This window comes from Perna viridis, chromosome 1 (genome assembly GCF_037379345.1).
Source record: "Perna viridis isolate PV_CMFRI_1.1 ecotype Kerala chromosome 1, ASM3737934v1, whole genome shotgun sequence".
NCBI classification, from domain to species: Eukaryota; Metazoa; Mollusca; class Bivalvia; order Mytilida; family Mytilidae; genus Perna; species Perna viridis.
Genome location: NC_142445.1, coordinates 116,000 through 260,178, shown reverse-complemented (window position 1 = coordinate 260,178; position 144,179 = coordinate 116,000). Strand labels below are relative to the sequence as shown.

The 144,179-nt window shown below is 33.3% G+C and overlaps 1 protein-coding gene and 5 long non-coding RNA genes across 9 annotated transcripts in view; 5 read left to right on the top strand and 1 right to left on the bottom strand.

The window, feature by feature from the left end:
• LOC148626746 (uncharacterized) overlaps nucleotides 1-16,097 on the top strand; it is a 20,132-nt gene extending 4,035 nt beyond the window's left edge. The window contains exons 6-11 of one of the 2 annotated variants that reach the window (XR_015922020.1): nucleotides 225-287; nucleotides 960-2,057; nucleotides 4,041-4,220; nucleotides 8,319-13,271; nucleotides 13,488-13,542; nucleotides 14,012-16,097. This is a non-coding gene — a long non-coding RNA (uncharacterized LOC148626746). Of the gene's footprint in view, nucleotides 1-224; nucleotides 288-959; nucleotides 3,622-4,040; nucleotides 4,221-8,318; nucleotides 13,272-13,487; nucleotides 13,543-14,011 lie in introns of those variants that run through there. The other variant, XR_015922017.1, reaches the window with a different exon arrangement.
• Nucleotides 16,098-32,531: 16,434 nt separating this feature from the next.
• On the top strand, nucleotides 32,532-45,354 carry LOC148626745 (uncharacterized). Its single transcript, XR_015922007.1, has 5 exons — nucleotides 32,532-33,913; nucleotides 41,393-41,450; nucleotides 41,978-42,117; nucleotides 42,698-42,814; nucleotides 43,110-45,354. It is a non-coding gene; the product is annotated as an uncharacterized LOC148626745 (long non-coding RNA).
• A 24,511-nt stretch (nucleotides 45,355-69,865) lies between these two features.
• LOC148626744 (uncharacterized) lies at nucleotides 69,866-74,534 on the top strand. The gene is made up of 3 exons (XR_015922000.1): nucleotides 69,866-70,036; nucleotides 70,262-70,316; nucleotides 73,718-74,534. It is a non-coding gene; the product is annotated as an uncharacterized LOC148626744 (long non-coding RNA).
• An 8,763-nt stretch (nucleotides 74,535-83,297) lies between these two features.
• LOC148626743 (uncharacterized) lies at nucleotides 83,298-92,286 on the bottom strand. The gene is made up of 4 exons (XM_088581713.1): nucleotides 91,911-92,286; nucleotides 91,194-91,487; nucleotides 88,405-88,485; nucleotides 83,298-84,261 (listed from the first exon to the last, which is right to left on the bottom strand). Exons 1-3 carry the CDS (start codon nucleotides 92,010-92,012, stop codon nucleotides 88,468-88,470), a joined length of 414 nt encoding a protein of 137 aa, XP_088437839.1. The 5' UTR covers nucleotides 92,013-92,286; the 3' UTR covers nucleotides 83,298-84,261; nucleotides 88,405-88,467.
• Nucleotides 92,287-96,070: 3,784 nt separating this feature from the next.
• On the top strand, nucleotides 96,071-109,974 carry LOC148626742 (uncharacterized). 3 transcript variants are annotated; one of them, XR_015922326.1, is made up of 10 exons: nucleotides 96,071-96,191; nucleotides 98,168-98,306; nucleotides 98,887-99,003; nucleotides 99,817-99,863; nucleotides 100,396-100,535; nucleotides 101,116-102,103; nucleotides 102,625-102,764; nucleotides 103,345-103,461; nucleotides 109,235-109,425; nucleotides 109,796-109,974. It is a non-coding gene; the product is annotated as an uncharacterized LOC148626742 (long non-coding RNA). The 3 variants fall into 3 exon arrangements; XR_015922318.1 differs by having other exon boundaries at nucleotides 99,817-99,874; XR_015922337.1 differs by lacking the exon at nucleotides 103,345-103,461 and having other exon boundaries at nucleotides 99,817-99,874; nucleotides 109,796-109,962.
• A 6,655-nt stretch (nucleotides 109,975-116,629) lies between these two features.
• LOC148626741 (uncharacterized) lies at nucleotides 116,630-131,359 on the top strand. The gene is made up of 5 exons (XR_015922310.1): nucleotides 116,630-116,736; nucleotides 126,839-126,896; nucleotides 127,422-127,561; nucleotides 128,142-128,258; nucleotides 129,762-131,359. It is a non-coding gene; the product is annotated as an uncharacterized LOC148626741 (long non-coding RNA).
• The last annotated feature ends 12,820 nt before the right edge of the window (nucleotides 131,360-144,179 follow it).

Here is a 144,179-nt window from a genome sequence, read left to right as displayed (position 1 = left end):
ATAGTTAATGACAAATCATTTCATGTTTATCTCCTATTCTCCAATCATTTTACGTTACTCATCGCAACAATTCGTAGATAGAATTTTCTAGAAAGATATTTTGTTAAGTTGAAATTTTAAATTACTATATTCCTAATCATGGAATGATTGTTTCAGGATGACGAAACATTTGCTTGATAAAAATACATTTGTAGAAAATAAGAATGATATTATTTATGTTTTAGAAATAGTGAATAAGAAAAAAAAGAACAAGAATCGTTGAAACTGTTGAATAAAGAAACAGACTGGTAAGTCCCGCTGTTGTTAGGGTTAGGGCATTTTCTAGAAAAGCAGAGGACGCTTACCCTACCGGTGCACCTGGTCCATGCTCCCAGTTTTTAGTGGAATCCGATATGCTCATTTGCTTTTGTTACTTTGTATGTATGATTTTAGTTACTTTATGTTCTTTGTTGTGTATGTCTGTTTTTCATGTCTGGTCTTTGTCCCTGGATAACATTCTTTTGATTACCGCTATAACCTTGGTTCTTTTGATTACTCTTGGTACATATAACGTTTGAATAATGAAGGTTAATTACAAAATTACCAAACATAAAAATTCTTGGCAGTACTCAATACGAAATGTCAGTGTAACATATTGGCAATACCAGGATGAAAACTAAAAAGTTGAAAACCACTTAAATGGTCCTGGCAGTACGGGCATTCCGATATGAAAGATGGGTTTTTATAGCGCTCCCTAAATCAGATACAAAGTAGATACATATATTCATTTTTCCGTCGCATTTCAAGGTGTTTTATAAAAATAAAGACGTTAGAAGAAATAAAATGCTATAATTATTCCTTACATTGGAAACACATTAATACAATTGGATAAGATAACATAAGCTTGGCAAATTAAATAATCAGGAGCTGACGTTGACAATGAAAATCATTAAAGAGTTTTTTTGTAATTTCTATTGTAGGAAATTGGTTGTCCCTCTGATATGTCCAATTATAAAGCTACAAAAGACATACGAAGATTCATAACCAACCAAGCGGTGAATTATAGTTCAATCATTATTTAATATTCTTATATTAGTTATATACTATACTATGCCATGCAATAATTTATATCATATCTCTGATAGAAGTATGTCATCTATACAATGTTTCATAGCATATTCACTTGTGATTTACACGTTCAATGCATAATTGATATTTCAGCTGCCCTTATCATCACGTAAACGTTTTGTATTCAGTCCATTGTGCAATAAATTTCTTTCAGTCGACCAGACGGTATATTCGTTGAACAATTGATCACCATTCTTGGAAATACCATATGGTTTGCTTTGATGTATGTATATCAAACGAATTCAAATTATTCACCATTCACGTTTTTTTTATGGCATGCTACTTGACGGCTATGAGACCTTTATCTAAGCACTATATTGTTGAATTATTGTTTAAAGGCGGATTGTTTAATCGCGTATTTTTGAACGAGACATTTTCTTGGTAATATTAAAGAGTCATGAGGACTGTTGAGAGAAAATATTGTAAATGACAAAAGGATATGCTGTGCTTCAAGATATTAGAAAGGTAAGTTTATTTGTGTGTTAGTACTTTTAATCATAGCATATAAGACTCAATCATGTGTATCATGTTATGTATAAACCCAGTTTTACTCTGGTTTTGGTTTAAACCAAATAATCTGGGATGTTACAGGTTAGGAGATTATTTTTCATTTGAACTATGATGCACTTAATTGACATACGGATTTATGGATTATGTAATTAAGTGAAATGTCTGTGTCCTCATTTTTTGGTTACAGATAAACAAGCGGATTCGGTTTTTTTTTCGGCCTTTTTCGTTATATTTGAGAGGACCGAAATGGAACATCTTCAAAACGTATGTATGTTATAAAAGATAAAATTAGCTGCTTGTTTTGCAATCTGTTAATTTTCTGTTATCGGTTTACAGGTGTATTAACCAATCAGATGCAGTATGTAGAGACACATTCAATGAAAACGTCATACACTGCTGAAAATCCCGGAGATGAAAATGGTAGTAATTTAAAAAGATAAGTATTACTAATGACGAAATTACAGATGTAAAATTTCACCTTTGGAAAGTAAATAACATCCATGATATTCACAACAATCATATTTGTATTTATCTTCAAATAATCACTTGAATCTCAAATATTGCGTTTCTCTGTGGTAATATTAGTCATCTACTAATTACAACCTGACAAAGAGAGCAATATATACTCCAAATTTACATGATCTTTTTTTTCTTGTGTTGCAGTTGAATTAATTTCGAATGTTTAAGTTTGATTGGTTTTCTATAAGTTGTCATATAGTTTTTCTTTCGCTGCCAACTTTCAACCAAATCTTTCAAGTAAACAGCTCTCAAAATCTTTGTGAAGACCTATCTAGTGTACCCCTTGACATGAGTTTGTAGACTAATATAATGTGCTATCTTGCTAAAAGCTATTATACCTAAAGTACTTGTCCATTTGTCCTTCATTACCATTGTGGACCTTTTTATTGGGCTATTTTATCTAGCAGTCTTAATTCCGGTTGATTTTGTTTTTCACAACGAGTTCGTACTCCAATATTAGGCGTCATTCAATTTAAGTTTGAAGACCAAAAACCAAAAAATGTTGCTTTCACTTTGTCCTTGTAAGTAATTATGGCCAGTCATTCATAACGAGAGCATACAAACTTGATTTCTCTTATTTCATATATCTTTTTCCCATGGATATGACATTTACATATCAGAGGTAATTCTCAAAAGACCAGAAATAAACCTGTCATTGTGGTAGTTTCACTTAGTTCTTGCTTTGAATTTGACTTATTGTATGATTTATTTTTTGTCCCTCCTCGTATTTGTTGTTATGTTTTTTTTTTCATGGAACGATTACTATGTTGAGTTTTCAAACTGCCCAAATATAAGTCCATTTTGGAGGATTATAATGTTGAACAGATAGTATGCATCCCAGTGAACTACTACGCACTGAACTTTGCCTACATCCCTAGATTGCAGACTTTATTCAAAGTTCCTTTACACTGTAACTAAAGTTGACACACAGTACTTTAATTTAAGTGTCTTGAATAGCATAAAACCAATGGCATTACAGACTCACTAAAACAACTACCTGTTTACCTGACTTTTTTTCTGGCCAATTATTTAATCATATATTGTGATATTCTAGCAGCTCCAGAGAAAATGGAACGTCTTTCCTCGTATCAAACACTTTGCAGGAAATTCAAATCATTACACAGTGTTTCTACACAGGCTAACAAGCTTACGCAGAAATTAATGGGACGATAAAATGCTGCACGCAAATTCAAACGTCATAAAGAGAGACTCTCCTCTCCAAATGGCTTCAAAGAGAGTTGCTCACTCTATAGGAGTGACTGACTTAACTCATTGCTTTCCATCGGTTTTGGGTTAGTACGTGCACTTTTTAGGTTCTTTTGAATTTTGTTATTTGTTCTTCGTCTATTGTTTTTGGGGTTCCATGGTTATTTTGAAGACAGAGTTCGCACAAAGAAAATAGTGAAATACTAGAGGTCAATTACAGTATCTTTAACATGCAAGAGACTATTCTAAAACAAACTTGCTGACGTAAAAAAAAAACAACGGCGACAATGACTGGAACAACGCATAACCAGTTTTCTAGGAGCCGGAATGTACCCGTCTTATAAACAACAGTACACATAATTATAATGACACAGTTCATTCTTGTTTTTTATTTCTTTAATCCTTCACGATCTTTGCTTTGAAGATCTTATTGATTTCCTTGAACATTAGTTGGCAGTTGTTGTTCCATCGGCCGGTTATATTTTCTTTTACCATTAGGCCTCAATGTCTTCGTATTTGTATTTTATTTGTATTTTATGTGTATTCAGTTTCTTTTTTTAATTTGAAATATGTTAAGTTAACGCAGCAATGGCACAACTTATACATTCTAAAAGAAAAATAACTTTTTTTTCCTTTCATATCTCATGTAAATAAATATCCGACTATAGATAATATACAAACCTTTCTATTTAAGATAGATGATTACCTCCATCATGCCTTTATGAGTAGAGTTACGGAGAAGCATTTGTACGGATCATGCAAGGAAGAACAGAATGGATTATATCAGTTGAGATACCAAAATAAACTGGAACCTTCAGATAAAGTAGTGCAGTATTTACTCAAGCCATGCCACTGTCTGCAATTTATAAGTAAGCCTTGTAAGTACCGTAATTGAAATATAAAATAATACTCACAATATCAAAGTTTAACCTTATTTACGGCACAAGGTTTAGATAAGGTCTCTCCACTCAGCACGTTTCTTTAACAAAACATTTGATTCAATCCATGTTGTGTTTTTACCCATTTTCGAAATGTTGGTTTCGGTCGGCCACTAGGGATTTTGCCTTGCAGCGTCTACCTAATACTGTGTCTGTGATGTCTGAACTTTACATTTTCATATTATACCCAAACCATCGGAAGGGCAGTACTTTTATTTGGTCTATCATACACGTAGATTCTCTCATTTTGAATAGGTTCTTATTTGATATTGTGTTTGGCCAAAATATTATGTAAATGTATCAGGGACAGCTGTGATAAAAACTGTGTAGTGACCTATATTAGGTGTCTACTTTTGTGACACCCCATCATTTACTACCATATAGAAGAACTGATGTCATGTTGTTGTTATATAGTTTTGCTTTGGTTTACTACTGTAATGATTTAATATACAAGTGCTTGTTAGCTCTGACAATGCCGTTTTTGCTTTTGCAAATCTGTGTGAGAGTCTTCAGTACTTATGAGTGTCCGTAGGTCAACTAATGTTTCCAAATGCAGGATCTCATTTCCATTCACCTTTAGTATCCAACAAAATCAAGTAATGAAGCTCATTTCCTTTGCATTTGTTGAAGTCCAGCTTGATTTGCAAAGAGGCAGAATGTGTTTTCTGAACATGATCATGCTTACATGATTATAGGGCATTATTTATTTCGCTTTTCTCGTCACTTATGGCGTTCCTTAATATCCAATCTATGACTACTGGATTTAAAATAATAAAGATGATACAGCCTTGTATTACCTTCGAAATAATAGCAAGCCATTCGTTTCCTTGGTATTCAATAAGACAGAACATTCAAACTGCGTATGCCAGCATTTGATGAGCATCACAATTTTGTTTGCTTATCAATACGATCTTAACATTTGGCAGAGTGTGTCTATAAATACTATAAAATACATTCTTGAAGTCGATTTTATTGACTATTTGTGACATTTTCCATTCAAATCCATCGTCCAATAATGAATCTGGGGGTAATCATCCAATCAATGCAAAACACCCTTTCCTAAATGTTGCTTGTTCCATTCACTCACAATTTTATTGTCTTTTTTTTAATATAAATTTTGTTAAGAAGTACATAATAAAAGACCGTATTGTTTTTGGATTGAGATTAGGGTGATGCCTCTATAGTTGTCACAATTTCCAAGATCATCTTTCTATTAAGGTGTCATTATAAAAATTTAAGTGAAACTCTGTTACAAATAGATAAAAATCGCCTTTGTTGTTGTAGTTGGGTCAGCCGTGACAAGTTTTAGTTTTAATTCTTCCTGTTTTTCTTTCCACTTACGTTGACATTTTTGTTACTAATGATGAATAAAACATCGTGTTAGGTGTTACCAATCTGAGGCTGAAATGCTTCATAGCAAAAATCTTTCACGTCTCCATTTTTATCGTTTGTTGCTGACTAGCTTTGAATTATAGTGGTTTCCGCATAGGTGGACTTTTGTAACTCTCTTTTATGGGCTCCATTCTATAAGACTTTTATATTCAATATAAGTTTGATATTTAGATGCTAGTTCATATTACTAGTGCTTAATTTTGTTTCTACGTGTCAAGTTTCCTTTATATTCAGTTTTTATACGCTTCGATATTTTTGCTGAAATTCAGATTTATTCTTTTTCATAATTAAACCAACTCCCACAACAAAGTTTGGGGGGAGTAAATAAGAATCACCTCGTCTCTTTGTCTTTCTATCTGTCTGTCGGTCTATCTGTGTGCCAGTCCATCCGTCCGTCCATATTTCTTGTAAACGCAACTCATCCTAAACCGCTCGAGGGGTGTTCATGAAGTTTTTGAGAAAAATTGGTTACCTTATGTAAATGTGCATGAGGAATGTGTACACTACCGGAGGACTCCAGAGGGAGGTTAAAACAATGGTTTTACATGTTAAAACTTCGTAAACGCAACTCCTACTAAACCGCTGAAAAGATTTTATGAAGTTTCTTGTAAAGGTAAGGAATAATATGTAGATATGCATGATGAAAGATATTTTTGTCAGAAGACTCCAAAGGGAAATTATGCAAATTTAGGGTTTTACAAGTTAAAACCTCGCATGCAAGTATCCTCCTAAAGAGCTACAATGATTTTGTTGAAATTTCGTAGGATTGAATGATTGATTTTTGGGGTTTAACGCCCGAGCAGCAATATTTCCGTTATATCCAGGTGATGGACATGACATGGATGATAAAATGAACACGAAATGATGATGATGATGATGAAATGAAAAAAGGTAGCGGACAAAAGGATAATATGGTCGACAAATTTTGATTGCCACTTGAAAAAGGGACGGATGGGTAGGGTCGGGCAATTAAGCCTCCTGTGGCGCCTACTCCTACCGAATACCACAGCAGGGTTCCTTGACGTGCGAGCAACGTGGTATCTTTCCAACACCGTGCACCAGTATGGTTTGCGGTCAGGTTTTTCGTAATAAAGCTTGACAACTTCAGCATTTAGCAAACCAGTGGTACCCCATTCCACCACCTGGGGCATACAACCCAGTTTCTATGTGGGCAGAGCGCCATATTAAGTTGTCTTGTACGACAAGCTAAGCGCTGCTGCAAGCCTATTCTTTTGACACCTGGACCTACACGGGGCGAAATTTCTATGTAGATTTACACAAAGGAGTATATTTATCATCAGTGAACTCCTAAGGGATATAATCCAAGTGCAAGGAAGAACATGTTAAAACATCGTAAGCATAACTCCTCCAAAACTGCTGAAAAGAGTTTGATGAAATTTCATAGAAAGATTAGGTATCATATGTATATGTGCATGAAGAAATATATTTGTTCTCATAGGACTCCACAGTTAGATAATCCAAGCCCAGTGTTTTTAATATGTTAAAATCTTGTAAGCGCAACTCCTCTTAACCGTTTAAAGGATGCTGATGAAATTTCATAGAAAGGTTATGTATAATTTGTAAATGTGCATGAGGGAATATATTTATTGCCAGAGTACTCCAAAGGGAAATAATCCTAATTCAGTGTTTTACATGTTGAAATCTCAAGAGCAAAACTCCTCTATAACCGCTTAAAGGATTTTAATAAATTTCATAGGAAGGTTAGGTATTATGTGTAGATGTGCATGAGGAAATATAATTTCTGTCAGAGGACTCTGAAGGTGTATAATCCTTATTGAGGGTTTTACATATTATAACAAGTAAGCGCACCCCTCCCTCAAACGCTCGGGTGTTTTGATGTTATTTTACAGCAGAACGGGTATCATATGATGATATGCATGAGGCAATATAATTACTGTCAGAGGACTTTAAAGATCAGTTGCCTATCATGACTAACGTGATGGGATTTTCCTAGATTTGACAGAGTTAACTCTAATAGAAAACGTAACCGACAAGTTTATCGACTCTCTTCTTTTCCGCTATTTACCCACTATGCATGAGTGTAAATGTTTGTACACACGCCGATTTACCAACACAATTCGTCTCTCGGGGTATTCCTGCTCTGTGGTCCCAATCAATTTATGGCGAGAGGTATGATATCGGTTTCTTAGTCAAAATTGAACATTGAACATTGCTTTATAGGCTATCAGGATTCTTCTGGCATATACATGTAGCTTCCCTTTTGGAATATTTTCCACTTGTATTGTTGTTTGTTAGGTCTGTAGCCTAGCCTAGGCTCTTTCATACTATTACTAAACTCTTGTACTGTCTTCAAATACGTGATTTTCCAAATTCAACAACTCCATGGAAGCTTTCGATTCATCTGTTAGCTATGTTTGGTTCTTTCACTTTCCAAATTGTTTTGCGCTTATTGTATGTCTCTGTTTGTAATTTCTGTCAGGAGATATACAGAGACAGACAAAAAACAAATGAAGAAAAAAGTACATATTAAAAGGAGAAATGTTTAATTATCAATTCCTCAATTGTCCTCGAGTATATTTTAAATCAGTAGATGACAATAATAGTTATGTTTGTTGTTTTATTAATAAAACTGTAATACTAATTTCAATATCATTTTTGTTTTAGGTTTTCACATACTTATTGCCTGCAAATACTTCAAACAACATTTTCAAAGATTATTGGTGAAGTGTGTCCTGCTGGTCTTTTACTGTTACTGATGTCGTCGTGTCAGAAAGATTATCTTTACAATGGAAAAATTGATCCCGAAATGAATATTAAAAGAACATCAAGTATAGTTTTTGTTGTGACACGAAATATTTATATAGGACTATTTTTATTGATTGATGTCTTAAATTGCTAAATGATATATTTTGGTTAAAAAAGCCCTTAATAGATTAAAATATGTCTCCAGGATGTGGTCGTTTTATTTGAGGATTATAAGGACCGCGTCCGGAGTATAAACAACGTGCTCGGCTTCAACACCAACTGTTGTATGACTGGTGTTTGTCGTTATTTTTAGTTGTTCTGATTATGATAAAACCCGAATCCTCACATCTTTGGAACACATGCATATACATACTTATGTAATACAGATCAAACACTACAACAAATCTGTACAGTAATTTGATCTATGTTTCAATTTTAAAGAGGGTATTAAGATTTGCCGTATATAACCACCTTATAATGTCGTTAACGTCATTTATTTAGCACTGTGTTGTTTATCTATTATTTTCCGTGGATGATATATATACAGGATTTAGATTTTGTCTTAACCTTGTATGATGAAATTAAATGTGATTACATTCAGGTATTCTGATAAAAATGCATATAATTTATATCGTTCATAAATAGTGCATGATGACTAATATTAATAATGTTATTTGAAACTTTCTCGGTTTATGTGTAAATTATTATGAAAACTATGTTGTATATACTATGTGTATCATTGGTTCATAAATATATTAAAGTGATGCTAAACTTCATATTTATAAATGGTAAGTTTATTAAGTTTTCGTGTATTTTCTTGCATTCTTCTCCTCAAACACTTACATATTAATCAATACATAAAATATTTGTTCTTTTTCAGTAATCAAAATCATTTCCTTAAGTACTAATGACTTTGGTATATTCTAGACATTAATAGATTACATTTGATTTTTTTCCAGGTCATCATTAAGGTTAAGCATGCAATATTAAGGAGTTTGGTTTCGTTATATTTATGATTTAATGCTACGTTTTATTCCAGACACATATTAACAAATCAAATTTACCTTCCTTTTAGTTGCTTCTTTTAAGGTAAGATTATTTTGAAATATTATACATTTTTATTTTATTTGTTATTTCTAAATTGAATCTTAAAATTTGTCCTGTTCTTTGTCTCATACAAAATTAGTTGATTAAAGTCTTTATACATGTTCAAATTAATGGTGTATTGTATGACATGATCATATTATATGTTACATGATAAAAACGTACCTTGTTATTGTTGTGCATATTGTTCCTTTATTGAAATGTTCTTTCATATTCCAAACGTTGTGAAACCCGCCCCCCGCCCCCCCCAAAAAAAAAGAAACATACAAATACAGTTTATTCATCTGTATTACTTATGTGTACTTAAGGTGTCATGCTAGAATGAAGGTAGAAAATCGCGCTGTTTTTGGTTCTTATCTTCCTTAACTCATTTTCCAGAAAGAGTCTATTAGATATTAAGCATATCAATATGAATATGGGTGGTACTACTAGCTGTTGTGTGATACATACTGTCATTCCTGGGTACACATATACTATGTAATACGTTATCTGTATTGGCTTTGTGGTAATCGTCGTATTGCTGTGGTTTCAGCGAACCATTGTATGGTTACATTCTGTTTACTTTCAGATAACGTCTAAAGGTAAGCCTTTAATATAATAATAAATAAAGTTTTCATTATTTGTAGATTTCGATACCAGGTAAGTAATATTTTTACCAATTAGCTTTAAAACTGTGAAAGAAGACTTACATTTTGTTACTTTGTATGTATGATTTTAGTTACTTTATGTTCTTTCTTGTGTGTGTCTGTTTTCAATGTCTGATATTTGTCCCTGGATCACATTCTTTTGATTACGCTATAAACTTGGTTCCCCTGATTACTGTTACAAATACAGATTTTTCGACTGTATTACCTATGAAGTGTCTCCCTGAATTTTCTCTATAGAATGATGACACTAAACCGCGCCGTTTTTTTTTCTTATGTTATTTGGTCATATTCCGGTTCATATCGAGAATGCGTGCATATATGAACAATCAAAGTAATTGTTGGTCCATTTATAATAATAACAGTGTATTCGTTGAAAGAAATACATATATGTGTTGCAAAGTATAATGTTTTGCACATAGATCCACGAAGAAAATATAATAAATGGCTGATGGTCACCGACTAAGTGTTTCCAGAAAGAGTCTGATCGATGTTATACATATCAATATGAATAAGGGTGATACTATCTGATGTTGTGTGATACATACTGTCATTCCTGGGTACATATATACTATGTAATACGTTATCTGTATTGGCTTTGTGGTAATCGTCGTATTGCTGTGGTTTCAGCAAACCATTGTATGGTTACATTCTGTTTACTTTCAGATAACGTCTAAAGGTAAGCCTTTAATATAATAATAAATAAAGTTTTCATTATTTGTAGATTTCGATACCAGGTAAGTAATATTTTTTACCAATTAGCTTTAAAACTGTGAAAGAAGACTTACATTTTGTTACTTTGTATGTATGATTTTAGTTACTTTATGTTCTTTCTTGTGTGTGTCTGTTTTCAATGTCTGGTATTTATCCCTGGATCACATTCTTTTGATTACGCTATAACCTTGGTTCCCCTGATTGCTGTTACAAATACAGGTTTTTCGACTATATTACCTATGAATTGTCTCCCTGAATTTTCTCGATAGAATGATGGTACTAAACCGCGCCGTTTTTTTTTCTTAACTATATGGTCATATTCCGGTTCATATCGAGAATGCGTGCATATATGAACAATCAAAGTTATTGTTGGTCCATTTATAATAATAACAGTGTATTCGTTGAAAGAAATACATATATGTGTTGCAAAGTATAATGTTTTTCACATAGATCCACGAAGAAAATATAATAAATGGCTGATGGTCACCGACTAAGTGTTTCCAGAAAGAGTCTGATCGATGTTATACATATCAATATGAATAAGGGTGATACTATCTGATGTTGTGTGATACATACTGTCATTCCTGGGTACACATATACTATGTAATACGTTATCTGTATTGGCTTTGTGGTAATCGTCGTATTGCTGTGGTTTCAGCAAACCATTGTATGGTTACATTCTGTTTACTTTCAGATAACGTCTAAAGGTAAGCCTTTAATATAATAATAAATATAGTTCTCATTATTTGTAGATTTCGATACCAGGTAAGTAATATTTTTACCAATTAGCTTTAAAACTGTGAAAGAAGACTTACATTTTGTTACTTTGTATGTATGATTTTAGTTACTTTATGTTCTTTCTTGTGTGTGTCTGTTTTCAATGTCTGGTATTTGTCCCTGGATCACATTCTTTTGATTACGCTATAACCTTGGTTCCCTTGATTACTGTTACAAATACAGATTTTTCGACTGTATTACCTATGAAGTGTCTCCCTGAATTTTCTCTATAGAATGATGGTACTAAACCGCGCCGTTTTTTTTTCGTATGTTATTTGGTCATATTCCGGTTCATATCGAGAATGCGTGCATATATGATACAATTCCGTTTACTTTCCGATAACGTCCAAAGTAAACTTCCACAATAATATATAAAGTTTTCATCATTTTTAGACTTTGATAACTGGTAAGTTTTATCTATAGATTTCACTTACTAAATAGTTCTTTTAAACGAGAACCAAATATGTAGCTAGTTTCGGTCCGTTGTTTACATCTTCCCGGTGTTTTGTAAAAAAATGAGTAACGTAATATCTATTATAATCATTTATATTTTACTTCTAATTACAGAGAAAAATACTAATAAATAAAATTCACGTTAGTTTCAGACAGTTTCAAAAGGTAAGCCTTAGTTGTGTATCTATTTTTATTGAAGAATCTGTTTAAATCTACCATGATGGTCTGATAAACATGTATTGTGTCATTAGTACACAAATTATGTTTTAAGCCTGTTTCCTATTCTTTTAGTAAACAGAAAAATATGAAACAATTGTTTTTCCTTATTAATTCACCTTCTTCACCATTTCTTGATCTTTGTGATGAACGGGTAATATAAATTTACATTCTTATAAGTCAACTTGTATCATTGCATATCAAATATTTATAATGTATATGTAACATATATGACTTGACCTTTTTTGTTTGTTCTTAAATTTGTTCCGATTTGTCTTATATTGTTATATAATCAGACTACATGCCATACAAAAGGATTATACATATATGTATTGCGTTCTTTTGATTTCCTCTAGAATCTTGTTTTTCTTGAATACTCTTGCAATTAAAGTCTGTTTGATATTTGTTTAATCAAATAGACTTGATTATTCTTAAATTGTAATTGCATGTTAATTAAAATGAAAATGTGTTTAACTATTTAAACAATATATATGTAAATCAAATATCTGTTATATCGGTTTACCCCAAGTATGCACCTAATACAAGACTCATACATTGAATGATGTGTGTTGATACCCACTTTATCCTGATGTATGTATTAACTCCTTTAGATGTTTTTTGTTGTTTATATAACAGTTTTATGATTAAGCCATACACTCTTCCACAGTGGAAACAGATTATTTGACTTAGTATGTACTATATAATGACCAGACGGTGTGACTACACATCCTCAACATAGTTTGTCCCACTTCAATATGATTCTATATTCTCATATGTTCTAGATATATATGACTTTCTATTACCTTGTTCTAATGATTATTTTTTTCTGTCTTTTGCAGATTGTCTAATCATTTAATGCTCTGCTTTGTCCATAGAAAGTTTTATTGCAGGTTACAATTCAGATGTGAAAATGATCGACGAATCTTATGATTTATCTAACAAACAACAGAACTTGAAGATAGTGGTAATTAAATACATTTCTTATCGCTAAAACTGGAAACCAATATTTTTTGTTTACATATATCGTGTCATTTGATAAATTTGAGAGCAATATTTACACTCAATTACTTCACTATTTCCTTTTACAATTACACTTACAGAAAGGTAAAATATAATGGTTTGAAGTAGAATATGCATTTTCATTATTTTGAAATATAAAGGATTATGTCATTCTTTATAGTAGTAGCTGTATCCAGGAGAGACAGGACAGTTAAAGCAACACCTTTATTAAGATGGTAAGTACTTTTATTAAGGTGTAAGATAAGAAATTCAGTTTGATATAAACATTCTAGATACTAAGGTGGATACAAAGTATACAATATGCATTTCCGATGTTCATGATAATTCATATTCAAGATGTATTGTTCAATTTCTGGAAGTTTTACTTATATTTCCGGTGACAAATAGTAGACCCATGCTCTAATTTCTAAATGGTACTGAATTTGTTTTCAAAATGGTAAGTTCTTTTTAAATATATTTGTATTGAAATATGCTATTCATTTATTCAAGTGTTTAATAAATATACAAACTTAAGTCGATGCATCTTTTCCAGACTATTAAATGTAAATCGTTATTAAAACTGTAACATCATAAAACCTCACAGTGAAAATATGAGTGTTTTAATGGAACCCATTGCAATAAGAGGCTAATTGGCAGATCAAAGGTGATTTAACTCATTACCAGATAGTATCAATTGTATTGTAGAAATAGAGGTAGTGGCACGTACGTTGAAATATTGGAAGCAGGATGTGTAAATTAGTTAGACAAAAAATGTATGTATTTATTTCATATTATAGTGGTACTAATACGGTCCTATATTCTAACCCTGTATTGTTGGTTGTTTGTTTTAATAAGTGTAATAAAGACGAGGCATTTTTACCAATCAAGTACTTTGTACCTCTGGTTGATCTAAGAATGTTAAATCTTTTCTGTGGATAACAAGTATTTGTTGGATCAGATGATACATTTATAATTGTTCACTAGTTGGCTTTATAAATGCATTTTCTTTTTCATGCTTATAACAATATGAAGCGATTGTCGTATAATTGTCACTGTCTGACTAATCTGGGCCGAAACTTTCCTGGTGTATTTTTGTTTCATTTTCTGTTCAGACTATGAAAATGTACACATTTCAATGCATACCCAATTATCAAGAACAGAGATGATTCAAGTTCTAATGCAGACTTAATTACTAAGATCAATGATAATTTTAACTATAATGCCTATTCAATTACAAAGAACAATGATATGATAATACTAATTGATAACAAATATAGATAAAGAATTAAAAAAAAAAAAAAACAAAAAAAAAAAAAAACCAAAAAAAAAAAACCTGTTGACTTACAACATCTATCATAAAATTGCCACACCAGGAAGGTCTCAGGTTGTCTTAAAATGACTTGAGACGATGTTAAAGTTAATAAACAAGAGTCATTTTTAGACATCAATAGTTCCCGTACCTGACTGACGAGGCCCGACGGGAACAACATCTATTTCATATATCGATAAGATATTATTTATACTATAAAATGTTTAAGGTTGAGTTATGCAAAGTAAAACTATTCGCATGTAAGAGAGCATATGACAAAAAATAAATATTTCTTAAGGTTATAATTTGACAGAATACAAGGAAGACTCGACAATATGTATACTCCGAGTTGCTAAAATTCCTCCACGAATTAAGTTGTCATTTAAAATATGCTTTTTAGCTGCTATCGACGAAACGAAATAGACAAAATTGGGATCTGAAAAAAAAATAAAGATTGAGAAAATTATTACTAGTGTTTCTATAAAGCAAATATTTATTTTGTATATAGTGAAGGCATTCTGAGCAAACGTCATACACGCTTTAAGACATTTATGATACAAATGTCTTGGCAAGGGGCACCATATTTCTCGGAGGAATGGGGATATACCTTCTTGAAAAATCAAATCATCATCAGGTTCCCCTACACAAATTACTAAAACATGAGTGGAAATGTGAACTGCCACAGTTAAGGTGCCCCTTTGACACTAATCAATGTGGCTAAGTTATGTTCTGTATTACAATTTTTAATCACATCGTTTTGATGCCCATTTCGAGAGAGGTAGAAATCCCTCATACTTAGTAAAAACGATTCCAAATCATCTTCTAAATATATCGAAAAATATGTTTTAAAAATGCTGGAATTGTTTATTGACAACATACTTCTCCAGTGTGGCGTACGTGTTTTTCTGCAAACGATTAGAATTCCAATAGGAACAAATAGGGCTCATGTACTTGTCAGCATCATAGTCCTTCATTATCCTTGTTTCAGGTATTTTATACATCGCATCTACCCTAAATAACCTGAGATAACGGATGTTCCTATTTAAATTCGAACTTGTTCCTAATAAAATTCGACGTTGTTCTCGGTTAAATTCGGTGATGTTCCAGTTAAATTTTCACTAATTTTGTTTAAAATGTGTCATTAATTTCTTTTGAAACCTAAATTTTTCACGAGTGTAAGTGGCGCCCTTCGTAAGAGAAAATGCTAATGCCCGGAGTTAATGCTTTAAAGACGCGGTAATTTGTAAAATTTGAACGTGAACAGGCTAACGTGAGTAAATATACATCAAAATTATTTTTTTTCCTTTTGATTCTTAAAATTATTTACAACAAATAACAAAAAACATTAAGTTCTTCCTATTTTGTATAGTTTCTTATAACAGTGTTTGTAAATATTTTTATTTTTATAGTTCAGTATTCAAGATGAACACACAACGTGTGTCTATAGCACAATGTTCAAGATCTTTGTTACTGTAGGTAAAATTTTATACGTCACAGGTACTCACCTGATTAGGTAGTGAGTTGTGTTCACAGACCATTTACTTTCATACACACTCAGTTTTTTAAGGCACTGAAGAAGGTCATTTGTTGACTGAAGATTTTGTCCATTATATACTTTATTATAGTGTGTTAACATCTTTATCGGTATCGTTGTACAATCCTTTAGACTTATATTATTATTTTTGTTTGTGCTGCATCGTCATGACTGGAATTCCGATATCCATTAAGTTTGCTGGTTGGCAGATTCCTTTAGACTTTATATATATACATATATATATATATAAAGGTCTGAAAAATTCCCAACGACGTTAGAACTGTCAAATTTGCGATGCAATTTTTTTGTCATTTCCTCCGCGGGACTCGAACTCCTACTGCTGTGACATCTATGGCAACATCGCCTGCACAAAGTCCAGCGCCCTAGACCACTCGGCCAGCTAGGCTATATAAAATATAGCTTTCGCTGGCCGGGTCATTCCTCCTCGTAGGATTTATCTAGGGCTGTAACTTAGTACACGATGTATGGTGGTACGGGACAGTTCATTTAGATGTTAATATGTCGGATAGAGGATCAAATTAACGATGCATGTCACAACAAATCAATATTATACAACGTCTCAGAATGTGACGACTCTATTTGCTACACTATTTTTCAGACCTTTCTTTACGTTTATATATCTTCCCTGTATCAATTTGATCCGATGGAGCGGTGTAGCAAATAGAGTCGTCACATTCTGAGACGTTATATATATATATATATATATATATATATATATATATATATGTACGTCTAGATATGTTTAACATCACCAGAAGATGGTAAAAGTTAAATTGAAAAACTCATAAAAGTATATAGTTTTATGCTGAGGAAGGATATCAGTTATTTTATTTAATTTATTGTTATGTTTCGCATCGTTTTTAACGATCCATCACCCCGTAAGAGTGATAGTTGACTATTATTTAGACGATTAATTATGTATATATATATATATATATATTTAAGTAATTTAAAACATTTTGTTGTTATAATAATTTTTAGTCACACTTTGTGAATTCGGTATGCCTTCGTTTGATGTAGAAATAAATACTAAACTGTAACAGATCTTATTGAATACATGTAAATAATTTATCGGGTAATTGTAGATAAAAAAACTTGCCAGCGACAAGATGTGCTGAACTACCTCCGAATTCTGTGTACAGTTAACTTATATTCAAAACTGACCGAAAATACATGTATATTGTATAAACATGCATTGATATGTAACATATGTGACATGGTTTTAATATCTAAGTTTGAAGAATTATTTAAATGAGGAAAAAATAAATGCATCCCCCACATCATTATTAACCTAGACCCCGCTTATTTGGTATTACATTTTGAATCCTATACAATATTTCAAATTTATATGTACTGCGCGAAATTGTCTGTAAATATGTATTGTATTTACAGACATGTAGATGTAATCGGATTGTGCGCTGTTTATATCATCCATAAAACCATAACAAGGGCCAGTCCCGATTATTTTTTGTGTTCATATATCAAGTGTTTTATAAATATTTTTTTTTAAATATTGTTTTTTTTTCTGATCTTGGGTTTTGTATACCCCGCCACGCGAAATGGCGAGGTATTATGTGAATCAGATAACTGCTTTGAAGCTATATATAGTATTTTAAGTACCATGCAATTCAGGGTAAGTTCAATATGCAATGCATTTATTATTTAAAAAGGTCAATTTTTCAGACGTTTTACAATTGTTGCCTATATGTATATGAGAGATAAATAGTACCGTTTTACCTAAATGGAACCGGCAGGGTGCAAATTCTAACACTTGCCAAGTTGTGGGGCATATTCTTCTATCCCTTTTCTGGCAATTGGTGGTATTGTACAGAAAATTAATTTAATTCATTACAATAAAAGTGTGACTTGCTGCATTGCATGCACAATGGACCAGTATTGCAGTAACCAATCTTCAGGACTTGTAAATTAAGTAAAATCAGTTTGTTGTCATTTCACACACACACACACACACACACACACACACACACACACACACACACACACACACATATATATATACAACGTCTTAGAATGTGACGACTCTATTCGCTACACTGCTCCATCGGATCAAATTGATACAGGGAAGATATGTAAACGTATAGAAAGGTCTGAAAAATTCCCAACGATGTTAGAACTGTCAAATTTGCGATGCAAATTTTTTGTCATTCCCTCCGTGGGACTCGAACTGATACCGCTGTGACATCTATGGCAACACCGCCTGCACAAAGTCCAGCCTAGCTGGCCGAGTGGTCTAGGGCGCTGGACTTTGTGCAGGCGGTGTTGCCATAGATGTCACAGCGGTATGAGTACGAGTCCCGCGGAGGGAACGACAAAAATTTGCTGTGCAAATTTGACAGTTCTAACATCGTTGGGAATTTGTCAGATCTATCTATCTATCTATCTATCTATCTATATATATATATATATATATATATATATATATATATATATATATACACACATAATGAAGCATGAACAATGCTGTCCTAAACAACTGTGCAAAATTTCAAAAGAATTCATTAAGATTCTCACTCAATTTTTCACCTGGATACAGGTGAAAAAAGGGGGAATGGTAAAGAGAGAAAAATTGCATAACTTGAAAAGTGTACTTTGGTTTCAGCTGAAAATTCAACTTATGCACAGACAGACACGCAACCGCAAAATTGTTCTTAGAGTATCATATACTACCCTTGCCATTACTTGTGGTGATGTATTTAAAAATATGTCCCTGTTTTTGCTCATTTTTTTCATAATTTTAACTTTAAAGTTTGTGCGAAAATAAGCATTTTGAGAAAAACCCAGCTTGTGTAGAGTAATGAAATCAAGTGAGGATCTAAAGCTTTCTGGACATCTTAAAGCATGCATTTTACATGCATTTTGTTTAAGTATTGCCCATATTTACATGTGAGCTCTTTACTACCAACAATCAACATCATTTAGTTTCACCTATTATTTTTAAATTTTACTAAATAAGACTGTGTTTACCTTTGTGCACCTCAATGACATCGATCTGTAAAGTGTAATATATTCCTGGGTTTATGACAAAGACCAAGAATTCAGACAAAATTCTTTATTATTGACAGACCTAATTGTCCAAGGTCAAGAAACAAAGCAGAAAATAGCAAAATCAGAAGTAAATATACAGTAAAAAACGAATCATAACGTTAAAACTTGCATTGAAAAATCAGAATTCCGATATAAAGTTAATTCAGGTCTGTCTGTAAGTAGATTGGTGCATAGTATAACAATAAAATGTTTCCCAGAGCACAGCTAGCATTACAATTTAGAAATGTTTACATGTTGCATTCCTAGTTTGCAGGAAAGCATCAGTTACAGTATGGGATAAAGGTTAACTCAGTTACGGGTTAAAGGCAAATTAAGGCAAATCATTGACTGTCACATTCATACTCATAGTATTATTGTGAGTAAATGAACACTAGTAACTTTTTTTTCACAATTCTTGAAGGAGTGAGACATTGTTTGTTTGTTTTTTTGTTGGGGTTTAACGTCCGAGCAGCAATATTTCAGCTATATTCAGACGATGAACATGACATTGATGATAAAATGAACATGAAATGATGATGATGAAATGAAAAACGGATGAGACACAAGGACAATGATGTCGACAAATTTTGATTGCCACTGAAAATAGGGAGAGGTGGGTAGGGTCGGGCAATTTAGCCTCCTGTGGCGGAGTCCTATGGTTCCTACTCCGGGAGAATACCACAGTAGGGTTCTTTAACGTGCGAGGAACGTGGCATTTTTCCCAACACGGTGCACCACTATGGTTTGCGGTCAGGTTTTCCGTATTATAGCCTGACAACCCCAGCATGTAACACACCAGGGGTACCCCATTCCACCACCTGGGGCACACATCCCAGTTGCTCTGTGGACAGAGCGCCCTAGCCCCCGGCTACGGTTCTGAGCACTATTTAGTCGCCTTTTACGACGAGCTTAGCGCTGCTGCAGGCCTATTCTTTTAACACCCGGACCTGCACAGGGAAGGAGTGAGACAGGGTGTGCTTTTTGTCAGTCTTGTTGTATTTGTCTTTGTTAACGATCTGTTGTATGATACTGAATGTTCAAATTCTTATACCGGTGTCATATGATATTTTAACCCCCGCGAAATATTGACCCCAGGGTTAAAATATCATATGATATCTTAACTCCGGGATCAATATATCGTATGAATTATTGATCCCCAGGGTAATTTTGACATAACCCCCTTTATGATATTTTAACCCCCCTGTAGGGGGTCAATTTATCACAGACCAGCAGTTAGTATAGCACAACAGGAGGTTAAAATATCATAACAGGGGGGTTAATTTATTGCGGCGGGGGGGGGGGGGGTTAAGTATCGTAGGAGGGGGTTTAAATGTCATAAAAGTAAGGGTTTTTTATCGAAGCAAGGAGGTTAAATATCGCAGCATGGGGCTAAATTATCATAACAGGGGGGTTAATTTATCGCAGTAGCGGATTAAAATGTCATTACAAAGGGGGGTCATTTATCGCAGGAGAGGTTAAAATATAGCAAAAGGGGGGTTAGAATATCATAACAGGGGGTTAATTTATCGCAGCAGAACAGTTAAAAAGTCACAGCAGGGGGTTCAATTCATCGTAGCATGGGGGTTAAAATATCGCAGTGGGGGCGCTAAAATATCATAGCAGGGGATTAATTTATCGCAGCAGGGGGGTTAATTTATAGCAGGAAGGGGTTAAAATGTCATAACAGTGGGGTTAATTTATTTCATCAGGGGGTTAAAATATCGCAGTATGGGTCTAAATTATCATAAGGGGGGCGGTAATTTATCGCGGTAAGGGATTAAAAAAAAACAGGGGGTTAAATATCTCAGCAGGGGGTAAAATATCATAACAGGGGTTAATTTATCGCAGCAGGGAGGTTAAAATATATGACTGTTTATGTTTTTTTTAAGACCTGTATTTTCTGTTGATATAACTGACTCAATATTATGATACACCAATATTACAATGCATTTCTGTTTTTCTTAAATGTTACAGATTATCCCAAATGCAAATACATAGCTTTGGTAAGTGCAGCATGATAGAACTGCAACATGTTGAACTTAGGACAAGTGTGGGCACAAAATTTGTTTTTGACAAGCTTCAACATGTAGGAACCTATTTAAAAAAGATTAAGACAACATATTTGAAGTTTTTACACACTGTTTCTAAATAGATGGTAGAGGGGAAGATAGTTTTGGTAGGTCTTTGCCCCACCAATTTTGGAAATAAAGGGCTAAAAAGGGAGAAAATTGGTGTTATCATTAGAATTGATAGGAAAGTTTATTGTTGATTGATTTTTATGATTCAGATGTCAGTGAGTTACTTTTGAAATTCTGTTAAACAATTTTTTACAGGTTAGGCTTATCATTAACCGATTTGGAGTCAAAGGGGTACAAAATTGGGCCACACACCCCAAAAAAATCAACTTTTTTAGATTACCTCGCCAAAGGCCAAGTAAGCTATTGCCATCACTTGGGGTCCGTTGTCGTCGTCCATCGTCGTCGTTAACAATTATACAAAACTATTCTCCTCTGAAAACTACTTGTCTAATTAAAACCAAACTTGGTATGAATGTTCCTTGGGGGTATCCTGCATAGAACTAATGAGGGGATTTTTTATTTGTTGAAAAAAAAACATGACCGTCGTTACAAAAATAGAACATAGGAGTCAGACTGTAGTTTTTCGCATGTATCTCCAAAACCATTAGGTTTAGATAAATTCTGACTTGGGTAAAAGTGTCTAGCACGATGAGATCTATCTGTGGTCAAAGTTTTGTTGTAATCCTTTAGGCCATGTCAGAGTTATTGCCCTTTTACAACGAATTTTGCATTTTTAAATGTTATTTCTTTCAAAAATCTTTTCCTTTGACACTACTTGACAATTGAAACCAAACATTGTATGAATGTTCCTTGGGGTATCCTGCATAGAACTGATGTTGGGATTTTTGATTCGTCGAGAAACATGGGCGCCGTTACTAAAAATAGAACATAGGAGGCAGACAGTAGTTCGTCGTATATATCTCCAAAACCGTCAGGTTTAGTCAAATTCTTTCAAAAGCTGAAATGAACCTTATTATTAGGACTACAAGTCTTTAAGGATAAAACTGTTAGACGATTCCTTGTAAGAGTTATTGCCCTTAAAGGAGGAAAATAACTTTTTTAAACTGTTTTCGGTCAATATCCTGAAAACTGTGAGAGATTAAAAAGAAATTCTATTGTTGAAATGATCCTGATGATAAGTCCTACCAACGACTTCTTGAGTCGAAATTGTTGGACAACTTCCTGTTAAATTTATTGCCTTTGAAAGTCAAAACTCAACCAGGTGAGCGATTCAGGCTCCTAAGAGCCTCTTGTTTATTTTGGAATATATTTTTCTTTCATTCTTTATGAAAATCCCTGGATGTGTTCAGATATCTCAGGCCGTTTTCAAGTTATAGAGGGTCAATGTGCCACACCAAAAAAAAAAAAAAAAAGTTTTTAAATTTTAGATACTTGACTTTTTTATTAGATTCCAGATGAAAAATTCCGCCTGAGCTTTTTAATTTTGGATATATCTCTTAGTTTTTTTTAACTATAAGGGCTGCTCCCCGACCCAAAGAAATCAACTTTTTAACTTTGTTCAGATTTTGATTGTTCTTTCATTTTCAATCAGATTTCAGATATCTCTTACATTTTTCAAATAAGGGCCAAAGGGGACCATGCCCCCAAAAAACAATCATTTAAAAAATTTTGGTCAAATTTAAAAGAAAATTTAATATTATTTTCCTCTTGAAAATTCAGATATGGAGATATCACTTAAAATTCTATGAATTTTAAGGGGTGAAAGGGACCATGCCCCATAAGATTTTTGTAACTAACTAAAACAATAGCTGGGTTAAGCTTAAGTCTGGCAGGGAGTTAAATATTTCTGCATGATGGGATGGACCTTTGCCGAATAAGTAGTGCACAAATGGTCCCCAAGGGAAATCCAATAACTTGACAGTAAACAGTTTCGCCATAGCGTATGAAAACATTGTCTTACAGGTATTCGAGTGCTGTAAGCATTTCAAAAGAAGTACTTTTCATGCTTTTCGTAGCTAAAAAGATCTAAAAGTATTGGAACAAATATATTTATGAGATTATTTGGAAGTGCAGTGTCTAAAGTTGAAAAATAAAAACATTGAAAAATTGTTTACGACACACACGACGATGGACACCAAGTGATAGCAATAGCTATTAAGGTCTTTTAGGACAGGTCAGCTAAATATGTCCACTTCTCAGTAAGAGGTCTTTCAACTTTCTATACATGTTTTATTCTTAACATCTATTTGCATTCTGTGGTGAGAAAGTTAACTTGAATATAAGTGAATAGTTGTACGAAAGGATTCATACCATAAAATGATGGCTATGGGTGAAGCTAGGGTCATAACTTGAACCATTTGAAAAAAGAAAACAAAAATGGGCCTGCAGAGAGCATTTTCCTGGTGTTCCCAATGTCTTGCATAAAAATTAATAGATCTACATCAGACTTTTTTGTATTGCGCTAGAACTCTAACAAATAGGCTTCTGGAACAGGGTTAGGTTGCTACAAGATTGCAGTCATCACTACAGAAGTTTTATGGTCGTCATCATGAACTTGTGGAACGTTATGGTGTATCCATCAGCACCATGAAAACTGATTTATTCAACGTGTCATAGTTTTTCTTTCCTCGTTTGTCTACCCAGGACTTTTTATGAGGAACTTGGTGGGTGTTTCTAGAAAAGCAGAGGACGCTTACACCACTGGCACACCTGGTCTATGCTTCTAGTTTTTTGTGGAGTTCGAGTTACTCATTTGCCTTTGTTACTTTGTAGGCATGCTTTTGGTTACTTCATGTTTTCTGTTGTGTATGTCTGTTTTTCATGTCTTGTCTTTGTCCCTGGGTTACATTATTTTGAATACCGCTATAACCTTGGTTCCCTTAATTATTCTGTGCATAAGACCATTAAACCGAAAGAGTATGTTCCATTATTTATGGCCACAGAAAAGAGTCTTATCCAATAAAAATTTAAAGCACCAGACATGTATATATATCATCCTCCGTTTGAACCGGATCAGTTCAGCAAATTCATTTTTCCTTGAACTCTGGCAATACTTTTTTTTCTATTTATGCTTAATAAAAAATAATGAAACCCCGTTTGAAACCACATTGCTAATGACAGACATCATGAGCTCTTGAAATGTTAAAATCTGGTGTGTTTCAACATATTGTGTCATCTATTATACTGTTTTACTTGTTGCATGCCTTATAGGTAGTAAAGTATGGACCATTATGGCATTTGCTATTGTATAATCCTAGTAAAAAGTTTGATCCCCTTGATTTCTTGAAAACACAATCAAACAACTTAATCTCATATAGCCCAATTATTGCACCTAGCAAGGAAATGTATGCTTTCAGGCGCAGTAGATGACGTAGCATAAAGAATAATATATAGGACTTGAAAACGTACACATGTCCCAGCTTTCGCTGAAATAGACGATGTAGAGGATGGTGTTGCTGATGGTCCTGCTACCTAAAGCCCAAACAATATAGATGACTTTGCCACCTCCAATACCACGGACAGTGCAGAGGCAGACCCTGTAAAGGAGGTTGTATTTATTTTAAGAAAGCAAATGAACTTAAACTTGCCATGTATCTTAATATTCAATAGGTACAAATCAGTACATTTTGTGAATATTCAGAAAAAAATATGAATGGACAAAGGGAATATGTAAAAACAACAAATTTTTATCTTATGATCTATAGGTCTTCTATCAATATTGATAATAAAATTTTAGAAATATCAGCCCATATTATCTTAAAAACCTCTAAGTATCTCTTCTAATCTCGTAAGTCTAAATGCAGCATGTACCTCTGGATTATCAAATGACATATTTCTCAATATTAGTGAATGAATGGTATAAATTGTGTGACATTTTGGAAAACTACTTAACCTCAATATATTTTTTATTATTTTAGTCTGTAGTAGATGGACTGATTATCCAACCCTCTAAAGGAGTTGATGATGAAAAAGATGAGAATGAATCAGAATGTAGTGATGTGGAGGATGATGCGGTTAATAAAATGAATGAAGACGAACTTGACAAACTTTTGTTTTTTTATTCTAGAGAAAAAAGAAAATAAAAAAATCAACAAAAAAACTTTTTTTCTAATTCAAATCTCACAAAAAATGGTGTTTTTCAAAGTCTTTAAAAATGAAAAAAAAAGTGTCAGGAGAGTGCTAGAATACATGATTTGGCTTCATTTACCCCAGAGCTTCTGACTTAAGAGGCTCCCAGACCCCTGGCCGTCCACATTTGTCGGTCCACTTGAAAGTTTTCGGTCCAGTCATTTTTTTTAACTGGACCAATGTCCACTGCCTTACTATTTAATTTCTTTTACTGCACCTAACAATTTTATTCTATGGACATACGCCTTCCTGAATCTAGACCTTAATTTGAATTATCTCCCTTTAGATTCAAATTTCGTCATGCACTTGGTTTCAGAAGTGTTGTGTTTACAAGGTTTTAACATGCGAGACCCTTAGTTTGGACTATCTCCTTTTGGCATCCTCTGACTTATTATATTCCTTCATGCACATCTACACATGATGCCGCACCTTCCCATAAAATTTCATAAAAATTTCCCATAAAATCATAAAAAAGAGGGGTTTAGGAGGAACTGTGCTTACTTAATTTGGATAATATCCCTTTGGAGTCCTCCGACAGCAATTATATTCCTTCATGTACATCTACATATAATATGCAACGAATCCTATAAAATTTCATCAAAATGCCTTAAGCGTTTAGAAGGAGTTGTGCTTTAAAGACATGTGGAGCTGACAAAAAATGTATCTAACCTACACTTTTGCTCAACCTGGTATAAACAAGTGAATCTGCAAATTGGAAGTCACCATACCCGATGAATATATGAGTATGCTGATATGCAAATATGCATATAGCAACAGCATAGCTTGTGATGAAGTTAAATGTAATTAAATGAAATAGCACAAATATTAATCTAATCAAATTAATTAACCGGATATAAATAATGCCTCTAGAGAAATAAAGTACTTCATAGGGGACAGCTTGATACGTACGTAGAGGTCAAACCCTAAACAGTTGGAGCAAGCATGGACACATTTGACCAGAACAAGTCGCTTTTTGGCCCTTACTGCAACATGGTTCTAGTTAAACCTGCAAAATCAATCCAAAAGTCCCTACATGGAAAATACATGCTTTTAGTCCCCCTTTTTGGCCTCTAATTTCTGAAAGGTTCATGTTTTATCACCACAATCAGTCCAAGTCTTGACTATAATGGTAGAAAATATAATGGAACAATATCATAGAAATTCCTATGCTTCCACTCGAACTATTCAGATTAATTCTTTGAAAGGGTAATCAAGGGAAGCAAAGTAATAGCGGTAATCAAAATAATGTAATCCAGGGACAAAGACCAGACATGGAAAAGAGACATACACAACAAAGAACATAAAGTAACTAAAATCATACATACAAAGTAACAAAAGCAAAGGAGCAACTTGGACTCCATTAAAAACTGGGAGCATGGAACAGGTGCACCGGTAGGGTAAGCGTCCTCTGCTTTTCTAGAAACACCCGCCGAGTTGCTCATAAAAAGTCAAGTCAAGTCAATTAGACAAACGAGGAAAGGAAAACTATGACCCGTTGAATAAATCAGTTTTCATGGCGCTGATGGATACACCATAACGATCCACGAATTCATGATGACGATCATAAAACATCTGTAGTGATGACTTAAAATAAGAAATAAATTTAGCTGGAAATATTATTAATGCCATCATGTCAATTCTGAAATAACTTGTATCTGAATCTATTTCGAAAGAATGACTAGTGGGATTAATCAAGTAATGAAATTGCTCGTTCTTGTTTTTCTGACCTAGTTAATATAAAGTATACGAAACCTAAATTTTGTATCACAAAACACACCCTTTTTAGTAAACAGCTGTCCTCAGTTGTTTAAAAACACAAGAATCCATAAAATCATCAACGTACATGTAATAAATCTATAATAACAACATAAATGACAGCTTAAGGTATATATACATATATAAGATAAATGTTAAGAACAATTATTATTTTTTTAGTGTGAAGAAGTACAAGTTAACAAGATATATACATAGAATAAACAATATTTGTAATAATGTCACATAGACAAACACAAATATATAAATAATAACATAAATTGGATGTCGTCAATGAAATTACAACAATTGAACGAGTGTCTATGCAACTGCGTACAATACCACCTACTCGGAGCGTGTTCAGGAATGAACAGACTCCTTGTAGAAGACCACAAGTAAAATCAGCGATGACAAGTATGCGCAAGAACGATATTCGTTGCTTGTGCATGTACAATCAATTACAAGTATATTTTGTATTATGAATATGAGTATAGGAAAAGTATAACGTCTATGAATTATGTGTAGTCAAAGGCTAGCCATCCATGATGTAGTAAGGAAAGAACGTGTAGAAAGTAATTATCATCCTGGGATAAAAATCAAATCTTTAAGTTTTGTTTGTTTTGGAAATTGTATATCATCTTCTTTAAAATATAATTCACGCCGATGTGATTTCAAACAAGATGGGTAATTGCAACTCGGAAACACTGTCAGTCTGTAATTAAATAAATCTGGCGCTATGGAAGCATACCCTTTTGTTAGTAGGAAATGAATGAAAGGTAAGTATTCCTTTCCATCTTTGTAGGATAAAAATTTTTTTTTAAATCACCCAAAACAAACTGTAAATCCTCACTAGAAGTGCCTGAGAAACCACAAAATATGACAATGTATACACTGTTATTATTAAATTTAAAATCAAACGAAAAAAAATAATTTTAAAGCTAATTTATGTCAGAATACAAACAAAATGTAAAGATGGATAGATTGAGTACATTGGCGGACTTATCTTTAAGGACATAGTGTCACCATTATTTCCCTTTACAAAAAATATTATCACTGGAAATATCGGTCGAGTTTTTCTTTGGCTCGTTCCATTGAATCGGATATCTTATACCATTGTGAGTTGCTACTATATAGGCGAACAATGGATGGGATAGTATGGTTCTGATCTTTATAGAATTAAAATATGAAATGTTTTTTTATTGATGGAACACGTATCGAACGACTGGATGTTCTGTCAATAACTGTAAAATTTGCCCATTCTACACTAGGTCTCGGGGGAAACGATAATATTAACTGAAAATTGTCGACTGAATCAGGTAGATTAAAATGATAAGAAGTAGTACAAACCGGAAATGTTAGGAATGACACTAAAGCACATTGTTTTCCATCTATAATTTCGAAACAAGTCATGGTCTGGGAGGCAGTCATTTTGATATTATATTCACTTAAAATGCAGATTCCTAATAGTATCAAAAAGGAACCTGCGAACAGTACGTGATCCCATTCAATATTATAGCGGATTGTTTGAGCCTATTGATTTATTCATGGTGTCTCGGTGGTAGGGAAAGTGAAGATAAAAGAATCCTCTGCGCGTAACGGTTTATGAAATGTTAATGCGGCAGCGATAATATGGAATTTGTAAATGAGGTAAACCGTAGCGAGTGTGTTTAGAAAGCCCAAGAAAAAAGCTACAAGTGACAACAAATCATTAAGAGTCGGCCAACTTTTGTTATTATCAATTTGTAAGATATTGGGTTTAATTTCCTCTTGAATAAACCTAAAATCACATCTGTTTGATTGAGTCATGGTTATCGAAATAGATATCTAGGACACAATCATTAGTGGTATTATTAATCCGGTGGAAAGTAGGTTTAGAAAGACAGTGTCTAGGGATGGTATCGGTGCATTTACCAATAGTATAACTTGAGAGGTTGGCATACAATTGTTTATCTTCTGTGATTACTAAATAGTCCGGAAGATGTTTAATAATAATTGACTGTGTAGTGGTATTATGGACTGGGACATGAAAGGACGAAATGTGGAAAACATGGTATTTCATCTTAATAGTTATAACAGGGAATTGTAATGACAGGTGAAGTGTTGTTGTATTTCTGAAAGCTACAAATTTACCATATTTGTAGTAGTAAACCGGGTCCGTTGTTAAGAGTGTGTAGCCTGTAAAATTGGCTGATCTTTTGATAGATCCTTAATTGCAATACGCACATCATTGATATAGCTCTCTACAACCCGAGCGCGTTCTGTATGTTCGGTAAGTACTCTAATATAATTGGTGAAGGATGAAAACTATGCTGTGACAATACCGAGCTCTTTACGAATTAAATCTGGAGGCTATTCATAGGTAAACCTTGAAATAAACGGGTAACACGCATGTCGAGTAAGGAATGAAGTCACCTCCATACCGAGCAATTATTTTATTTGTTTTGTTAATAAATTGATGTGATTGGCTAGTCTATTGAACAATAAAGCGAGTTGTAAATCTAAGGCCCCAAACTAAATAAAGTAAAACTATTCATAAAAGACGAAAACCGACCTAATCATTTAAAAATACCAAAAAAAAAAAAAAACGCATGAAAATAAAGAAAAAAAACCATATGTCTTTATAACACGAAATACACCCACTTTTAAATCTATTCATTTTGTCTTGTAAATATCTGTAGTTTTTATATGAGCATTCCAAATGATGAAATTGGTTTTCAACCAAATATTAAGGCCCAGAATTGTAATTTTAGGTAGAAATTAAGACCATGTACTAACTTTCTCTTCAAACTGGCGAACGAACGGACATGATTAAACTAATATGATCCCATGTCATATTTATCATTTATAAGGCATATACACGTCTAACTAAAATATCCTGCTGTTATGATTCACTACATGAAGAGAGTGGCATTTACCTGTTTTCAGGTTTATTCCAAGATTTAGTGTCCTTCTTACAATTTTACGAACTAATATTTTATTTTATTAGTGTTCAATAACCGCAAGAAGACTTACTTCTATATTCGGCTTTGAAGGCTGATTCTTTTATGTTTTTTTATCAATTCTGACAAAGGCTGCGATGCAAAAATGTTGCCCTATTATTTGGGATTTTGTTTGTATTCATTTTGTAGTTTCCTTTTTAAACGTGGCTATTTTTATTTATCATTCCCATTTATCAATGAATCACATATATAGGAGGTATTTTTGTTACCCTAAAACAACCCTGTACACGACATTTTGTTAGTTTAAACATATTTTGTAATAAACAAAAAGGATTGGACAAAAGTAAAACATAAAAACATACTTACGAGGTCCTCTTCCATATACAATAGCAATATACAATATTTTGTCAAACCGAGCATGCATCAATTACATTGTTCAAATACTAGATAAAAAATAAAGTGAAAAATAAGACATAGAAGAGAAGAGTTTGAGAAAAGGAAAGAAAAAATAAGAGAGTTGAGAGGAATGTGGTGATGGTGAAGAAAACACAGGAATATCACTATTTCATCAAGCAACAGAAAATCTTTTAGTTTCTTTGACGTGTTTTATTAAACGAACATTTTGATCATAAGTTAAATTTGGATTTCCATGAGTCAAAAGATTTACATTCAATGGCAAATCATCGTGCAGCCAACTAATGTTATTCATAAGGATTCGTGTAAGGGACAGTCAGGAAAGAAATGATGAGCATCCTCAACATCTCCGTATCTACATAAAGAACTACTTACGATATTGACCCTATATAAGTCATGGTTTAAAGAAGAAGCAGAACATCTTAATTGTGTCCACATAATATTCAATTCTCGTTCACCAATATAATAATAATTAGGCACCAGTGGTTTGTGTGTATCCTTCTTTAACTTTAAAGTTGGAAATAGTGTCTAATTGTGGATACATCAAGTTTATTCCATTCTTTAATAGTAACAGGGAAAAAAGACTCGCTTGTTACAGATAATCTACAAAATGGCTGTGCTATGTCATCTCCGTTTCTAAGGGGATAATTAGTAAGGGATTGTACTTTGGGTGGTATTATGTCAACCAAATAAGATGGAGCATTTTTATGTTATAAATCATTTGTAACTCTCTTCTTTTGCGTCTAATATCTAGTGGTTCCCACTTAACTTCTTGATATATTTTTTTTCTATCTTTGTAACAATAGGTAAACCCGTGACAACTCTCGCTGCTTCTGATTGAAGTCTTCCGAATATGGAAGTATTACATACACCACAATTATTCCAAACTTCAGGTGCATATTCAAGTAAAGGTCTTATATATATTAAATATAACTTCTCTAAAGTGTTTCTAGTAAGTTGATACTTCAACTTCCAAAGAATATTTAGATGTCGTTTAACACTAGCAATAATATTTTCTACATGGTTGTTCCACTTGGCATTACTGCTAAATGTTACTGCTAAATGTTTATGTTGGTTTTTGATTTGAATGTCTATTCCATTCAAGAAAACGTGAAGTTGGGAGTTTCATAATTGGAGAATATCATAATTTCGGTTTTATCTGGATTAAAGGACATCAGTTACTTTTTGGACCATTCATCCAATTCACTCAGATTGTGACTGATTACAGAGAGGATTTGTTCACTGTCCGAATCTGAGTAATTGAAGGAAGTGTCGTCTGTGAAAAGTCTGCACAAGGATGTCAAGGATATACAATAAAAAGAAGATGTTCAAGTACAGATCCCTGTGGAACACCAGCTGAAAGATGGCAATCATCTGAGGATGCTGTATTCAACATTACCTTTTGACGTCTATCATCTAAGTAACTTTTAAACCAACTGAATAAATTTCTTGAAATACCATATGTTTTTATCTTTTTTAATAAACCTTTGTGCTAAACTTTATCAAACGTTATCAAAAAATCACAAAAAAACAAAACAGTTCATTTTCTTTTCTCAAGAGAATTTAAAATGTTACTGTATATCTCAAGAAGTTGATGCACGGTAAACTATTTTGGCAGAAAACCAGATTGGTACTGATAAATTAGCTTATTACTATATAGATGATTATATACATGTTTAAATATAATTCTTTCCATGACTTTGCAACACAACTTATTAACGATATTGGTCTATAGTTTGAAGGCAAGGAGGGGTCTCCTTTCTTGAATAAAGCAGTAACATTTGCCATCTTCCAGCTAGTTGGGTATTTGCATTGTTGGATTGATTTATTAAAAAATTTCTTTAAGGGGATAGCGACTTTTTCTGGACAAAGCTGGAGCATCCTATGACTAACAATATCTGGTCTCGATGCTTTGTTGGGTTTTAAGATCTTTAATATATCAACGATTTAGTTTTCATCTATTCTTATATTTGAAATACAACTATTTGTCCTACTTTCGAAATCTGATAACTAATGGTTTTCCTCCTCTAGTTTTGAGAAAATATTTATTCAGTTATGTACATTTTTCATCATCTGTGTATACTATGTCACTTAATGCATCATCGTTTATTATATTTTGAAGGGGCGGGATAGAATTTGTACCTTTGTTTGATTTTATCAGCATTTTCACAATCTTCGAATACGCTTTAGGATTATTTACATTTTCTAAGATATAATTGTCAAGATTACTTTCAAATTTACCTATGGCAGCTTTTTTTAAATTATTGACTCTGTTTCTCTGCTTCTTGTACCTCAGAATATCACTTTCAATTTTTGATTTCAACGCTTTTTTTCTAGAACGGTCACGCTTTCTAATTTCCTTTCTAAGTTTGTTATTAAACCAACATTTATCATTTTTTTTCTAATGATAACTTCTTTGGTTGGAATGCACTCCTTCGCGATGGACAGAAATGTTTCCGTAAACATTTCTGTGATAACATCCACATCTGCGCCATCGGGAAGGAGTATATCCCAATCCAAGGCCTCTAGTTTCTCGGCAAATTTTTGTTGGTCAGTTTGGTCGTAAAGCCGGACAAGAGACAGGATCTTTGCTTGGACATACCAAATATACAATACATGCGTCGTGGTCACTTACAGATCTGGGAATATCAAAGACATCGGCAATGGTGTACGATGCTGTGTCGCTTATAATAATAAGATCTAATAAAGATCTTCGATTATCAGTTGTTCTAGTAGGCTTGTTAATCACATTTGTAAAATTGAACAGATTTATTGTGTCAACAAGTCTATTGTTATCAATCATAAATAGATCCGAATTTAAATCACCCGTGACCACAATGTTTTCAGTGAACTGGTAGCTCAACCCTATCGCATGATTTAATCGTGTAAAAAAATCAACATCAGTTCCCAGGGCACGATAAATATTACAGAGTACAAATCTTTGGCCCTTTGCGCTGATCTCAACCCAAAGTGTTTCGTCGATATCATTTTCTAAAATATTCAGTTTTTTTACACGAATATCGCCTTTTGTATATATTAATATACCGCCACCAAAGTTACTACGATCTTTTCTGATGACGGATTTAGAAAAGGATTCAAGAAGTATATCTTCATCTTTTATATTTGGATCTAGGTGTGTTTCCGTTATGGTTATGATATCCAAATCCTCACAGAACATGTTTAAAAAATCTAGTTTGTTCCGAATACTTTGTATACTAATGTTACATAGTGAAAGGGAGTTGTCGAATTTCTGCGTAGGACTATTTTTGCGTACGTTCCAAATGCTCATTGGTTGAATTGGTGGTCTGTAACCTGTAGTACAAAAAGCAGGAAAAAAACTATGTCTACTTTGGGGTGTACTGATTGAAGAAATGAAAGGCCGATGACGAAAAATGTACAATTAAAATTAATGAGAAGCTGATCAAGGTAGGTTGAATTTCTATAATTTAGGGATATTGATTTAATCAGTTTTCTGTTGTTAAATAAACCAATGGCTGCTCTGTAAGATCATTACCTGCCATCTAACACAGAGACAGAAGTTGCAGATATGATGATATAACAGCTACTGTCAAAGAGTATTACACATGTCAATTCACCATCACCAACTTTAGAAACATAACATAAAACACATACATTATATACAAAGCAAATTACAAAGACTTGAAGAAAATACATATATAACATATACGTCATAGAGGCTGAGTGGGGATTGGGATTTGACTATGTAATATATTTACATATGTATTTAGGGACGTATCATTGTTTTAGCTGGGAGGCCTAGAGGATAGTCATTTAGAATTGAAAGTTGGAGAAAAAAAACAAAGAACCACTCGCCTAAATATAGGGATATTTTTAGGTCCCCCCTCTTCAAGCTAGGGAAAATACTTTATCCCTCTTTTTCATTTATAGTTATTGTACAGATATGTAAATTGCGGTATACCCAAAGTAAAAATTCAGCATCAATAATATGATGAGTGGACAGATACCGAGTGTGTTCCAATATTGGTAGCCATGTTATATTTGTTGGTAGCTTCATTACAATGAGGACATGCAAATATAAGACTTTTTATATAATTATACACTGTCATAAGTCTTTTTATATAATTTGCATCTCAGCAATTAGGAAAGTTTTGAGAAATGATCACCATCTATAGAGATAGATAAAAACCTGTACTCTCCTTTTCCATCAAAACAAAACAGTGATATGCCTTATTTCTTGACCAGCCCCCCTCCCAGACAAAAAAATGATACGTCCCTTACGATTAATATGTTAACATTTTGTTGCTTAAAGTACATCAAATCTTAATCGTCGATCGGAACGACTGTTTTATTACTTGAAGAGGTGAACTGCCCTTATCAGAAATGTAGCATTCTGTCTTTCCCTGCCAAATGAAACAAAATAAAACAACCGAGTTCTTTGAATCGGATTGTGTCTTGGAGTCCAGTAAGCCAGGAAGGTTCATGGTGTGCCAGAGTGTGTCCTGTATGTCCGTATATGTTTGTATCTAAAACACCATAAGTTTAGTAAAGTTGTTGATGAGTGTGAACATCATTTTAATGTGAAGTTCGGTGTGATTAACATACTTGTAAATGAATAAATTCGCATATATCCACAGGAAACACAATAACTGATACCAAAATCTTATTATTTCATGTAGATTTACTGAATTCTTGAAAATAAACACCAAATTACCCCCAGCAAATACTAGCAAATACAATTTCTGATACCCTGGCAACCCCCTTATTAGGCACAAGACCGCAATTAATTTTCAAGTGCATTTCAATATACACATTTGAGCAGATTAAAAAAATTCCACTGGCGCAAACTGAATAAAACTTCTCTGGCCTAAAGATATGTACAAACAGAATTTTATATATATATTGTAGAAAATTTTACCGTCATTTTCTGAAATTAATACATATAATTCGGAGATGGGGTAAACATGACAAATGAACTGAGTTAAAAGTCCTAAATTTTAACCTTCTTCCACTGAACCAAATCACAACTTTTAGTCAGAATTGATTAATGAAAAAAAATCCCTTGTAATTTTAACCTATTTTCTACCAATTAGAGGCAAAACTTCAGCAAATAAGTTTCCAGTAAAAATATGAAAAAATGTGGTAGGTACCTACTACCAAAGTTGGAACTATACAACGAAAACCAAGGGGAATTAATTGTGTTCTCGTACCTAATATATTAGTTCAATAAATGTGCTCAATTTGAATAAAAACTGCACCCATGTCAAGATGAACCATTTTTGACTTCAAGTACAAAGTTTCATCATGATTAGTTGAAAAATATATAAGTTATAGCAAATTTAGTATGAGTGGTACATTGCATGACTCGCATGTCCAATGGTCGAAGGAAATAAGGCCACTCTAAAATGTACATCTTTTTTTTTTAAAATGAAATATTTTTGTGATTTTTTACATTGGTTGCATCATATTATGTGTATTTGATGCAATACAGTTCAGTTTACTCAAGTTCCAGCTGCTTTAAGGCCAAAAATTGGGATTTTATACATGCGGCCATGGTCAATGCACTTTTAGACCATGAATAGGGGTACACATATAAAAACTCATTTTATGATGCTGACAATGACTTAAATTGATCAACTTCAAACATAAAGTGGTCTACACATATCTAATGTACATTGAAAACAATAAGAAGTGGTTTCAAAGCTAAAACTGTCACTCCAGATCAATTTAAACCAGACCTGTACAGAGCTTGTTCAAGTGCGATTGTGTCCGATATTAAAAGTTAGCCTTTATTTGGGTTTTGAATGATGGAAAATCTGAAACAAATGTAAGATAATGTAAGGTTCTAAGCTTATCAGGTACATAAGCAGACAGTCAGCTGTATTTTTCCAGTTTTTCTACAAAAATTTCATTTTTGAAACCTTATAGTGTATGCGGAATTCTAAAATTAGGTGTTTTTGAGACATCACAAGGTATATACATGTAGTGACTTACATTAGATGCATGAATATCAATGGAATGAATATATTAGGTTTTTTTCACATTATTCATATTATTTACTAGCAAATACAAAAGATTCAGACCAATAAAACACATATCTGTGATTTTATAGATCCTAAGACAAGGCTGTGAAAACCCCTGATTTTGCCATATTTCATTGACTGGGTTCATAAAAATTACACTAAATTGTCAGATTTCTGCCTAAACCTTGTTCATAAGGTATGTTTTTTGTTGATTTGATGTTCCTAGTGTATAGTTAGAGGAGAAAAACTCAAAGCTGTACAATATTTTCCCCACTGGTCTATATTTCATACCTAGCACCTTAGCAAAAGTGCAATTTCAATGGAAAATTCCATAGAAACCATATTTTTTTATTTTAATTTCAGAAAATAGAGAATAAAGGGCCAAAATCTTATTCTTTCATGTAGATTTACTGAATTCTTGAAAATAAACACCAAATTACCCCCAGCAAATACTAGCAAATACAATTTCTGATACCCTGGCAACCCCCTTATTAGATCAATAAATGTGCTCAATTTGAATAAAAACTGCACTCATGTCAAGATGAACCATTTTCGACTTCAAGTACAAAGTTTCATCATGATTAGTTGAAAAATATATAAGTTATAGCAAATTTAGTATGAGTGGTACATTGCATGACTCGCATGTCCAATGGTCGAAGGAAATAAGGCCACTCTAAAATGTACATCTTTTTTTTTTAAAATGAAATATTTTTGTGATTTTTTACATTGGTTGCATCATATTATGTGTATTTGATGCAATACAGTTCAGTTTACTCAAGTTCCAGCTGCTTTAAGGCCAAAAATTGGGATTTTATACATGCGGCCATGGTCAATGCACTTTTAGACCATGAATAGGGGTACACATATAAAAACTCATTTTATGATGCTGACAATGACTTAAATTGATCAACTTCAAACATAAAGTGGTCTACACATATCTAATGTACATTGAAAACAATAAGAAGTGGTTTCAAAGCTAAAACTGTCACTCCAGATCAATTTAAACCAGACCTGTACAGAGCTTGTTCAAGTGCGATTGTGTCCGATATTAAAAGTTAGCCTTTATTTGGGTTTTGAATGATGGAAAATCTGAAACAAATGTAAGATAATGTAAGGTTCTAAGCTTATCAGGTACATAAGCAGACAGTCAGCTGTATTTTTCCAGTTTTTCTACAAAAATTTCATTTTTGAAACCTTATAGTGTATGCGGAATTCTAAAATTAGGTGTTTTTGAGACATCACAAGGTATATACATGTAGTGACTTACATTAGATGCATGAATATCAATGGAATGAATATATTAGGTTTTTTTCACATTATTCATATTATTTACTAGCAAATACAAAAGATTCAGACCAATAAAACACATATCTGTGATTTTATAGATCCTAAGACAAGGCTGTGAAAACCCCTGATTTTGCCATATTTCATTGACTGGGTTCATAAAAATTACACTAAATTGTCAGATTTCTGCCTAAACCTTGTTCATAAGGTATGTTTTTTGTTGATTTGATGTTCCTAGTGTATAGTTAGAGGAGAAAAACTCAAAGCTGTACAATATTTTCCCCACTGGTCTATATTTCATACCTAGCACCTTAGCAAAAGTGCAATTTCAATGGAAAATTCCATAGAAACCATATTTTTTTATTTTAATTTCAGAAAATAGAGAATAAAGGGCCAAAATCTTATTCTTTGATGTAGATTTACTGAATTCTTGAAAATAAACACCAAATTACCCCCAGCAAATACTAGCAAATACAATTTCTGATACCCTGGCAACCCCCTTATTAGATCAATAAATGTGCTCAATTTGAATAAAAACTGCACTCATGTCAAGATGAACCATTTTCGACTTCAAGTACAAAGTTTCATCATGATTAGTTGAAAAATATATAAGTTATAGCAAATTTAGTATGAGTGGTACATTGCATGACTCGCATGTCCAATGGTCGAAGGAAATAAGGCCACTCTAAAATGTACATCTTTTTTTTTTTTAAATGAAATATTTTTGTGATTTTTTACATTGGTTGCATCATATTATGTGTATTTGATGCAATACAGTTCAGTTTACTCAAGTTCCAGCTGCTTTAAGGCCAAAAATTGGGATTTTATACATGCGGCCATGGTCAATGCACTTTTAGACCATGAATAGGGGTACACATATAAAAATCAACTTCAAACATAAAGTGGTCTACACATATCTAATGTACATTGAAAACAATAAGAAGTGGTTTCAAAGCTAAAACTGTCACTCCAGATCAATTTAAACCAGACCTGTACAGAGCTTGTTCAAGTGCGATTGTGTCCGATATTAAAAGTTAGCCTTTATTTGGGTTTTGAATGATGGAAAATCTGAAACAAATGTAAGATAATGTAAGGTTCTAAGCTTATCAGGTACATAAGCAGACAGTCAGCTGTATTTTTCCAGTTTTTCTACAAAAATTTCATTTTTGAAACCTTATAGTGTATGCGGAACTCTAAAATTAGGTGTTTTTGAGACATCACAAGGTATATACATGTAGTGACTTACATTAGATGCATGCATATCAATGGAATGAATATATTAGGTTTTTTTCACATTATTTATATTAGTTACTAGCAAATACAAAAGATTCAGACCAATAAAACACATATCTGTGATTTTATAGATCCTAAGACAAGGCTGTGAAAACCCCTGATTTTGCCATATTTCATTGACTGGGTTCATAAAAATTACACTAAATTGTCAGATTTCTGCCTAAACCTTGTTCATAAGGTATGTTTTTTGTTGATTTGATGTTCCTAGTGTATAGTTAGAGGAGAAAAACTCAAAGCTGTACAATATTTTCCCCACTGGTCTATATTTCATACCTAGCACCTTAGCAAAAGTGCAATTTCAATGGAAAATTCCATAGAAACCATATTTTTTTATTTTAATTTCAGAAAATAGAGAATAAAGGGCCAAAATCTTATTCTTTCATGTAGATTTACTGAATTCTTGAAAATAAACACCAAATTACCCCCAGCAAATACTAGCAAATACAATTTCTGATACCCTGGCAACCCCCTTATTAGATCAATAAATGTGCTCAATTTGAATAAAAACTGCACTCATGTCAAGATGAACCATTTTCGACTTCAAGTACAAAGTTTCATCATGATTAGTTGAAAAATATATAAGTTATAGCAAATTTAGTATGAGTGGTACATTGCATGACTCGCATGTCCAATGGTCGAAGGAAATAAGGCCACTCTAAAATGTACATCTTTTTTTTTTTAAATGAAATATTTTTGTGATTTTTTACATTGGTTGCATCATATTATGTGTATTTGATGCAATACAGTTCAGTTTACTCAAGTTCCAGCTGCTTTAAGGCCAAACATTGGGATTTTATACATGCGGCCATGGTCAATGCACTTTTAGACCATGAATAGGGGTACACATATAAAAATCAACTTCAAACATAAAGTGGTCTACACATATCTAACGTACATTGAAAACAATAAGAAGTGGTTTCAAAGCTAAAACTGTCACTCCAGATCAATTTAAACCAGACCTGTACAGAGCTTGTTCAAGTGCGATTGTGTCCGATATTAAAAGTTAGCCTTTATTTGGGTTTTGAATGATGAAAAATCTGAAACAAATGTAAGATAATGTAAGGTTCTAAGCTTATCAGGTACATAAGCAGACAGTCAGCTGTATTTTTCCAGTTTTTCTACAAAAATTTCATTTTTGAAACCTTATAGTGTATGCGGAACTCTAAAATTAGGTGTTTTTGAGACATCACAAGGTATATACATGTAGTGACTTACATTAGATGCATGCATATCAATGGAATGAATATATTAGGTTTTTTTCACATTATTTATATTAGTTACTAGCAAATACAAAAGATTCAGACCAATAAAACACATATCTGTGATTTTATAGATCCTAAGACAAGGCTGTGAAAACCCCTGATTTTGCCATATTTCATTGACTGGGTTCATAAAAATTACACTAAATTGTCAGATTTCTGCCTAAACCTTGTTCATAAGGTATGTTTTTTGTTGATTTGATGTTCCTAGTGTATAGTTAGAGGAGAAAAACTCAAAGCTGTACAATATTTTCCCCACTGGTCTATATTTCATACCTAGCACCTTAGCAAAAGTGCAATTTCAATGGAAAATTCCATAGAAACCATATTTTTTATTTTAATTTCAGAAAATAGAGAATAAAGGGCCAAAATCTTATTCTTTCATGTAGATTTACTGAATTCTTGAAAATAAACACCAAATTACCCCCAGCAAATACTAGCAAATACAATTTCTGATACCCTGGCAACCCCCTTATTAGATCAATAAATGTGCTCAATTTGAATAAAAACTGCACTCATGTCAAGATGAACCATTTTTGACTTCAAGTACAAAGTTTCATCATGATTAGTTGAAAAATATATAAGTTATAGCAAATTTAGTATGAGTGGTACATTGCATGACTCGCATGTCCAATGGTCGAAGGAAATAAGGCCCCTCTGAAATGTACATCTTTTTTTTTTTAAATGAAATATTTTTGTGATTTTTTACATTGGTTGCATCATATTATGTGTATTTGATGCAATACAGTTCAGTTTACTCAAGTTCCAGCTGCTTTAAGGCGAAAAATTGGGTTTTTATACATGCGGCCATGGTCAATGCACTTTTAGACCATGTATAGGGGTACACATATAAAAACTCATTTTATGATGCTGACAATGACTTAAATTGATCAACTTTAAACATAAAGTGGTCTACACATATCTAATGTACATTGAAAACAATAAGAAGTGGTTTCAAAGCTAAAACTGTCACTCCAGATCAATTTAAACCAGACCTGTACAGAGCTTACCTTGATAACCCTACAGATATCATTTAGGTACAGAAATCTGAAACATTTCTCTTTCAGACTCTTAAAACCTGCAGTGTGGAAAGTACTTAGAACTGTTATAGAAGGTGAAAATTAGGTATACTTTTAGAGAATTAAGCACAACTATTGACATAATACAAGTCATTGTTATTATTTACAATGAGTTTGTATTATCAATTAGAAAATGTGACTATGAATAGACAAAACAAGGAAATACATGTAAAGGAACTAAAATGGTTACTAAGGAAAAGGTCACAGTGCTCGTGTGATGGACTTAATATCCTTTATAATAGTACCAATGCTAATTTTATTTAATAACATTATTCTAGAGAATGATATACGAAATGATGATTTTCTGAGCAGTTTGATTCCATGACAGTGCTTGATTCAAAAGTCACACCAAACACATGTAGAATGGATTACTGATTTGGATTTATACATGCAGACTATTTTCTTTTGGTATATAGCTAACATAGATTTGTGGCTATTTTTTATTATATTTGTTTTTTTTAAGTTTTTCTCACCCAAAATCATACTTTGTCTTCACTTTACCTTACTTTCTAACAATATCCTTTCATTTCTTCACATCAAAGGATCCCAGACAGTATATTGTACAATTTTCAGGAAAAATAATTGCTGAAATCAAACTGTAACCAAGGAAAGATGGGGAATTTAACAAGTACAAGTAAAGGGAAAGGCAGAAACAAATCACGAAAGTTATTTGCATAAAGTGGCATTAGAGGGCAGCGGTACATATTATTACTGTAAGTGGTATGGAACATTGAAAGACTGGTAAAATTATTCCGAATCACTTAACAATAGAAAAGTTGTTTCAAGGTCAAATAACTTCCATAAAACTAATTAAGTTTTTGATGTTTGAAAGATGTTTCATTAGCTATGAACTGTAATGTGAATGACAGTTGATGATAACAGCATAAACACGCTATATGGAATAAATGTAAATATATCTAAGTTGAAGAAAATACATAAAGTTATATTGGATAAGATGTCAACAGTTATAAATACTTGACTGTCAAAAGCAATGATAGAACAGGCTTGTTCTTACAGTTTGATGAATAATTCTTTTTTGTCAACTTTGACCAAAGGTTTCTTGGAACCATGATTTAGTTATAATATATTTCTGTCTTTACACCATGGTCTTTTTGGTTTTGTTAAGTAAATATCAGAACAACAGAAAAGAATTATTTGATATCAGAAAATTTGATCTGAAGTCACAAGTATATGTCAAGGGAGGTAATACTGATAACATTAATGATATCATATTTTATTTGTATCTTTTATACTGGAGTATGTATTCTAAATAGTATTTCATTTCTTTTTCAGACTTTAAAATACATATTATGTGTAATAAAAACTTAGATTAGAACTGTGGTTCGTACAAGTTATGAATCCTGGGAGTAAACCTTAGTTTTTAACACAAACTGTGGTTTAAAAGTCAAGGTATGTATTTGGAGGATAGGCTTTAGTTTCTAGTGATTGTAGTAAGAATTAGTTCCAAGGTTAAATGTTAAATTAAAACATGTAGTTAATAAATTTAATGACATCATGATTTTCAAACATATTTGAAATTACAGCAATAAAGACTTTGGATGTAAACAACGTGTTAAGTAAGCTGTAAGGAATGCTTGTAAATACATTAGGCTAAAAACCACTAATTCCACTTCCCATAGGCTTCTATGCTAATTTCACAATATTCAATGGCTTCTCTGGACTTTACCTTAACTTTAACCTGCAGATGACTATATATCAGCATGATTCTACATATGTCAGCTCACAATCCTCAGAATGGCATGTGGGGTTAGCAGACTTGCAGTGCAGTACTGGTCACCGGAAGTGAAGGGTCTATAAATATGTTGAAGAAAAAATATCATAAAGCAGTGATATCATATAAATAACAAGACAGTTAAACCTTTGATGAATAGATTTGCTTTACATAAGAGTTAAAAAAAGGTCTAAAATACTGTCACAAGAGATTACAGTTCATTAAGTATTGATTTTCTCCATTGATATTTATGCAGTAGTTTGTAAACTTTATCGGAAGTGTTTTGTAATCATATAAACAATTCACTTTCTATGAGAACAGCATTCTGTTCATAATTTTAGCATGTTATTAAAACCACGTCATTTGTAACTTATTGTAAATATGTTTGTGCCATTTATTATTATTATTATTATTATGGATTCTGTTTTTCTCCCATTCTAAGCCTACACTGTGAGTTTTCCGCTACCAATTAAAAAGTGCCAACATTTGTTAAATACAGACTTGATCCTTGGGAATGTGTACGGCGATTGACCACGAGGGTCAGCTCTTGCTGTAACCCAATATCCCCAGGATCATGTACCAATTGACCAGTCAGATGAATGCATGTACATGATCACGCATGTATCATGCATGCACATCAGAGATAAATCGATCTTACACTCATGACCCATAGAAATTCGATACAATCATTAATAGATTGACCAATCTATTATGACATGTATTTTACGGACAAACATTATTTTATTTTCCTATAAATGTTCTTTCCGTGAGAGACCATATTTATATTGCTGGTTGTTCCAATGTTAAACATGAACATCATACATGTAGTTATGTTGCTACAAGATTGAAGTCGTCACTACAGAAGTTTTATGGTCGTCATCATGAACTCGTGGATCGTTATGGTGTATCCAACAGCACCATGAAAACTGATTTATTCAACGGGTCATAGTTTTCCTTTCCTCGTTTGTCTACCCCGGACTTGACTTTTTATGAGCAATTCGGCGGGTGTTTCTAGAAAGGCAGAGGACGATTACCCTACCGGTGCACCTGGTCCATGCTTCCAGTTTTTAGTGGAGTTCGAGTTGCTCATTTAATTTTGTTACTTTGTATGTATGATTTTAGTTACTTTATGTTCTTTGTTTTGTATTTCTGTTTTCCATGTCTTGTCTTTGTCCCTGGATTACATTCTTTTGATTACCGCTATAACCTTGGTTGCCTTGATTCCTCTTTCTAACATTAAATGAAAGAAAACCTGTCCAAGATGCCCTTTATTTTTTATCACAGAGGTATTTATTTCTCGTTATTTGAACATTGTTATCTGAGTTAATTGACTAAAGTGAATTCAATATTTTTGTATGACAGACATTGAATTATTTATCTGTTAAAAGTACCACTCGTGTTAAGCCTGACGCTGGACTTCCTGAACAAGATGTGTGACAACGGAGGCGATATTGATAACCCTACAGATTTCATTTATGTACAGAAATCTGAAACATTTCACTTTCAGACTCTTAAAATCTGCAGTGTGAAAAAAACTTGGAACTGATGTAGAAGGTGAAGATTAGGTATACTTTTAGAGAATTAAGCACAACTATTGACATAATACAAGTCATTGTTATTATTTACAATGAGTTTGTATTATCAATCAGAAAATGTGACTATGAATAGACAGAACAAGGAAATACATGAAAAGGAACTAAAATGGTTACTAAGGAAAAGGTCACAGTGCTCGTGTGATGGACTTAATATCCTTTAAAGTAGTAACAATGCTAATTTTATTTAATAACATTATTGTTCTGGAGAACGATGTGAGAAATGATGATGTTCTGAACAGTCTTGTACCATGTTAGTGCTTGATGAAAATGTTAGACCATATACATGTAGAATGGATTACTAATTTGGATTTATACCAGCGAACTTCTAGTGTTTTCTTCAGGTATATAGCAAAAATATACTTTTTGTGGTCTATTGTTTATCATATTTGTTTTTTAGAAGTTTGTTTCACACAAGATCATACTTTTTAACAATATCTTTGAATTATTTGATATGATGATATCTGAGCTTAAGTTACAAAATGTATGTCAAGGGAGGTAGTACATGTACTGATAAAATTAATGATATCAGATTTCATTTGTATATTTCATACTTGAATATTTATTGTAAATGGTATTTCATTTCATTTTCAGACTTTTAAATAAAACATTTGTGTAATGCAAAACTAGTGTTAGAATTGTGGTTAAGACAAGTTATGTATCCTGGGAGAGAGTAATCAAGGGAATCAAGGTTATAGGGTAATCAAAGAATGTAGGGACAAAGACCAGACATGGAAAACAGACATTCACAACAAAGAACATAGAGTAACTAAAATCATAAATACAAAGTAACAAAAGCAAATTAGCAACTCGGACTCCACTAAAAACTGGGAGCATGGACCAGGTGCACCGGTAGGGTAAGCGTCCTCTGCTTTTCTAGAAACACTCGCCGAGTTGCTCATAAAAAGTCAAGTACGGGATAGACGAAAGAGGAAATTATAACACGTTGAACAAATCAGTTTTCATGGCGCCGATGGATACACCGTAACGATCCACGAGTTCATGATGACGGCCATAAAACTTTTGTAGTGATGACTTCAATCTTGTAGCAATATAAGTTGGGTCAATCTTGTAGCAATATAAGTTAAGTAAGCCTTAGTTGGTAGCACAAACTGTGGTTTAAAAGACGAGGTATGTATTATTATTTCAGCTGAGTAAGTAATGATTTTCTCTATCGTTATTTAAGCAGTAGTTTGTAAACTGTATTGAAAGTATCTTGTAATCATATAAACCATTGACCTTATTTTAGAACAGTATTATGTTGTTAAAACCAGACAAATATTGTAATTATGTTTGTGCCAATTAATTATTACTTCTGATTATGTTTTTTCCCCATTCTAAGCCGCCACTATGATTAAAGTGCACATAAATTTATATTACTGGCTGCTTTAATTTTCTATCAGAAAAAGGTGTTTATTTCTCGTTCTTTTGACATTGTTACCCTAGGTGGCTAACTAAGGTGAATATTATTAAACATTGAGTTTATGACTTTAACTCGGCTTAATTTATAATAAAGACCAAATGGCCATATATGGTAGGCATTTGAAGTTTCAAAATCCTTAACACATTTACCCAGCAATGACACCTCATATATTTGGTCACAATAGGCATAATACACTACATGTGAAGAAGTACATTTTTGATGCATCAAAACTGATTTTACCGAGCATCTGATGAAGTGCCATTGTAGTTTACCTAGTATAGTATCACAATTGTTTGCTTTGATACAGCTTAAACAATATACTGTAGCTACAGCTATAAAAAATGATAAATTAATATTGCATGATATTTGGCAGAAATGAGCAAAGTATAGCCTCCCCCCTTTTTCATTTATTTTCTATTGGATCTGTCACCCCACCCTCGACATCTGACCCTGAGTCACAACAGTTGGAAAAAGTATGTATTATTGTATACCTTTTGAAATATTGTTTGTTTAGGTCAAATTTAAAAAAAAAGATAGGTGTTTCCCATTACCCTACTCATCCTATTTTTTCAGCTAAATTTAAAGTAGCCTAACTTCTCAATAACACTGTTTAAGTCAGAATAATTCTTCCATAGACGTAATGTAAATATAAAGTGAACAAATCCTTACTTACTTACCCTTTTTTAAAGTGTAATACTGGAAACACATATTTTGTTTGCCGTAGAATAGTAATAGCATACATTTACTTGTACATGTATCAACTGCAGTTCATATAATTTATGCATATATGGTTTAAAAATAAAATATTCTGATATATTTGGTATTTTCAAAATAACAGACTATATATTTATTTTTATATGGATTCCATGAAATTACACAAAGGTCTCATAAATAAACTAAGCAGCAGGACTTTATTTTACTGCATCCAGGTACATATTTTCCGCTGTAGTCTAACCCCCAATAAGGGTTGGGAGATCTTTGGTCTTATCTCGAAAATGGGTAGAAATATTTGCTTAGTCTTGTGATTAGCAAGGTATGGGAACCAATCTATCCACTGCGGTAGTCTACATAACCACCATACCATTACTTTACCGAATATCTGCGAAGACAAAGAAAATATAAATATCTTTGAAAAAAAAATATGTTGTAGATTTAATAAGGCTAAACAATTTCCCTTTTTATTAAAAAAAAGAGGTACGTAAATTTTGCTATATGTTCACCTGTAAATCAGTTTAGAAAAATACTCATCTAAATACATTTGGACACACGCATAGGTAAATTTGCGCTTTATCCTGAACAAATGCTAACTTACATATTGTGCAAATTTACACAAGAGTAGATGCATTCACATGGACGGATTTGCATTTTTGAATTCACATATATGCAAATAAATTTGCATATGTGGAACTTTGTTCATTAGAACAGGACTTAAGATAATGTCATTTAATTGAAATGTATACATGTATGTATATCGATTCTAATCAGGAATCAAATCTTTTATTTCTATTTTTGTAAAACAGCTGTTTGTTTAAACTGCAGGAAGCTATTTAACTAGCAAGTGTTCTAGGTGAAGATAAAGTATCTCATACGGTACAGAATGAGAAAATCCTTGCCCCTGCTTCAGCCTCAGCTTTACCTTCACCGTTATCTGAGCAGCCTGAGGTATTGATCCTATACCTTAAAATTCTTAAAACAAATTGAATGTGGCTTAAAATTTGCCCTTTATATGTCTATTCTCATGCATGATATTACATACAGTATCAACAACCTATCAAGGTTTTACATATTAAATCTTGTAAGTGCAACTACTCCTAAACCGCTCAATGGAGTTTGATGAAACTTTATAGTAAGGTTGTGTATCATATGTAGATGTGAAGGAATGTAGTAAGTGTAGGATAACTCCAAAGGGAGTAATTAAACTGATAGGTTATTTATTTAACTTCATTTACGTGGGGAATTTCCTTTAAATTTCTTGTTAAATGTTTTCTGAATGTAACAGAAATGTAACAAAATTTCAAGAATCATATAATATATTTTGGTATGGAGGCAGAAATATTTAATTAAGTTTTACTGTGTTGTGTGCACGTGGAGACACTGTGACTAGCGGGACAAACGTCTCAGAATGTGACGACTCTATTCTGCATCGCAAATTGGACAGTTCTAACATTGTTGGGAATTTTTCAGACTCTTATATATATATACGTCTTAGAATGTGGAGACTGTATTCACTACACTGCTCCGTCGAATCAAATTGATACAGGGAAGATATGTAAACGTATAGAAAGGTTTGAAAAATTCCCAATGATGTTAAAACTGTCAAATTTGCGATGCAAATTTTTTGTCGTTCCCTCCGCGGGACTCGAACTCGTACCGCTGTTACATCTATGGCAACACCCCCTGCACAAGGTTCAGCGCTCAACCACTCGGCCAGCTAGGCTATATAGAAATATAGCTTTCGCTGGCCAGGTAATGGGTACTTAATGGGTATCGGAACGTCCAGTCATGACGATGCAGCACAGACAAAAACAAATATATAAGTCTAAAGGATTTTACAACGATACCGATAAAGATGTTAATACACTACAATATATATATATATATATATATATATATATATACAACGTCTCAGAATGTGGCGACTCTATTCTCTACATTGCTCCATCGGATCAAATTGATACAGGGAAGATAACGTAAACTTATAGAAGGGTCTGAAAAATTCCCAACGATGTTAGAACTGTCAAATTTGCAAAGCAAATTTTTGTCGTTCCCTCCGCGGGACTCGAACTCATACCGCTGTGACATCTTTGGCAACACCGCCTGCACTAAGTTCAGCGCCCTAGACCACTCGGCCAGCTAGGCTATATAAAATATATACATTAAATAAAATATTGCTTAAGGCATAATGACCTTACTGACAAAAGTAATGAAACATACATAAATTTTGAATATCCTTAATTATAGTACAGTTTAATTAGTTCATTAACATATTTTGGCTAAGTGGGAAGTATCATGTTGGTTACATGAGAATTGACATTTCTGAAAATTAAACCAATATTATCTTGAGTTGCAAGACTTGTAAAAGTCAAAATATAACCAGATTTTGTCACATAAAAAAAATGTAGAAGGGTTCTAAAGCTAGATAAATTAACTGTGACCTACAGAAACATCCCATTAGTTTTGATGGCCTGTTCTGGGGTATTAATTAATTTGTCATTTTTTAAAAGGTATAAGTAGCAATTTTCCTCAAGTCTATTCAACAACAAGTACCGAGACCGATACTTTTATTACCAATCAAGGATCAAGTGTATTAGAGGAGAATTGGAAAGCCTGAACTCACTTCTAGCCACAGTAAATGAAAAATCTTTTCTCATCGAGACTCATCCAAAAGAACTCAGATGTGCTACTAACTCCTTGTAATACATCATGGCTGCTGTGCGTGAAGCCATTTTGTCCGGGAGAGGGTGACATGTTATAACAGTTCAAATGTGTTGACAAAAGTAATCCTTATACATGACCAATTTTTGAAAAATAATTACCTCTTTGGGGTTTTCTTAGGGTTTGGTAAGAATAGAAAAAAAAACTTTTTACCTAACTGAATTTTTATTGATTTTGGTAAGGATAATGATTAAAACATTTACTAATATCGGTGCATTTGTTAGCTTTAAAAAAAACCCACTAAAAATAGGACTTCTTTCTTCTTGAAAATGTGAAAAAGAGGGGGAGGGTTACATTACCGTCATGGTATAAATAAATGAGTTGTCAAAAAGTATTTCTATATATCGATTTGTAATGATAAAATATTGCTTTGATCGTGTTTGTAATGCGACTATTATATCAATAATGTATAATTCATAACAATTGATGGAAAATTCTTGCATTTTGGTCCAAAATCACCACGGCCGGTTGCGATGGCAACCGTCATGACTTTTTTTACATACAAAGTCTTCTAAGTTGCTGCATGGTGATAATAGTCAATGTCTACAAAAATCATCCAATTCTGAGACTATGTATGTCTGACCCCCTATGTCCATACAGAGAATTTGTATTATTTCGTATATGATTGATGAGTTGCTGGTCTGTGGATGTGTGTGTGTGTGTGTGTTTGTGTTGAAGCTATGCAAACATATCATGTTTGGTAAAAACAAACATTTGGTCAGTCAAAACTTTTCTTGTGTCACATTTATTGGTGAATAAAAGCAAGAAGCGGCCATGAGGAATTTTGGAGAAGTGTTTTGAGTTCAGAAACCTGGGAAGAACTTAAAACAGAGTACAGAGATGAAATAAACGAATTTTTTACCATGCTTGAACTTAAAAAAAGAAGCTACAAAGACAGAGAAAACGTCATTTTAATTTTGCCTGAATGCATTGAAGAAATCGGGAACAACTACTCTATGGACCACAGTGTTTTAAAGTTAATTACAAAAAAATGATGTGTCATTAAATTATATTTGAATGGTTGTTTACAAATGTATTCTTATATATGTATATAGACACACATTAGAGGTAATTGAAGGAGGAACCAGTGTTTTGAGCAGGGGGTTCACATTAGATGTAATTCAAGGAGAAACCTGTGTTTAGAGCAAGAGGTGCACATTAGAGGTAATTGAAGGAGAAACCAGTGTTTGGAGCAGGAGGTGCACATTAGAGGTAATTGAAGGAGAAACCAGTGTTTGGAGCAGGAGGTGCACATTAGAGGTAATTGAAGGAGAAACCAGTGTTTGGAGCAGGAGGTGCACATTAGAGGTAATTGAAGGAGAAACCAGTGTTTGGAGCAAGAGGTGCACATTAGAGGTAATTGAAGGAGAAACCAATGTTTGGAGCAGGAGGTGCACATTAGAGGTAATTGAAGGAGAAACCAGTGTTTGGAGCAGGAGGTGCACATTAGAGGTAATTGAAGGAGAAACCAGTGTTTGGAGCAAGGGGTGCACATTAGAGGTAATTGAAGGAGAAACCAGTGTTTGGAGCAGGAGGTGCACATTAGAGGTAATTCAAGGAGAAACCAGTGTTTGGAGCAAGAGGTGCACATTAGAGGTAATTGAAGGAGAAACCAGTGTTTGGAGCAAGAGGTGCACATTAGAGGTAATTGAAGGAGAAACCTGTGTTTGGAGCAGGAGGTGCACATTAGAGGTAATTGAAGGAGAAACCAATGTTTGGAGCAGGAGGTGCACATTAGAGGTAATTGAAGGAGAAACCAGTGTTTGGAGCAAGAGGTGCACATTAGAGGTAATTGAAGGAGAAACCAATGTTTGGTGCAGGAGGTGCACATTAGAGATAATTGAAGGAGAAAATCAGTGTTTGGAGCAGGAGGTGCACATTAGAGGTAATTGTAGAAGAAACCAGTGTTTGATGCAGGAGGGGCATATTGGAGGTAATTGAAGGAGAAACCAGTGTTTGGAGCAGGAGGTGCACATTAGAGGTAATTAAAGGAGAAACCAGAGTTTGGATCAGGAGGTGCACATTTAATCAAAAACATCTTCAATAATCATATATATAGCATTTAGCATGTATCAGCACAGAATTTGACACTGACCTCCAACCGAATTCATGTCATAATGAACGTACATGTATGAAATGAAGGATTTTATAATAAAGAAAATTGTAATAAGAAGAAAGGAAAAAAATCCGTAAGCCATCCTGGCGCAAATTGTAAATAATACTTTAAGTGACTCCCAGAGAGGGAAGCGTGCTTTACAAGCGGGATATAGTAACACTATACCGTGACTGAAGGAACCTAGATTCCATCTTCAATTAAAACTGAGTACATGTACCTATAAAAAGATATGAATTTGTTCATGAGCTTAAAAGTTCAAGTAATGTCAAATGATTTTATTTTTGTAATTCTTTAATGGCTAAAATTTTTTTTCACTTGCATCACAGACTAAGTGGTGGATCCAGGGTGTGCAGAGTGTTTGCAACCCCATTTTAATGGAAAATTATTTTCATTTGAAAAATTGACAAGAAATGGCAAAAAATGCCTCATCACCCCACATTTTCTGATGAATCCTGGCTGGCACCGCTCCGTATGAAAAGCGGACCATTATGGCAAGCCAAAGTGGACAAAAATGAGTATTTGCTAATATTTAAAAATGATTTTTTAATATTACAAATTCATTTTCGAATATTAGAAATTAAATTTCTAATATCCCAAAACACTTTTTGATATTAAAAATTTCCTTTTTAATATCAAAAATTCAATTTAATTTCTAATATTTAAAAACGATTTTCTACTACTAGAAATTGATTTTCTAATATTAGAAAATGGGTTTGTTGTATTCAATTACGATTAAAAAATTATATATATAAAAAAATGATTGAATTTCTAATATTAAAACGTAATCAAAGGAACCAACGCCACAGCGACAATTCAAAGAACGCAACCCACGGACAAAGACCAGATATAGAAAACAGACATACACAACAAAGAAAACAAAAATCATACATACAAAGTAACAGAAGCAAATGAGCAACTCGGACTCCACTAAAAACTGGGAGCATGGACCAGGTGCACCGGTAGGGTAAGCGTCCCCTGCTTTTCTAGAAACAGCCGCGTTGTTCATAAAAAGTCAAATCCGGGGTTGACAAACGAGGAAAGGAAAACTGACCCGTTGAATAAATCAGTTTTCATGGTGCAGATGGATACACCATAACGATCCACAAGTTCATGATGACGACCATAAAACTTCTGTCGTGATGACTTCAATCTTTTAGCAACATAACATGTTCCAGAAGTCTATTTGTTAGAGTTCTAGCGCGATACAAACAATCTGCGTAGTTTCAGTAAGCTCTGGCATAACGGATGAGTTGTGATATGAACACTCCATACGCTGGCGCCGAAGGGATGTTGCCACAGATGAATGGAAAATAGACAATTCTGAATGAAAAGTCATTACGTTTGTCGTAAAGTTTGGTCAATAGTTTTCCTTTACCATCGATTTCTAAGTGTAGGTCAAGCTATGAGTCTGACTTCACAGCGTCTGTAGTATCCTTTATCTCAAAGTCTTTTGGGTAGATGCGATGTATCAAATCCCCGAAATTGTTTAAAGATAATACGTCATATATATAGCGGAAACTGAGATTGAAGGATCTAGCCAAACGATATTCTTTCTTTCTGATCAGATCAGATATAAAGTCAGCCTCATGAGAGTGAAGGAATGGGTCAGCAAGTAAAGGAGCACAAATTGTTCCCATTGGAATGCCGACCGTTTATTAAAAAACACGTCCACCACACTGGACAAATATGTTGTCGATTAAAAATTCCAGCATTTTGTAAAGATCTTCCTCTGTATATTGTGAAGATGATGTGGAATTATCTTTTACAAAGTATGAGGAATCTCTACCAAGAACTATATATTTGTATCTAGATGTACCATCTTTTTGAAAACAACAACGATGTATAATGTTTTTAAGTCGGGATTTTAACTGAGTATGGGGAATAGAAGTATACAGTGTTGAAAAATCATAGGTTTTAATGCTATTATATTCAGATAATAGTCTTGAACTGATTGTCTCCAAAAGATTTTTCGAATTTTTCAGGATCCACATTGAATTGATACCACTACGGGAGTAACAAGTGTTGTGGTAAGACTGCAGACTCTCTTTGACAGTTGTAAGTATAGAAGTTAAAAGTTTTGAAAGAAGCTTGGTGATACATTTTGCAGATCCAGCTATGAAACTTTGTTTGTATGGATTCTTGTGGAGTTTATGAATCCAGTACATAGAGGGTAAATCACAATCATCGTCCTTGGTAGAGATACCAAAGGAGGATAGCACAGATTTATGGTTTGCCACAATCTCTTCTTTGGAGAGAGTGGTAGCAGTATATGTTTTATCACTGCTATTATTTTCTACGTCTACCTCTGATAATAAATATTGGACGTAGAACGTGTTGCTTTGGACCTTGTCTGCTGGTACAACATATTTTTCAACGTATTACAAACATTTTGTAACCTTCACGTATTTCTTCTGACAATTCTAAATACATATCATTTATCATTAATTCCGAAAGTATTTTTGTCTTTCCGGATATCTGTGTGTAGGCTAGATTTAAAACATTAAAGAACACAGATGATATGTTGTTAAGTAACAAATACTCGATGAAAGAGGTATTGTTTTTAACAAACCATACAAAGTTAGTGGCCACACATTAAATAGTGCAACCTAGACTAATACAGCTTGTCAAAATAGCAGAGCAGTAGACACACCTGTAAACCTAGACCAACATGAGCTTACAATCAAGCTGTCAACAAAATATAGACCAAGAGCCGTCTTTTTTATTGAATGATTCAGATTAGTTAGATAAATCAATTGATCTTTTCGAGGACAATATATGGATTAATTTGTAAATAAAGTAATATATAAATAATTCTCAAACTTGTCTGGACTCAGCAAACCCTATTGTGGAAAAAATAATAAAAAAAAAAAAAATCCAAAATTAAATTTGGTGCCGGAAATATAAGAAATTCACCTCATTTTAAAGAAGATATCGGCAATAATCATTTTCAGCTCGCGGAAGTTGAGTTAGGGCTCGAGCTCGGGATACACGAAATACTGACTCCATGAAAATATGTAAACAAAAAAGCCAGTATAAACACTGTTTCTGAGTAGTTGGAATTCGCACGTATACAACCGCAATACCATTATTGGGTCTATATAGTAACAGGGGTTTCATTATTTTTTGCAATTCAGGTACATTTTCTTTTGTAGGGTAATTTTCATTATTTTCTGTTTTAAAACTTTAAGAAATTTTAAATTTCTAGAGGTAACTTTCAGTAGCTTAGAAGGGTATAAGTAACTGGTACCGCCTCTTAAAGCATTAGAAATGAAATTATAGTCATCTTTCAGTGGTCTTAGCTGCACACAGGTCAGTTGTCAGGAGCAATTTCAAAACGTCAGTTAAGTACAGCTGATCGGGAAAAACTCTCTATCCCAGTTTCACTCATTCATGAAAGTAACCTCCGGTTTGCCTTAAACCCGGAACCTGTTTCCACCACACATTTTTCATTTCTGACAAATCAAAATTATTCATTGAAACATCCAATTGTTTTATAATATATTCGACACAAGCATACGGAGTTCGAATAACATCTTAGCGTAAATCTTGCATGATATTTGTCTTGTTTCAAAAGCACATATACACAGAAAAAAAAACAAAAACAGTCAAATAGTTAGTTTTCCTATATTGGGTATGTAGGATAAGTTGACTTTGTATTTTTTTGTCTGTCTATGATAATTACCATACACACATTGAATCAATATAAATTTTATGTCATTTAACCATTGTTTTGATTAGTTAAACGCGGCTCATAGCCATTTCCATAATAAACAAGAAACTATCAACACAAATTTGATGTAAACTATCAGTATTTGTCTTTGGAAAAGACATGGAAAACAGACAAACATAACAAAGAATATAAATAACTATATATAAAATATAAAAAAAAAAAAAAAAAAAACTGGAAGCATGGATCAGGTGCACCGGTCACCATCCTCTGATTTTGTAGAAGACCTGCCGAGTTTCTCATAAAAAATCAACTCCGGGATAAACAAAATAGGCTGTAACTGTTCACTGAATTACCTAATTTGTCAAGTAAGTACTCGTCTGCTACATTAAAGTGTGAGTTTATCATTAGTATACTGACATGTTATCATTGACTATAATTTGGTGGAATATTTATTATAAAAATATTGTGTATAAAGGGATGAAATATTCATCTGATCTATTATTACGTCTCATTAATTGTGATAATACTGATAAACTAAGCAAAATTATTTTTTCTGTATATAGCAAAGATTCCATGATTAATATTATGAAATTCTTCTCTTTTACAGATTTGAGGTCAATATGAAATATAAAGAATACAGATACAGAATATATAAAAGACGTTTAAAGTTTGTTTAAAGTAGCACAATATACTTTATCACATTATTATATTGGAAACACCTTGTCCATCAATTCAATGTTGGTCTCACTCAACTTTGCTACTACTTATCTTTGGTGCATGTAGTCAGCTTTAAAGTGATGAGGCATCATAGTTGCTGCCTGATATCAACTTCAGGTTTTATGGAGTTGGGTGTGAATATCACTATAACACACAGAACTTTATATTTATTATTCATTGATATATTTGTCTATTCTCTATGCAACTTACGAATTCTAGTCATATGCACGTCTTCTGACTGCAAAATTTTACAATGTCAGAGGTGACAAATATAAGCAAAGTGAATGTTATAATTTATTATGGACTTTCAGTATTACAGTATTTTGTTTTATTCATGTAGTGTGGATTTTAGGTTAAACTTTTTTAGCTCACCTGGCCAAAGACCAAGTGAGTTATTGCCATCACTTGGCGTCTTTGGCCGTCGTCGTTAACATTTTTTCAAAACTGTTCTCCTCTGACACTACTTGACCAATTGGAACCATACATGATATGAATTTTTCTTGGTGTATTCCACATAGAACTGATGTGGGGATTTATGATCCGTCGAAAAACATGGCAGCTCTTACTAAAACAAGAACATATGCGTCAGACAGTAGTTTTTCGCAAATATCTCCAAAACCGTCAGGTTTAGCCAATACATACATAATTTTTTATCAGTTATATAAAGCATTATTAGAAATAAAGGTGTTACTCAACGCAATCGGGAGTAATTGGACGTAAAACACAATGACACTCCTTAGTAGTTAAATGGATTCTTTATTAGAGGTCTCAGATATTAAGGAAAATATAAAGTTGAGATGAGACCCTCACATGAGGGTGTAGGGGTCTGGTTGTACATAATACAGGATGATAATAAATAATACAGGCACACAGCAGCTCATTTAATACTGACTGGTTACATCATAATACCTTCATTCCAAAAATAAGATGCACAGAATCATAATAAATGTGCGGAAAGTCTAGGTAAAACTCATTTTGTTAAAAATGCCTTCTGTACTGCTTGACTTGTAATACTGCAGTGACAAGAAATTGGAGGGAAAAGTACAGGTGATAAAGGAATTTCAATATAAGGCAATTCAGGTAAATCTACCTGGTAAAGGTAGCCACAAGTTTCTTTTGGTATATAGCTAACATAGATTTGTGTCTATTTTTTAGTATATTTGTTTTTTTTCAGTTTGTTTCACCCAAAATCATACTTTGTCTTCACTTTACCTTACTTTCTAACAATATCATTTAATTTAATACTGATAACATTAATGATATCATATTTCATTTGTATCTTTTATACTGGAGTATGTATTCTAAATAGTATTTCATTTCTTTTTCAGACTTTAAAATACATATTCTGTATAATGCAAACTTAGATTAGAACTGTGGTTCGTTCAAGTTATAAATCCTGGGAGTAAACCTTAGTTTCTAGAACAAACTGTGGTTTAAAAGTCAAGGTATGTATTTGGAGGATAGGCTTTAGTTTCTAGTGATTGTAGTAAGAATTAGTTCCAAGGTTAAATGTTAAATTAAAACATGTAGTTAGTTAATTTAATGACATCATGATTTTCGAACAGATTTGAAATTAAAGCAATAAAGACTTTTGAAGTAAACAACGTGTTAAGTAAGCTGTAAGGAATGCTTGTAAATACCTGTATACAAAATGTTGAAGAAAAAATATCATAAAGCAGTGATATCATATAAATAAGAAGACAGTTAAACCTTTGATGAATAGATTTGCTTTACATAAGGATTATAAAAAGGTCTAAAATACTGTCACAAGAGATTACAGTTCATTAAGTAGTGATTTTCTCCATTGATGTTTATGCAGTAGTTTGTCAACTTTATCGGAAGTGTTTTGTAATCATGTAAACAATTGACCTTCTATGAGAACAGCATTCTGTTCATACTGTTAGCATGTTATTAAAACCACGGCAGTTGTAAATTATTGTAAATATGTTTGTGCCAATTAATATTAGTGTTATTATGGATTTTGTTTATCTCCCATTCCTACACTGTGAGTTTTCCTCTACCAATTAAAAAGTGCCAACATTTATTAAATACAGACTTAATCCTTGGGAATTTGTACGGCGACTGACCGCGAGGGTCATCTGTTGCTGTAACCCAATATCCCCAGGATCATGTACCAATTTACCAATCAGATGAATGCATGTACATGATCACGCATGTTTCATGCATGCACATCAGAGATAAATCGATCTTACACTCATGATCCATAGAAATCCGATACAATCATTTATAGATTGACCAATCTATTATGACATGTAATTTTACGGACAAAAATTCTTTTATTTTCCTATAAATGTTCTTTCCGTGAGAGACCATATTTATATTGCTGGTTGTTCCAATGGTAAACATGAACATCATACATGTAGTCAGTTGGTACATACATGTAGTCAGTTCATATATATATAAGTTATCTAAGGCATTGTTAGAAGAGATTTGTTCTAACATTTAATGAAAGAAAACCTGTCCAAGATGTCCTTTATTTTCTATCAGAGAGGTATTTATTTCTCGTTATTTTGACATTGTTGTCTGACTAAATTGACTAAAGTGAATTCAATATTTTTGTAGGACAGACATTAAATTATTTATCTGTTAAAAGTACCACTCGTGTTAAGCCTGAATCAGGACTTCCTGAACAAGATGTGTGACAACGGAAGTAATATTGATAACCTTACAGATTTCATTTATGTACACAAATCTGAATAATTTCCCTTTCAGACTCTTAAAACCTGCACACTCATGACCAATAGAAATCCGATACAATCATTTATAGATTGACCAATCTATTATGACATGTAATTTTACGACAAAAATTCTTTTATTTTCCTATAAATGTTCTTTCCGTGAGAGACCATATTTATATTGCTGGTTGTTCCAATGGTAAACATGAACATCATACATGTAGTCAATTCGTACATACATGTAGTAAGTTCATATATATATGAAGCATGAAGAATTCTGTCCTAAACCACTGTGCAACATTTCAAAAGAATTCATTAAGATTCTCACTCAATTTTTCACCCGGATACAGGTGAGAGGGAGGATGGTAAAGAGAGAAAAATTGCATAACTTGAAAAGTGTACTTTGAATTAATCTGAAAATTCAACTTATGGTCAGACGGACACGCAACCGCAAAATTTTTCTTAGGGTATCAAATAATACCTTGCCATTACTTGCGGTGATGTATAAAAAATATGTACCTGTTTTTGCTGATTTTTTCATAATTTTAACTTTAAAGTTTTTGCAAAAATAAGTATTTTGAGAAAAATCCAGCTTGTGTAGAGTAATGAAATCAAGTGAGGATCTAAAGCTTTCTGGACGTCTTAAAGCATGCATTTTACATGCATTTTTTCCAAGTATTGCACATATTTACATGTAAGCTCTTTACTACCCACAATCAACATCATTTAGTTTCACCTATTATTTTTAAATTTTACTAAATAAGACTGTGTTTACCTTTGTGCACCGCAATGACATCGATCTGTAAAGTGTAATATATTCCTGGGTTTATGACAAAGACCAAGAATTCAGACAAAATTCTCAATTATTAACAGACCTAATTGTCCAAGGTCAAGAAACAAAGCAGAAAATAGCAAAATCAGAAGTAAATATACAGTAAAAAACGAATCATAACGTTAAAACTTGCATTGAAAAATCAGAATTCCGATATAAAGTTATTTGAGGTCTGTCTATAAGTAGATTGGTGAATAGTATAAGAATAAAATGTTTCCCAGAGCACAGCTAGCATTATAATTTAGAAATGTTTACATGTTGCATTCCTCGTTTGCAGGAAAGCATCAGTTACAGTATGGGATAAAGGTTAACTCAGTTACGGGTTAAAGGCAAATTAAGGCAAATCATTGACGACTGTCACATTCGTACTCATAGTATTATTGTGAGTAAATGAACACTAGTAACTTTTTTTTCACAATTCTTGAAGGAGTGAGACATTGTTTGTTTGTTTGTTTGTTTGGGTTTACCGTCCGAGCAGCAATATTTCAGCTATATTCAGACGATGAACATGAAATTGATGATAAAATGAACATGAAATGATGATGATGAAATGAAAAAGGGATGGGACACAAGGACAATGGGGTCGACAAATTTTGATTGCCACTGAAAATAGGGAGAGGTGGGTAGGGTCGGGCAATTTAGCCTCCTGTGGCGGAGCCCTATGGTTTCTACTCGGGGAGAATACCAGAATACCACAGTAGGGTTCTTTAACGTGCGAGGAACGTGGCATTTTTCCCAACACGGTACACCACTATGGTTTGCGGTCAGGTTTTCCGTATTATAGCCTGACAACCCCAGCATGTAACACGCCAGGGGTACCCCATTCCACCACCTGGGGCACACACCTCAGTTGCTCTGCGGCTAGGGTTCTGAGCACTATTTAGTCGCCTTTTACGACGAGCTTAGCGCTGCTGCAGGCCTATTCTTTTAACACCCTGACCTGCACGGGGAAGGAGTTAGACAGGGTGTGCTTTTTGTCAGTCTTGTTGTATTTGTCTTTGTTAATGATCTATTGTATGATACTGAATGTTCAAATTCTTATACCGGTGTCATATGATTTTTTGACCCCCGCGAAATATTGACCCCGGGGTTAATATATCATATGATATCTTAACTCCGGGATCAATTTATCGTATGAATTATTGATCCCCAGGGTAATTTTGACATAACCCCCCTTTATGATATTTTTACCCCTCTGTAGGGGATACATTTATCACAGACCAGCAGTTAGTATAGCACAACAGGAGATTAAAATATCATAACGGGGGGGGGGGTTAATTTATTGGAGCAGGGGGGGGGGGTAAAGTATCGCAGCAGGGGGTAAATTTTACGCAGGAGGGGGTTTAAATGTCGTAAAAGTAAAGGTAATTTATCGTAGCAAGGAGGTTAAATATCGCAGCATGGGGCTAAATTATCATAACAGGGGGCTAACTTATCGCAGTAGCGGATTAAAATGTCATTACAAAGGGGGGTGGTCATTTATCTCAGGGAAGGTTAAAATATAGCAAAAGGGGGGTTAAAATATCATAACAGGGGGTAAATTTAACGCCGCAGAGGAGTTAAAATGTCACAGAGGGGGTTTAATTCATCGTAGCAGGGGGGTTAAAATATTGCAGTGGGGGCGCCAAAATATCATAGCAGGGGATTAGTTTATCGTAGTAGCGGATTAAAATGTCATTACAAAAGTTGGGGGGGCGGTCATTTATCGCAGGAGAGGTTAAAATATAGCAAAAGGGGTGTTAAAATGACATAACAGAGGGTTAATTTAACGCAGCAGAGGAGTTAAAATATCACAGCAGGGGGTTTAATTCATCGTAGCATGGGGGCTAAAATATCGCTGTGGGGGGGGGGGGGGGCTAAAATATCTTTTTTAGATAGCAGGGGATTAATTTATCGCTGCAGGGGGGTTAATTTATAGCAGAAAGGGGTTTAAATGTCATAACAGTAGGGTTAATTTATTTCAGCAGGGGGTTAAAATATCGCAGCATGGGTCTAAATTATCAAAAAATGGGGGGGGGGGGCGGTAATTTATCGCGGTAGGGGGTTAAAATATCTGACTCAATATTATGATACAACAATATTACAATGCATTTTCTGTTTTTCTTAAATGTTACAGATTATCTCAAATGCAAATACATGGCTTTGCTAAGTGCAGCATGATAGAACTGCAACATGTTGAACGTAGGACAAGTGTGGGCACAAAATTTGTTTAAAAAAAAAGATTAGGACAACATATTTGAAGTTTTTACACACTGTTCCTAAATAGATGGTAGAGGGCAAGATAGTTTTGGTAGGTCTTTGCCCCACCAATTTTGGAAATAAAGAGCTAAAAAGGGAGAAAATTGGTGTTATCATTAGAATTGATAGGAAAGTTTATTGTTGATTGATTTTTATGATTCAGATGTCAGTTAGTTACTTTTGAACTTCTGTTAATTTTTTTTACAGGTTAGGCTTATAATTAACCGATTTGGAGTCAAAGGGGTACAAAATAGAGCCACACACCCCCCAAATTACAACTTTTTTAGATTACCTCGCCAAAGGCCAAGTAAGCTATTGCCATCACTTGGGGTTCGTTGTCGTCGTTCATCGTCGTCGTTAATAATTATACAAAACTATTCTCCTCTGAAAACTACTTGTCTAATTAAAACCAAACTTGGTATGAATATTTCTTGGGGGTATCCTGCATAGAACTAATGAGGGGATTTTTTTATTTGTTGAAAAAAAAAAAACATGACCGTCGTTACAAAAATAGAACATAGGAGTCAGACAGTAGTTTTTAGCATCTATCTCCAAAACCATTAGGTTTAGCTAAATTCGGACTTGGGTAAAAGTGTTCAGCACAATGAGATCTAGCTGTGGTCAAATTTTTGTTGTAATCCTATAGGCCATGTTAGAGTTATTGCCCTTTTGCAACGAATTTGCATTTTTAAATGTTATTTCTTTCGACACTACTTGACAATTGAAACCAAACCTTGTATGAATGTTCCTTGGGGTATCCTGCATAGAACTGATGTTGGGATTTTTGATTCGTCGAGAAACATGGGCGCCGTTACTAAAAATAGAATATAGGAGGCAGACAGTAGTTCTTCGTATATATCTCCAAAACCGTCAGGTTTAGTCAAATTCTTTCAAAAGCTGAAATGAACCTTATTATTAGGACTACAAGTCTTCAAGGATAAAGTTGTAAGACGATTCCTTGTATGAGTTATTGCCCTTAAAAGGGGAAAATGACTTTTTTTAAACTGTTTTCGGTCAATATCTTGAAAACTGTGAGAGATTAAAAAGAAATTCTATTGTTGAAATGATCCTGATGATAAGTCCTATCATCGACTTCTTGCGTCAAAATTGTTGGACAACTTCCTGTTAAATTTATCGCCTTTGAAAGTCAAAACTCAACCAGGTCAGCGATTCAGGCTCCTGGGAGCCTCTTGTTTATTATGGAATATAATTTTCTTTCATTCTTTATGAAAATCCCTGGCTGTGTTCAGATATCTCAGGCCATTTTCAAGTTATAGATGGTCAATGTGCCACACCAAAAAAAAAATTTTTAAAATTTTTGATAATTGACTTTTTTTATTGGATTCCATATGAAAAATTCCGCCTGGACTTTTTAATTTTGGATATATCTCTTAGTTTTATTAACTATAAGGGCTGCCCCCCTCCCCCCAAAGAAATCAATTTTTTAACTTTGTTCAGATTTTAATTTTTCTTTCATTTTCAATCAGATTTCAGATATCTCTTACATTGTTCAAATAAGGGCCAAAGGGGACCACGCCTCCAAAAAAACAATCATTTACACATTTTTAAATTTCAAATTTAAAAGAAAATTTAATATTATTTTCCTCTTGAAAATTCATATATGGAGATATCACTTAAATTTCTATGAATTTTAAGGGGTCAAGAGACCATGCCCCATAAGATTTTTGCAAATATGTAAAACAATAGCTGGGTTAAGCTCAAGTCTGGCAGGGAGTAAAATATTTCTGCATGATGGGATGGACCTTTGCCGAATAAGTAGTGCACAAATGGTCTCCAAGGGAATTCCAATAACTTGACAGTGAACAGTTTCGCCATAGCGTATGAAAACAATGTCTTACAGGAATTCGAGTGATGTAAGCATTTCAAAAGAAGTACTTTTCATGCTTTTCGTTATTAAGAAAGATCTAAAAGTATTGGAACAAATATATTTATGAGATTATTTGGAAGTGCAGTGTCTAAAGTTTAAAAATAAAAACTTTGAAAAATTGTTTACGACACACACGACGATGGACACCAAGTGATAGCAATAGTTATTAAGGTCTTTTAGGACATGTTAGCTAACTATGTCCACTTCTCAGTAAGGGGTCTAAGATTGTTTTTTCAACTTTCTATACATGTTTTATTTCTAACATCTATTTGCATTCTGTGGCGAGACAGTTAACTTGGGTATAAGTGAATAGTTGTACAAAAGGATTCATACCATAAAAATGATGGCTATGGGTGAAGCTAGGGTTATGACTTGAACCATTTGAAAAAAGAAAACAAAAATGGGCATGCAGAGAGCATTTTCCTGGTGTTCCCAATGTCTTGCATAGAAATTAATAGATCTATATCAGACGTTTTGTATCCCGCTAGAACTCTAATAAATAGGCTTCTGGAACAGGGTTATGTTGCTACAAGATTGACGTCATCACTACAGAAGTTTTATGGTCGTGATCATGAACTTGTGGAACGTTATGGTGTATCCATCAGCACCATGAAAACTGATTTATTCAACGTGTCATAGTTTTCCTTTTCTCGTTTGTCTACCCCGGACTTTTTATGAGGAATTTGGTGCGTGTTTCTAGAAAAGCAGAGGACGCTTACACTACTGGCACACCTGGTCCATGCTTCTAGTTTTTTTGTGGAGTTCGAGTTACTAATTTGCCTTTGTTACTTTGTATGCATTGTTTTAGTTACTTCATGTTTTCTGTTGTGTATATCTGTTTTTTCATGTCTTGTCTTTTTCCCTGGATTATATTATTTTGATTACCGCTATAACCTTGGTTCCCTTAATTATTCTGTGCATAAGACCATTAAACCGAAAGAGTATGTTCCATTATTTATGGCCACAGAAAAGACTCTTATCCAATGAAAATTTGAAGCACCAGACATGCATATATATCATCCTCAATTTGAAAACAAAACATTGAAAACTAAGTGTAAAAAAAACTTGATATGCCAACCTTTATTGCTGTATCCACTTGATATGAACTCTTTCGTTTTCAGTGCATTATTTTCTCAAATTCTGATAATAAATTTAGTTAAAACCATCTAAAAAAGTGAGACGAGACGACCCTATGTCTGGCTTTCTTAAGTAACCATTATGTTCATTTTGTAAGATACTATTAAACCGGATCAGTTCAGCAAATTCATTTTTCCTTGAACTCTGGCAATACTTTTTTTTCTATTGATGCTTAATAAAAAATAATGAAACCCCGTTTTAAACCACATTGCTAATGACAGACATCATGAGCTCTTGAAATGTTAAAATCTGGTGTGTTTTAACATATTGTGTTATCTATTACTATACTGTTTTAATTGTTTCATGCCTTACAGGTAGTAAAGTATGGACCATTATGGCATCTGCTATTGTATAATCCTAGTAAAAAAAATTATCCCTTTGATTTCTTGAAAACACAATCAAACAACTTAATCTCATATAGCCCAATTATTGCACCTAGCAAGGAACTGTATGCTTTCAGGCGCAGTAGATGACGTAGCATAAAGAATAATATACAGGACTTGAAAACGTACACATGTCCCAGCTTTCGCTGAAATAGACGATGTAGAGGATGGTGTTGCTGATGGCCCTGCTACCTAAAGCCCAAACAATATAGATGACTTTGACAATCTAATGTCGTAAGTCTAAATGCCGCATGTACCTCTGGATTATCAAATGGCATATTTCTCAATATTAGTGAATGAATGGTATAAATTGTGTGACATTTTGGAAAACTACTTAACCTCAATATATTTTTTTATTATTTTAGGCTGTAGTAGGTGGACTGATTATCCAAACCTCTAAAGGAGTTGATGATGACAAAGATGAGAATGGATCAGAATGTAGTGATATGGAGGATCATGCGGATAATAAAATGAATGAAGACGAACTTGACAAACTTTTGTTTTTTTATTCTAGAGAAAAAAAATAAAAAAATCAACAAAAAATCTTTTTTTTTAATTCAAATCTCACAAAAAAATCGTGTTTTTCAAAGTCTTTAAAAGTAAAAAAAAAAGTGTCAGGAGAGTGCTAGAATGCATGATTTGGCTTCATTTACCCCAGAGCTTCTGACTTAAGAGGCCCCCAGACCCCTGGCCGTCCAAATTTTTCGGTCCACTTGAAATTTTTCGGTCCAGTCATTTTTTTTAACTGGACCAATGTCCACTGCCTTACTATTTTTAATTTCTTTAACTGCACCTAACAATTTTATTCTATGGACATACGCCTTCATAAAATTTCATAAAAATTTCCCATAAAATTATAAAAAAGAGGGGTTAAGGAGGAGTTGTGCTTACTTAATTTGGATTATATCCCTTTGGAGTCCTCCGACAGCAATTATATTCTTTCATGTACATCTACATATAATATGCAACGAATCCTATAAAATTTCATCAAAATGCCTTAAGCGTTTAGAAGGAGTTGTGCTTTAAAGACATGTGGAGCTGAATAAAAAATGTATCTAACCTACACTGTTGCTCAACCTGGTATAGACAAGTGACTCTGAAAATTGGAAGTCACCATACCCGATGAATATATGAGTATGCTGATATGCAAATATGCATATGGCAAAAGCATAGCTTGTGATGAAGTTAAATATAATTAAATGAAATAGCAAAAATATTAATCTAATCAAATTAATTAACCGGATATAAATAATGCCTCTAGAGAAATAAAGTACTTCTTAGGGGACAGCTTGATACGTACGTAGAGGTCAAACCCAAAACAGTTGGAGCAAGCATGGACACATTTGACCAGAACCAGTCGCTTTTTGCCCTTACTGCAACATGGTTCTAGTTAAACCTGCAAAATCAATCCAAAAGTCCCTACATGGAAAAGACATGCTTTTAGTCCCCCTTTTTGGCCTCTAATTTCTGAAAGGTTCATGTTTTATCACCACAATAAGTCCAAGTCTTGACTATAATGGTAGAAAATATAATGGAACAATATCATAGAAATTCCTATGCTTCCACTCGAACTATTCAGATTAATTCTTTGAAAGGGTAATCAAGAGAACCAATGTAATAGCGGTAATCAAAATAATGTAATCCAGGGACAAAGACCAGACATGGAAAACAGACATACACAACAAAGAACATAAAGTAACTAAAATCATACATACAAAGTAACAACTTGGACTCCGTTAAAAACTCGGAGCAAGAAACAGATGCACCGGTAGGGTAAGCGTCCTCTGCTTTCCTAGAAACACCCGCCGAGTTGCTCATAAAAAGTCAAGTCAAGTAGACAAACGAGGAAAGGAAAACTATGACCCGTTGAATACATCAGTTTTCATGGTGCTGATGGATACACCATAACGATCCACGAGTTCATGATGACGATCATAAAACATCTGTAGTGATGACTTAAAATAAGAAATTAATTTAGCTGGAAATATTATTAATGCCATCATGTTAATTCTGAAATATCTTGTATCTGAATCTATTTCGAAAGAATGACTAGTGGGATTAATCAAGTAATGAAATTGCTCGTTCTTGTTTTTTCTGACCTAGTTAATATATTTTGTTAAGTACACGAAACCTAATTTTGTATCACAAAACACCCCCTTTTCAGTTAGCAGCTGCCCTCAGTTGTTTAAAAACACAAGAATCCATAAAATCATCAACGTACATGTAATAAATTTATAATAACAACATAAATGACAGCTTAAGGTATATATACATATATAAGATAAATGTTAAGAACAATTATTATTTTTTTTAGTGTGAAGAAGTACAAGTTAACAAGATATATACATAGAATAAACAATATTTGTAATAATGTCACATAGGCAAACACAAATATATAAATAATAACATAAATTGGATGTCGTCAATGAAATTACAACACTTGAACGAGTATCGATGCAACTGCGTACAATACCACCTACTTAGAGCGTGTTCAGGAATGAACAGACTCCTTGTAGAAGACCACAAGTAAAATCAGCGATGACAAGTATGCGCAAGAACGATATTCGTTGCTTGTGCATGTACAATCAATTACAAGTATATTTTGTATTATGAATATGAGTATAGCAAAAGTATATCGTCTATGAATTATGTGTAGTCAAAGGCTAGCCATCCATGATATGGTAAGGAAAGAACGTGTAGAAAGTAATTATCATCCTGGGATAAAAATCAAATCTTTAAGTTTTGTTTGTTTTGGAAATTGTATATCATCTTCTTTAAAATATAATTCACGCTGATGTGATTTCAAACAAGATGGGTAATTGCAACTCGGAAACACTGTCAGTCTGTAATTAAATAAATCAACTTCGGCCCGATATATTTTTTTTTAAATTTTATGTACGGAATATACTCATCAACAAAGAAGTAGGGCGGCATTTGCATATGTCGACCGAAATCTGGCGCTATGGAAGCATACCCATTTGTTAGTATGAAATGAATGAAAGATAAGTATTCCTTTCCATCTTTGTAGGATAAATATATTTCTTTAAATCACCCAAATTAAACTGAAAGTCCTCACTGGAAGTGTTTGAGAAACCACAAAATATGACAATGTATACACTGTTATTATTAAATTTAAAATCAAACGGAAAAAACTGATTTTAAAGCTAATTTATGTCAGAATGTAAACAAAATGTAAAGATGGATAGATTGAGTACATTGGCGGACTTATCTTTAAGGACATAGAGTCACCATTATTTCCCGTTACAAAAAATATTATTACTGGAAATATCGGTCGAGTTTTTCTTTGGCTCGTTCCATTGAATCTGATATCTTATACCATTGTGAGTTGCTACTATATAGGCGAAAAATGGATGGGATAGTATGGTTCTGATCTTTATAGAATTAAAATATGAAATGTGTTTTTATTGATGGAACACGTATCGAACGACTGGATGTTCTGTCAATAACTGTAAAATTTGCCCATTCTAGACTAAGTCTTGGGGGAAAAGATAAATTGTCGACTGAATCAGGTAGATTAAAATAATAAGAAGTAGTACAAACCGGAAATGTTAGGAATGACACTAAAGCACATTGTTTTCCATCTATAATTTCGAAACAAATCATGGTCTGGGAGGCAGTCATTTTGATATTATATTCACTTAAAATGCAGATTCCTAATAATATCAAAAAGGAACCTGCGAACAGTATGTGATCCCATTTAATATTATAGCGGATTGTTTGAGCCCATTGATTTATTCATGGTGCATCGGTGGTAGGGAAAGTGAAGATAAAAGAATCCTCTGCGCGTAACGGTTTATGAAATGTTAATGCCGCAGCGATAATATGGAATTTGTAAATGAGGTAAACCGTAGCGAGTGTGTTTAGAAAGCCCAAGACAAAAGCTACAAGTGACAACAAATCATTAAGAGTCGGCCAACTTTTGTTATTATCAATTTGTAAGATATTGGGTTTAATTTCCTCTTGAATGAATCTAAAATCACAATTCTGTTTGATTGAGCCATGGTTATCGAAATAGATATCTAGGACACAATCATTAGTGGTATTATTAATTCGATGGAAAGTAGGTTTAGAAAGACAGTGTCTAGGGATGGTATCGGTGCATTTACCAATAGTATAACTCGAGAGGTTGGCATACAATTGTTTATCTTCTGTGATTACTAAATAGTCCGGAAGATGTTTAATAATAATTGACTGTGTAGTGGTATTATGGACTGGGACATGAAAGGACGTCTATCCGATGACGTCTAAAGGCAATCCTCTACAATAGTAAATACAGTTTTCATCATTTTTAGATTTCGATAACTGGTAAATCACATTTTTATCTAATACATTTCACTTAGTGAAGAGTTTTTTTTTTTAAAATTAGTCTTAAATTGTAATTGCATGTTATGTGGAAATATGTGTATATATTTAAAAAAAAAACATATATATAAATCATATATCTGTTTTATCGGTTTGCGCCAAGTATGCACCTAATAGTAGAACATACTATATAATGACCAGACGGTGTGTCTAAACACCCTCAAATTAGTTTGTCCCACTTCAATATGATTCTATAATCTCATATGTTCTAGATATATATGACTTTCTATTACATTGTTCTAATGATTATTTTTGTCTTTCTGTTGCAGATTGTCTAATCATTTAATGCTCTGCCTTGTCCATAGAAAATTTTATTGTAGGTAACAACTCAGATGTGAACATGATAGACGACTCTTATGATCTAACTAACAACAGAACTTGATGATAGTGGTAAATAAATACATTTTCTTTCGCTAAAACTGGAAACCAATATTTTTTGTTCGCATATATCGTGTCATTTGATAATTATGCATTTGAGAGCTATATGTACATTCAATTACTTCACTATTTCCTTTTACAATTACACTTACAGAAAGGTAAAAAATAATGGTTTTCAAGGAGAATATGCATTGTCATTATTTTGAAATATGAAAGGGATTATGACATTCTTTATAGTAGTAGCTGTATCCAGGAGAGACAGGACAGTTAAAGCAACACATTTTTTAAGATGGTAAGTACTTTAATTAAGTTGTAAGATAAGAATTTCAGTTTGATATAAACATTCTGGATACTAAGGTGGATACAAAGTATACAATATTCAGTTTCGATGTTCATGATAACTAATATTCAAGGCGTATTTTTCAGACACTTTTAAGTCAGCCTCATATCTTGACCTACTCGTAGAAATCGATCGTAAAGGAAAACTATTGACCAAACCTTACGACAAACGTGATGACTTTTCATTGAGAATTGTCAACTTTCCTTTCATCTGTGGCAACATCCCTTTGGCTCCTCCTTATCGAGTGTTCATATCACAACTCATACGTTATGCCAGAACTTGCCTAAACCACGCAGACTTTTTGTATCGCGCTAGAACTCTAACAAATAGGTTTCTGGAAGAGGAGTATGTTGCTACAAGATTGAAGTCATCACTACAGAAGTTTTATTGTCGTCATCATGAACTCGTGGATTGTTATGATGTATCCATCAGCACCATGACAACTGTTTTATTCAATGGGTTATAGTTTACCTTTCCTCGTTTGTCTACCCCGAACTTGACTTTTTTATGAGCAACTCGGCGAGTGTTTCTAGAAAAGCAGAGGACGCTTACCCTACCGGTGCACCTGGTTCATGCTCCCAGTTTTTAGTGGAGACCGAGTTGCTCATTTACTTTTGTTACTTTGTATGTATAACTTTAGTTACTGTATGTTCTTTGTTGTGTGTGTCTGTTTTCCGTGTCTGGTCTTTGTCCGTGGATTACATTTTTTTGATTACCGCTATAACCTTGGTTCCCTGAATGCGTACAGAGTTGAGTGTGTTCTATACACACGTAATTTATTTAAACTTCACAGTTTTGTGTCATATTTAAAAGAACATTGTAGTTAATTGGTTATGGTGTATAGAATAAAGCATATTTTAATGAAGCACGGGATATTTTGTCCATTTCAATAACCTTATGCAAATTCTAATATGCCGCTTACAGTCCGTTTACTTGTTATGTCACTTTTTAAACGTCCAATGGTAAGACAATCGCCCCACATCATATCTTGAGATTTGAAATGTAGTATTGAATATAAAAGTGTGTCTTGAGTATTATTCATAATACATGCAAATTTCAACAATAAGACTGGAATTTAATTATGGTATTTATCTGTTCCTGCATGTACAAAAAACACAAACTTATAATTTGAAGTACGACAAAGTTAACGCGCAACTAGCTAGCTCTCCCTAAAATCAAATGAATCTTCAATGACGTGTTCAAAATAAAAACTATTATATATTTTGTTATTTGATTTGACAACGCTTTTTGTTACACTATTTTCTCTACAGAGTTTACTGTAGCCACTTTCCTATACGACATGTACACGTTTGTAAGTCTAAATTCCCAGCTGCATATTTTACCATGTTTGTCATAAAATAATTCAAAATAAAATTCTTGTTTTCAAACCGCGATATTTCTGGATGCTAAGGGTCTGCATACGAGTATCTAAATAAAAAAAAATACGCTTAATTTTAACACACTAATTTCCGTTTGAATACTAATACTTTATTGTAAAATAAAATTACGAATTTACATATCCATGCAGATTAAATTTTCTAAACATATAACGCGTTAAGTAATGTATTCAGGCGCGGATCAAAACACAACTGCTGGTAAAATATTCAATATAACATTCTCGTATACATGCATTTATAGATGTGCCAAGAAATTTGATTACATGATGAAAATAATAATGCAGCACCGAAAATAAATAATAGATCCAATGATCCAGCATTGAGGTATACACCCTTAGTTATACATGCGATAATGCTGTCCAACAGATATTATACGCCATCTCATAACTTCAAACGTGTCATAGTTTTCCTTTCCTCTTTCGTCTACCACGAAGTTGACTTTCTTATGAGCAACCCACCGAGTGTTTCTAGAAAAAAGCAGAGGACGTTTACCTTACCGGTGTTCCTGGTCCATGCTCCCAGTTTTTAGTGGAGTCCGAATTGCTCATTTGCGTTTGTAAATTTGTTTGTATGAGTTAAGCTATTTTATGTTCTTTGTTGTGTATGTCTGTTTTCAAAATCTGGTCTTTGTTCCTGGATAACATTCCTTTGATTACCGCTGTAACATTGGTTCCCTTGATTACTCTTTTAAATTGAAAAGGCACTTGTTTGTACTTTAGTGTGCTATGTCAGTAATAATACAATACCCACCTATTTATTCATGATGTCACAAGTTTTGAATCAGGTTGTGTATAATGATCAAGAAACTACTGGATATATAGTGCATGCCATTTAATATAGAGCATTTCTTCAGTTTACAAGAATCCCCCGCTCGATTCCCTCGTCTTTTGCCCATTGACTTCTGCCGACGATATGTCATAAGTGCAGTTAGCATTGTCACCTTATGAAAAACAAAACAAATCCCCAAAGCCGATAAATCGTCCCTTTGCATAGTAAGGGTTAAATTATGCTTCATGAGCTGGTATATAGAAGATGTTTCAGGTGAAATTATTTTTTTTTAAATGATGGGAGCAGCATTTCTGACATATACGTTATTTTGGCGAGATCCTTAATATAATAACTTATGCTTGACAAACTAATATGTTTATTCAATTAAGCATTTGTCATGTGTCGCGGAACTGCATTATTGTTGCTTGATTAGTACCGGATTATTCTCACTAGCAACTTTGTGGTTGCTGCTGGCGGTGCAGGACATATACATCATTCTGGATACCCCTTTTTATGGGAGTTCTTATTGCTAGTGCTTCAGTTTTTTTTTTGTTTTGTATTACGTCTTGTTTCCATTATTGTCAGTTGTTAGATGTAATCTTTTTTATTCGGTTGCTACATTGTGAATGTAGATCTTCTCTGTTTTATGTGTTCACGTTCAGGCTATATTTTTGGATTTTTACGTATCGCACTGCTGACGCTTCGACATTCCTTTCGTCGATATTTTTTTTATGCTAATATTTTTCAATGACGCGTTATATTATCCGGAGGGCTATACCTTAAATATTCAAATAAGTTTACTACATAAATATCCATATCCACACATAAATGCTAAGTTTAAAACGAATGCAGTACAAAATAAAAAAAAAGTATTGCACATGATAATTTTAATATCGCTTTAGTTCAATTTACGATTTAAGTACCAGTCCACATACAATTTAAACACTCTTAATGGTAAAGTGATGCATGGTGTAAAAAAAAAAAACAAACAAACAATAAAAAAAAAAAAAAAAAAAAAAAAAAAACATACAAAAACAAACGATGTTTATTTTCAGTCTACATATGCTATACTTTTACATAACGTAATCATTTCTGCATTCAGATATGCACGTTTTACAAAACATTATACATTTGGCTCACTCTATAATCAGTCATACGAAACCAAAGCAAGAACGATAACTTTTGTAGAATGCCAACTTCATGTACAAGGATGACATTCCTGGGTTATTACTGCTGATGGATTTTGAGACGGCCTTTGATACTGTTGAACGGTCCTTTATGGAAGAGACTTTGGACTTCTATGGTTTTGGTCCGACCTTCATTAAGTGGATCAACACATGCTATTTAGACATTTCTAATACATTTCTGAATAATGGACACCTGTCAGCATTGTTTACTTTAAAAAGCGTGTGCGCCAGGGTGACCAGCTGTCACCTTACCTGTTTATTATTTAGAGTTGCTGAGTGCAGCGATTAAAATGACCAAAATGTGTCCCGTGTCATGGTAGAGGACTCTGAGTTCTTACTAAGTCAAAATGCGGAAGACTCTTCTTTAATTCTGGATGACAGTGAAATGTCATTAGAAAATTCCTTATATCTCTTTGACAAATTCTCAGAGTGTGCTGGTTTGGGAGTTAATATTGACAAGAGAGAAGCAATATGGATTGGTTCAAGAAAGGGATGTGGAGAAGAAATTCTTCCTCACAAAGATTTAAAATGGAATCACGCGGGAAGGTTGAAATTACTGGGCATATGGTTTGAATTAGCAAAGGTTGACAAAACCATTTGCAATTTTTATGATAAAATTCAGAGCATCAAGTATCTACCTAACACATGGACCTATAGAAAACTGACATATATCGGAAAGATAACTGTTATTAAGACCTTAGATCTTCTTATATTAGTTCAGGTGTTAACAGTGCTTAAAAATCCCCCAGTACCAACCTAAGGGAGATTCAAAATATTTTCTTTAATTTTCTTATGAATGAAAACTGAGACAAGATGAAGTGATCTGTCATTATTAATGATTTTTAGGAAGGGAGTCTTAAAATTCCAGATATTGTATCATTTTGTTACAGCCTTCAGTTAAATTGGCTTTATAAACAATTAAATCCTAAAAAATTCCTCCCCTTGGAAAATTTGTAGCCACAAAAAAGTCCTTGTTACACCATTTCCAGTTCAAATCACTTCATGGCATTCTTCCATTTATATCATATCAAGGCAAATAAGTATTTTTACTATATTCTGTTTTGTAACCCACTTTCCATCAATGCATCACCCACCTTGCACTTACATAGGCCTATTTTAAATTAATACTACACGTGTAGTATACATCCCATAAATTAGTTTAGATAAACTACACGTGTAGTATACATCCCACAAACTAGTTTAGATAATCATAATTTTCGCCGAGGCGTTTCTAATCTGGCGTTTGTGGCCCTAGTGGCGACAAGCAAAATAAAAATTAGCCTCCCAAGACGATATAAATATTCAGAATACATACAAATATACTCTAGTAGAAAATGAAAAATGCAAAGTTCAAGGAAGTCGTCATGGCTAAAATAGTTAAACATCTATCAAACCTTTATTTTGAACTCTTTTGAATTGCAGTGTAGATGCTGTTTCGAGTATGAAATTCAAAGCACAGGGAATGTTATCAAAGACCATTTGTATTTTGTTTGTTTTATTCGTTTGTTTAATGTTTGATTTTTCACTTGATACAAACTTTTTAAAATCATTTTTTTTCTCGGAGTCTTCAATCAAGGGCGTGACAGAAACAAAGAATAGGGCGGTATCTAAAGTTTTTTTTAGTTGGCGTGTGGGTTGTCATTGTTAAGTCATTTCATGTATACACATGAAAAACTAAACACTGCCATTTACAGTCACATACTGTTGCTAGCACTAATATGCCTCGAACTTTCGAGAATATCGCCATCGGTTCCTCTCGTTCATAAACTGATAGAGGTAGTGATAATTCATATATAAGTTTACATATTTTATAAATCTTAATTTCCAACAAAACCTTCTGTCTAATTAAATATCACTATAACAATAAAGTTTAAAACATAGCACTTCTCTTATATCCGTTGCACCATTTCGTTTATCATAATGCTAAGACAACGTAGCTTCGAGGATATAATTTGACTTTATTTATATAAACCACAAAAATCCTCAACAATCCTTCGAAATGCAGTGTTAACTAATCAAACGAACGATATTAGTGACGCTGAGGATTTCAACTCTGAAAAAAGAACAAGTACCCTCCATTTCTTCTACATGTATGTATAGCAGAAAAAAATATACTCAATCGTTCGAACCCTAATTTTAGTGGGGGTTTGGGATGATAGAGGTGTCCATCCTTCTGTTACGCAAAAGAGTTCTAATATCTTAATTTTACTCCTCCTACACCACTCAATGGAAATTAAGTAAACTTTCATATAATATTTCAGCTGTAAAATCACTGCATAACCCCTATAAAAGAAGAACCACAACATTTGGTTTTCTAGCCAATGCAGACACAACGAATTTGCTCTTCGGACAATACCAGTCTGCGTCCAGACATGGTTAAGTTTAAACAAGATTATCACTGGTAATATACACTCTTTCAATCTAGACATAAGAGAAAAAAGTCCAAGATAACCAGGAAACATATCCTAACATATGTCATGTCTATAGCATGAGTGTACAGGGGAAATGTGTTACAATTTCTAGCCGCTGTAATGAACATATCTCGACAAAAATTTCAACTTTCAAAAAAGTTAAGTTAAAAATATAAACAAAGTCCTTGGTAATTAGGACATTTTTGTCGAACTTTTCAGAAAACGGATCCCATCATATGGCATATCTACAGGAAGATATCGGATTAATCAAACTAATTTCTCGTGCAGGAAATAACGGACGACTCCCAGTCGAATCATGTTTTTGCTTGTACATATACATGTACATGTATTGTCATAAAGTATATCATATTTACCGTATAAGATATTTCTTATGTGCTCAGTGTATCATGTAAAACACAATATTCATACAATTTACTTCATTTGTCCGTTGAACAGGCAAATTAGATTCCACAAAAGTTTTATTTAAAGGTCAAACGTCACACATTTTATTTTTACTGAATGATAATTTGAATTAAATAATACGGTATTTTGCAGACCTATCATATGTTGATGGATATCATACAACTCTAGAACATTATCATAATTGCATATCTTGCTTACTTTATTTTTTTCCAAAACGCCAAAACGTCTTGCAGCTTTCAACGGTTTCTAATTTGCACAAGTCTTATAGTCGTCTTCATTAACTCAAGGAACCCATCTGCACCAAGATAAATGATTTGTTCAACGTGTAATATATTTCCTTTCCTATTACGTCTACCCCGGACTTGTTTTTATACGCACTCTAACCTTTATGTGCAGCATTGTTCGGGCAACAGAAGAAAAAACAGATATATCGGTCAACTTTTTCAGTCGCTCAGTTACTTTTGTTACTTTGTATGTGTTATTTTAGTTACTTTATATTTTTTGTTGTGTTTGTCTGTCCTCCATGTCTGGTCTTTGTCCCTGGATTACATTAGTTTGATTTCCGCGAAAATCTTGGTTCCCTTGATTACTCTTCAACTTGACTGAGGAAAAATGTATTAGGTTAACTAAATCGATGCTCTCACACCTGCATTTTTTTGTAGATGAAATATTTGCTAGTAGCTCAACGTTTTACAACTACATTGTAAATGGATATATTTAAGGACGTATAAAAACAAAATTGAAAACAACATGTCTAGACATTTGCCATGGTGTTTTCTTCTTTTTCCTTTTGTTTTGCTTTGATGTAGGGAGGTGCTTCGATATATTTAATATCATTGTCAGACTAATTACCAGACTCGTGATATTGATTTAAACACGGTGTGTTTACATTAATGCATTTTCCTTGGTTCCCTTGATTACTCCTCCATAACATGTTAAAGCAAATGCTAAATCCTATCTATTGTTCAGATATAGATTTTATCAATATAGGCTTCAACCATCCTACGAAACAGTTGTCATCTTCCTATTTGTCTTTTGTCTTAATTGTTATTTTTTTTTCTAATTATTCTATATTTCACCTGCAACTGCGTATGGAGTGTTCATATCACAACTCATACGTTATGCCAGAGCTTGCCTAAACTACGCAGACTTTTTGTATCGCGCTAGAACTTAAATAAGTAATCTTCGGGAACAGTGTTATGTTGCTACAAGATTGACGTCATCACTACAGAAGTTTTATGGTCGTCATCACGAACTCGCGCATCGTGATGGTGTATCCATCTGCACCATGAAAACTGATTTTTTCAACGGATGATAGTTTTCATTTCCTCGTTTATCTAACCTGGACTTGACTTTTTATGAGCAACTCGGCGGGTGTTTTTAGAAAAGCAGAGGACGCTTACCCTACTGGTGCACTTGGTCCATGCTCCCAGTTTTTAGTGGAGTCCGAGTGGCTCATTTACTTTTGTTACTTTGTATGTATGATTTTAGTTACTACAATCTTGGTTCCCTTTATTACTCTTCTATGTGAGACAAAGTAAATGATATATAGAGGGATTTACTGGGATAATGCGAAAAACATCTTTTATATAACATTATTCGAGTTTAATAAAGAGGCCATGATGTTTTACAATAAACTACATAAACACTGTCATATTTAACTGTAAATTCTCTCTGGGAATTCAGGAGTGTACTGAAATGTCTTTTGAAAAGGAGAGGTCACGAATAAGCCGAAATTGTCCAGGAACACTAAATTGGGTAACGGGGTTTAATAATTCTCTGTTTCAAAGATTATTTAGCTATTTTCCATAAACAATGTCTGAGTTAGTTATGGCTGAGTGATGTTTGTTTGCTATTCTTGATCACCCACAATTCCCAATTCCTAATCTTGTTTTCAATACAGCATATTCTTGCAAATCAATACTTGGGAAGGGGTTGTCAATCTTTGTCCTTGTTCTCTAATCCAGGAACTCTGCTGCCTTTTGATGCATGACGTAGTCCTCTATACAGCCTGCATGCATGGACGTAATTGCAGTTTCTTTGTTTGTTTGTTTGTTTTTTTTTACACAACTTCCATATGTGTTGTAGACAAAGCATTGCCATGTCTTGAGGTACCAAGGAAGGGCTGATTTTTCTTGGATATGGATGGGTTACCCTGTTTTGAAGGGTCTTTGGAAGACTTTGTATACAGAGCCTTCTTGTATATTTCATCTACCACTTTTTGTCATGGTTGTTGATTTTCCTTCCGCAAGACTCTGAAGGACTTATTATAATAATGAAAAACATCATTTCCCCGTAACCCAACTATTTTCCGAATGATACATGAGTTAATTTGAGGCTTCCATTGGAAATGTTTTTAAAATATATTGCCATAAAAAATAAATGTAAAAAGCCTCAGTTCAATCCTAGAAAGACAGTGATTCTTTTGGCTTGAATGAATTGCTTGAAAATTAACCTTGTGTCATTGTTACTGCCTAAGGGTCATTCTCAGGTGAAGATCAATAAAATCACCACACCACATTCTATCTCTAATTGTAGGGAAAGAGAGGAGTACTGGATTCGCAGACTAGGTACTGCAATACCTTACGAATGCAATGACAACATCAAAAATATAGGAAACCTTTCAAGCCAATATAACAATAGCATGAATATGATGAATTTGTTAGACAAAAATCCAAGACGGGAAAGGAGTCATGGCCATCGCCACTATACGTCACCTAAGTTACATGATGTCTCCGTAGATGGTCTCCTTCCTTTCATACAAAAACCTCTTGGACTTTATCACATTAGAACCAAACTTTATTCTATACCTCTAACTCTACTACACTCAATTTACAAAACAAGTCTTGACACTCCTATTTCTGACCCCACCTCATCATTATAAAGACTTGTTGCCATCATTTTGGATATTGGTTTCCACAGACTCTTTGAACCAGTTTGTGTGAAAAGTCAGGATGAAGAAAAACGATCATTTCTTTCACTACCGTTTGTCAACAAAGGTATAGATGCAATTATTTTGGCTAACATCCTCAATCACAAAAAAAAAACGTTACCAACAAAATTCCTCAATATTTCAAAGACAAATCCATACCAATTATTTCATATTCCTTTACTTTACCCATTGCATCCAAAATTTTCAATTATAAAAGGCTATTGCAGAACCTCGAGATTGAGGACTTCAAGGCTAAACCACCTGACTGTTCTTGCAAAAGCTCTCCATTCAAATATGGTCCTTCTGGTCACGTCGTTACGAGAGATTTAACTATTATCGAAAACGAATCTCTACGTAATACCCTTTCTAAAGGTCCAAAGTACCGTGAACCACGCTCCATAAATTGGAATTATAACTTTAAAGTTCTTATGGATGCCGTCGAGGACTATGCAAGAAAATGGATAAAACGAGAACAAGAAGACATTGATTCTCTGTCAGAGTGGTAAAAGGCCGTGAGGACTTCAATTTTGGAAACGAATGAAAGTTTTAAGTAGGTCAATGAGTGTCATTGGCGACATCAGTTTTCAAAGACCCCGATGTAGGAAAAACATTGTCTACTATACATGACAAATATGTTGTCGTACCAGCAGGCAAAGCCCAAAACAACATTGTTTTTGTCTGCAAAAAGTTTTATATCCAATGTTTATTATCAGAGGTTGACGTAGAAAATAATAGCAGTGATAAGACCTATACTGCTACCACTCTCTCCAAAGAAGAGATTTTGGAAAACCATAAATCTGCGCTATCTTCTTTTGGTCTCTCTACCACGGACGATGATTGTGATTTACCGCCTATGTACTGGATTCCTAAACTCCACAAGAATCCATACAAACAACGGTTCATAGCTGGATCTGCAAAATGTACCACCAAACCTCTTTCAAAAAGTTTAACTTCTATACTCACAACTGTCAAAGATGGTCTGCATTCCTACCACAACACTTGTTACTCCCGTAATGGTATTAATTCAATGTGGATCCTGAAAAATTCGAAAGCACTTTTGGAGACAAGACAATCAGTTCAAGACTATTATCTGAATATAATAGCATTAAAACCTATGATTGTTCAACACTGTATACTTCTATTCCTCATACTCAGTTTAAATCCCGACTTAAAAACATTATACATCGTTGTTTTTCCAAAACAGATGGTACACCTAGATACAAATATATAGTTCTTGGTAGAAGTTCCTCATACTTTGTAAGAAATAAGTCCAAATCATCTTCCAAATATACAGAGGAAGATGTTTACAAAATGCTGGAATTTTTAATCGACAACATATTTGTCCAGTGTGCTGGACCTGTTTTTCAACGAACCGTCGGCATTCCAATGGGAACAAATTGTATGAATATGTAAGTACATTAGAATGTAAAGTCATAGTTTTTTTTTCCTCGTTTGTCTACCCCGGACTTGACTTTTTATGTGCAACTCGGCGGGTGTTTCTAGAAAAGCAAAGGACGCTTACCCTATCGGTGCCCCTCGTCCATGCTCCCAGTTTTTAGTGGAGTCCGAGTGGCTCATTTACTTTTGTTACTTTGTATGTATGATTTTAGTGACTTTATGTTCTTTGTTGTGTATGTCTGTTTTCCATGTCTGGTATTTGTCCCTGGATAACATTCGTTTGATTACCGCTATAACCTTGTTCCCTTGCTTACTCTTAAAGAAAACATATTTCGTCTCATAACATAACATTTTGTAGGTTAAACCTGGTCTAGAACTGCTAGTAGTCCTTTGTTTATACATTTGTGTAACGTATAATCAGTTTCTTCTATTTCTGTTCTAACAAAGTACACCTTTAACTGTATTTATTTTGTGTTTTATTCTGTAACTTGTTTTTCCATAGTAGCCAGATTTAAATTGGAGAAGATTGTAGTTACTGTAAATTACCTTAACCCGGTCGCATTTATTGCGCCTGTCACAAGTCAGGAATTTCAGGCATCTCTATAAATTGTCTCTATTCACTTTCAGTTTACTTCAATGTTGCTGGAGTATATAAGGGCAGTTATTTCCTTATATCTGCGTATAATGTATGTTTTTGGGGACCAAGTTATAGCCTATTCTGTGATATGAATAGTTTTTTCTGCGTTCATTGAAGAAAAAAAGGGGCCCTTAGCGGACATTTTTCATACAGGTGAATGTTCATCATTTCCATTCTCGTTATATCAACATGTTGTTTGTAATCAAAACTTTCTGGAGTTTTATCCCTTGAAATATCATCAGCTTCTCGACAATTTGGCACTAGTTCAACTCGTGGATGAGGAAAAGTCTGTAAACAAAGTATTTTTGTTTATTGTTTATACATTCAATATTTTAGATAATATGGATGAGAGAAACGTCCAATATGTCGACATTTGTTGTATAATGGGTTGCTGCAATTTGCAATGCAGCTTTTTCAAATCAGCAATTATTCTGTAGATTCCAACATTAAAAAACGCCACTGCAAATTCTAAATTATATGTTTCCGTGAGTCTTTTCTCCTTTATGTCTAGTTTTTATTCTTGGATTATATCCAATTGGATTATCGTTTAAACCATGGTTTTGGGCGACCAAAATTTTAGCGAAAATCAAAACGAAATAAATGTTATTCAGGGAATGAGACCAAAAGTGAAAACAGTGAAAACAGACACACACAAAAAAGAACATACATTAACCGGAATAATGCGTACGAGGTAACAAAAGTGTATGCGGAACTCGGACTCCACAAAAAAAGTGGAAGCATATGACCCAGGTGCACCGGTAGGGTAAGCGTCCTCTGCTTTTGTAGACAAATGTCCATTACATTTGCTATACTATTACAGAACTTAATCAGAATACCGTCGGATGAGAGCGTAAAAATTACACAGAGACACGTTTCATTTTTTTGGCACGCCTTTATTTATTACCATGATCAAATGTTTGCGTTTTCATATATATCGCTTATCATATTCTACGTTTTATTGTGTTTGTTTTCTTATCTTATTCTAATACACTCCCTATGTAAGCGTTTATGGTTGTATTACCAACTTGGTTTTGTATACTTATGGCAAGCAAAACATCAATATCCGGTTTGTACCTTCATTTTCAGGAGCTGAAAAACAGCATAATGGCAGCTCCATTTGCGTATACTTGTATATGTGCGATTGAGAATCAAACCAGTCTCGGAAAATATTCGCTAGTTTCAATGATTAAATTGATCATAGCTTTTCCAAGATAGTGTTAGTCATAATAATTTGCAATATGGCGCCCAGATGTTTATGAAAATAAATTAATCAATATTACCCATAATTCCCGGGTAATACAAATTGCGAAACGAAAATGAAACAAAACAAAACGAAAATAAGTGATAAAAGAAAGAATCAAATTCGTTAAAAAATGAAATCATAATAAAACAAAATTAAAACGGTACCAAGCGAAACAGAATGAAGCGAAATTAAATTGAATAAACGAGTTTTTTTCAGACTTTTGTAAATCATAAGAAACCACTGCCGGACAATTCGAACCATAGACATATCAGACCATGACAATTAGTATAATGCTTCAGGACATATATCATTACAAAATTTACCGTATTTGAAGGTTACAGGTATAATATATCAAATCAGAGCTGACAATAATTATCAAAATTGTTTTTAATTACTGTTTCATCGGGACCGTTAAAAGGTTTCGCCTTCATCATATTATGTTTATTATGAAAATCTTCGACCATTCACACATCATTTACTTTAAATCATGATGTGTTGTTAAATTGTACCACTCGGTAACTCGTGTCGGGAGCTTCATTTTTGTTTTTTTGGATTATTTTCCAGATTATTATCACTTGCAATATGACGGTAGCCACCGATGGTGTAGAACAAACTTATTTGAATTGCTGCAAATCGGACGCTTCTTTACTTTTGCCGATAATTTTGGAATCATACACTATCTACGACGCCCAATTATGGTTCATTAATGAATATATGGACTTGATATCGGATACTAGATAACACCCACTTTCAATATGAAAAAATCCACTGGTATGCTTACACTTGCGAAGCACTTGAGCCGACTCCCAATTTTATTGCAGGAGTTCATTTGTTACTTCCTTATTTTGTGTAAGGCAGTTCTGTTATACAGTAAGGTAAATCCTGAAGCCTTTGTCTCATTTTTTTTTAGATAAAGCTGTTTTGAAGCAGTCTTTACAGCAATTTCCAGTGTTTTATTATAAAAAAGCACATAGGTGAAAAAGGGGTAAAAATAATAGCACCATTTTCATTTCATATTCTAACATTTTTTGTTCCAAAAGTTCGTACAAAAATGAATGATTTGAAAATCAGGAACCTGATATTTCAGAGAGAATCTAATACGGTAGGGGACTGAAACCTTCCGGATACCATTCTTCATTTATATTACACCGGTTTACCATTAATTCGAGTATGTATATATGCTTAACTACATTTAAACAGTATATCCACCAAATTTCATCTTTTAATTATAATTTTTAGACAATTTGACCCGATCAACTTAGTGTGCGAGATAGTGCGCCTAAATGTAAGTGTATAGTGCACACTTAAGAAGAAGTAGACTTTTTTTAAGTTGTCTATGTCTTGTGCTTGTTGGAAAGCGTCATTCGTATGGAATTTACTACTATCACTCTTATTAAAATTGGGTAAAGGGTATGGATTCTGAAGCCGATCTAATAATTGGTCTGCTACCCCAAATTGGGGATAATTCTGCCTTGTGTTCAGCTCTGTACAGCATGTGAGGCTGAAATTAAAGAAAATCATGGATGCTTCCCAAAACCTAAGAAAAACTTGAAGTCGGGTATAAGAAGATTTGTTTTGACTTTCTTAATTTTCTGCACAGCAATACTTATTTGCACAGAAAGAGTTGAGTTATCCATCTTATTTGTTATAAGCAAAACAAGTGGCAATTTGTACTTAATTTTAACACATTTGTTTGCTAAGATCTTATAAATTATTATAGGCAAATAAGACTTCCAAATATACATCGACATTTTAATGGGAACAAATTGCGTTCCTTCACCTGCTGACCTATTTCTTCACTCTTATGAGGCTGACTTTATAGCTAATCTAATCCGAAAGAAGGAATATCGTATAGCTAGATCCTTTAATCTCAGTTTCCGCTATATAGATGACGTATTATCTTTAAACAATCCTAATTTTGGGGATTTGATACATCGCATCTACCCCAAAGAATTTGAGATGAAGGATAATACAGATACTATGAAGTCAGCCTCATATCTTGACCTACACGTAGAAATCGATGGTAAAGGAAAACTATTGACTATACGACAAACGTGATGATTTTGCAAGTCACAATTGTCAAGTTTACTTTCATCTGTGGCAACATCCCCTTAGCACCTGCGTATGGAGTGTTCATATCACAACTCATTCGTTATACCAGACCTTGCCAAGACTACGCAGACTTTTTTTGTATCGCATTAGAATTCTAACAAATAGGCTTCTGGAACATGGTTATGTTGCTACAAGATTGAAGTCATCACTACAAATGTTTATGCTCTTCAATATGAACTCGTGGATCATTACGGTGTATCCATCTGCGCCATGGAAACTGATTTGTTCAACGTGTCATAGCTTTCCTTTCCTCTTTCGTCTACCCCGGATTTGACTTTTTTATGACGAGCTCGCGGGTGTCTTTAGAAAAGCACAGGACACTTACCCTACCGATGCACCTGGTCCATGCTCTCAGTTTTTACTTTCTATGTCTGATTTTAGTTACTATATGTTCTTTGTTGTGTATGTCTGTGTCTGAAAAAACGCAATATGTCCATGTGAAATAAAACGAAATCATTGAGAGATGAAAAAGACTGCCAGTTTAAATTCATTTTCAATATGTTCAAATTCTTAAATAAAGCTTCGTCAATGACGATTTGATTTCGTCTGCCGAGTTCAGTAGAAAGTAGTGGTAAAAATAAGAAATTTCATCATTAATGCTGTAAGACTCTGTTGAACCAAAAACTATAGTACCTGAAGCTCAATAAGGTGTTTCAAAGAAAACAGCTAAATAAAAAAACAAATCAAAAACAAAACAAAACAAAAATAAAACAAACAAAAAAACAACAAACAGAACAAAACAAACAAAAGAACAAAACAAACAAAACAAAAACAAACAAACAAACAAACAAACTAACAAACAGAACAAAACAAAACAAAACAAAAATAAAAACAAAGAAAACACATACAGTTCTAAAACGTTTATGTAAGGTTATCATTAGAATTCAAAACTATTTTTTAGTTAATATTTGATGATGGAAAAATATAACAATCATTTAAATACTCTGATGATATAAATAATTACAGAGTCGACAGTAACTTTGTTGTGTCACCCAGAGTATTTTATTTAAACATTATTTGGTTTGTTTGGTAAAGGAAATCAATAGATTAAAAAGACAATAACATCCGATAAAGCGAAAATTGATCAAACGATATACCAAAATAACTTAGCCTTTATTATGTGGAAAACGATATAATCTCTGAATGTTCCTGTCACAGAGTGTATCCGTTGTTTGATTATAAAATACCCCTATAACGTTACTTCAAATAGCATCTGTAGACCTGAACACTGAAATTTTATCTGATTGTTCCACCCTTTATTATTTGAAATATGATAGTTCGTCTTTGTTGTTGTCACTGTGTGTTTCTTTCATCCGTTTGTCCAACGTCTGATTATATCATGTCTCTTTAACTTTATTATGATATGTTAAATATCTGATTTAGAATAGTACCTCACTGACTTCATATTGAGTTAAACATAAATGTATCTAATGAACTTTTATTGCTATTTTTTTTCTATATAGATGAATTTGAAACAAATACTTACTCTTGTATGCATCTCTGTAGAGTCAATGCAAATATTGATTTAACAGCAAGTAAAACAGACGTTACATAATGACGTATATGTTTGGCTTGGTGCTAATTTTGGCGTGTTTTGGCGGTTCTGTCTCTGAGCTGAAGCATTTTCGCACCACTAAACATCCGCCATATTAAGTATCCACGAAATTTATATTATATTTTTTTTCGGCTTAATATCATTAAATATTACATCCGCCAAATATTTTTTTCAGAAATAAAAGGGAAATGACAATTCAACAAGTAACCCAAGCTTCCAAATTTCAATTGTCGCTCACATAAACGTTAGTAAACATTATGGCACGCAGAATTAACCAAAACCCCGTTATCTATGTGACAATACTGTTATCTATGGGTTCACGATCCTTTACCTATGGGTTAACAGACCGTAACTCACAATATCACATGTGATCGATAATTAAACTCCGCTATCTATGGGTAAGCAACCGGTAACCCATATATAACGTTAGGGAACCCATAGATAACGGGAAACTAATTATCATTACCGTTTATTATTGATAATTAATTCTAGTCAATGCATTAAAAACACCGTTATGTTTCCATTCATTAATGAAATCTTTCGTTATCTATGGGTTAGCATGGGCTAACTATAAAATACCACAGCCAATTCTTAGATAACGCAATTAATTAATTGATAACAGTTCGACCAATCAAATGACGTGTTACGTACATTTGGGTAAGACTAGAAGTGCTATTAGTTTTATGTTCGCTGTACGTGTCCGTTGGCGAGGGTGAATATAATTTGTTAACACAAATAACGATCTTTATATATAACTATTTTTTGAATGATTAAACCATTAAATTTACTGTTGGGAAAGAAGTTCAAAGAATAGCCAGCTTAAATGTATAAAGAACGACCTCGTGCTTTCCATGGCAAGAAGCTAAGAGCCAGCACCTTTCTCCATGTCTCTATTGTTAATATTTCCTAACTAAATTTATTTTTTAGAGACAAAAATGTCATTTTCCCCAGCCAATTACTAAATTGCCTTAATTTCCATTGCCCCTCGGCTAGCTCCATTATGTAAAATGTTCATCATTTCAGATGTGATGCATTCATTTTGATCAAGCCAGTAGTTTACAAGTTGTTCAGAAGGGTTGTTCGACTTTTTTTAACAATTCTTGTTCTTTAGTATAAATTTAGAGGGTGTACCCCCCCCCCCCCTCGAGTCTAGCGTACGGCATAAATTGTGGAATGAGTCCAGCGCACAATTCACAACTCTACATCTGAGAAAGGTTTTTGCATTTGGTACTCACATGCAAAAGTATAGTAATATGTGAACGCTAATAAACTGGCAGAATAATGAAAAGTTGGTTGTACCCTTATTTGGGTAATTATAAGAATAATAAATGGACTTGTTGGTTGCCCCCAAAATTCATTTAGACATGATAATTACTGAGACAAACCGGCTCATATATGTTACATTTAACCTAATGTAGTTTGCTATTAATCAACTGTGTGGAAAAGACAGAGAAAACATATGAACTTCTTAAATCATGATGTCACGTTCTTTACTTGAAAGCAAGGCTGTCTATATAATTTCGTACTGGTCCCTATAATAATATGAGGACTGGCAGATATATCTAAGAAAGTAAACAAATTATTTCAAATATTATAAACAAAATATGGCTTCTTGTCCACTTCCTATTTATGACCTAATATTTTATAATTTCACAATTTTAGTGTAATGTTTTATTACCTTTGCGATTGCTGGTACTCAAGATAATGCAGTTTTGTTTTAAAATAAAAACTAACTTTTAATAGCAGTGATAAGACTTATACTGCTACCACACTCTCCAAAACCACAGAAGAGATTGTGGAAAACCATAAATTTGTGCTGTCTTCTTTTGCTCTCTCTACCAAGGACGATGATGGTGATTTACCGTCTATGTACTGGATTCATAAACTCCACAAGAATCCACACAAACAACGTTACATGGCTGGATCTGCATAATGTACCACCAAACCTCTTTCAAAACATTTAACTTCTATACTCACAACTGTCAAAGAGGGTCTGCAGTCCTACCACAACTCTTGTTACTCCCGATCTTGTGGTGACAATCAGTTCCAGACTATTATCTAAATATAATTAAAACCTATGATTTTTCAACACAGTATACTTCTTTCCCACATACTCATTTAAAATTCCGATTTCAAAACATTATACATCGATGTTTTTTTTCCAAAACAAATTGTACGCCTATATACAAATATATAGTTCTTGGTAGAGGTTCTTCACACTTTATAATAAATAATTTTAAATCCTCTTCCAAATATACAGAGGAAAATATTTACAAAATGCTGGAATTTTTAATCGACAACATATTTGTCCAGTATGATGGACGTGTTTTTCAACAAACGATCGGCATTCCAATGGCAACTATTTGTGCTCCTTGATAAGCTGACATATTCCTTCATGCTTATGAGGCTGACATTATAGCTGATTTGATCCTAAAGGAATAAAATCGTTAGGCTAGATCCTTCAATCTCAGTTTCCGCTATATAGATGACGTATTATCTTTAAACAATCCTAATTACATCGCAACTAAACCCAAAGAACTTAAGATAAAGGATAATACAGACACTGTGAAGTCGGCTTCAAATCTTGACCTACACTTAGAATTCGACGGTAAAGGAAAACTATTGACCAAACTTTACGACAAACGTGATGACTTTTCATTCAGAATTGTGAACTTTCTTTTCATCTGTGGCAACATGCCTTCAGTGCTTGCGTATGGAGGGTTCTTATCACAACTCATCCGTTTTGCCAGAGCTTGCGGAAACTACGCAGACTTTTTGTATCGCGCTAGACCTCTAACAGATAGGCTTCTGGAACAGGATTATATTGCTACAAGATTAAAATCATCACTACAGAAGTGTTATAGTCGTCATCATGAACTCGTGGATCGTTATGGTGTATCCATCTGCGCCATAAAACTGATTTATTTAACGGGTCATTGTTTTCCTTCCCTCGTTTGTCTACCCCGGACTTGACTTTTTATGAGCAACTCGGCGGCTGTTTCTAGAAAGCAGGGGACGCTTACGCTTACCAGTGCACCTGGTCCATGCTCACAGTTTTTAGTGGAATCCGAGTTGCTCATTTGCGTTTGTTACTTTGTATGTATGATTACAGTTACTTTATGTTCTTTGTTGTATGTCTGTTTTCCATGTCTGGTCTTTGTCCCTGAATTGCATTCTGTTGATTACCGCTACAACCTCTGTTCCCTTGATCATTTTTTCAAATGTATTTGTACAGTGGATTTGCTTCATATGTACATTTCTTTGCCTACTAATCCTTGTTGGTGGCCAACACCCACCAATGCTCCAACAGTTAGTTCGATTATAAAGAATCACTAGTTCAGCACCTCCTTAGCCCAATATATGACTACCCTTGTCTTTACATGTCTGTTTTTTTCTGTGAACAGTATTTGACTGACCTATGTTATTTCTAAATCCACTTTTGCCCTCCTATTAACTATTACCGACAAATGCACATGAAAACAAAATTTATTTACCATCAGTAAAATACACGTTCAAACTCTTTTAAAACTGTAATATTTGATACATATACATCTTGTACATTTTATATGATTATTCATGAACTTAATGACATAGTTCCATTACACATATCTTCGTCATGTGGATTGTCATTCAGTACATACACTGGAACATACATATATTTCCAAAATTCATGATGACCCTTACATACTACAGATATATACAACATGTTCAATATTTATGGGTATGATTACTTGCATCACACCATACAGTTATAAAATGTATAGACTGCGCCTTGTTTTTGCCTTTTCCTGTTTTTGTTTTTTTTTTACAAATGATTATCAATTTTCATCAAAAGTACAAGATAAATATCAAGCTATGACATAAGAACTTTTTTTTTTGGAAAACCTGTATTGTCATGAAAAATAATGCTTCACAAAGGGGTGTATTTGCTGAACTCAAAATAAAAGTGAAAGAAGAAGAAGTCTATTTTTAGTTCGACCTGTTCTGGGTTCTGTTTTTATAGAATGGACCTAGAAACTATTGCTGACATTTCCTTAATGGAAAAACATGGTCAAAAGTTAGGTTGAAACTTCTTGTATATTTTTGTTAAACAATCATGCACATTTGAGGTTTACTATAGAAGCCTATGGGGCACATAATACAAGAGTGAGACCTGATAACCACAATTTCATTGGAAACTGAGCTTCAATTATCTTAAAATCTCTCTCTCTCTCAAAAAAAAAATAAAAAAAATAAAAAAAAATAAAAAAAATAAAAAAAACAATATATCATATTTGATACTAAATGGAACAACTTTAAAGATGACCAATGAATTGCAATTATTTGTATTAAAAGTTTTCTCAAAACAACTAAAGAAGAAATAAATTAAGTGACTCAAATTGCTGAATTATAAATTGTTTAGATTTTTGTAAACTTTTCAATACTTGGAATAGAGACTTGAACATGGTAGAATTGCACTTGCTACACATAACATATAAAAACTGAGATATTTTGTTTTTGCATTTTCACTTTCAATCTACATTAACTGCACAAGAACTGCTGTACTACAGTCATTTGATTGATCAAAAGTAATAACTGACCAATAAAGCATTTTTCTTGTCATAAACGACCATTTCTTTTGGCACTTCCACTCAAAATCTAATGCGGCTTATACAAAAATGGTAGTATGACGTATAAAATGTGAATTTTTGTTAATACTCTCTGAAGTTTGTAGAAACTTTGATGTTTTCTGTGTATGTTATTTACAGGTATTGCAAACTATCTACCTGTGTCTGTGAGATAATTTTTCTTCTTTTGTAACTACCGAGTACATTTATACATGCCCCGTCATTCAGCACCACAACTGGAAACACATTGGGAATATGGGTAATGTAACGCCGATAGTTTTTAAGTGTCAATAACTCCCAAAAGGTCCTTATTCCAAACACAAATTTGTCCTTAGTCTGTGGATTTACAGTTCCCGCCCACAAACGTTTCATGGAGGCCCAAACATTCACATTTATGTCCGGCGATGAAAGAGGGCACTTCATTACATTGTCAACCATTTCCTTCTCTTCCACCTAAGAAATAGTTGACTTGTTCATTGTTGTATACAACAAAAGCTAGGCAAAACTTATAAACTGCTTAATATCATTGTATAAAGCTGATAATAGATTATGTCATGCTAAATAATTAGGATAATGAGAGAATCCTCCTTTTTCGTATAGTCCTTTTGATTAACAATATAAATAATAATACCATTATACATTGTATGCAAATCATGTGGGAATTTGAAAGAGAGCAAACGAACTACAATAAACACTAAAAAATGGTGGATACATCACAAAGCGGAGACTCCATCTAAAACACATGAACTGGAAATTCATCAAAAAATATATATATATTGTGATCAGAATGATGATATGACACCAATTTATTGTAAAAGTCTATTATTGTAATGATCAATCAAGTAACTTGAAGTACAACAATTACAACATACTTACATGATATAATCTATAACCATCAGGGAATTTGTTTCCTACAGATGGTAGAAAATTCATGTCCAATATCTGGGGTAGCTTACAGAGTCCATGATTCATCTGCATACACACCAGTCGGTTCTGCCTCTGTAGGATATTCCACCCAAAAGTGTGTACTTAAAAATGCACATAAGTATTTGGAATTGTAAGAAAAAGTAACTACATGTAGCATTCTCAATGTGAAATGAAATTTTCTGTACAAGGGAATTAAATATTAACCACAATGTACCATTCTTCCCTAATAATCAAAATGCAGTTGTACAAGCACACATACAGGTATATTTATATCACCGTAATAATCAAACTGCAGATGTACAAACACACATACCGGTATATTTATATCAAACTGCGGTTGTACAAGCACACAAGTGTTTAAAGCAAAAAAATGTCATGTAAATTACTTTGTTTTCAAATTTGGCCCCTTATTCTAAAGTACACCAATGTATATTTATTATTTACTTTACATACAATATTTATGTAATGCTGTCATAACTAGTGGTGTAAGGAAGCTAACAAAACAACAACATTCCATCAGTTTGTTTACTTGTCATTATGTACATGCACCAATTCATATTAATTCGCATATACTATACGTGTATCTTTTATCTAAATTGGAACAACTAGTCTAAATGAAAAAAAAAAACTTGGGACTTGTTCTATTGTACATGTACATGTAACTGACATGCATGAATCACCTCTTTTCTGATTTTTATTAAGACTAAAACTTGTACCTATTATAAATGTAAATACATGTAGCATTGAAGTATACTGACCAAGTTAACGCCTGATCTTGCTTAAGGAACATGTAGATACACTGACACCGACCATGAATTTTATCTTGTCTCTAAGGACTCTGGCAGTCATTTCACTATTTTTAGCCATCCAAAGGTTGATTATATCTCTAAAGAATTCGGACTTCCCATCTTTCCTTTTTTTTTGCTGACCAATAACTAAACCTGTCTGTTGATACATATAAAAAGGTGAAATAGAAAAGGATTTTTTTAAAATTATTCATAGCATACAATGCATGTAATTGGTGTGAATTTTAAAGTGTAATTGTTTGTAAGAATCGGGCAAGGTGGAAAAAATTATAGACATACATGTCAAAACTCCACCAATCTGACAATTAAATACACTCAAATATGCTTTCTCTATTTAAAAAGACCATTATGTGATCTCTGCATCATTGGATTTGCTCAGAAATTTTTCAATAGAATCTAAGAAAAAAAATAGGTTTTTGACAGAATTAAAATGTATTTACTCTTGCAATACTCATTTTCAGAGCATTTCAATAAACTTTAAACTCAATGGTGCAGCATGATATGGAAAATCTTGTCTGTTTTTCTTGATTCTGATGGTGCAAATATTCAAATTACACTATCAAATGATAGGATTTTTCATAACATGTTTCACTTACTACCTGATTCTTACAGGGACTGACAGTTTAAAAGTCATAGCTTGCTATAAATGTAAATAAGAAACAAGTTTCAGCAGTTTTTTTCACAGAAAAAATCTTAAGTATAAAATGGTCTTTAGATATGGAGTCACAATACTTTTATCAACGATGACGTCATAACTTTAAATCATTGAAAATGATTGCAGTCAAGTAAACCAGGGTTTGATGACAACATCTAATCAACAAAATAAAATGTGAATTACCCTAACTGAAAACTAGGTTGTCATTAGAATACACCTTATGCATGTAGGGAAATACATGTACATAACATTTTCTTTTTCCACTTTGACCACAATCTTATTATCAAACCAGGCAAACTCGACAGTAGCTTTCTTTTTGTTCGGCTAGTGCATAGTGTTGAGTATTTTTATTTAGTGCAGTTTTCTGGCTTGTTCAAAGAAAATGAGAGAATGTGTATTGATGATATCTACTTTGTTCCACTACAATCATTGATCCCACTGTGAACACATAATCATATTATATTAGCCACAGTGTTTTAAAGTTAATTACAAAAAACAAATGATGTGTCATTAAATTATATTTGAATGGTTGTTTACAAATGTATTCTTATATATGTATACAGACACAAATTAGAGGTAATTGAAGGAGGAACCAGTGTTTTGAGCAGGGGTTTCACATTAGAGGTAATTCAAGGAGAAACCTGTGTTTAGAGGAAGAGGTGCACATTAGAGGTAATTGAAGGAGAAACCAGTGTTTGGAGCAGGAGGTGCACATTAGAGGTAATTGAAGGAGAAACCAGTGTTTGGAGCAAGAGGTAAACATTAGAGGTAATTGAAGGAGAAACCACTGTTTGGTGCAGGAGGTGCACATTAGAGATAATTGAAGGAGAAAATCAGTGTTTGGATCAGGAGGTGCACATTAAAGGTAATTGTAGAAGAAACCAGTGTTTGGAGCAAGAGGTGCATATTAGAGGTAATTGAAGGAGAAACCAGTGTTTGAAGCAGGAGGTGCATATTAGAGGTAATTGAAGGAGAAACCAGAGTTTGGAGCAGGAGGTGCACATTTAATCAAAACACATCTTCAATAATCATATATATAGCATTTAGCATGTATCAGCAGAGAATTTGACACTGACCTCCAAACGAACTCATGTCATAATGAACGTACATGTATGAAATGAAGGATTTTATAATAAAGAAAATTGTAATAAGAAGAAAGGAAAAAAAATCCGCAAGCCATCCTGGCGCAAATTGTAAATAATACTTTAAGTGACTCCCAGAGAGGGAAGCGTGCTTTACAAGCGGGATATAGTAACACTATACCGTGACTGAGGGAACCTAGATTCCATCTTTAATTAAAACTGAGTACATATACCTATAGAAAGATGTAAATTTGATCGTGAGCTTAAAAGTTCAAGTAATGTCAAATGATTATATGTTTGTAATTCTTTAATGGCTAAAATTTATTTTCACTTGCATCACAGACTAAGTGGTGGATCCAGGGTGTGCAGAGTGTTTGCAACCCCATTTTAATGGAAAATTATTTTCATTTAAAAAATTGACAAGAAATGGCAAAAAAATGCCTCATCACCCCACATTTTCTGATGAATCCTGGCTGGCATCGCTCCGTATGAAAAGCGGACCATTATGGCAAGCCAAAGTGGACAAAAATGAGTATTTGCAAATATTTAAAAATGATTTTTTAAAATTACAAATTCATTTTCGAATATTACAAATTCATTTTCGAATATTACAAATTCATTTTCGAATATTACAAATTCATTTTCGAATATTACAAATTAAATTTCTAATATCCCAAAACACTTTTTGATATTAAAAATTCCATTTTTAATATAAAAAATTCAATTGAATTTCTAATATTTAAAAACGATTTTTTAATACTAGAAATTGATTTTCTAATATTAGAAAATGGGTTTGTTGTATTCAATTACGATTAAAAAATTATATACATAAAAAAATGATTGAATTTCTAATATAAAAACGTAATCAAATGCACCAACGCCACAGCGGCAATTAAAAGAACGCAACCCTCGGTCAAAGACCAGATATGGAAAGCAGATATACACAAGAAAGAAACCAAAGCAACTAAAATCATACATACAAAGTAACAGAAGCAAATGAGCAACTCGGACTCCACTAAAAACTGGGAGCATGGACAAGGTGCACCGGTAGGGTAAGCGTCCCCTGCTTTTGTAGAAATAACCCTGTTCCAGAAGCCTATTTGTTAGAGTTCTAACACAATACAAACAATCTGCATAGTTTCAGAAAGCTCTGGCATAACGGATGAGTTGTGATATGAACACTAAATACGTAAGCGCCGAAGGGATGTTGCCACCAATGAATGGAAAATAGACAATTCTGAATGAAAAGTCATTACGTTTGTCGTAAAGTTTGGTCAATAGTTTTCCTTTACCATCGATTTCTAAGTGTAGGTCAAGATATGAGTCTGACTTCACAGCGTCTGTAGTATCCTTTATCTCAAAGTCTTTTGGGTAGATGCGATGTATCAAATCCCCGAAATTAGGATTGTTTATAGATAATACGTCATAAACGGGAACTGAGATTGAAGGATCTAGAACTTTATGGTGCTTCGTTTATTGTACATTTATTTAGGCTTTAAGTTATATTTAGGCCGTTTAAGTGCGTTTTAAGGATAATGTTTTTTGTGGTTTTGAGATATTAAATGAACACGTGTTAAATCACATGATACAGAAATGGTAGATTTCATTTTGATTTGACAAGAACCATCCATGAACTCCCCTGCAAGAACTCACGAAACTGTAAACAAAAGATGTATATGCTTAGCAAGTAAGTTTCCAGATTCATAATCTACGAATGTACTATTTTTTTATTTGTTGAATGGTCCTTGGATGTGTTTTCGACGGGTAAGTGCAATCAGACACGTAAATAAGATGCGCCATGTGATGTGGAACCCCGTATTACCGAAAACCTGTATATTTCCCGAAAACCAAGTGTATATATTTGACAACCTCAATAACATACGTTTTTGTGATATTGTTGATTCCTACGTTATTTAAATATACATGTAAATAAGTTTTTGGATACAAAATTGTTGTTTATGCATATTACAACACTTTCCAAGTATCCAGGAAAGTATACATGTAATAATCAACATCAGGACACATATTTTAAATCTCTACAAAGTTTTTTTTCTCCAGTGGCTACGATATGATTCAACAGCTCATAAATCCATAGAAATATCTATTTCGTAAACATTGTTTATCATGATTGTTTGGATTCTTGTTGGGACCTTAGTCTTTGTATCCTTATACCCTGCAACAAACTTATTGTGCTTGTTCCAAGTCAGGAACCTGTAGTCCAGTGGTTGTTTTTTATGTTCATTGTTATTTCTTTTTTTTTTATAGATAAGATCGATTTTCTTCTTTTTTAAATAGTTTCACTTTATTTATTTCGGGGCATTTAAAACTTGTTTAATGGCATGAGTTTTACCTAACATTGTATCATTGACGACCGTGTGGTGATTTGTTGCATGTCTTCTGGAGGAGGACTGTCTCATTGGCAATCATACCACATCTCCTATTTTTATATTTCTTTTAAGTATATTCAAGGATTCGAAATTCTAGTGACAATCAAAAGAATGTAATCCAAGGACAAATATCAGACATGGAAAACAGACAAACATAACAAAGAATATAAATAACCAAAATAATACATACAAAGTTACAAAAGTAAATGAGCAACTCACTCCTTAAAAAAACTGGAAGCATGGACCAGGTGCACCGGTCATCATCCTCTGATTTTGTAGAAGACCTGCCGAGTTTCTCATAAAAAATCAACTCCGGGATAGACAAAATAGGCTGTTACTGTTCACTGAATTACCAAATTTGCCAAGTAAGTACTCATCTGCTACATTAAGTTGTGAGTTTATCATTAGTATACTGACATGTTATCATTGACTATAATTTGGTGGAATATTTATTATAAAAGAATTGTGTATAAAGGGATGAAATATTCATCTGATCTATTATTACGTCTCATTAAAGGTGATAATACTGATAAACTAAGCAAAATTATTTTTCTGTATATAGAAAAGTTTCCATGATTAATATCACGAAATTCTTCTCTTTTACAGATTTGAGGTCAATATGAAATATAAAGAATACATAATTTTTTATCAGTTATATAAAGCATTATTAGAAATAAAGGTGTTACTCAGTGCAATCGGGAGTAATTGGAAGTAAAACACAATGACCTCCTTAGTAGTTAAATGGATTCTTTATTAGAGGTCTCAGATATTAAGGAAAATCTAAAGTTGAGATGAGACCTTCACATGAGGGTGTAGGGGTCTGGTTGTACATAATACATGATGATAATAAATAATACAGGCACACAGCAGCTCATTTAATACTGACTGGTTACATCATAATACCTTCATTCCAAAAATAAGATGCACATAATCATAATAAATTTGCAGAAAGTCTAGGTAATACCCATCTTGTTCAAAATGGCTTCTGTACTGCTTGACGTGTAATAGTGCAGTGACAAGAAATTGGAGGGAAAAGTACAGGTGATAAAGGAATTTCAATATACGGCAATTCAGGTAAATCTACCTGGTAAAGGTGGCCACTAGTTTCTTTTGGTATATTGCTAACATAGATTTGTGTCTACTTTTTATTATATTTGTTTTTAGTAAGTTTGTTTCACCCAAAATCATACTTTGTCTTCACTTTACCTTACTTTCTAACAATATCCTTTAATGTCTTCACATCAAAGGATCTCAGACTGCATATTGTAATTTTCAGTATAAGAATTGCTGAAGTCAAACTGTAACCAAGGAAGGATGAGGAATTTTACAATGACAAGTAAAGGGAAAGACAGAGACAAATCACGGAAGTTATTTGCATAATGTGGCATTAGAGGGCAGCGGTACATGTTATTACTGTAAGTGGTATGGAACATTGAAAGACTGGTAAAATTATTCAGAATCACCTAACAATAGAAAAGTTGTTTCAAGGTCAAATAACTTCCATAAAACTAATTAAGTTTTTGATGTTTGAAAGATGTTTCATTAGCTATGAACTGTAATGTGAATGACAGTTGATGATAACATCATAAACACGCTATATGGAATAAATGTAAATATATCTAAGTTGAAGAAAATACATAAAGTTATATTGGATAAGATGTCAACAGTTATAAATACTTGACTGTCAAAAGCAATGATAGAAAAGGCTTGTTCTTACAGTTTGATGAATAATTCTTTTTTGTCAACTTTGACCAAAGTTTTCTTGGAACCATGATTTGGTTATAATATCTTTCTGTCTTTACACTATGAGTTTTTTGGTTCTGTTACGTAAATATCAGAACAACAGAAAATAATTATTTGATATAAGAAAATTTGATCTGAAGTCACAAGTATATGTCAAGGGAGGTAATACTGATAACATTAATGATATCATATTTCATTTGTATCTTTTATACTGGAGTATGTATTCTAAATAGTATTTCATTTCTTTTTCAGACTTTATAATACATATTATGTGTAATAAAAACTTAGATTAGAACTGTGGTTCGTACAAGTTATGAATCCTGGAAGTAAACCTTAGTTTTTAGCACAAACTGTGGTTTAAAAGTCAAGGTATGTATTTGGAGGATAGGCTTTAGTTTTTAGTGATTGTAGTAAGAATTAGTTCCAAGGTTAAATGTTAAATTAAAACATGTAGTTAGTTAATTTAATGACATCATGATTTTCAAACAGATTTGAAATTACAGCAATATAGACTTTGGATGTAAACAACGTGTTAAGTAAGCTGTAAGGAATGCTTGTAAATACCTGTATACAAAATGTTGAAGAAAAAATATCATAAAGCAGTGATATCATATAAATAACAAGACAGTTAAACTTTTGATGAATAGATTTGCTTTACATAAGGGTTATAAAAAGGTCTAAAATACTGTCACAAGAGATTACAGTTCATTAAGTAGTGATTTTCTCCATTGATATTTATGCAGTAGTTTATCAAGTTTATCGGAAGTGTTTTGTAATCATATAAACAATTGACCTTCTATGAGAACAGCATTCTGTTCATACTGTTAGCATGTTATTAAAACCACGACATTTGTAAATTATTGTAAATATGTTTGTGCCAATTAATATTATTGTTATTATGGATTATGTTTATCTCCCATTCTAAGCCTACACTGTGAGTTTTCTGCTACCAGTTAAAAAGTGCCAACATTTGTTAAATACAGACTTGATCCTTGGGAAATTGTACGGCGACTGACCGCGAGGGTCAGCTCTTGCTGTAACCCAATAACCCCAGGATCATGTACCAATTTACCAATAAGATGAATGCATGTACATGATTACGCATGAGTACTTAGAACTGATATAGAAGGTGAAAATTAGGTATACTTTTAGGTACAGAAATCTGAAACATTTCTCTTTCAGACTCTTAAAACCTGCAGTGTGGAAAGTACTTAGAACTGATATAGAAGGTGAAAATTAGGTATACATTTAGAGAATTAAGCACAACTATTAACATAATACAAGTCATTGTTATTATTTACAATGAGTTTGTATTATCAATCAGAAAATGTGACTATTAATAGACAGAACAAGGAAATACATGAAAAGGAACTAAAATGGTTACTAAGGAAAAGGTCATAGTGCTCGTGTGATGGACTTAATATCCTTTATAGTAGTACCAATGCTAATTTTATTTATTCTAGAGAATGATATACGAAATGATGATTTTCTGAACAGTTTGGTTCCATGACAGTGCTTGATTCAAAAGTCACACCAAATACATGTAGAATGGATTACTGATTTGGATTTATACATGCACACTATTTTCTATTGGTATATAGCTAACATAGATTTGTGTCTATTTTTTTTATTATATTTGTTTTTTTTTAAGTTTGTCTCACCCAAAATCATACTTTGTCTTCACTTTACCTTATTTTCAAACAATATCCTTTAATTTCTTCACACCAAAGGATCTCAGACTGTATATTTTACAATTTTCAGTAAAAAGAATTGCTGAAATCAAACTGTAACCAAGGAAGGATGAGGAATTTTACAAGTACAAGTAAAGGGAAAGGCAGAGACAAATCACGGAAGTTATTTGCATAAAGTGGCATTAGAGGGCAGCGGTACATGTTATTACTGTAAGTGGTATGGAACATTGAAAGACTGGTAAAATTATTCAAAATCACTTAACAATAGAAAAATTGTTTTAAGGTCAAATAACTTCCATAAAACTAATAAGTTTTTTGATGTTTGAAAGATGTTGCATTAGCTATGAACTGTAATGTGAATGACAGTTGATGATAACATCATAAACACGCTATATGGAATAAATGTAAATATATCTAAGTTGAAGAAAATACATAAAGTTATATTGGATAAGATGTCAACAGTTATAAATACTTGACTGTCAAAAGCAATGATAGAAAAGGCTTGTTCTTACAGTTTGATGAATAATTCTTTTTTGTCAACTTTGACCAAAGTTTTCTTGGAACCATGATTTGGTTGTAATATCTTTCTGTCTTAACACCATGGTCTTTTTCGATTTGTTAAGTAAATATCAGAACAACAGAAAAGAATTATTTGATATAAGAAAATTTGATCTGAAGTCACAAGTATATGTCAAGGGAGGTAATACTGATAACATTAATGATATCATATTTCATTTGTATCTTTTATACTGGAGTATGTATTCTAAATAGTATTTCATTTCTTTTTCAGACTTTAAAATACATATTCTGTGTAATAAAAACTTAGATTAAAACTGTGGTTCGTACAAGTTATGAATCCTGGAGGTAAACCTTAGTTTTTAGCACAAACTGTGGTTTAAAAGTCAAGGTATGTATTTGGAGGATAGGCTTTAGTTTTTAGTGATTGTAGTAAGAATTAGTTCCAAGGTTAAATGTTAAATTAAAACATGTAGTTAGTTAATTTAATGACATCATGATTTTCAAACAGATTTGAAATTACAGCAATATAGACTTTGGATGTAAACAACGTGTTAAGTAAGCTGTAAGGAATGCTTGTAAATACCTGTATACAAAATGTTGAAGAAAAAATATCATAAAGCAGTGATATCATATAAATAACAAGACAGTTAAACTTTTGATGAATAGATTTGCTTTACATAAGGGTTATAAAAAGGTCTAAAATACTGTCACAAGAGATTACAGTTCATTAAGTAGTGATTTTCTCCATTGATATTTATGCAGTAGTTTATCAAGTTTATCGGAAGTGTTTTGTAATCATATAAACAATTGACCTTCTATGAGAACAGCATTCTGTTCATACTGTTAGCATGTTATTAAAACCACGACATTTGTAAATTATTGTAAATATGTTTGTGCCAATTAATATTATTGTTATTATGGATTATGTTTATCTCCCATTCTAAGCCTACACTGTGAGTTTTCCGCTACCAGTTAAAAAGTGCCAACATTTGTTAAATACAGACTTGATCCTTGGGAAATTGTACGGCGACTGACCGCGAGGGTCAGCTCTTGCTGTAACCCAATAACCCCAGGATCATGTACCAATTTACCAATAAGATGAATGCATGTACATGATTACGCATGAGTACTTAGAACTGATATAGAAGGTGAAAATTAGGTATACTTTTAGGTACAGAAATCTGAAACATTTCTCTTTCAGACTCTTAAAACCTGCAGTGTGGAAAGTACTTAGAACTGATATAGAAGGTGAAAATTAGGTATACATTTAGAGAATTAAGCACAACTATTAACATAATACAAGTCATTGTTATTATTTACAATGAGTTTGTATTATCAATCAGAAAATGTGACTATTAATAGACAGAACAAGGAAATACATGAAAAGGAACTAAAATGGTTACTAAGGAAAAGGTCATAGTGCTCGTGTGATGGACTTAATATCCTTTATAGTAGTACCAATGCTAATTTTATTTATTCTAGAGAATGATATACGAAATGATGATTTTCTGAACAGTTTGGTTCCATGACAGTGCTTGATTCAAAAGTCACACCAAATACATGTAGAATGGATTACTGATTTGGATTTATACATGCACACTATTTTCTATTGGTATATAGCTAACATAGATTTGTGTCTATTTTTTTTATTATATTTGTTTTTTTTTAAGTTTGTCTCACCCAAAATCATACTTTGTCTTCACTTTACCTTATTTTCAAACAATATCCTTTAATTTCTTCACACCAAAGGATCTCAGACTGTATATTTTACAATTTTCAGTAAAAAGAATTGCTGAAATCAAACTGTAACCAAGGAAGGATGAGGAATTTTACAAGTACAAGTAAAGGGAAAGGCAGAGACAAATCACGGAAGTTATTTGCATAAAGTGGCATTAGAGGGCAGCGGTACATGTTATTACTGTAAGTGGTATGGAACATTGAAAGACTGGTAAAATTATTCAAAATCACTTAACAATAGAAAAATTGTTTTAAGGTCAAATAACTTCCATAAAACTAATAAGTTTTTTGATGTTTGAAAGATGTTTCATTAGCTATGAACTGTAATGTGAATGACAGTTGATGATAACATCATAAACACGCTATATAGAATGAATGTAAATATATCTAAGTTGAAGAAAATACATAAAGTTATATTGGATAAGATGTCAACAGTTATAAATACTTGAATGTCAAAAGCAATGATAGAAAAGGCTTGTTCTTACAGTTTGGTGAATAATTCTTTTTTGTCAACTTTGACCAAAGTTTTCTTGGAAGCATGATTTGGTTGTAATATCTTTCTGTCTTAACACCATGGTCTTTTTCGATTTGTTAAGTAAATATCAGAACAACAGAAAATAATTATTTGATATAAGAAAATTTGATCTGAAGTCACAAGTATATGTCAAGGGAGGTAATACTGATAACATTAATGATATCATATTTCATTTGTATCTTTTATACTGGAGTATGTATTCTAAATGGTATTTCATTTCTTTTTCAGACTTTAAAATACATATTCTGTGTAATAAAAACTTAGATTAGAACTGTGGTTCGTACAAGTTATGAATCCTGGGAGTAAACCTTAGTTTTTAGCACAAACTGTGGTTTAAAAGTCAAGGTATGTATTTGGAGGATAGGCTTTAGTTTTTAGTGATTGTAGTAAGAATTAGTTCCAAGGTTAAATGTTAAATTAAAACATGTAGTTAGTTACTTTAATGACATCATGATTTTCAAACAGATTTGAAATTACAGCAATAAAGACTTTGGATGTAAACAACGTGTTAAGTAAGCTGTAAGGAATGCTTGTAAATACCTGTATACAAAATGTTGAAGAAAAAATATCATAAAGCAGTGATATCATATAAATAACAAGACAGTTAAACCTTTGATGAATAGATTTGCTTTACATAAGGGTTATAAAAAGGTCTAAAATACTGTCACAAGAGATTACAGTTCATTAAGTAGTGATTTTCTCCATTGATATTTATGCAGTAGTTTATCAAGTTTATCGGAAGTGTTTTGTAATCATATAAACAATTGACCTTCTATGAGAACAGCATTCTGTTCATACTGTTAGCATGTTATTAAAACCACGGCATTTGTAAATTATTGTATGTGCCAATTAATATTATTGTTATCATGGATTATGTTTATCTCCCATTCTAAGCCTACACTGTGAGTTTTCCGCTACCAATTAAAAAGTGCCAACATTTGTTAAATACAGACTTGATCCTTGGGAATTTGTACGGCGACTGACCGCGAGGGTCAGGTCTTGCTGTAACCCAATAACCTTAGGATCATGTACCAATTTACTAATCAGATGAATGCATGTACATGATCACGCATGTATCATGCATGCACATCATAGATAAATCGATCTTACACTCATGACCCATAGATATCCGATACAATCATTTATAGATTGACCAATCTATTATGACATGTAATTTTACGGACAAAAATTCTTTTTAACCCAGCTTGTGTAGAGTAATGAAATCAAGTGAGGATCTAAAGCTTTCTGGACATCTTAAAGCATGCATTTTAGATGCATTTTTTTCAAGTATTGCACATATTTACATGTGAGCTCTTTACTACCCATAATCAACATCATTTAGTTTCACCTATTATTTTGAAATTTTACTAAATAAGACTGTGTTTACCTTTGTGTACCTCAATGACATCGATCTGTAAAGTGTAATATATTCCTGGGTTTATGACAAAGACCAAGAATTCAGACAAAATTCTCAATTATTAACAGACTTAATTGTCCAAGGTCAAGAAACAAAGCAGAAAATAGCAAAATCAGAAGTAAATATACAGTAAAAAACGAATCATAATGTTAAAACTTGCATTGAAAAATCAGAATTCCGATATAAAGTTAATTCAGGTCTGTCTATAAGTAGATTGGTGCATAGTATCACAATAAAATGTTTCCCAGAGGACAGCTAGCATTATAATTTAGAAATGTTAACATGTTGCATTCCTAGTTTGCAGGAAAGCATCAGTATGGGATAAAGGTTAACTCAGTTACGGGTTAAAGGCAAATTAAGGCAGATCATTGACGACTGTCACATTCATACTCATAGTATTATTGTGAGTAAATGAACACTAGTCACTTTTTTTTTCACAATTGAGACATTGTTTGTTTGTTTGTTTGTTGGGGTTTAACGTCCGAGCAGCAATATTTCAGCTATATTCAGACGATGAACATGAAATTGATGATAAAAAGAACATGAAATGATGATGATGATGAAATGAAAAAGGGATGGGACACAAGGACAATGGGGTCGACAAATTTTGATTGCCACTGAAAATAGGGAGAGGTGGATAGGGTCGGGCAGCATGGGGCTAAATTATCATAACAGGGGGGTTAATTTATCGCAGTAGCGGATTAAAATGTCATTACAAAGGGGGGTGGTCATTTATCGCAGGAGAGGTTAAAATATAGCAAAAGGGGGGTTAAAATATCATAACAGGGGGTTAATTTAACGCAGCAGATGAGTTAAAATGTCACAACACGGGGTTTAATTCATCGTAGCATGGGGGTTAAAATATCGCAGTGGAGGCGCTAAAATATCATAGCAGGGGATTAATCTATCGCAGCAGGGGGGTTAATTTATAGCAGGAAGGGGTTAAAATGTCATAACAGTGGGGTTAATTTATTTCAGCAGGGGGTTAAAATATCGCAGCATGGGTCTAAATTATCATAAGGGGGGCGGTAATTTATCGCGGTAAGGGGTTAAAATATCAAACAGGGGGTTAATTTATTGCAGCAGGGGGTTAATTTATGGCGGCAGGGGGTTAAATATCTCAGCAGGGGATAAAATATCATAACGGGGGTTAATTTATCGTGGCAGGGAGGTTAAAATATATGACTGTTTTTTTTTTTGTGTTTTTCTTAAGACCTGTAGTTTCTGTTGATATAACTGACTCAATATTATGATACACCAATATTACAATGCATTTTCTGTTTTTCTTAAATGTTACAGATTATCTCAAATGCAAATACATAGCTTTGCTAAGTACAGCATGATAGAACTGCAACATGTTGGACTTAGGACTAGTGTGAGCACAAAATTTGTTTTTGACAAGCTTCAACATGTAGGAACTGATTTAAAAAAAGATTAAGACAACATATTTGAAGTTTTTACACACTGTTCCTAAATAGATGGTAGAGGGCAAGATAGTTTTGGTAGGTCTTTGCCCCACGAATTTTGGAAATAAAGGGCTAAAAATGGAGAAAAATGGTGTTATCATTAAAATTGATAGGAAAGTTTATTGTTGATTGATTTTTATGATTCAGATGTCAGTCAGTTACTTTTGAAATTCTGTTAAAATTATTTTACAGGTTAGGCTTATCATTAACCGATTTGGAATCAAAGGGGTGCAAAATACGGCCACACACACCCAAAAAATCAACTTTTTTAGATTACATCGCCAAAGGCCAAGTACGCTATTGCCATCACTTGGGGTCCGTTGTCGTCGTTCATCGTCGTCGTTAACAATTATACAAAACTATTCTCCTCTGAAAACTACTTGTCTAATTAAAACCAAACTTGGTATGAATGTTCCTTGGGGGTATCCTGCATAGAACTAATGAGGGGATTTTTTATTTGTTGAAAAAAAAAACATGACCGTCGTTACAAAAATAGAACATAGGAGTCACACGGTAGTTTTTAGCATGTATCTCCAAAACCATTAGGTTTAGCTAAATTCTGACTTGGGTAAGAGTATTCAGCATGATGAGATCTATCTGTGGTCAAATTTTTGTTGTAATCCTTTAGGCCATGTTAGAGTTATTGCCCTTGTGCAACGAATTTTGCATTTTTAAATGTTTTTTCTTTCAAAAATCTTTTCCTTTGACACTACTTGACAGTTGAAGCCAAACCTTGTATGAATGTTCCTTGGGGTATCTTGCATAGAACTGATGTTGGGATTTTCGATTCGTCGAGAAACATGGGCGCCGTTACTAAGAATAAAATATAGGAGGCAGACAGTAGTTCTTCGTATATATCTCCAAAACCGTCAAGTTTAGTCAAATTCTTTCAAAAGCTGAAATGAACCTTATTATTAGGACTACAAGTCTTCAAGAATAAAGTTGAAAGACGATTCCTTGTAAGAGTTATTGCCCTTAAAAGGGGAAAATGACTTTTTTAAACTGTTTTCGGTCAATATCTTGAAAACTGTGAGAGATTAAAAAGAAATTCTATTGTTGAAATGATCCTGATGATAAGTCCTACCAACGACTTCTTGAGTCAAAATTGTTGGACAACTTCCTGTTAAATTTATTGCCTTTGAAAGTCAAAACTCAACCAGGTGAGCGATTCAGGCTCCTGGGAGCCTCTTGTTTATTTTGGAATATATTTTTCTTTCATTCTTTATGAAAATCCCTGGCTGTGTTCAGATATCTCAGGCCATTTTCAAGTTATAGAGGGTCAATGTGCCACACCAAAAAAAAAGTTTTTAAATTTTAGATAATTGACTTTTTTATTAGATTCCAGATGAAAAATTCCGCCTGGGCTTTTTAATTTTGGATATATCTCTTAGGTTTTTTTTTAACTATAAGGGCTGCTCCCCGACCCAAAGAAATCAACTTTTAACTTTGTTCAGATTTTGATTGTTCTTTCATTTTCAATCAGATTTCAGATATCTCTTAATTTGTTCAAATAAGGGCCAAAGGGGACCATGCCCCCCAAAAAACAATCATTTAAAAAATTTTGGTCAAATTTAAAAGAAAATTTAATATTATTTTCCTCTTGAAAATTCAGATATGGAGATATCACTTAAAATTCTATGAATTTTAAGGGGTCAAAGGGACCATGCCCCATAAGATTTTTGCAAATAACTAAAACAATAGCTGGGTTAAGCTTAAGTCTGGCAGGGAGTAAAATATTTCTGTATGATGGGATGGACCTTTGCCGAATAAGTAGTGCACAAATGGTCCCCAAGGGAAATCCAATAACTTGACAGTAAACAGTTTCGCCATAGCGTATGAAAACATTGTCTTACAGGTATTCGAGTGCTGTAAGCATTTCAAAAGAAGTACTTTTCATTCTTTTCGTAGCTAAAAAGATCTAAAAGTATTGGAACAAATATATTTATGAGATTATTTGGAAGTGCAGTGTCTAAAGTTGAAAAATAAAAACATTAAAAAATTGTTTACGACACCAAGTGATAGCAATAGCTATTAAGGTCTTTTAGGACAGGTTAGCTAAATATGTCCACTTCTCAGTAAGATGTCTTTCAACTTTCTGTACATGTTTTATTCTTAACATCTATTTGCATTCTGTGGTGAGACAGTTAACTTGAATATAAGTGAATAGTTGTACGAAAGGATTCATACCATAAAATGATGGCTATGGGTGAAGCTAGGGTCATAACTTGAACCATTTGAAAAAGGAAAACAAAAATGGGCCTGCAGAGAGCATTTTCCTGGTGTTCCAATGTCCTGCATAAAAATTAATAGATCTATATCAGACTTTTTTGTATTGCGCAAGAACTCTAACAAATAGGCTTCTGGAACAGGGTTAGGTTGCTACAAGATTGAAGTCATCACTAAAGAAGTTTTATGGTCGTCATCATGAACTTGAGGAACGTTATGGTGTATCCATCAGCACCATGAAAACAGATTTATTCAACGTGTCATAGTTTTTCTTTCCTCGTTTGTCTACCCCGGACTTTTTATGAGGAACTTGGTGGGTGTTTCTAGAAAAGCAGAGGACGCTTACACCACTGGCACACCTGGTCTATGCTTCTAGTTTTTTGTGGAGTTCGAGTTACTCATTTGCCTTTGTTACTTTGTAGGCATGCTTTTGGTTACTTCATGTTTTCTGTTGTGTATGTCTGTTTTTCATGTCTTGTCTTTGTCCCTGGGTTACATTATTTTGATTACCGCTATAACCTTGGTTCCCTTAATTATTCTGTGCATAAGACCATTAAACCGAAAGAGTATGTTCCATTATTTATGGCCACAGAAAAGAGTCTTATCCAATGAAAATTTAAAGCACCAGACATGTATATATATCATCCTCCGTTTGAACCTGATCAGTTCAGCAAATTCATTTTTCCTTGAACTCTGGCAATACTTTTTTTTCTATTTATGCTTAATAAAAAATAATGAAACCCCGTTTGAAACCACATTGCTAATGACAGACATCATGAGCTCTTGAAATGTTAAAATCTGGTGTGTTTCAACATATTGTGTCATCTATTACTATACTGTTTTACTTGTTGCATGCCTTATAGGTAGTAAAGTATGGACCATTATGGCATTTGCTATTGTATAATCCTAGTAAAAAGTTTGATCCCCTTGATTTCTTGAAAACACAATCAAACAACTTAATCTCATATAGCCCAATTATTGCACCCAGCAAGGAAATGTATGCTTTCAGGCGCAGTAGATGACGTAGCATAAAGAATAATATATAGGACTTGAAAACGTACACATGTCCCAGCTTTCGCTGAAATAGACGATGTAGAGGATGGTGTTGCTGATGGCCCTGCTACCTAAAGCCCAAACAATATAGATGACTTTGCCACCTCCAATACCACGGACATTGCAGAGGCAGACCCTGTAAAGGAGGTTGTATTTATTTTAAGAAAGCAAATGAACTTAAACTTGCCATGTATCTTAATATTCAATAGCTACAAATCAGTACATTTTGTGAATATTCAGAAAAAAATATGAATGGACAAAGGGAATATGTAAAAACAACAAATTTTTATCTTATGATCTATAGGTCTTCTATCAATATTGATAATAAAATTTTAGAAATATCAGCCCATATTATCTTAAAAACCTCTAAGTATCTCTTCTAATCTCGTAAGTCTAAATGCCGCATGTACCTCTGGATTATCAAATGACATATTTCTCAATATTAGTGAATGAATGGTATAAATTGTGTGACATTTTGGAAAACTACTTAACCTCAATATATTTTTTATTATTTTAGGCTGTAGTAGATGGACTGATTATCCAACCCTCTAAAGGAGTTGATGATGAAAAAGATGAGAATGAATCAGAATGTAGTGATGTGGAGGATGATGCGGTTAATAAAAAGAATGAAGACGAACTTGACAAACTTTTGTTTTTTTATTCTAGAGAAAAAAGAAAATAAAAAAATCAACAAAAGATCTTTTTTTCTAATTCAAATCTCACAAAAAATGGTGTTTTTCAAAGTCTTTAAAAGTGAAAAAAAAGTGTCAGGAGAGTGCTAGAATACATGATTTGGCTTCATTTACCCCAGAGCTTCTGACTTAAGAGGCTCCCAGACCCCTGGCCGTCCACATTTGTCGGTCCACTTGAAAGTTTTCGGTCCAGTCATTTTTTTTAACTGGACCAATGTCCACTGCCTTACTATTTAATTTCTTTTTCTGCACCTAACAATTTTATTCTATGGACATACGCCTTCCTGAACCTAGACCTTAATTTGAATTATCTCCCTTTAGATTCAAATTTCGTCATGCACTTGGTTTCAGAAGTGTTGTGTTTACAAGGTTTTAACATGCGAGACCCTTAGTTTGGACTATCTCCTTTTGGCGTCCTCTGACTTATTATATTCCTTCATGCACATCTACACATGATGCCGCACCTTCCCATAAAATTTCATAAAAATTTCCCATAAAATCATAAAAAAGAGGGGTTTAGGAGGAGCTGTGCTTACTTAATTTGGATAATATCCCTTTGGAGTCCTCCGACAGCAATTATATTCCTTCATGTACATCTACATATAATATGCAACGAATCCTATAAAATTTCATCAAAATGCCTTAAGCGTTTAGAAGGAGTTGTGCTTTAAAGACATGTGGAGCTGACAAAAAATGTATCTAAGCTACACTTTTGCTCAACCTGGTATAAACAAGTGAATCTGAAAATTGGAAGTCACCATACCCGATGAATATATGAGTATGCTGATATGCAAATATGCATATGGCAACAGCATAGCTTGTGATGAAGTTAAATGTAATTAAATGAAATAGCACAAATATTAATCTAATCAAATTAATTAACCGGATATAAATAATGCCTCTAGAGAAATAAAGTACTTCTTAGGGGACAGCTTGATACGTACGTAGAGGTCAAACCCTAAACAGTTGGAGCAAGCATGGACACATTTGACCAGAACAAGTCGCTTTTTGGCCCTTACTGCAACATGGTTCTAGTTAAACCTGCAAAATCAATCCAAAAGTCCCTACATGGAAAATACATGCTTTTAGTCCCCCTTTTTGGCCTCTAATTTCTGAAAGGTTCATGTTTTATCACCACAATCAGTCCAAGTCTTGACTATAATGGTAGAAAATATAATGGAACAATATCATAGAAATTTCTATGCTTCCACTCGAACTATTCAGATTAATTCTTTGAAAGGGTAATCAAGGGAAGCAAGGTAATAGCGCTAATCAAAATAATGTAATCCAGGGACAAAGACCAGACATGGAAAAGAGACATACACAACAAAGTACATAAAGTAACTAAAATCATACATACAAAGTAACAAAAGCAAAGGAGCAACTTGGACTCCATTAAAAACTGGGAGCATGGAACAGGTGCACCGGTAGGGTAGGCGTCCTCTGCTTTTCTAGAAACACCCGCCGAGTTGCTCATAAAAAGTCAAGTCAAGTCAATTAGACAAACGAGGAAAGTAAAACTATGACCCGTTGAATAAATCAGTTTTCATGGTGCTGATGGATACACCATAACGATCCACGAGTTCATGATGACGATCATAAAACATCTGTAGTGATGACTTAAAATAAGAAATAAATTTAGCTGGAAATATTATTAATGTCATCATGTCAATTCTGAAATAACTTGTATCTGAATCTATTTCGAAAGAATGACTAGTGGGATTAATCAAGTAATGAAATTGCTCGTTCTTGTTTTTCTGACCTAGTTAATATATTTTGTTAAGTACACGAAACCTAAATTTTGTATCACAAAACACCCCCTTTTTAGTAAACAGCTGTCCTCAGTTGTTTAAAAACACAAGAATCCATAAAATCATCAACGTACATGTAATAAATCTATAATAACAACATAAATGACAGCTTAATGTATATATACATATATAAGATAAATGTTAAGAACAATTATTATTTTTTTAGTGTGAAGAAGTACAAGTTAACAAGATATATACATAGAATAAACAATATTTGTAATAATGTCACATAGGCAAACACAAATATATAGATAATAACATAAATTGGATGTCGTCAATGAAATTACAACAATTGAACGAGTGTCGATGCAACTGCGTACAATACCACCTACTCGGAGCGTGTTCGGGAATGAACAGACTCCTTGTAGAAGACCACAAGTAAAATCAGCGATGACAAGTATGCGCAAGAACGATATTCGTTGCTTGTGCATGTACAATCAATTACAAGTATATTTTGTATTATGAATATGAGTATAGGAAAAGTATAACGTCTATGAATTATGTGTAGTCAAAGGCTAGCCATCCATGATGTAGTAAGGAAAGAAACGTGTAGAAAGTAATTATCATCCTGGGATAAAAATCAAATCTTTAAGTTTTGTTTGTTTTGGAAATTGTATATCATCTTCTTTAAAATATAATTCACGCCGATGTGATTTCAAACAAGATGGGTAATTGCAACTCGGAAACACTGTCAGTCTGTAATTAAATAAATCTGGCGCTATGGAAGCATACCCTTTTGTTAGTAGGAAATGAATGAAAGGTAAGTATTCCTTTCCATCTTTGTAGGATAATTTTTTTTTAAATCACCCAAAACAAACTGTAAATCCTCACTAGAATTGCCTGAGAAACCACAAAATATGACAATGTATACACTGTTATTATTAAATTTAAAATCAAACGAAAAAAAATAATTTTAAAGCTAATTTATGTCAGAATACAAACAGAATGTAAAGATGGATAGATTGAGTACATTGGCGGACTTATCTTTAAGGACATAGTGTCACCATTATTTCCCTTTACAAAAAATATTATCACTGGAAATATCGGTCGAGTTTTTCTTTGGCTCGTTCCATTGAATCGGATATCTTACACCATTGTGAGTTGCTACTATATAGGCGAACAATGGATGGGATAGTATGGTTCTGAACTTTATAGAATTAAAATATGAAATGTTTTTTTATTGATGGAACACGTATCGAACGACTGGATGTTCTGTCAATAACTGTAAAATTTGCCCATTCTACACTACGTTTCGGGGGAAACGATAATATTAACTGAAAATTGTCGACGGAATCAGGTAGATTAAAATGATAAGAAGTAGTACAAACCGGAAATGTTAGGAATGACACTAAAGCACATTGTTTTCCATCTATAATTTCGAAACAAGTCATGGTCTGGGAGGCAGTCATTTTGATATTATATTCACTTAAAATGCAGATTCCTAATAGTATCAAAAAGGAACCTGCGAACAGTACGTGATCCCATTCAATACTATAGCGGATTGTTTGAGCCCATTGATTTATTCATGGTGTCTCGGTGGTAGGGAAAGTGAAGATAAAAGAATCCTCTGCGCGTAACGGTTTATGAAATGTTAATGCGGCAGCGATAATATGGAATTTGTAAATGAGGTAAACCGTAGCGAGTGTGTTTAGAAAGCCCAAGAAAAAAGCTACAAGTGACAACAAATCATTAAGAGTCGGCCAACTTTTGTTATTATCAATTTGTAAGATATTGGGTTTAATTTCCTCTTGAATAAACCTAAAATCACATCTGTTTGATTGAGTCATGGTTATCGAAATAGATATCTAGAACACAATCATTAGTGGTATTATTAATCCGGTGGAAAGTAGGTTGAGAAAGACAGTGTCTGGGGATGGTATCGGTGCATTTACCAAAGTATAACTTGAGAGGTTGGCATACAATTGTTTATCTTCTGTGATTACTAAATAGTCCGGAAGATGTTTAATAATAATTGACTGTGTAGTGGTATTATGGACTGGGACATGAAAGGACGAAATGTGGAAAACATGGTATTTAATCTTAATAGTTATTACAGGGAATTGTAATGATAGGTGAAGTGTTGTATTTCTGAAAGCTACAAATTTACCATATTTGTAGTAGTAAACCGGGTCCGTTGTTAAGAGTGTGTAGCCTGTAAAATTGGCTGATCTTTTGATAGATCCTTAATTGCAATACGCACATCATTGATATAGCTCTCTACAACCCGAGCGCGTTCTGTATGTTCGGTAAGTACTCTAATTTAATTGGTGAAGAAGGATGAAAACTATGCTGTGACAATACCGAGCTCTTTACGAATTAAATCTGGAGGCTATTCATAGGTAAACCTTGAAATAAACGGGTAACACGCATGTCGAGTAAGGAATGAAGTCACCTCCATACCGAGCAATTATTTTATTTGTTTTGTTAATAAATTGATGTGATTGGCTAGTCTATTGAACAATAAAGCGAGTTGTAAATCTAAAGCCCCAAACTAAACAAAGTAAAACACTAGCAATAATATTTTCTACATGGTTGTTCCACTTGGCATTACTGCTAAATGTTACTGCTAAATGTTTATGTTGGTTTTTGATTTGAATGTCTATTCCATTCAAGAAAACGTGAAGTTGGGAGTTTCATAATTGGAGAATATCATAATTTCGGTTTTATCTGGATTAAAGGACATCAGTTACTTTTTGGACCATTCATCCAATTCACTCAGATTGTGACTGATTACAGAGAGGATTTGTTCACTGTCCGAATCTGAGTAATTGAAGGAAGTGTCGTCTGCGAAAAGTCTGCACAAGGATGTCAAGGATATACAATAAAAAGAAGATGTTCAAATACAGATCCCTGTGGAACACCAGCTGAAAGATGGCAATCATCTGAGGATGCTGTATTCAACATTACCTTTTGACGTCTATCATCTAAGTAACTTTTAAACCAACTGAATAAATGTCCTGAAATACCATATGTTTTAATCTTTTTTAATATACCTTTGTGCTAAACTTTATCAAACGTTATCAAAAAATCACAAAAAAAACAAAACAGTTCATTTTCTTTTCTCAAGAGAATTTAAAATGTTACTGTATATCTCAAGAAGTTGATGCACGGTAAACTATTTTGGCAGAAAACCAGATTGGTACTGATAAATTAGCTTATTACTATATAGATGATTATATACATGTTTAAATATAATTCTTTCCATGACTTTGCAACACAACTTATTAACGATATTGGTCTATAGTTTGAAGGCAAAGAGGGGTCTCCTTTCTTGAATAAAGCAGTAACATTTGCCATCTTCCAGCTAGTTGGGTATTTGCATTGTTGGATTGATTTATTAAAAAAATTCTTTAAGGGGATAGCGACTTTTTTTCTGGACAAAGCTGGAGCATCCTATGACTAACAATATCTGGTCTCGATGCTTTTTGGGGTTTTAAGATCTTTAATATATCAACGATTTAGTTTTCATCTATTCTAATATTTGAAATACAACTATTTGTCCTACTTTCGAAGTCTGATAACTAATGGTTTTCCTCCTCTAGTTTTGAGAAAATATTTATTCAGTTATGTACATTTTTTCATCATCTGTGTATACTATGTCACTTAATGCATCATCGTTTATTATATTTTGAAGGGGCGGGATAGAATTTGTACCTTTGTTTGATTTTATCAGCATTTTCACAATCTTCGAATACGCTTTAGGATTATTTACATTTTCTAAGATATAATTGTCAAGATTACTTTCAAATTTACCTATGGCAGCTTTTTTAAAATTATTGACTCTGTTTCTATGCTTCTTGTACCTCAGAATATCACTTTCAATTTTTGATTTCAACGCTTTTTTTCTAGAACGGTCACGCTTTCTAATTTCCTTTCTAAGTTTGTTATTAAACCAACATTTATCATTTTTTTTTCTAATGATAACTTCTTTGGTTGGAATGCACTCCTTCGCGATGGACAGAAATGTTTCCGTAAACATTTCTGTGATAACATCCACATCTGCGCCATCGGGAAGGAGTATATCCCAATACAAGGCCTCTAGTTTCTCGGCAAATTTTTGTTGGTCAGTTTGGTCGTAAGGCCGGACAAGAGACAGGATCTTTGTTTGGATATACCAAATATACAATACATGCGTCGTGGTCACTTACAGATCTGGGAATATCAAAGACATCGGCAATGGTGTACGATGCTGTGTCGCTTATAATAATAAGATCTAATAAAGATCTTCGATTATCAGTTGTTCTAGTAGGCTTGTTAATCACATTTGTAAAATTGAACAGATTTATTGTGTCAACAAGTCTATTGTTATCAATCATAAATAGATCCGAATTTAAATCACCCGTGACCACAATGTTTTCAGTGAACTGGTAGCTCAACCCTATCGCATGATTTAATCGTGTAAAAAAATCAACATCAGTTGCCAGGGCACGATAAATATTACAGAGTACAAATCTTTGACCCTTTGCGCTGATCTCAACCCAAAGTGTTTTGTCGATATCATTTTCTAAAATATTCAGTTTTTTTACACGAATATCGCCTTTTGTATATATTAATATACCGCCACCAAAGTTAATACGATCTTTTCTGATGACGGATTTAGAAAAGGATTCAAGAAGTATATCTTCATCTTTTATATTTGGATCTAAGTGTGTTTCCGTTATGGTTATGATATCCAAATCCTCACAGAACATGTTTAAAAAATCTAGTTTGTTCCGAATACTTTGTATACTAATGTTACATAGTGAAAGGGAGTTGTCGTTACTGGAGGAGCTAATAGAAAACTTTGAGGAGTTAATTATAGGACCTGGATTCATTTCAACATTTCCTTTAATGCGAATGAAGTGTAGTACAAAAAGCAGGAAAAAAACTATGTCTACTTTGGGGTGTACTGATTGAAGAAATGAAAGGCCGATGACGAAAAATGTACAATTAATATTAATGAGAAGCTGATCAAGGTAGGTTGAATTTCTATAATTTAGGGATATTGATTTAATCAGTTTTCTGTTGTGAAATAAACCAATGGCTGCTCTGTAAGATCATTACATGCCATCTAACACAGAGACAGAAGTTGCAGATATGATGATATAACAGCTACTGTCAAAGAGTATTACACATGTCAATTCACCATCACCAACTTTAGAAACATAACATAAAACACATACATTATATACAAAGCAAATTACAAAGACTTGAAGAAAATACATATATAACATATACGTCATAGAGGCTGAGTGGGGATTGGGATTTGACTATGTAATATATTTACATATGTATTTAGGGACGTATCATTGTTTTAGCTGGGAGGCCTAGGGGATAGTCATTTAGAATTGAAAGTTGGAGAAAAAAACAAAGAACCACTCGCCTAAATATAGGGATATTTTTAGGTCCCCCCTCTTCAAGCTAGGGAAAATACTTTATCCCTCTTTTTCATTTATAGTTATTGTACAGATATGTAAATTGCGGTATACCCAAAGTAAAAATTCAGCATCAATAATATGATGGGTGGACAGATACCGAGTGTGTTCCAATATTGGTAGCCATGTCATATTTGTTGGTAGCTTCATTACAATGAGGACATGCAAATATAAGACTTTTTATATAATTATACACTGTCATAAGTCTTTTTATATAATTTGCATCTCAGCAATTAGGAAAGTTTTGAGAAATGATCACCATCTATAGAGATAGATAAAAACCTGTACTCTCCTTTTCCATCAAAACAAAACAGTGATATGCCCTATTTCTTGACCAGCCCCCCTCCCAGACAAAAAAATGATACGTCCCTTACGATTAATATGTTAACATTTTGTTGCTTAAAGTACATCAAATCTTAATCGTCGATCGGAACGACTGTTTTATTACTTGAAGAGGTGAACTGCCCTTATCAGAAATGTAGCATTCTGTCTTTCCCTGCCAAATGAAACAAAATAAAACAACCGAGTTCTTTGAATCGGATTGTGTCTTGGAGTCCAGTAAGCCAGGAAGGTTCATGGTGTGCCAGAGTGTGTCCTGTATGTCCGTATATGTTTGTATCTAAAACACAATAAGTTTAGTAAAGTTGTTGATGAGTGTGAACATCATTTTAATGTGAAGTTCGGTGTGATTAACATACTTGTAAATGAATAAATTCGCATATATCCACAGGAAACACAATAACTGATACCAAAATCTTATTATTTCATGTAGATTTACTGAATTCTTGAAAATAAACACCAAATTACCCCCAGCAAATACTAGCAAATACAATTTCTGATACCCTGGCAACCCCCTTATTAGGCACGAGACCGCAATTAATTTTCAAGTGCATTTCAATATACACATTTGAGCAGATTAAAAAAATTCCACTGGCGCAAACTGAATAAAACTTCTCTGGCCTAAAGATATGTACAAACAAAATTTTATATATATATTGTAGAAAATTTTACCGTCATTTTCTGAAATTAATACATATAATTCGGAGATGGGGTAAACATGACAAATGAACTGAGTTAAAAGTCCTAAATTTTAACCTTCTTCCACTGAACCAAATCACAACTTTTAGTCAGAATTGATTAATGAAAAAAAATCCCTTGTAATTTTAACCTATTTTCTACCAATTAGAGGCAAAACTTCAGCAAATAAGTCTCCAGTAAAAATATGAAAAAATGTGGAAGGTACCTACTACCAAAGTGGGAACTATACAACGAAAACCAAAAATTAATTGTGTTCTCGTACCTAATATATTAGTTCAATAAATGTGCTCAATTTGAATAAAACTGCACTCATGTCAAGATGAACCATTTTTAACTTCAAGTACAAAGTTTCATCATGATTAGTTGAAAAATATATAAGTTATAGCAAATTTAGTATCAGTGGTACATTGCATGACTCGCATGTCCAACGGTCAAAGGAAATAAGGCCCCTCTAAAATGTACATCTTTTTTTGTAAATAAAATATTTTTGTGATTCTTTACATTGGCTGCATCATATTATGTGTATTTGATGCAATACAGTTCAGTTTACTCAAGTTCCAGCTGCTTTAAGGCCAAAAATTGGGTTTTTATACATGCGGCCATGGTCAATGCACTTTCAGACCATGTATAGGGGTACACATATAAAAACTCATTTTATGATGCTGACAATGACTTAAATTGATTAACTTCAAACATAAAGTGGTCTACACATATCTAATGTACATTGAAAACAATAAGAAGTGGTTTCAAAGCTAAAACTGTCACTCCAGATCAATTTAAACCAGACCTGTACAGAGCTTGTTCAAGTGCGATTGTGTCCGATATTAAAAGTTAGCCTTTATTTGGGTTTTGAATGATGAAAAATCTGAAACAAATGTAAGATAATGTAAGGTTCTAAGCTTATCAGGTACATAAGCAGACAGTCAGCTGTATTTTTCCAGTTTTTCTACAAAAAATTTCATTTTTGAAACCTTATAGTGAATGCGGAACTCTAAAATTAGGTGTTTTTTAGACATCACAAGGTATATACATGTAGTGACTTACATTAGATGCATTAATATCAATGGAATGAATATATTAGTTTTTTTTCACATTATTTATATTATTTACTAGCAAATACAAAAGATTCAGAGCAATAAAACACATATCTGTGATTTTATAGATCCTAAGACAAGGCTGTGAAAACCCCTGATTTTGCCATATTTCATTGACTGGGTTCATAAAAATTACACTAAATTGTCAGATTTCTGCCTAAACCTTGTTCATAAAGTATGTTTTTTCTTGATTTGATGTTCCTAGTGTATAGTTAGAGGAGAAAAACTCAAAGCTGTACAATATTTTCCCCACTGGTCTATATTTCATACCTAGCACCTTAGCAAAAGTGCAATTTCAATGGAAAATCCCATAGAAACCATATTTTTTTATTTTAATTTCAGAAAATAGAGAATAAAGGGCCAAAATCTTATTCTTTCATGTAGATTTACTGAATTCTTGAAAATAAACACCAAATTACCCCCAGCAAATACTAGCCAATACAATTTCTGATACCCTGGCAACCCCCTTATTAGATCAATAAATGTGCTCAATTTGAATAAAAACTGCACTCATGTCAAGATGAACCTTTTTTGACTTCAAGTACAAAGGTTCATCATGATTAGTTGAAAAATATATAAGTTATAGCAAATTTAGTATCAGTGGTACATTGCATGACTCGCATGTCCAATGGTCGAAGGAAATAAGGCTCCTCTAAAATGTACATCTTTTTTTTGTAAATAAAATATTTTTGTGATTCTTTACATTGGTTGCATCATATTATGTGTATTTGATGCAATACAGTTCAGTTTACTCAAGTTCCAGCTGCTTTAAGGCCAAAAATTGGGTTTTTATACATGCGGCCATGGTCAATGCACTTTTAGACCATGTATAAGGGTACACATATGAAAACTCATTTTATGATGCTGACAATGACTTAAATTGATTAACTTCAAACATAAAGTGGTCTACACATATCTAATGTACATTGAAAACAATAAGAAGTGGTTTCAAAGCTAAAACTGTCACTCCAGATCAATTTAAACCAGACCTGTACAGAGCTTGTTCAAGTGCGATTGTGTCCGATATTAAAAGTTAGCCTTTATTTGGGTTTTGAATGATGAAAAATCTGAAACAAATGTAAGATAATGTAAGGTTCTAAGCTTATCATGTACATAAGCAGACAGTCAGCTGTATTTTTCCAGTTTTTCTACAAAAAATTTCATTTTTGAAACCTTATAGTGAATGCGGAACTCTAAAATTAGGTGTTTTTTAGACATCACAAGGTATATACATGTAGTGACTTACATTAGATGCATGAATATCAATGGAATGAATATATTAGGTTTTTTTCACATTATTTATATTATTTACTAGCAAATACAAAAGATTCAGACCAATAAAACACATATCTGTGATTTTATAGATCCTAAGACAAGGCTGTGAAAACCCCTGATTTTGCCATATTTCATTGACTGGGTTCATAAAAATTACACTAAATTGTCAGATTTCTGCCTAAACCTTGTTCATAAAGTATGTTTTTTCTTGATTTGATGTTCCTAGTGTATAGTTAGAGGAGAAAAACTCAAAGCTGTACAATATTTTCCCCACTGGTCTATATTTCATACCTAGCACCTTAGCAAAAGTGCAATTTCAATGGAAAATCCCATAGAAACCATATTTTTTTATTTTAATTTCAGAAAATAGAGAATAAAGGGCCAAAATCTTATTCTTTCATGTAGATTTACTGAATTCTTGAAAATAAACACCAAATTACCCCCAGCAAATACAGTTTCTAATACCCTGGCAACCCCCTTATTAGATCAATAAATGTGCTCAATTTGAATAAAAGCTGCACTCATGTCAAGATGAACCTTTTTTGACTTCAAGTACAAAGTTTCATCATGATTAGTTGAAAAATATATAAGTTATAGCAAATTTAGTATCTGTGGTACATTGCATGACTCGCATGTCCAATGGTCGAAGGAAATAAGGCCCCTCTAAAATGTACATCTTTTTTTTGTAAATGAAATATTTTTGTGATTCTTTACATTGGCTGCATCATATTATGTGTATTTGATGCAATAAAGTTCAGTTTACTCAAGTTGAAGCTGCTTTAAGGCCAAAAATGGGTTTTTCAACATGCGGCCATGGTCGATGCACTTTTAGACCATGTATAGGGGTACACATATAAAAACCAATTTTATGATGCTGACAATGACTTAAATTGATCAACTTCAAACATAAAGTGGTATACACATATCTAATGTACATTGAAAACAATAAGAAGTGGTTTCAAAGCTAAAACTGTCACTCCAGATCAATTTAAACCAGACCTGTACAGATCTTGTTCAAGTGCGATTGTGTCCGATATTAAAAGTTAGCCTTTATTTGGGTTTTGAATGATGAAAAATCTGAAACAAATGGAAGATAATGTAGGGTTCTAAGTTTATCAGGTACATAAGCAGACAGTCAGCTGTATTTTTCCAGTTTTTCTACAAAAAATTTCATTTTTGAAACCTTATAGTGTATGCGGAACTCTAAAATTAGGTGTTTTTTAGACATCACAAGGTATATACATGTAGTGACTTACATTAGATGCATGAATATCAATGGAATGAATATATTAGTTTTTTTTTTCACATTATTTATATTATTTACTAGCAAATACAAAAGATTCAGACCAAGAAAACACATATCTGTGATTTTATAGATCCTAAGACAAGGCTGTGAAAACCCCTGATTTTGCCATATTTCATTGACTGGGTTCATAAAAATTACACTAAATTGTCAAATTTCTGCCTAAACCTTGTTCATAAGGTATGTTTTTTGTTGATTTGACGATCCTAGTGTATAGTTAGAGGAGAAAAAATCAAAGCTGTACAATATTTTCCCCACTGGTCTATATTTCATACCTAGCACCTTAGCAAAAGTGCAATTTCAATGGAAAATCCCATAGAAACCATATTTTTTTATTTTAATTTCAGAAAATAGAGAATAAAGGGCCAAAATCTTATTCTTTCATGTAGATTTACTGAATTCTTGAAAATAAACACCAAATTACCCCCAGCAAATACTAGCCAATACAATTTCTGATACCCTGGCAACCCCCTTATTAGATCAATAAATGTGCTCAATTTGAATAAAACTGCACTCATGTCAAGATGAACCATTTTTAACTTCAAGGACAAAGTTTCATCATGATTAGTTGAAAAATATATAAGTTATAGCAAATTTAGTATCAGTGGTACATTGCATGACTCGCATGTCCAATGGTCGAAGGAAATAAGGCCCCTCTAAAATGTACATCTTTTTTTTGTAAATAAAATATTTTTGTGATTCTTTACATTGGTTGCATCATATTATGTGTATTTGATGCAATACAGTTCAGTTTACTCAAGTTCCAGCTGCTTTAAGGCCAAAAATTGGGTTTTTATACATGCGGCCATGGTCAATGCACTTTTAGACCATGTATAGGGGTACACATATGAAAACTCATTTTATGATGCTGACAATGACTTAAATTGATCAACTTCAAACATAAAGTGGTCTACACATATCTAACGTACATTGAAAACAATAAGAAGTGCTTTCAAAGCTAAAACTGTCACTCCAGATCAATTTAAACCAGACCTGTACAGAGCTTGTTCAAGTGCGATTGTGTCCGATATTAAAAGTTAGCCTTTATTTGGGTTTTGAATGATGAAAAATCTGAAACAAATGTAAGATAATGTAAGGTTCTAAGCTTATCAGGTACATAAGCAGACAGTCAGCTGTATTTTTCCAGTTTTTCTACAAAAAATTTCATTTTTGAAACCTTATAGTGAATGCGGAACTCTAAAATTAGGTGTTTTTTAGACATCACAAGGTATATACATGTAGTGACTTACATTAGATGCATGAATATCAATGGAATGAATATATTAGGTTTTTTTCACATTATTTATATTATTTACTAGCAAATACAAAAGATTCAGACCAATAAAACACATATCTGTGATTTTATAGATCCTAAGACAAGGCTGTGAAAACCCCTGATTTTGCCATATTTCATTGACTGGGTTCATAAAAATTACACTAAATTGTCAGATTTCTGCCTAAACCTTGTTCATAAAGTATGTTTTTTCTTGATTTGATGTTCCTAGTGTATAGTTAGAGGAGAAAAACTCAAAGCTGTACAATATTTTCCCCACTGGTCTATATTTCATACCTAGCACCTTAGCAAAAGTGCAATTTCAATGGAAAATCCCATAGAAACCATATTTTTTTATTTTAATTTCAGAAAATAGAGAATAAAGGGCCAAAATCTTATTCTTTCATGTAGATTTACTGAATTCTTGAAAATAAACACCAAATTACCCCCAGCAAATACAGTTTCTAATACCCTGGCAACCCCCTTATTAGATCAATAAATGTGCTCAATTTGAATAAAAGCTGCACTCATGTCAAGATGAACCTTTTTTGACTTCAAGTACAAAGTTTCATCATGATTAGTTGAAAAATATATAAGTTATAGCAAATTTAGTATCAGTGGTACATTGCATGACTCGCATGTCCAATGGTCGAAGGAAATAAGGCCCCTCTAAAATGTACATCTTTTTTTTGTAAATGAAATATTTTTGTGATTCTTTACATTGGCTGCATCATATTATGTGTATTTGATGCAATAAAGTTCAGTTTACTCAAGTTGAAGCTGCTTTAAGGCCAAAAATGGGTTTTTAAACATGCGGCCATGGTCGATGCACTTTTAGACCATGTATAGGGGTACACATATAAAAACCAATTTTATGATGCTGACAATGACTTAAATTGATCAACTTCAAACATAAAGTGGTATACACATATCTAATGTACATTGAAAACAATAAGAAGTGGTTTCAAAGCTAAAACTGTCACTCCAGATCAATTTAAACCAGACCTGTACAGATCTTGTTCAAGTGTGATTGTGTCCGATATTAAAAGTTAGCCTTTATTTGGGTTTTGAATGATGAAAAATCTGAAACAAACGGAAGATAATGTAGGGTTCTAAGTTTATCAGGTACATAAGCAGACAGTCAGCTGTATTTTTCCAGTTTTTCTACAAAAAATTTCATTTTTGAAACCTTATAGTGTATGCGGAACTCTAAAATTAGGTGTTTTTTAGACATCACAAGGTATATACATGTAGTGACTTACATTAGATGCATGAATATCAATGGAATGAATATATTAGTTTTTTTTTTTCACATTATTTATATTATTTACTAGCAAATACAAAAGATTCAGACCAATAAAACACATATCTGTGATTTTATAGATCCTAAGACAAGGCTGTGAAAACCCCTGATTTTGCCATATTTCATTGACTGGGTTCATAAAAATTACACTAAATTGTCAAATTTCTGCCTAAACCTTGTTCATAAAGTATGTTTTTTGTTGATTTGATGATCCTAGTGTATAGTTAGAGGAGAAAAAATCAAAGCTGTACAATATTTTCCCCACTGGTCTATATTTCATACCTAGCACCTTAGCAAAAGTGCAATTTCAATGGAAAATCCCATAGAAACCATATTTTTTTATTTTAATTTCAGAAAATAGAGAATAAAGGGCCAAAATCTTATTCTTTCATGTAGATTTACTGAATTCTTGAAAATAAACACCAAATTACCCCCAGCAAATACTAGCCAATACAATTTCTGATACCCTGGCAACCCCCTTATTAGATCAATAAATGTGCTCAATTTGAATAAAAACTGCACTCATGTCAAGATGAACCTTTTTTGACTTCAAGTACAAAGGTTCATCAAGATTAGTTGAAAAATATATAAGTTATAGCAAATTTAGTATCAGTGGTACATTGCATGACTCGCATGTCCAATGGTCGAAGGAAATAAGGCCCCTCTAAAATGTACATCTTTTTTTTGTAAATGAAATATTTTTGTGATTCTTTACATTGGTTGCATCATATTATGTGTATTTGATGCAATACAGTTCAGTTTACTCAAGTTGAAGCTGCTTTGAGGCCAAAAATGGGTTTTTCAACATGCGGCCATGGTCGATGCACTTTTAGACCATGTATAGGGGTACACATATAAAAACTCATTTTATGATGCTGACAATGACTTAAATTGATCAACTTCAAACATAAAGTGGTCTACACATATCTAATGTACATTGGAAACAATAAGAAGTGGTTTCAAAGCTAAAACTGTCACTCCAGATCAATTTAAACCAGACCTGTACAGAGCTTGTTCAAGTGTGATTGTGTCCGATATTAAAAGTTAGCCTTTATTTGGGTTTTGAATGATGAAAAATCTGAAACAAATGTAAGATAATGTAGGGTTCTAAGTTTATCAGGTACATAAGCAGACAGTCAGCTGTATTTTTCCAGTTTTTCTTCAAAAAATTTCATTTTTGAAACCTTATAGTGTATGCGGAACTCTAAAATTAGGTGTTTTTTAGACATCACAAGGTATATACATGTAGTGACTTACATTAGATGCATGAATATCAATGGAATGAATATATTAGTTTTTTTTCACATTATTTATATTATTTACTAGCAAATACAAAAGATTCAGACCAATAAAACACATATCTGTGATTTTATAGATCCTAAGACAAGGCTGTGAAAACCCCTGATTTTGCCATATTTCATTGACAAGGTTCATAAAAATTACACTAAATTGTCAGATTTCTGCCTAAACCTTGTTCGTAAAGTATGTTTTTTCTTGATTTGATGTTCCTAGTGTATAGTTAGAGGAGAAAAACTCAAAGCTGTACAATATTTTCCCCACTGGTCTATATTTCATACCTAGCACCTTAGCAAAAGTGCAATTTCAATGGAAAATCCCATAGAAACCATATTTTTTTATTTTAATTTCAGAAAATAGAGAATAAAGGGCCAAAATCTTATTATTTCATGTAAATTTACTGAATTCTTGAAAATAAACACCAAATTACCCCCAGCAAATACAATTTCTGATACCCTGGCAACCCCCTTATTAGATCAATAAATGTGCTCAATTTGAATAAAAACTGCACTCATGTCAAGATGAAACTTTTTCTGGCTTCAAGTACAAAGGTTCATCATGATTAGTTGAAACATATATAAGTTATAGCAAATTTAGTATCAGTGGTACATTGCATGACTCGCATGTCCAATGGTCGAAGGAGATAAGGCCCCTCTAAAATGCACATCTTTTTTTTTTAAATGAAATATTTTTGTGATTCTTTACATTGGTTGCATCATATTATGTGTATTTGATGCAATAAAGTTCAGTTTACTCAAGTTGCAGCTGCTTTAAGGCCAAAAATGGGTTTTTAAACATGCAGCCATGGTCAATGCACTTTTAGACCATGTATAGGGGTACACATATAAAAACTCATTTTATGATGCTGACAATGACTTGAATTGATCAACTTCAAACATAAAGTGGTCTACACATATCTAATGTACATTGAAAACAATAAGAAGTGGTTTCAAAGCTAAAACTGTCACTTCAGATCAATTTAAACCAGACCTGTACAGAGCTTACCTTGATAACCTTACAGATATCATTTAGGTACAGAATCTGAAACATTTCTCTTTCAGACTCTTAAAACCTGCAGTGTGGAAAGTACTTAGAACTGTTATAGAAGGTGAAAATTAGGTATACTTTTAGAGAATTAAGCACAACTATTGACATAATACAAGTCATTGTTATTATTTACAATGAATTTGTATTATCAATTAGAAAATGTGACTATGAATAGACAAAACAAGGAAATACATGTAAAGGAACTAAAATGGTTACTAAGGAAAATGTCACAGTGCTCGTGTGATGGACTTAATATCCTTTATAATAGTACCAATGCTAATTTTATTTAATAACATTATTCTAGAGAATGATATACGAAATGATGATTTTCTGAGCAGTTTGATTCCATGACAGTGCTTGATTCAAAAGTCACACCAAACACATGTAGAATGGATTAATGATTTGGATTTATACATGCACACTATTTTCTTTTGGTATATAGCTAACATAGATTTGTGGCTATTTTTTATTATATTTTTTTTTTAAGTTTGTCTCACCCAAAATCATACTTTGTCTTCACTTTACCTTACTTTCTAACAATATCCTTTCATTTCTTCACATCAAAGGATCCCAGACTGTATATTGTACAATTTGCAGGAAAAATAATTGCTGAAATCAAACTGTAACCAAGGAAAGATGGGGAATTTAACAAGTACAAGTAAAGGGAAAGGCAGAAACAAATCACGGAAGTTATTTGCATAAAGTGGCATTAAAGGGCAGCGGTACATGTTATTACTGTAAGTGGTATGGAACATTGAAAGACTGGTAGAATTATTCCGAATCACTTAACAATAGAAAAGTTGTTTCAAGGTCAAATAAGTTCCATAAAACTAATTAAGTTCTTGATGTTTGAAAGATGTTTCATTAGCTATGAACTGTAATGTGAATGACAGTTGATGATAACAGCATAAACACGCTATATGGAATAAATGTAAATATATCTAAGTTGAAGAAAATACATAAAGTTATATTGGATAAGATGTCAACAGTTATAAATACTTGACTGTCAAAAGCAATGATAGAACAGGCTTGTTCTTACAGTTTGATGAATAATTCTTTTTTGTCAACTTTGACCAAAGGTTTCTTGGAACCATGATTTGGTTATAATATATTTCTGTCTTTACACCATGATCTTTTTGGTTTTGTTAAGTAAATATCAGAACAACAGAAAAGAATTATTTGATATAAGAAAATTTGATCTGAAGTCACAAGTATATGTCAAAGGAGGTAATACTGATAACATTAATGATATCATATTTTATTTGTATCTTTTATACTGGAGTATGTATTCTAAATAGTATTTCATTTCTTTTTCAGACTTTAAAATACATATTATGTGTAATAAAAACTTAGATTAGAACTGTGGTTCGTACAAGTTATGAATCCTGGGAGTAAACCTTAGTTTTTAGCACAAACTGTGGTTTAAAAGTCAAGGTATGTATTTGGAGGATAGGCTTTAGTTTTTAGTAATTGTAGTAAGAATTAGTTCCAAGGTTAAATGTTAAATTAAAACATGTAGTTAGTAAATTTAATGACATCATGATTTTCAAACAGATTTGAAATTACAGCAATAAAGACTTTGGATGTAAACAACGTGTTAAGTAAGCTGTAAGGAATGCTTGTAAATACCTGTATACAAAATGTTGAAGAAAAAATGTCATAAAGCAGTGATATCATATAAATAACAAGACAGTTAAACCTTTGATGAATAGATTTGCTTTACATAAGGGTTAAAAAAAGGTCTAAAATACTGTCACAAGAGATTACAGTTCATTAAGTATTGATTTTCTCCATTGATATTTATGCAGTAGTTTGTAAACTTTATCGGAAGTGTTTTGTAATCATATAAACAATTCACTTTCTATGAGAACAGCATTCTGTTCATAATTTTAGCATGTTATTAAAACCACGGCATTTGTAAATTATTGTAAATATGTTTGTGCCATTTATTATTATTATTATTATGGATTCTGTTTTTCTCCCATTCTAAGCCTACACTGTGAGTTTTCCGCTACCAATTAAAAAGTGCCAATATTTGTTAAATACAGACTTGATCCTTGGGAATGTTTACGGCGACTGACCACGAGGGTCAGCTCTTGCTGTAACCCAATATCCCCAGGATCATGTACCAATTGACCAGTCAGATGAATGCATGTACATGATCACGCATGTATCATGCATGCACATCAGAGATAAATCGATCTTACACTCATGACCCATAGAAATCCGATACAATCATTAATAGATTGACCAATCTATTATGACATGTATTTTACGGACAAACATTATTTTATTTTCCTATAAATGTTCTTTCCTAGAGAGACCATATTTATATTGCTGCTTGTTCCAATGTTAAACATGAACATCATACATGTAGTTATGTTGCTACAAGATTGAAGTCATCACTACAGAAGTTTTATGGTCGTCATCATGAACTCGTGGATCGTTATGGTGTATCCAACAGCACCATGAAAACTGATTTATTCAACGGGTCATAGTTTTCCTTTCCTCGTTTGTCTACCCCGGACTTGACTTTTTATGAGCAACTCGGCGGGTGTTTCCAGAAAGGCAGAGGACGATTACCCTACCGGTGCACCTGGTCCATGTTTCCAGTTTTTAGTGGAGTCCGAGTTGCTCATTTAATTTTGTTACTTTGTATGTATGATTTTAGTTACTTTATGTTCTTTGTTTTGTATTTCTGTTTTCCATGTCTTGTCTTTGTCCCTGGATTACATTCTTTTGATTACCGCTATAACCTTGGTTGCCTTGTTTACTCTTTCTAACATTTAATGAAAGAAAACCTGTCCAAGATGTCCTTTATTTTTTATCACAGAGGTATTTATTTCTCTTTATTTGAACATTGTCATCTGAGTTAATTGACTAAAGTGAATTCAATATTTTTGTATGACCGACATTGAATTATTTATCTGTTAAAAGTACCACTCGTGTTAAGCCTGACGCTGGACTTCCTGAACAAGATGTGTGACAACGGAGGCGATATTGATAACCCTACAGATTTCATTTATGTACAGAAATCTGAAACATTCCACTTTCAGACTCTTAAAATCTGCAGTGTGAAAAAAACTTGGAACTGATGTAGAAGGTGAAGATTAGGTATACTTTTAGAGAATTAAGCACAACTATTGACATAATACAAGTCATTGTTATTATTTACAATGAGTTTGTATTATCAATCAGAAAATGTGACTATGAATAGTCAGAACAAGGAAATACATGAAAAGGAACTAAAATGGTTACTAAGGAAAAGGTCACAGTGCTCGTGTGATGGACTTAATATCCTTTAAAGTAGTAACAATGCTAATTTTATTTAATAACATTATTGTTCTGGAGAACGATGTGAGAAATGATGATTTTCTGAACAGTCTTGTCCCATGTTAGTGCTTGATGAAAATGTTAGACCATATACATGTAGAATGGATTACTAATTTGGATTTATACCAGCGAACTTCTAGTGTTTTCTTCAGGTATATAGCAAAAATATACTTTTTGTGGTCTATTGTTTATCATATTTGTTTTTTAGAAGTTTGTTTCACACAAAATCATACTTTTTAACAATATCTTTGAATCACATTACATCAACTGATCTCAAACTGAACAGAATTATTTGATATGATGATATCTGAGCTTAAGTTACAAAATGTATGTCAAGGGAGGTAGTACATGCACTGATAAAATTAATGATATCAGATTTCATTTGTATATTTCATACTTGAATATTTATTGTAAATGGTATTTCATTTCATTTTCAGACTTTTAAATAAAACATTTGTGTAATGCAAAACTAGTGTTAGAATTGTGGTTAAGACAAGTTATGTATCCTGGGAGAGAGTAATCAAGGGAACCAAGGTTATAGGGTAATCAAAGAATGTAGGGACAAAGACCAGACATGGAAAACAGACATTCACAACAAAGAACATAGAGTAACTAAAATCATACATACAAAGTAACAAAAGCAAATTAGCAACTCGGACTCCACTAAAAACTGGGAGCATGGACCAGGTGCACCGGTAGGGTAAGCGTCCTCTGCTTTTCTAGAAACACCCGCCGAGTTGCTCATAAAAAGTCAAGTACGGGATAGACGAAAGAGGAAATTATAACACGTTGAACAAATCAGTTTTCATGGCGCCGATGGATACACCGTAACGATCCACGAGTTCATGATGACGGCCATAAAACTTTTGTAGTGATGACTTCAATCTTGTAGCAATATAAGTTGGGTCAATCTTGTAGCAATATAAGTTAAGTAAGCCTTAGTTGGTAGCACAAACTGTGGTTTAAATGACGAGGTATGTATTATTATTTCAGGTGATTAAGTAATGATTTTCTCTATCGTTATTTAAGCAGTAGTTTGTAAACTGTATTGAAAGTATCTTGTAATCATATAAACCATTGACCTTATTTTAGAACAGTATTATGTTGTTAAAACCAGACAAATATTGTAATTATGTTTGTGCCAATTAATTATTACTTCTGATTATGTTTTTTCCCCATTCTAAGCCGCCACCATGATTAAAGTGCACATAAATTTATACTACTGGCTGCTTTAATTTTCTATCAGAAAAGGTGTTTTTTTCTCGTTCTTTTGACATTGTTACCCTAGTTGGCTAACTAAGGTGAATATTATTAAACATTGAGTTTATGACTTTAACTCGGCTTAATTTATAATAAAGACCAAATGGCCATATATGGTAGGCATTTGAAGTTTCAAAATCCTTAACACATTTACCCAGCAATGACACCTCATATATTTGGTCACAATAGGCATAATACACTACATGTGAAGAAGTACATTTTGATGCATCAAAACTGATTTTACCGAGCATCTGATGAAGTGCCATTGTAGTTTACCTAGTATAGTATCACAATTGTTTGCTTTGATACAGCTTAAACAATATACTGTAGCTACAGCTATAAAAATGATAAATTAATATTGCATGATATTTGGCAGAAATGAGCAAAGTATAGCCTCCCCCTTTTTCATTTATTTTCTATTGGATCTGTCACCCCACCCTCGACATCTGACCCTGAGTCACAACATTTGGAAAAAGTGTGTATTATTGTATACCTTTTGAAATATTGTTTGTTTAGGTCAAATTTAAAAAAAAAGATAGGTGTTTCCCATTACCCTACTCATCCTATTTTTTAGCTAAATTTAAAGTAGCCTAACTTCTCAATAACACTGTTTAAGTCAGAATAATTCTTCCATAGACGTAATGTAAATATAAAGTGAACAAATCCTTACTTACCTACCCTTTTTTAAAGTGTAATACTGGAAACACATATTTTGTTTGCCGTAGAATAGTAATAGCATACATTTACTTGTACATGTATCAACTGCAGTTCATATAATTTATGCATATATGGTTTAAAAATAAAATATTCTGATTGCACAAATCCGGCATATATTTGGTATTTTCAAAAGAACAGACTATATATTTATTTTTATATGGATTCCATGAAATTACACAAAGGTCTCGTAAATAAAGTAAGCAGCAGGACTTTATTTGACTGCATACAAGTACATATTTTCCGCTGTAGTCTAACCCCCAATAAGGGTTGGGAGATCCTTGGTCTTATCTCGAAAATGGGTAGAAATATTTGCTTAGTCTTGTGATTAGCAAGGTATGGGAACCAATCTATCCACTGCGGTAGTCTACATAACCACCATACCATTACTTTACCGAATATCTGCGAAGACAAAGAAAATATAAATATCTTTGAAAAAAAATATGTTGTAGATTTAATAAGGCTAAACAATTTCCCTTTTTATTAAAAAAAAGAGGTACGTAAATTTTGCTATATGTTCACCTGTAAATCAGTTTAGAAAAATACTCATATAAATACATTTGGACACACGCATAGGTAAATTTGCGCTTTATCCTGAACAAATGCTAACTTACATATTGTGCAAATTTACACAAGAGTAGATGCATTCACATGGACGGATTTGCATTTTTGAATTCACATATATGCAAATAAATTTGCATATGTGGAACTTTGTTCATTAGAACAGGACTTAAGATAATGTCATTTAATTGAAATGTATACATGTATGTATATCCATTCTAATCAGGAATCAAATCTTTTATTTCTATTTTTTTAAAACAGCTGTTTGTTTAAACTGCAGGAAGCTATTTAACTAGCGAGTGTTCTAGGTGAAGATAAAGTATCTCATACGGTACAGAATGAGAAAATCCTTGCCCCTGCTTCAGCCTCAGCTTTACCTACACCGTTATCTGAGCAGCCTGAGGTATTGATCTATACCTTAAAATTCTTAAAACAAATTGAATGTGGCTTAAAATTTGCCCTTTATATGTCTATTCTAATGCATGATATTACATACAGTATCAACAACCTATCAAGGTTTTACATATTAAATCTTGTAAGTGCAACTACTCCTAAACCGCTCAATGGAGTTTGATGAAACTTTATAGTAAGGTTGTGTATCATATGTAGATGTGAAGGAATGTAGTAAGTGTAGGATAACTCCAAAGGGAGTAATTAAACTGATAGGTTATTTATTTAACTTCATTTACGTGGGGCATTTCCTTTAAATTTCTTGTTAAATGTTTTCTGAATGTAACAGAAATGTAACAAAACTTCAAAAATCATATAATATATTTTGGTATGGAGGCAGAAATATTTAATTAAGTTTTACTGTGTTGTGTGCACGTGGAGACACTGTGACTAGCGGGACAAACGTCTCAGAATGTGACGACTCTATTCTGCATCGCAAATTGGACAGTTCTAACATTGTTGGGAATTTTTCAGACTCTTATATATATATACGTCTTAGAATGTGGAAACTGTATTCACTACACTGCTCCATCGAATCAAATTGATACAGGGAAGATATGTAAACGTATAGAAAGGTTTGAAAAATTCCCAATGATGTTAGAACTGTCAAATTTGCGATGCAAATTTTTGGTCGTTCCCTCCGCGGGACTCGAACTCGTACCGCTGTTACATCTATGGCAACACCCCCTGCACAAAGTTCAGCGCTCCAGACCACTCGGCCAGCTAGGCTATATAGAAATATAGCTTTCGCTGGCCAGGTAATTGGTACTTAATGGGTATCGGATCGTCCAGTCATGACGATGCAGCACAGACAAAAACAAATATATAAGTCTAAAGGATTTTACAACGATACCGATAAAGATGTTAATACACTACAATATATATATATATATATATATATATATATATATATATACTACGTCTCAGAATGTGACGACTCTATTCTCTACATTGCTCCATCGGATCAAATTGATACAGGGAAGATAACGTAAACTTATAGAAGGGTCTGAAAAATTCCCAACGATGTTAGAACTGTCAAATTTGCAAAGCAAATTTTTGTCGTTCCCTCCGGGGGACTCGAACTCATACCGCTGTGACATCTTTGGCAACACCGCCTGCACTAAGTTCAGCGCCCTAGACCACTCGGCCAGCTAGGCTATATAAAATATATACATTAAATAAAATATTGCTTAAGGCATAATGACCTTACTGACAAAAGTAATGAAACATACATAAATTTTGAATATCCTTAATTATAGTACAGTTTAATTAGTTCATTAACATATTTTGGCTAAGTGGGAAGTATCATGTTGGTTACATGAGAATTGACATTTCTGAAAATTAAACCAATATTATCTTGAGTTGCAAGACTTGTAAAAGTCAAAATATAACCAGATTTTGTCACATAAAAAAAAATGTAGAAGGGTTCTAAAGCTAGATAAATTAACTGTGACCTACAGAAACATCCCATTAGTTTTGATGGCCTGTTCTGGGGTATTAATTAATTTGTCATTTTTTAAAGGGTATAAGTAGCAATTTTCCTCAAGTCTATTCAACAACAAGTACCGAGACCGATACTTTTATTACCAATCAAGGATCAAGTGTATTAGAGGAGAATTGGAAAGCCTGAACTCACTTCTAGCCACAGTAAATGAAAAATCTTTTTCTCATCGAGACTCATCCAAAAGAACCCAGATGTGCTACTAACTCCTTGCAATACATCATGGCTGCTGTGCGTGAAGCCATTTTGTCCGGGAGAGGGTGACATGTTATAACAGTTCAAATGTGTAAACTGTTGACAAAAGTAATCCTTATACATGACCAATTTTTGAAAAATAATTACCTCTTTGGGGTTTTCTTAGGGTTTGGTAAGAATAGAAAAAAAAAAAACTTTTTACCTAACTGATTTTTTATTGATTTTGGTAAGGATAATGATTAAAACATTTACTAATATCGGTGCATTTGTTAGCTTTAAAAAAAAACCACTAAAAATAGGACTTCTTTCTTCTTGAAAATGTGAAAAAGGGGAGGGAGGGGGAGGGTTACATTACCGTCATGGTATAAATAAATGAGTTGTCAAAAAGTATTTCTATATATCGATTTGTAATGATAAAATATTGCTTCGATCGTGTTTGTAATGCGACTATTATATCAATAATGTATAATTCATAACAATTGATGGAAAATTCTTGCATTTTGGTCCAAAATCACCACGGCCGGTTGCGATGGCAACCGTCATGACTTTTTTTACATACAAAGTCTTCTAAGTTGCTGCATGGTGATAATAGTCAATGTCTACAAAAATCATCCAATTCTGAGACTATGTATGTCTGACCCCCTATGTCCATACAGAGAATTTGTATTATTTCGTATATGATTGATGAGTTGCTGGTCTGTGGATGTGTGTGTGTGTGTGTGTGTGTGTGTGTGTGTGTGTTTGTGTTGAAGCTATGCAAACATATCATGTTTGGTAAAAACAAACGTTTTGTCAGTAAAAACTTTTCTTGTGTCACATTTATTGGTGAATAAAAGCAAGAAGCGGCCATGAGGAATTTTGGAGTAGTGTTTTGAGTTCAGAAACCTGGGAAGAACTTAAAACAGAGCACAGAGATGAAATAAACGAATTTTTTACCATGCTTGAATTTAAAAAAAGAAGCTACAAAGACAGAGAAAACGTCATTTTAATTTTGCCTGAATGCATTGAAGAAATCGGGAACAACTACTCTATGGACCACAGTGTTTTAAAGTTAATTACAAAAAAATGATGTGTCATTAAATTATATTTGAATGGTTGTTTACAAATGTATTCTTATAAATGTATATAGACACACATTAGAGGTAATTGAAGGAGGAACCAGTGTTTTGAGCAGGGGGTTCACATTAGATGTAATTCAAGGAGAAACCTGTGTTTAGAGCAAGAGGTGCACATTAGAGGTAATTGAAGGAGAAACCAGTGTTTGGAGCAGGAGGTGCACATTAGAGGTAATTGAAGGAGAAACCAGTGTTTGGAGCAGGAGGTTCACATTAGAGGTAATTGAAGGAGAAACCAGTGTTTGGAGCAAGAGGTGCACATTAGAGGTAATTGAAGGAGAAACCAAAGTTTGGAGCAGGAGGTGCACATTAGATGTAATTGAAGGAGAAACCAGTGTTTGGAGCAGGAGGTGCACATTAGAGGTAATTGAAGGAGAAACCAGTGTTTGGAGCAAGAGGTGCACATTAGAGGTAATTGAAGGAGAAACCAGTGTTTGGAGCAAGGGGTGCACATTAGAGGTAATTGAAGGAGAAACCAGTGTTTGGAGCAGGAGGTGCACATTAGAGGTAATTGAAGGAGAAACCAGTGTTTGGAGCAAGAGGTGCTTATTAGAGGTAATTGAAGGAGAAACCAGTGTTTGGAGCAAGGGGTGCACATTAGAGGTAATTGAAGGAGAAACCAGTGTTTGGAGCAAGAGGTGCACATTAGAGGTAATTGAAGGAGAAACTAGTGTTTGGAGCAAGAGGTGCACATTAGAGGTAATTGAAGGATAAACTTGTGTTTGGAGCAGGAGGTGCACATTAGAGGTAATTGAAGGAGAAACCAGTGTTTGGAGCAGGAGGTGCACATTAGAGGTAATTGAAGGAGAAACCAGTGTTTGGAGCAAGAGGTGCACATTAGAGGTAATTGAAGGAGAAACCAATGTTTGGTGCAGGAGGTGCACATTAGAGATAATTGAAGGAGAAACCAATGTTTGGTGCAGGAGGTGCACATTAGAGATAATTGAAAGAGAAAATCAGTGTTTGGAGCAGGAGGTGCACATTAGAGGTAATTGTAGAAGAAACCAGTGTTTGATGCAGGAGGTGCATATTAGAGGTAATTGAAGGAGAAACCAGTGTTTGGAGCAAGAGGTGCTTATTAGAGGTAATTGAAGGAGAAACCAGTGTTTGGAGCAAGGGGTGCACATTAGAGGTAATTGAAGGAGAAACCAGTGTTTGGAGCAAGAGGTGCACATTAGAGGTAATTGAAGGAGAAACTAGTGTTTGGAGCAAGAGGTGCACATTAGAGGTAATTGAAGGATAAACTTGTGTTTGGAGCAGGAGGTGCACATTAGAGGTAATTGAAGGAGAAACCAGTGTTTGGAGCAGGAGGTGCACATTAGAGGTAATTGAAGGAGAAACCAGTGTTTGGAGCAAGAGGTGCACATTAGAGGTAATTGAAGGAGAAACCAATGTTTGGTGCAGGAGGTGCACATTAGAGATAATTGAAGGAGAAACCAATGTTTGGTGCAGGAGGTGCACATTAGAGATAATTGAAAGAGAAAATCAGTGTTTGGAGCAGGAGGTGCACATTAGAGGTAATTGTAGAAGAAACCAGTGTTTGATGCAGGAGGTGCATATTAGAGGTAATTGAAGGAGAAACCAGTGTTTGGAGCAGGAGGTGCACATTAGAGGTAATTGACGGAGAAACCAGTGTTTGGAGCAGGAGGTGCACATTCAATCAAAAACATCTTCAATAATCATATAAATAGCATTTAGCATGTATCAGCACAGAATTTGACACTGACCTCCAACCGAATTCATGTCATAATGAACGTACATGTATGAAATGAAGGATTTTATAATAAAGAAAATTGTAATAAGAAGAAAGGAAAAAAATCCGTAAGCCATCCTGGCGCAAATTGTAAATAATACTTTAAGTGACTCTCAGAGAGGGAAGCGTGCTTTACAAGCGGGATATAGTAACACTATACCGTGACTGAAGGAACCTAGATTCCATCTTCAATTAAAACTGAGTACATGTACCTATAAAAAAGATATGAATTTGTTCATGAGCTTAAAAGTTCAAGTAATGTCAAATGATTATATTTTTGTAATTCTTTAATGGCTAAAATTTTTTTTCACTTGCATCACAGACTAAGTGGTGGATCCATGGTGTGCAGAGTGTTTGCAACCCCATTTTAATGGAAAATTATTTTCATTTGAAAAATTGACAAGAAATGGCAAAAAATGCCTCATCACCCCACATTTTCTGATGAATCCTGGCTGGCACCGCTCCGTATGAAAAGCGGACCATTATGGCAAGCCAAAGTGGACAAAAATGAGTATTTGCTAATATTTAAAAATGATTTTTTAATATTACAAATTCATTTTCGAATATTAGAAATTAAATTTCTAATATCCCAAAACACTTTTTGATATTAAAAATTCCCTTTTTAATATCAAAAATTCAATTTAATTTCTAATATTTAAAAACGATTTTCTAATACTAGAAATTGATTTTCTAATATTAGAAAATGGGTTTGTTGTATTCAATTACGATTAAAAAATTATATATATAAAAAAAATGATTGAATTTCTAATATTAAAACGTAATCAAAGGAACCAACGCCACAGCGACAATTCAAAGAACGCAACCCACGGACAAAGACCAGATATGGAAAACAGACATACACAACAAAGAAAACAAAGCAACTAAAATCATACATACAAAGTAACAGAAGCAAATGAGCAACTCGGACTCCACTAAAAACTGGGAGCATGGACCAGGTGCATCGGTAGGGTAAGCGTCCCCTGCTTTTCTAGAAACAGCCGCGTTGTTCATAAAAAGTCAAATCCGGGGTAGACAAACGAGGAAAGGAAAACTATGACCCGTTGAATAAATCAGTTTTCATGGTGCAGATGGATACACCATAACGATCCACAAGTTCATGATGACGACCATAAAACTTCTGTCGTGATGACTTCAATCTTTTAGCAACATAACATGTTCCAGCAGTCTATTTGTTAGAGTTCTAGCGCGATACAAACAATCTGCGTAGTTTCAGTAAGCTCTGGCATAACGGATGAGTTGTGATATGAACACTCCATACGCAGGCGCCGAAGGGATGTTGCCACAGATGAATCGAAAATAGACAATTCTGAATGAAAAGTCATTACGTTTGTCGTAAAGTTTGGTCAATAGTTTTCCTTTACCATCGATTTCTAAATGTAGGTCAAGCTATGAGTCTGACTTCACAGCGTCTGTAGTATCCTTTATCTCAAAGTCTTTTGGGTAGATGCGATGTATCAAATCCCCGAAATTAGGATTGTTTAAAGATAATACGTCATATATAATAGCGGAAACTGAGATTGAAGGATCTAGCCAAACGATATTCTTTCTTTCTGATCAGACCAGCTATAAAGTCAGCCTCATGAGAGTGAAGGAATGGGTCAGCAAGTAAAGGAGCACAAATTGTTCCCATTGGAATGCCGACCGTTTATTAAAAAACACGTCCACCACACTGGACAAATATGTTGTCGATTAAAAATTGCAGCATTTTGTAAAGATCTTCCTCTGTATATTTTGAAGATGATGTGGAATTATCTTTTACAAAGTATGAGGAATCTCTACCAAGAACTATATATTTGTATCTAGATGTACCATCTTTTTGAAAAAAACAACGATGTATAATGTTTTTAAGTCGGGATTTTAACTGAGTATGGGGAATAGAAGTATACAGTGTTGAAAAATCATAGGTTTTAATGCGATTATATTCAGATAATAGTCTTGAACTGATTGTCTCCAAAAGATTTTTCGAATTTTTCAGGATCCACATTGAATTGATACCACTACGGGAGTAACAAGTGTTGTGGAAAGACTGCAGACTCTCTTTGACAGTTGTAAGTATAGAAGTTAAAAGTTTTGAAAGAAGCTTGGTGATACATTTTGCAGATCCAGCTATGAAGCTTTGTTTGTATGGATTCTTGTGGAGTTTATGAATCCAGTACATAGAGGGTAAATCACAATCATCGTCCTTGGTAGAGATACCAAAGGAGGATAGCACAGATTTATGGTTTGCCACAATCTCTTCTTTGGAGAGAGTGGTAGCAGTATATGTTTTATCACTGCTATTATTTTCTACGTCTACCTCTGATAATAAATATTGGACGTAGAACGTGTTGCTTTGGGCTTTGTCTGCTGGTACAACATATTTTTCAACGTATTACAAACATTTTGTAACCTTCACGTATTTCTTCTGACAATTCTAAATACATATCATTTATCATTAATTCCGAAAGTATTTTTGTCTTTCCGGATTTCTGTGTGTAGGCTAGATTTAAAACATTAAAGAACACAGATGATATGTTGTTAAGTAACAAATACTCGATGAAAGAGGTATTGTTTTTAACAAACCATACAAAGTTAGTGGCCACACATTAAATAGTGTAACCTAGACTAATACAGCTTGTCAAAATAGCAGAGCAGTAGACATACCTGTAAACCTAGACCAACATGAGCTTACAATCAAGCTGTCAACAAAATATAGACCAAGAACCGTCTTTTTTATTGAATGATTCAGATTAGTTAGATAAATCAATTGATCTTTTCGAGGACAATATATGGATTAATTTGTAAATAAAGTAATATATAAATAATTCTCAAACTTGTCTGGACTCAGCAAACCCTATTGTGGAAAAAATAAAAAAAAATCCAAAATTAAATTTGGTGCCGGAAATATAAGAAATTCACCTAATTTTAAAGAAGATATCGGCAATAATCATTTTCAGCTCGCGGAAGTTGAGTTAGGGCTCGAGCTCGGGATACACGAAATACTGACTCCATGAAAATATGTAAACAAAAAAGCCAGTATAAACACTGTTTCTGAGTAGTTGGAGTTCGCACATATACAACCGCAATACCATTATTGGGTCTATATAGTAACAGGGGTTTCATTATTTTTTTGCAATTCAGGTACATTTTCTTTTGTAGGGTAATTTTCATTATTTTCTGTTTTAAAACTTTAAGAAATTTTAAATTTCTAGAGGTAACTTTCAGTATCTTAGAAGGGTATATGTAACTGGTACCGCCTCTTAAAGCATTAGAAATGAAATTATAGTCATCTTTCAGTGGTCTTAGCTGCACACAGGTCAGTTGTCAGGAGCAATTTCAAAACGTCAGTTAAGTACAGCTGATCGGGAAAAACTCTCTATCCCAGTTTCACTCATTCATGAAAGTAACCTCCGGTTTGCCTTAAACCCGGAACCTGTTTCCACCACACATTTTTCATTTCTGACAAATCAAAATTATTCATTGAAACATCCAATTGTTTTATAATATATTCGACACCAACATACGGAGTTCGAATAACATCTTAGCGTAAATCTTGCATGATATTTGTCTTGTTTCAAAAGCACATATACACAGAAAAAAAAAACAAAAACAGTCAAATAGTTAGTTTTCCTATATTGGGTATGTAGGATAAGTTGACTTTGTATTTTTTTTGTCTGTCTATGATAATTACCATACACACATTGAATCAATATAAATTTTATGTCATTTAACCATTGTTTTGATTAGTTAAACGCGGCTCATAGCCATTTCCATAATAAACAAGAAACTATCAACACAAATTTGATGTAAACTATCAGTAATTGTCTTTGGAAAAGACATGGAAAACAGACAAACATAACAAAGAATATAAATAACTATATATAAAATATAAAAAAAAAAAAAAAACTGGAAGCATGGATCAGGTGCACCGGTCACCATCCTCTGATTTTGTAGAAGACCTGCCGAGTTTCTCATAAAAAATCAACTCCGGGATAGACAAAATAGGCTGTAACTGTTCACTGAATTACCTAATTTGTCAAGTAAGTACTCATCTGCTACATTAAAGTGTGAGTTTATCATTAGTATACTGACATGTTATCATTGACTATAATTTGGTGGAATATTTATTATAAAAAATATTGTGTATAAAGGGATGAAATATTCATCTGATCTATTATTACATCTCATTAAAGGTGATAATACTGATAAACTAAGCAAAATTATTTTTTCTGTATATAGCAAAGATTCCATGATTAATATTATGAAATTCTTCTCTTTTACAGATTTGAGGTCAATATGAAATATAAAGAATACAGATACAGAATATATAAAAGACGTGTAAAGTTTGTTTAAAGTAGCACAATATACTTTATCACATTATTATATTGGAAACACCTTGTCCATCAATTCAATGTTGGTTTCACTCAACTTTGCTACTACTTATCTTTGGTGCATGTAGTCAGCTTTAAAGTGATGAAGCATCATAGTTGCTGCCTGATATCAACTTCAGGTTTTATGGAGTTGGGTGTGAATATCACTATAACACACAGAACTTTATATTTATTATTCATTGATATATTTGTCTATTCTCTATGCAACTTACGAATTCTAGTCATATGCACGTCTTCTGACTGCAAAATTTTACAATGTCAGAGGTGACAAATATAAGCAAAGTGAATGTTATAATTTATTATGGACTTTCAGTATTACAGTATTTTGTTTTATTCATGTAGTGTGGATTTTAGGTTAAATTTTTTAGCTCACCTGGCCAAAGACCAAGTGAGTTATTGCCATCACTTGGCGTCTTTGGCCGTCGTCGTTAACATTTTTTCAAAACTCTTCTCCTCTGACACTACTTGACCAATTGGAACCATACATGATATAAATTTTTCTTGGTGTATTCTACATAGAACTGTTGTGGGGATTTATGATCCGTCGAAAAATATGGCAGCTCTTACTAAAACAAGAACATATGCGTCAGACAGTAGTTTTTCGCAAATATCTCCAAAACCGTCAGGTTTAGCCAATACATACATAATTTTTTATCAGTTATATAAAGCATTATTAGAAATAAAGGTGTTACTCAACGCAATCGGGAGTAATTGGACGTAAAACACAATGACACTCCTTAGTAGTTAAATGGATTCTTTATTAGAGGTCTCAGATATTAAGGAAAATATAAAGTTGAGATGAGACCCTCACATGAGGGTGTAGGGGTCTGGTTGTACATAATACATGATGATAATAAATAATAGAGGCACACAGCAGCTCATTAAATACTGACTGGTTACATCATAATACCTTCATTCCAAATATAAGATGCACAGAATCATAATAAATGTGCAGAAAGTCAAGGTAAAACTCATTTTGTTCAAAATGCCTTCTGTACTGCTTGACTTGTAATACTGCAGTGACAAGAAATTGGAGGGAAAAGTACAGGTGATAAAGGAATTTCAATATAAGGCAATTCAGGTAAATCTACCTGGTAAAGGTAGCCACAAGTTTCTTTTGGTATATAGCTAACATAGATTTGTGTCTATTTTTTAGTATATTTGTTTTTTTTTTTCAGTTTGTTTCACCCAAAATCATACTTTGTCTTCACTTTACCTTACTCTTAACAATATCATTGAATTTCTTCACATCAAATGATTTCAGACTGTATATTGTACAATTTTCAGTAAAAAGAATTGCTGAAATCAAACTGTAACCAAGGAAGGATGAGGAATTTTACAAGTACAAGTAAAGGGAAAGGCAGAGACAAATCACGGAAGTTATTTGCATATAGTGGCATTAGAGGGCAGCGGTACATGTTATTACTGTAAATGGTATGGAACATTGAAAGACTGGTAAAATTATTCAGAATCACTTAACAATAGAAAAGTTGTTTCCAGGTCATATAACTTCTAAAAAACTAATTAAGTTTTTTTATGTTTGAAAGATGTTTCATTAGCTATGAACTGTAATGTGAATGACAGTTGATGATAACATCATAAACACGCTATATGGAATAAATGTAAATATATCTAAGTTGAAGAAAATACATAAAGTTATATTGGATAAGATGCCAACAGTTATAAATACTTGACTGTCAAAAGCAATGATAGAAAAGGCTTGTTCTTACAGTTTGATGACTAATTCTTTTTTGTCAACTTTGACCAAAGTTTTCTTGGAACCATGATTTGGTTATAATATCTTTCTGTCTTTACACCATGGTCTTTTTGGTTTTGTTATGTAAATATCAGAAAAACAGAAAAGAATTATTTGATATAAGACAATTTGATCTGAAGTCACAAGTATATGTCAAGGGAGGTAATACTGATAACATTAATGATATCATATTTCATTTGTATCTTTTATACTGGAGTATGTATTCTAAATAGTATTTCATTTCTTTTTCAGACTTGAAAATACATATTCTGTATAATGCAAACTTAGATTAGAACTGTGGTTCGTACAAGTTATAAATCCTGGGA

Excerpts from the sequence above, each read along its gene's own strand:
- LOC148626743 (XM_088581713.1), bottom strand. The coding sequence starts at position 92,012 with ATGCAGATGAATCATGGACTCTGTAAGCTACCCCAGATATTGGACATG. Across the intron at positions 91,488-91,910 it reads ATGGTTATAGATTATATCAT|GTGGAAGAGAAGGAAATGGT; the intron begins GTAAGTATGTTG and ends ACTATTTCTTAG.